The following is a 128922-nucleotide window of genomic DNA, read 5'->3' on the forward strand; positions in this document are numbered from 1 at the left end:
ATGCAAACTGTGGTCTTAAACGATTGTACCACACTGTCAATATAAAAAAAACTTCACCAAATTAAATCCAGCTTAATTTAACGAACTAATTAAGAAACAAAAAACAAACAAACAAACAAAATGACAGTCTGCGCTGGTGAAACAGATGGACCATCTCTTCAGCTTCCTCATTACTTGATTAACAAGAACAAACTAGTTTTCTGTTCACCTTAGTCACCTTAGTTTTTTGGAATTAACTTCCTGCCAGCTCGAACCAGCCTGTCTGATTCAACATGACATGTTTTTATTGTTTGTTTGTTTGTTTTTGACCTACAAATTGCTTTTCATGAAAATTCCAGGAGATCCACAGTTTTAGAAATACACATACCAGCCCATGGTTTGGTTGTTTGCCATCAAAAAACCAGGCTAGGAGTCACTAAAATTACATTTTCCTCTTTTTTTAATGCTAAATATGGACATTAGGAGAAGCTCTTTACCCATATATACATGGTTTTAAGACAAAGCGTGAATTACATGATTGGATAAATGCATGAATGTGCACTTTAGAATTATTTAAATAGGCAAGCGGTGCTAAGTGAAACATGCCAACAACAACAACAACAACAACAACAAAAAATAGACTCTTTGATCTGAAAGTGGGACTGGGTTTAGAAAGATTCTTATGATATTTCCATCTGAGATATTTGTGGATGTGGCAGAAGACCAGTGTTCCTAATAAAGTGGTATATTAATGTTCTGTCAAGATGTTGCTCCTGTTTTGGTTTTGTAACAGGACCCAGATGTTTGACTTTTGCACTTTCTCCTAACACATTCATACATTTCTCAGATGAAGATGTTGGAAATATTAAATCTTTCTTTCTTTCTTTCTTTCTTTCTTTCTTTCTTTCTTTCTTTCTTTCTTTCTTTCTTTCTTTCTTTCTTTCTTTCTTTCTTTCATCAAAAAGACTTCGGGAGGTCATCAGTGTGCCCTTTTTCTGGCAGAAAACATTTAGCATAGTAATTGACTAAAAAGTTTGGGAACTGTAAAAACAAGTCGTGTCAACAAACAGCGCTGAATCTGTTGCCTAGTTGTGCATGGGGCACATTTTGAGCCACGTGACAGTTACCTCGGTGCCCAGGTTCAGCAGTCTCACACCGGCTCTTTACACACTACATGCACGAGCTGCATTCATCCGGGGGAAAAAACCAACCGGCTGATGCTTCCGTCTTTTTAACTGAACATATGGCGGCTTTTCAGAACAGACGACTAACGCTGTTTTGACAGCTTTCTTAATTCTCTACCTATATATCTATATCTATATATATGCATTTATCATTTATTTTCAATTCCGATGTTTTGGCACGAGAACGCGGCGAGAGAAGCCGGTAAGCAGCAGCCACGCTCCTCCGTCTGAACCTCTATTTGTTATCAGTTCCAACTGTTACATTTGTCTAACGCTTTTAATATTTATTACTTTATTCTTTATTACCTTACAGTTCTGTAAAATGCATGTGTGTGTGTGTGTGTGTGTGTGTGTGTGTGTGTGTGTGTGTGTGTGTGTGTGTGTGTGTGTGTGTATATATATATATATGTGTGTATGTATTAATATATACACAAAAAAAGAAAAAAATCTATATATATGTGTGTGAAATGCATGCATATATATATATATATATATATATATATATATATATTATATATATATAAAAGAGATGTTGAGTTCTGTATAGATCTGTTGCTTGCTATAATTATGCACACTAATCTGTACATGGACATCTAATAATCAAAGCTTGTTTAATTAAGCTATAACAGTACACACAGCAGGGCAGCACACTAGCGCGTGCCATCCCACAAATTAATAAGCTTTTCAAAGTCACATCGCATGCGAAGTATCCATGCTTGGATAGGATATTAAAGAAAAGTTAATTCTGATTGACCACCATTATTTTATTAGAAAATAGTTGTTTCTTGGTATAAGTGTTTGCTTTTATAATATTTGCTTTCCATGACCAGTAAACCTTACAGTACCTTCTAGACTCTGTCTGTTGTGCTTTTGTTTTTTTGGCCCTCATTATTTAGTCAGACTGTTATGCTGGGAATCTTATTTACTTAGCATTTATCAGATGCCTGTGTCCAGATCAAATTACATTTATATCATTTATACAACTAAGCATTTAAGGGTTAAATGTTCAGCAAAGTATATTTATAACAGTTTATCAGTATTATAGTATGCATATGATAATTTGCTGAAAAAAAAAAGACTACAAGTAATAATAAACAGTATTGTACTCCAGACTGTCAATCATATTGTAAATGCTATTCAGTTAAGTCTTGAATGCTAGTTATTGTGTGTTTATAAGCTCTGTGAACGGTTTCCCACAAATCCTTGACTTAATGCAGTTACATAAGTAGCTCAGGCATGAGTGGTGTTTGGATTTGTATTTGCTCCCACTTTGGCTCACTACATGCTGTGCCCATCATGCTGAGGGTGAGACCCTCACCAACGGTGAAGCTTCCACTGGTACAGTGAACAACTCATAGATAGATTTTTTTTAGTGGGCACCTTACAAACCAGGCCAACCGCTTTCATTGGTTTGTCAAGAGGTTTTTGACATTTTAAGATGAATGAATGCAAAACACAACCTTGCCAATATTGAGTATAGCTACACTTTTCTTGCTGTCTTATTCTGGCCAGGCAGCACTAAATATCACATACCAGCAACAGGAATTTATCACAATTTAGTTCACCAGCAATCTTTTATTGAAAAGCAATACATCATGGGTTTTTTCCCCCATCAAATTAGTTATATTTGCATTTGCATAGAATAGTTATTTTAATGCAAATGTGATTTTATATTTTTATATATATATATATATATATATATATATATATATATATATATATATATATATATATATATATATATATATATATATGCGCAAATTGTTGGCTATTAGTCATGTTGCTCATAAATATAAGTACTTATTATAATGAAAATGAATTGCCAAGTTAATAATGTTTTATAGACTAGAAGATATATTGTGTGGTAGGGGGAATGCAGTGTTCCTTTTAAATTAATGTTCTTTTCTGGAAAAATACAGCGCTATAAACGATGCATGTGCAGATGGAGTTGTTTTGTAAATACAGCATTGTGATAATATATGAAGAAAGATTAAACATAAATAATAGTATTTGGACAGGCATTAAGAAATGTCTACCTCAAAGTCTGATCGCTCCAAAATAGATATGGAGAGACAAAATCTAATTATGTTTGTGTATATGTGTTTTTCTAACCAGACATCACAAAGATAAGAGAAATGGGTTGCAAGCTAGACATGTCAAATCTGACAGAGGACGAAGCAGAGCATGTGCTAGAGGTGGTGCAGAGAGACATGCAGCTGCGTAAGACAGAAGAGGCACGTCTTAGGTAAGCTTGCTGTTCATCCATATCAGTCCTATAGGTACGTGATTGTCCCTGTAATCTATGTATACCTAGAATTTATTAATCTTTTTTTTTTTCAAGTATATTAGAATCTCAACAAAAAGCATTTGTTTGTGTTTTTCTGTGAATGCATTTTGCTGTAACTCTGCATTGGCATGAAATTCGCTTTTGTTAATCCATGCATTGTTAGATTGCATTACATTCCTTTTGAACAAAACCCAAAATGCAGGAAAGACCCTCCCTTCCGTGTGTTGCAATAGCAATAACTTCCTGAGACACAGGACATGGTCTCAACTTTGTTAGCAGTTATTTTGGATAACAAAATATGTATATATTTGTTTGGGCAGTCTGGAGAGATTAAGTCTTGTATTAGGTATTGTCACATATAGTATGTGTTTTAAAATGCTTGAAAAACTTTAAAAAGTATTTCCCCCACTGCCAAAAGATATTTATTTTGTTTCGTTACTAGCAAATAACCAGTGTTTACCGGATGATGCTTCTTTTTAGGTGCCAAATAAAAAAAGGTAAAATATCAAGTAACTATATTATGTCACCATGGGCTGTATATATGTATATATAATTTGCTCCTCAAAATATTCAGTGAGAGCTATTGTCCTATGGATCAACATCTTTGAAGAGACCACAACTATCACATTATAGAATAAAGCGAATCAGTCAGAATAATTGATTTTATTAGAGTTGTAATTTATACATTGTATCTACTGACTTGCGACTTTATTAGGCATGATATATAGTATAGTACACTATAAGCTATAGTGAGTATTTTATGTGATTTTTTTTTTTTTTTTTTTTTCTCTACTGGTGATTATCTTATAAATGCAAGCCTTTGTTTTTTAAAAGATTATGCCTAACCCAAGAATATCATTGAGGTGTGTCACTAGTGCACCTAACACACTCAAACTAGGGCAACACAGAGTACCATGTCACTACAATGTCAATGTAGTTGCTCTGACAAATGACAAATTTGCTACCCAAAAAATTGGGCACATTGGGCACGATTGGGCACATTGTGTTCCCATTAAAGTATTCTTGCATACTTGTATAAATGCCTATTGGCCAGTTAGGGTTGTTACAAGGTAGGGGTACAAAATAAATTGGCCCCTAAATGTGCACTGAGAAAAGCTTTAACAAAACCTATTTACACTATCTGTAGCATGGAATAGTTTACTTTGAGAAGCAATTGTGTTACTATATGGGATTAGGACAGGTCAGGCGATAGAGCTCAGATTGCAACATAGGCATGCCATAAGCAGGGTCTGAGGTTTAGCCTGGAAATGATCAGCAGCAGAAACCAGATTAGTGGCATAGACTGACACAGTAAAAGATGATAGAGATTGAGATAAAGGTGGCTGGACAGGGAGATTCTGCATCTGAGATTGAAAAATTAAGATAAAAGAATAAAGTGGCGGGTCAGTCAAATAACTATTGAGTGTCAAGTATTAAAAAGTAAGTTGTTAACATGTTGTGGTTATTCATGTTTAGTAACTGTATAATCCCCCTTGTTACAACTTGATTAATGGTTCAGTATATGGCAGTTGGTGTGTAGAATATGATTTATAGACCTGTATTTTTGTGTGCAAAAAAATAGATGTATAGGTAGTAGAGATGGTAAGATTCAGAGGTAGATCAGCATAAAAGTTTATGATGTGATGCATCAATTTAAAGTGTGCATCGGAAACAAGTTGGTATTTGTATTACGATGCATTGTTTTTAACATTTTTGCATAGGTAAAAAACTATTTATTTATATGTTGGGAGTAAAATTGAAGGTTATAAATGATGTCCTTCAACTTCAAAAGATATAATTCGCTGGATATAATACATTTGATTTGGAATCCATGGAAGAGAAGAGTCTGGGATTTGTGAGAGTGTAGAGGGAGAAATAAGGTGCACTGTTTAATCCACTAAGGCTAATGTATGATTTTCACCTCACAATGTTTCAGTAAACAAGTGTCGTGATCTCCCGAGCTCCTTGTCGGTGTCCCAACTGCAGTGGTGATAAACCAATCGGCAGAAAGACAAGATGCCATGAATGCTCACAGGGTGAAAATGTGAAGCTTACGTATAACACCATGTGCATTGCATATGCATCCTTAGTAGTAGATGCGCTATACTTTTTTTAAATCATATCTCAACACCACAGAGACTGAGGCATGTCATGAGAGTCACATAGAATATAGATTTACAAGGCAGAGGCAGAACTGCATCTTTCTGGAATCAGAACAGAAAAAGATCCTCTGGTTTTCTTTTAGTCAGAAGTCAGAAGACACTTAAGTAAATGTATGATTTGCTGTCTGTCTGAACCAAAGAAATAAAAGAGTATAAAACTATCTGTATTATATTGAACTGTGGAGCATCATATTGTTTTGATTGCGATGTATTGCATTGAATTGCATTGTATTTATTCAAATCGAAAACAGATCGCACTGCAGCCAAATAGGGATGAATCGTATCTCATCACATCGGTAGCTGCTTCATATGTATCTTTAATATTGTAGCATTGGTCAGTGCTCGAATTGAGTCTTATGGGGAGTCCCCAGTTGTTGTGTAATTTATATTTCTTTTACTAAAATAATCTTGGGACCCCCCAAGTCTATTTTTTACTTGCCATGGGGAGATTACCTAATGCCTAATGGGGAGTCCCGGATCCACCCAGCCCCCCTCAATTCAAGCACATTGGCTATGCTCCGAGATGCGAATCGCATTGGGCTTAGTTATGGAGATGCAAATCTCTAATAGGTAGTCCTTTCAAAATTCAACTCAACTTTCATGTAGACAGACAATCAAAATAAAGAGTTACCAGATTTTTTAGTTTTGGCTGTTAAATTTTGGTTTAGTCAGGTTGATGGATATCAATTCAATTCAATTCAATTTTATTTGTATAGCGCTTTTAACAATGAACATTGTGGGGAGTGGTGGCTCCAGTGGTTAAGGCGCTGGATTACTGATCGGAAGGTCGGGGGTTTAAGCCCCGGTATTGCCAAGCTGCCACTCTTGGGCCCTTGAGCAAGGCCCTTAACCCTCTGTGTGCTCCAGGGGCGCTGTATCATGGCCGACCCTGCGCTCTGACCCCAGCTTCCAAGCAAGCTGGGATATGCGAAGAACAACATTTCACTGTGCTGTAATGTATATGTGACAAATAAAGGCTATTCTATTCTGGCTATTCCATTATAAAGCAGCTTTACACAGATAATGTGGTGATTAAAAGTAAATATGTTCTTTGTAAGTAAGTTTGTCCCTGATGAGCAACTGTGGCAAGGAAAAACTCCCCGAGATGGCATAAGGAAGAAACCTTGAGAGGAACCAGACTCAAGAGGGAACCCATCCTCATCTGGGTTGCAAAGAATGTCCATTTGAAGCAGATATACAATGTTGCGGGGTACAGTGATGGTGATCGGAAGCGAACTGTATTCCTGAGTCAGTGTAGCAGACTGTTGACATTAACTACAGTCCAATCCATCCTCAAAGCTCACGTTCTTACTCCGGAATTTCATGGAACCACCCAAGGCGTTGATGAGAAACCGTCCCAAGCTGCACAGAGTGACCTCCAGTTGAAGAGAACACTATCAAGAGGCAGGCCAGGACGAAGTGGGAAGATCTACGGAGGGAAGAGGGGCAGAAACAGTGGTCACTGGAACCTCAGGAGCATGTTTAACTCGAGAGAGAGAGAGAGAGAGAGAGAGAGAGAGAGAGAGAGAGAGAGAGAGAGAGAGAGAGAGAGAGAGAGAGAGAGAGAGAGAGAGAGAGAGAGAGAGAGAGAGAGAAGAGGGTGGATATGGAAGGATATGGATTATGAAGTGTTCTTATTGTTGTATGAAAGTTAATGTCACTGTGCAGTTTGGACTCCGGCAAGACTCGCTATGGCAGCATAACTAAAAGGGAGAACCAGAAGGTAACACAGACATGAGGGATCTCTGGGATAAGAGATGACCCACCACACCACCGTCAACAAACCTTCACGTGTTCACGTGTGAATGTGAGGGGACGACAGCATACAAATATCCCAGTTCACCAAACACTCTATATCCATGTTCCCTCCAGATCTGAGCCTTTACCTAAAGAAAAAATCTACCGATCAAAGGCTTGACTAAATAAATGTGTTTTCAACCTTAACTTGAACACTGAGACTGTGTCTGAGTCCCGAACACTGTTTGGAAGGCTGTTCCATAACTGTGGGGCTTTATAAGAGAAAGATCTGCCCCTTGCTGTAGTCTTCATTATTTGAGGAACCAACAGATAGCCTGCACCTTTTGATCTAAGTAGGCGTGGAGGATCATACTGGTACAGAAGTTCACTCAGATACTGCGGTGCGAGACCGTTAAGTGCTTTATACGTCATTAGTAGTATTTTATAATCAATGCGAGATTTGATTGGGAGCCAGTGTAGACTGATTAAAACAGGGGTGATGTGGTCATATTTCCTAGATCTAGTGAGGACTCTTGCTGCTGCATTCTGAACTAACTGAAGCTTATTGATTCACTTATTTGCACACCCAGACAGTAAAGCATTACAGTAGTCTAATCTAGATGTTACAAAAGCATAAATTAGTTTTTCTGCATCCTGTAACGACATCATATTTCTAATTTGAGCAATATTTCTAAGGTGAAAGAAGGCGATCCTGGTGATATTATTCACGTGAGACTCAAAGGAAGACTAGGGTCAATAATTACACCAAGGTCTTTGACAGCCGTACATGCTGAAACAGAAACACCATCCAGAGATGCTACGTAATCGGAAAGTTTACTTCTAGCTGCATGTGGTCCTGGTAAAAGTACTTCCGTCTTATCTGAGTTGAGCAGAAGAAAGTTATTAAGCATCCACTGTCTAATGTCCTTTACACACTTCTCAATATTGTTAAGCTGATCTCTCTCATCTGGCTTTGCTGAAATATACAGCTGTGTATCATCAGCATAGCAATGGAAGCGAATCACATGTTTATGAATAATTTCACCAAGAGGCAGCATATATAAAGAGAAAAGCAGAGGGCCTAAGACAGATCCTTGAGGAACACCAAACTTTACCTCATAGAGTGTGGAGAACTCACCATTTACATCAACAAACTGATAGCGATCAGTCAAATAAGACCTGAGCCAGGAGAGAGCTGTTCCTTTTATTCCAACAACGTTCTCAAGTCTAGCAAGTACTATAGTGTGATCAATGGTGTCAAAAGCTGCACTAAGGTCGAGCAAAACAAGTAAGGAGACAAAACCCTGAACAGGGGCCAATAACAGGTCATTTACCACCTTAACTAGCGCTGTCTCTGTGCTATGATGAGGCCGAAATCCTGACTGATACATTTCAAAAATGTTATTCATAAGCAGGTGTGAGCATAACTGCTGTGCTACAACCTTTTCTAAAATTTTGGATATAAAGGGGAGATTTGATATTGGTCTGTAGTTGGACAGCTGACATGGGTCAAGGTCAGGTTTCTTAATAAGGGGGTGGATAACTGCCAGTTTGAAGGATTTTGGTACCAAACAAGTGCTAATGGAAGAGTTTATTATTTTTAAAACAGGTTCAATTCACTCTGGAGTTATCTGTTTAAAGAAACTTGTAGGCAAGGGATCGAGAATGCAGGTTGATGATTTTGATGAGGAAATTAATGAAATTAAGTCATTCTCATGAATGGGAGTGAAGCTTTGTAGTTGATTGTCTGCTTTAATTACGGTGCTGTCTACAGGGTTACTTGTAAAATAATTTGGATTTATATTAACCGTCTGGATTTCTTGCCTGATGTTTTTCATTTTATTATTAAAAAAGTTCATGAAATTATTACCACCTAATGATGGTGTGCATGTTAGGGAGGGCAGTGCTTTTATTCCCTGTTAATTTTGCTACCGTGCTGAATAAAAATCTAGGATTATGCTTGTTATTTTCTATGAGGGTGGAGAAATATGCTGATCTAGCAGCACTAAGAGATTTTCTATAATTTAGGAGGCTCTCCTTCCATGCTATTTGAAATACTTTTAATTTTGTTTGACGCCATTTACGTTCTAATTTCCGAGTGGTCTGTTTTAAGGTGTGTGTATGATCATTATACCACTGTACAAATTTTTTCTCCCTGATCATTTTGGTCTTAAGGGGAGCTACATCATCTAGAGTGTAACGTAACGTTGATTCTAGGTATTCAGTGGCCCAGTCGAGCTCTGCGGGGTCAGATGGAGATCTATCCAATATCGTAATTTCTGGAAGATTATGGATAAAACTCGCTGCTGTAGCTGACGTGAAAGTACGTTTAACACGGTAACGTGGTGAGGTAGAAATGCAATGACTGAGGCAGATTTTAAAAGAGATGAGATAATGGTCTGAAATAGCTTCAGCTGGAATTATGACTAAGTTTTTTATTTTTAATCCAAATGTTAACAACAAATCGAGAGTGTGTCCACCACTATGAGTGGGTCCTATAACATTCTGATTAATTCCAACTGACTCTAGAATGGACACAACTGCTGCTCTTAAGGAGTCTTCCTGATTATCAAAATGAATATTAAAGTCTCCAATAATTAATGCTTTGTCTAAAGAAGTAGCTAAATTTGTGATGAAATCTGCAAATTCTATGAGAAAATTAGAGTAGGCCCCTGCGGGTCTATAAATAATAATTAGTGGAATTGACTGACTGGACCTGCTTTCGGACACTGAATATTTTATGCTGGTGTAAAGAACTTCAAATGTTTTACATTTGTGTCTAGTCTTTTGTGTGACGTTTAGATTATTATTATAAATAGCTGCGACTCCACCTCCTCTGCCATTTAGATGGGGCTGGTGTATGTAACTTTACCCAGGAGGACTCCCTTCATTTAATGCTACATATTCATTCGGTTTAATCCACTTTTCTGTCAAACACATTATATTAAACTACTGGTCGGTAATATCAATGGGTAAACGAGCAGCAACTTTTGTAGGGTTACATAAAAATAAATAAGGAATAAACATTTGAGCTATGAAACGTTGTTGCCCCACTCCCCCACTCGAGCTGCGCCAACATAGCTTTGGGAATTCTTCTGCATTGTCCCCGCTTTGCATCACGTGTGAAATCCGTTTAATGGAAAAGCGCGGCATCACCGACGGGGTAACATCACTACCAGGAAGCTATAAAAGCACATGGAGTCAAGCCGGCACTAGCTTCTGTTTGTTTATGAAATACTCTGTCTGCTTTGTCCCTTGGTAAGTGGTAAATGTCCAAGAATATATATAAAAAGAAAATGAAGGCAAGCTAGAAAACTAATCACACTTTCCAGCTGTGTGTTCCTTCTTGCCACCGCTGTATTACAGGGGGGATACCTGGGGGACAGATTGTGCTCACATGTCCTTGCGAACGCTCCACTCCCAGTGGTCACTCTTAGAGGAGGGTGCTCGCTGAGGCTCGCAGATGGACCTAGCAGAGGGTTTTGAGACGGGCTTGTCCCTTGTTTTTGCCTCACCCGGCGGTTTCTTCCGCTTGCGGCAAGAGCATTTAGCTCCTCTCCTTTTCCTCTGAGGAGCCAGAGGTTGAGTAGCTTATGGAGTTTGTGACCCGTGCTGTAGACCAGTTATATATAGATCAGCTGGCTAATGAACAGAAAGCTGCTCTGTCCAGTAAGCTTTACAAGGTGTCCAGGTCCTGGCTAAGTTGTATTCGGCCCACCTTTTCAGTTCCTAATCCGCATTGTACTCCAACGTAGTGGGACTAAAAGAGTGTGGTTATAGGTCGGTGCCCCGGGTTGAAGAGACGCTAGACAGCTATCTCTCCCCAGGTGTCGTATCGTCCCTCAAGACCCCGAAACTGCCCACGAAGGCCCTTTGTAACACATCAGCACTGGTGGGCATCCTTACAGCCGTCAGGAGGGTCAGAGAAGGACAGTCACTCACTGTCAAGCAGTTTAAAAGACTGCTGGGGTTAATGGCAGCAGCATCTAATGTGGTTCTATTCGGCCTCCTGCACATAAGACCCCTTCAGTGGTTGCTCAGGACCCGAGGGTTCTCTCGAAGGGGCAATCCGCTCTGTACAATCAAGGTCATGCGGCTAACCCTACGTGCTTTAGATGCCTTAACTCTTCATGACTCTCTGCTCTCCCCTTCAGCCACTGCTCGTAACCATGGGGTAACTATGGATGTGGCTTGTTAGTGTCGATTTCTTCTCTACAACATCCAAAGGATTCGACCATATGCCGCTAGATGGTGCCTGTTATGTTTATAATGCGATCAGCACCATTTGGATCGTGTTAACTGCTTGTTTGGTTTATTGCTTGAATTCCTTCAAGAACAGTTTGATAAAGGGTTGGGTTGAACCACCCGTAAAGTCTACGCATCTGCCTTTTTAGCGTATCATGCCCTCTCTGTGGCCCCCTAATTTCAGGTGTTCAATCCAGGCATGGCCAGTACACCAGAATGTGGTACGTCCCTGAGGTGCCATTGGTCATCCCACGACCTGCCTCCAGGCATTCCATCCTTCTCATTTTCAGGCCCCAGAGCAGGAAAAGCTAAACCGGCTGTGTCCGGTGCAAGCACTGGACATTTACGTCCACATAACGAGTCTGTGGAGGAAGTCGAAACAACTTTTTATCTGCTATGACCCTCCGAGGAGAGGTCTCCCTGTGAACAAGCAGACACATAGCAGATGGATTGTGGATGCAATTGCATCCTCCTACGAGTCCTCTGGTCGCCCTGCTCCTTTCAGGGGCAGAGCGCACTCAACCCTTCATCCGAGTAAAGGCCTCCCTATGAACAAGCAGACGCTTAGCAGATGGATGGTGCATGCAATTGCATCCTTCTACGAGTCCTCTGGTTGCCCTGCTCCTTTCGAGGTCAGAGCACACTCAACCTTTTTTTTCCCCGTGGGTGACATCACGCTTTTTCATTGGACAAATTACACACGTGAATTAGTGTGGACAACGCGTTGTTAACGCAGCACCTCGTTCTGGCGGGGAACCAGGGTTACATACGTAACCTGGAGACATTTTTTCATCTCTTGTGAAGTTAATAGGAACAAACAATGCAGGTTGTTATGTTACCTAAAATCCAGAAACATGGCAGACAACCTAAACCTAGGTGCTTCCTTTGAGCTTATGAGCTTATATGTGGATGTGTATGAGATTTTTCATGTTCTGCTTGTGTCTAAATGACATACTCACTGCCCCAAACCACAAGTGGATTAGCTAAAATCAACTTCCCCTATTAGGAAATTAGTGTATAATGCATGTGTGCATGGTGCTCTACCATCAACTGGCATCCCATTTAGAGTGTATTTAGTCTGCTCTCTGTGTAACCATGATCCACTGCGGCCCTGAGCTGAATAAAACATCAATGCAGTGACAAAATGAATGTTTCATTTCAATACCTTATATCACACCTGACCATCACATTAAAACTGTTCCACAAACAGTTGCTACAAAGTTGTAAGAAAACAGAAAACAATGGCCTCCTTACCCAACACCAGTGCATGACCTCACTACTGTTTTTTTGGGTCAATGAGCACAAAAATGTACATCCACACTTAAAAATATATACTTCCCAGAGGATTTGAGATTATGGTGTCATGGTCAGGTTTCCACAAACTTTTAGTATTTTTTTCCACTCCTGATTACTATGATCAGATTAAAATTTAAAATAAATGTTATTAATCTTAATAACTTTATTAGTGTTTCTAAGTTCATTTGCCCTCATTATTAAATTCCTGCGTTTGGAGGATGTTTAATTCTGCACGTCTTGTCAGCACTAATCTGTTTTTGTTCCCAAAATGAGATTAAATTACAAAGTATTTAGGCAACAGTTTTGTTTGGTTAGGAAGTAGTTACTGACATAATTTCTGAATTGATTGCTGTCACCACATAATAATTAAAAATTGAATTCTGTATTGATTTGTCAATGAAGCATGTGGAAGGCCACATTTTAATCACAGTGGAGCTGGGCCACTTCTTAATGTTTTGATTAATATATTCCATTGGGAACTGCTTCACGTGCACACATTTATTCATGACCTTACTGGCTTCCTAATGAAGTCAGTGTTGTTTGATTAATTGTTTGTAGCTTATTTAATAATAAAGACAAAGCAGAACGCCACAGAACGCCGGGCCAACGATAGTTGGAAATTCTGTCTTTTAGTGTTTTCAGACTGAACATTTTTAAATCATATAAATGTGGTTGTTTATTAAAAAAAAAAAAAAAGTTGGTTATATGTTTTTCCATGCATATTTACATTGTGTATGTGGTTTGTTGACTTCAGAGCTAAGAAATCATGATAAAACTAAGTGTCTGTGATCTTCCTGTTAGGATTGTAAATTAGGTGCCAGCATTTGAATGGACATGTTGATCCATCTGGAAGAGGACTAAGCTTCAAAGCTTGACATTTTAACTTATGACTTGCCAGATATTAACGTCATCTTTGGGACATCATCACATTGTATGAAACCTTGTTTTTTTAATTAACAATAAACCCTTATTACCTAATAGTTTGTTTACACTGGCATTGCTTTTTAAGTTTGTATCTTTTAAATGTAATATTCCAAATAGAGTTATTTAAGGTGAAAGTTTGTTTAGGCATTATTCTATATGTGTGGGATAGTGGTGCAATGGTAAATATTATCACTTCCCAGCTTTGTGTTTAGCCTTATCCTCATAAAGCAGCTAATAGTCAGTTGACTGGCCATGGCTTTTGCAGACTTGCAGACTCTTAAAAAATATCTAACTGGATTGATCTAAAAGAAATGTATCTGGAGGAAATTCAGCACCCTTACAGGTAACTGGGTTGTCTATGAGATTAAATTAGGAGAATTGTATTGAGTCAAATGCTGGATTGGTTTTCCCACCATTTGGCCTATATTGTTTTTCTTACAGCATCCAAAAAAAACAGTATTCTGTCAGTAAAAGGCACAAATGCAGAAAAACTGCAGATTTAGGGCTCCAACATGCGTAGAAATCCAAAATGTTAGACAAGTGCATAGTTAGATAACAGGCTTTAATCAATCAATGACCAAATTTTAAGAACTAGTCAGGCAATATGAAAACCAAAAAGAATTGAAAACCAGGAAGACAATAACAATACTAAGGTTTGATAATGAGTATTTGCTTTGCGGTAAAAACAAAGAAAAACAATGGTTTAAATACACAAAATAATTAGGAACAAGCTGACAACAGTAAAGCTGAAGTACTTATGACACACTAGGGATATAAACCAGTATGGCAAGGCATGAGGAGATGTAGGGTAATAGGTGCCATGGTGCTGTTATGCTGCTATGCGCTCTGAGAGCCACAGCATGCAGCTATTTGCATGAGGGGGAAATATGTGACAGCTTGAAATAGCTGCATCAAGCCATCAACCCTCTGACATCATCAAACCACTGCGTTCTTTTTTTATGATGCTCTTACTTCTTTTAATAGTTGTTTTGGAGAGTTTCTCTCTTCAGTCTCCTCTTCAGGAAGTAAGATGCATGCGTAGTCTGGGGATCAACTGAGCCAGTCTAAATCCTTCCACTTTTTTCCTCTGACTTTTTTCCTTTTGTTTTTTTGGCAGTGTGTTTTTGGCAGAGATGGGAAGTAATGAAGTACAAATACCTTTTTTTTTACTGTACTTAAGTAGATTTTTCTGGTATCAGTTCTTTACTTCACTATTTATTTTTTTAGAAAACGTTTTTCTTTCAATTATTAAATTTTTACACAAATATCTGTATTTTCTACTTCTTGTATTTTCAAACCAGGCTCGTTAATTTAGTTTTTATTTATTTGGTGACCACTGATCGATGTTTTTCTTCTCATTTTGTGACGTTTTCTGCGCATCAATCTACAGTATTTCTTGTCATTGTGTGGCTTTTTCAAACTCCCACTGGTTTATTTGTTTCCTGGCTATTACGCATCACAGCTGTAGGCTAGCCTACAAAGCTAACAATTAGCAAGGCAACAAGAAGTTTGGCTAACGTGAATGATATAGAGGGAGTCAGCGACGTAAACATGACTGAGAACAGAGATATTCATGATCACTTGATCATCCTCACCTTTAGTCTGCTTGTATTCTAAGTGGGGTTGTTTAGCCTGGATACATTCATGAGGTCCAGTTACCAGTGTGACAATAAAACAGGTAGTAGTAAAGTCCAACCCCAAACCTCTTTACTTTAACTTCAGTGTTAGTGTTAACTAAGTGTAGATTTTACCAGAGTCTTTTAAAACATGAGTATCTGTACTTCTACTTGTGTAATCTGTGTGTACTCTTGCCATCTCTGGTTTTGGGTCATTGACTTGCTGCATAATGAAGTGCTTTCCATTTAGATTGAATGTATTTCTCTTAAAACTTAGCAGGCAGAATGTAATTGTAGACTTCTAAAATAATTCTGCTGCTCCAATCATGACTTACTTCATCAATAAAGATTATTGAGTCTGTTGCAGAAGCAGCCATGCCATGATTCTACATCTACATGCTTGATCTTGTATGTTTTATATTATGTGCAGATCCTTTCTTTCTTCATACTTTTTCTTTCATTTCCCTAATTTGGTAACAAAGTTAATTTTGGTTCCAGAACTTATTTGACTCGTCTCTGTCTTTTATTGTGGCTAATAAATTGGCCTTTGTATTCTTACTGCTAATGACTGGTTTATATATTTTGTAATAGAATCTATATTTATTCTCTCTCCTCTGAACAGTGGATTGTAAAAACTTTAGCCTATCCTGTGAAGGTGGTTGGGGATTTTGCTGCTTGTTGTTTTTGTTGGCCAAGATGTTTAATGTCTGGTGGTTTATTGTCGTTTTGGCTATGTCCAATGCCTTTGCAATGCCGCTGATTAATTTGTCCCTTTTTCTAAGTATTAAAATGGTAGGCGTTTCCTTTTTAATAAGAAATTACGTTTTCACTGGTGAACCTTAATGCTCAAAGCTATTAATTGTTCAAACAATGAATCTAACAAGGCATACTGGGAAAATAAACACCTGTCAGTAACATGTATGGTTCAGTATTTTGGATCACTTAAAAAATGGGTGGCATTTTCTTTAACACATCTAGATGTAAACATTAGGAAAACTCAACCTAATTTTTGAACTCTACATGTTTAGGGCTGTGATGATTCCTCCAGTAATTTAATTACAAAAAATATTTTATAATATTTTACAATCTTTTCATTTAGTTCATTTAACTAAACATGGAGCAATGTGTTTCCCATGGACCATTTTTACTGACGCACCACCCACTAAACTCTGGAGCACTTTGAACAGGTAACATAGAAGATGCTAGAAAACACAGTACAGTGCAGTAACTATTTTTAAAGTAGTGTGAATTTTTTTTTAAATATTTTTATTTATATACAGTGCATTCGATAAGTCCCTCTGCAGTGGTCATGTAGAGTAGTTAGTGGAGCACGTTTTATGTCTTATTTTTGCTCTTTTATTTAGTATTGCTCTTTACTAATTAAACGATTTATCGATGGAATAATCGTTAGAATACTCGGTTACTAAAATAATCGATAGCAGCCACGCCACCCTCTAACGCTGAACACTCCCACTCAGCCTTTCACTCCTATTAACCACCTGTACCTTTTTTCCCTTTATTAGTACCCTTTAAAAGATCCCTCTCCCCTTTCACTCGGCATCCGATCTACAGTATACATACCTTAGATCACATGGACTTCCTACGGATCCCGCGTTCTCCCCGCTGTGTCCCTTATTCTTCATTACCCTTCTCGAGAAGCTCGCTACAGCTAAGTTCATTATTTCCAGCACTCCCTTTTTTTCCTGTGTTTAAGTTTTAGATCAGTAAACCTCACCTTGTTTTACTCCTGTTTTCCGACGCCTGGTATTCTGTGAGACATTACACGTCTAGAATGTGGAGCAAAAACAGAGAGATATTGCTCTTATAAACGAAACATTATGTCCATTATATCTAAGTATACTCAAATATATATTAAAAAAAGGAGTGGTTAGGAAAAACATGTTAACACAGTACCAGTATTAATAGAACTAATATATCCAATTAAAACTTAGACAGTAAAGTGGATATATTAATTATGGAAGTATGTAAAAAAAAAACAATAGTGTTTCATTAGTGTTTGTGTTTGTGTTTTTTATTTTTATTTTTTATTTTTTTTTACATTTATATCGATGTTTAATTTATTTTTCTCAATTTTTTGTATGTACAGTAGCATAACCCTAGTACTGAGATGATTAGGATTCAAGTTGCAGTACAAGATTATGAGCAGACTAATTGAGAGTGACTTTTCTGGTCAAAGTGTGTTTCTCTAAAGCAGGTATAAAACAACAATAAAGAATCTTCTACTGGTGTCATGGTCTAGAAAAAATACAACAACAAAAAAATGTCGTTCTGTGGTTGTTTGCTCACTAGCATGTGCGTGTTGTTTAGCTGCACAGATGGAGACGCTTTGTGCATCAGGCATGCTTCCAGTAGTCTATTATTGATGCTTTCAATCTACAGCTTAGTTTTATGTCTGATACTGTAGCATATGTTAATAATCTAAAAGAACTACAGTATTGTAGATTTGCTAAAGCTTTTCTTATTGTGCCAGTTGCTACTTTACATTTTAACATAAAAGCTGAGGTTCTTTTGTAAATTAACTTTAGGCCTTATGACAGCTTTTTGTGCCACCAAACCACACAGAGAAGAAAGGCCTCTATTAGTCATATAACTACTGAGCTCCCACTGTCCAAGCTAGGAGGGCTTCAGAGGAAGCTTACCCTGTCTCTGTGAATCCTCTGTGAATTTTAATTTATACAGACAACCTACTTAATCTTCTCCAGCCCAAGGTCAAATCTCAGTAGTTCTCGTGCTCAGCACAGGGATTCCAAAATCACTCAAGGACATGCTGAAGTGCTTAGTCATCGTATACATTGTTAACATTTGGATGTAGTCCCATTTTGGGCAGAATATTCCAGTCGTTTGAGAGCCTGAAATACATACACTCATCCTGTTCTTTCTACTATATATTTGTGAAGGTGAGAATTCTACAAGGTTTCTCTGTTTTATTCTTGTATAGATCTTACAAAAATATATAACAAATACAAATATAGAGGAGATCAAATTGAAGGCAATAAGAATTAGAATGCAGGTGTGATGTAAACAACTCCAAGCTGTTAACCATAAATGGTGTCCTAATGTAGATGAAACATTGGTCTTATAGGCCATGAGGGAAATTACCTCCCGCTCTGGGCAGAGTATATTATTATAGAAAATGGTGTAAATCTAGCTAGTTGTTTTCCTTATTGACTGGCTTGACCCTATTCTATTGCATATTGGTTTTTCAGACCTTACTCATCCCTTAATCAGGAGAGCCTTCTTCGAATTAGTGAATTTAATGTAGCTTGGTTGTACATTGGGCTGCAGTGTTCTAAATATCAATCAAGTTTCTGGTTAATCTATATAGAAAATATGGTGTATTTCTGTTTTATTTTCAATTTAATTCGGTTGTAAATATAAAGAAAGATTATATCATTCCTGCATACAGACTGGTTGCTCATAGTATTATAAGCTGTAGTGTTCTTTCTTTTTGCCTCACCTGGGGTGAGTTCCTTGGCGAGAGTGTGTGAGCAGTGTTTCCCGTGGCCCTGCACCTGCTGGTACAGGGCAAATTTTCTCGCAGGTGCCAAACACGCAGTGCATAAACAACATTCTATGTATGAGTTTAGAAGATAAATGAATGTACTGTTTAGGAGAACAGCTTTACTGCTCTGTTTGGTGGATGACTGATTCACTAATGCAGTTCGACATTTTGTTTGTGGACCATCACCCAGTACAAATCTCTGCCTGTGAGTATTTTTGTTCACACTGTATTTATTCTCTCTCTCGCTCTCTCTCTCGCTCTCTCTCTCACACACACACACACACACACACATACATACACGCACACTCTCTCTCTTCCCCTTTCTCTCGTACAGTGAGCTGAAACAGGAGCTGGATCAGGAGGAGAGTCGATGTGTTCTGCTGTCACGGCAGCGTGGCTTTAATGAGCGTTGCTGCATCCGCTGTTGCTCATCCTTTGCCTTCTTTCTAAAGCCACGCCGCCGGTGCTTGGACTGTCGCTACAACGTCTGCAAGCGCTGCTGCTCATATTCTGAAACTGACAAGAGCTGGCTGTGCTCCGCCTGTGAGAAAAGCAGGTAAGTGCTTTTACTGTAATTACAGACTGATTAAGGGATCAAAAAAGCTAGTGATGCTTACGGCATGACTCAAACCCAAAGATATTTCTCTTGGTAAAGGTTATGTCATTCTTTTATATTGTATATTTCTGTACATATATGTACATATGCATGTATATTTCAAGAAAATGAAAAAAATGTCATGTGTAGTGAGTCAAATGCATATTTATGCTAATTATGGAATGAAATATATAATAAACAGTCAAATTAAATAATGCTTATTGATAATTTTCAAATATATCGTTTAATTTGTAAAAACAAAGGATAATTGATTGATTGAAAACTACATTCTTGGTACAATTATCAAGCCACTACCATTTCACCTATCTTTAGATGTGTTCATGAAACAAATTAATTACACACAAAAAATTTAACACTACAATCATTGTAAGAAACATTGTATTACCTGTGTGTAATATAATAATGTTTTAGGTATTTTTTTATCTTTATTCTTTCATCAAATAAACCACATGATATGATGAAATGTAGCACTGTAGTTGTGGAACATGTCTTCTGTAGTTCTATTATTAAATGAACAAAATAAAAAAAAATAAAATGCCAGCAGAATACTGTTCCTCTTTTTTGATATAACTAGGATAACAGATCTGGGACTCTGGGATAAGTGGTCTTCTGACTCCTAGAAACATAAATTTGAACAACTGTATTGCATTTGTTGGTGTAGTATATTCAGACATGCACGAGCTTTGTGATTAAGTGTATACAAGTTTGTTTTAGAAAGAATGACTCCCTCTGGACTATAGCACAGATATCAGCAAAAACTATATGCATTGTTTTATACACTTCCAATTTATCATACGTGTGTTTGCAGACTGCTGAAGACACAGTCTCTGGAGTGGTTCTACAGTAATGTGAGAAGACGGTTTAAAAGGTTTGGCAGTGCCAAAGTGCTGAAGATGCTCTACAGGAGGCACGTTGGAGACCAGAGCAGCCAGGATGAATTTACAGGTGCTGAACTTAAGTTATTTACTGTTTATGCCATTCTTTATTTTGTATAGAGGTCTTGTCTGTCAGTTATTGGAATACAGTGTATCATAAAAGTGAGTACACCGCTCACATTTCAGCAACCATTGCAGTATATCTTTTTAAGAGACAATACTATAGAAATAAAAGTTGGATATACTTTAGAGTAGTCAGTGTGCAGCTTATATTGCAGTTCAGATTTATTGTCCTCTGAATATAACTCAATATACAGCCATTAATGTCAGAATAGCTGGCAACAAAAGTTAGTCATTTTACTTTTACATTTGAGCATTTTGACCCCTTAGTGTATATGTAAAATAGAAGTCACTTTTGAGTATAATGCAATTAGCAGATACCTAAAGCACTAGGAAAAATCCTGAAAATGAGACATGGGACACTGAGACATAAATGTGACTTTTTGGGTTGAATGCCATCTGCAACATCTAATAAAAACCCAGGGTATGCTGAGGTACTTTTCTTTAATCTTAAAAGATTGTTTAAATAATACCTAGTCATGTTTGTCTGTCTAAATACTCAATGACGATTGACTGTAATACCATTCAACAATGCAGAGGTTTGTCAACTAACAATGTGATTTTAAGTGGAATTCTGGCAGTGAATTCCTATGCAGTATTTTTGCATTTAAATTTGTTAAATAATTGTATTTAATAAAAATACATTGTACACTTTACAGCGTTTACCTCCACCATTTAATAATTTATATTTAATTATTATATCAGGAGAGGTGAATATTTATGCAAGGTACTGTGTACAATATGGGGGATTGCACCTCTCTATTTGTCTACACCATCTTATTTTTTAATTATTTGAGAGATTTCAGAGAATTATCCTTGTGTCTAGGAAAAAGGTCACACCTAGTGTTTTGGGTAGATTTGCCAGGGCTTTTTCTCACTGTATCCTCACTATAAAGTACTGGGCACAACCAGGTAAATCATGACTATAAATATAATGTAATTACCCAGGTTCCATTTTCATTTTTGTTACATGAATAGTGCACATGTTTTAATTACATCGTGCACATGCTTGTTTACATATGGAAACTAGTACTGACTGTATTTTTTTCAGTGCGATCTGAATATTAAGATAGCAATAGTAAGCGTAGAATGTGTTTAGGTTAGTGTGCTAAAGTATGTAATTGGCAGAAAACGCAATTTCGGTTAATAACCTATCTTTCAGAGTTAGTGGCTGTAATCAAGTTATTTGTACTTATTTGTTACAATTGAATCAACTATGTTTCATTTTGCCTGAGTTAGAAGAATCCCTTGTATTGAAGGCCACTGTTTTAGGACTTCAAAATGTCTAATAGATGTGTGTACAGTATATATAGAACAGGGTGCTTTTAAGACTTTTATTTTTTCATGTTTGAGTATGTGGGTTTATTTCTAGAGAAATATATTGCCTCGAAATGGGAAAAATAAGAAATTTGCAGAGACCATAAATTCTTGTTTAGAAAGTTATGGGCCTGGAAAGGTCTTTTAAAAATATGAATTGATATTCTCCATGAGTACAATAAAGGGCAACAAAATGCCGCTCAGTGTAGTTTTAAAGTAAAGTAGAGAAGGCTGTATTAGTGGAGCTTGTGTGGGCTTATTTCTGGAGGAATGTGTGGGATTGTAAAGGGCAGGCCTTTCAAATCAGTGGGTAGCAGCATTAGAGGCCGTTTGAACATCAATAGCTTAGGAGTTGTTTTCAAACCTTTGGGGACATATATGGTGCTGCCAGTATGAGGTATTGCATCAAAAAGCTGTCTAATTTACTAATACTACTATTAAACCAATTATTAGATACTAGAGTAAACAACAACAAGAGTAAACAACCCTAACAATATTGTTAGTTTAAACAATTATTACTTATTACTTATTACTTACTTAATATTTGTACTTTGTTGGCAAAAATAAAGCATTCCTGTGAGAAAAGTGAATGTATCTTAACAAACTAAACTAAACTAAAGTTAAAATTTAGTTATATCCTGTGCCATCAACATAAAGACTTGGTGGAATAGATTGGCATGCTGTATATAATATATCCAAATTAAATTTCTATAGTATTTTCCCTTGAGAAGATGACTAAAATGGTTGCTGAAATGTGAGGCGTCTACTAACTTTTGTGAGGTCTTGTAGTCGGGATCAAAACAAGCACTCAAGCATTACCGATCAATCACGATAAACATGCAAAATAAATAAATAAACAAATCACTAAAAAATTTTTTAAATAAATAAATACATTTTATGTCAGTCTTTCTATGAAATTAATCCACAGATTACATTTTTGTGCAACATCATATCTTAAACTACATGACTCACCAGCTTCCTGTAGGATTATGGCTGAGGATTAATTTCTGTACTTTTTTTTTTTTTTAAATATACGTTAGTGCTTTATATAATCAAATGTCTTTTATTATCATAATTAAACAAACATACTGTGCTTGTAACTGCTGTGGTATAAAGCTGGTATAAAGCTTTTAAAATGACTTTTTCTTCAGATGGCAGAGCATTTTGGTATGGTTGCTCTGCCTGAGGCCATCTAACACAAAATTTAGTGTTTTCTTCTTCTTCTTTCGGCTTCTTCCATTAGGGGTCACCACAGCGGATCATCCGTCTCCATACCCCCCTGTCCTCTACATCTGCCTCTTTCAAACCAACTACCTGCATGTCTTCCCTCACCACATCCATAAACCTCCTCCTTGGTCTTCCTCTTTTCCTCCTTCCTGGCAGCTCCATCCTCAACATTTTCCTACCGATATACCCTTTCAATCAAGCCTCCCTCAACCCTGTCTCCAAAACAACCCATATGCGCAGTCCCTCTAATATAGTGTAACAGCTGAATTTATTGAAGATGCCATGATGTTATTTGTGAGTGTGGCAGTTACACCACTTGTGGGTTTATTTTTCCCATGTAATATTATTTCCCATGTAATATTTTATTCCAAATATCTAATAGAGCTGTTCTGCTCTAGTTTTAGTTATGATGGTTTGGTAATAGTGTGAGGGTTGCTTTTGAAAAAAGAATGCCGAAGCAATAGTTTATTGACCCAAAGATCATTTTCACAGGTTTTAAGTATTTATACTATACAGACAAACTCATTAGGACACCGATGATTTTTTTTTCATCAATATGTGGTTCTTCCCACTATGTGATTCAAAGACAAATATATTCAAATATGTGGTTTGCATGTGGTTTGAATGCAGTAGCATAAATATTTTCCACTTCACTTGAACTAGGCCAAAACCTGTTTCCAGCATCATAATGCCCCTGTGCATAAATCAAGATTTGGAAAATATGGCTAGCATAGTTTAGAGTGGAAAATTTCAGGTGGCCTGCTATAGAAATCTGAGCGCAACCCTACTGAGCACCTTTCTGATTAATTAAAACGCATGCTGTACCCCAGGCCTCCTCATCCTACTGTGCAACAGTACCTGACCTAACTAAAGCCCTTGTGGCTGAATGAGCATGAATCTCCACAACCATTCTCTAAAGTCTAGTGGAACAACTTCCCAGAATTATGGAGTTTATTATAATAGCAAATGGGTACAAAAAGGATGGGATGTTCGAAAAGCACATATAAATCTTATTATGAGGTGTCCATAGCTTTTTGTCCATACAATGTATGTTGCTTTCTGTCTATGCAGAGAATATAGATATGCCATCTGCAGCTTTTCAACTGTTTTTACATTTTTGGAAACAGATGCACTGTTTGCAACAGATGCAACAGAAGTACTGACACTTATCTTCCCTATGTAATATTATCTTTGCTTTATAGTGAAGTAAAAGCAAAAGGACAAAACAGATGTATGACATTGCTGATTTTAGAGACCTTCTGTTAGAACCTGCTGTAAATTTAATATGATGTTTATCTTGAATATAAAAAATTCTTTTGGAATGCAAGTTTTATTGTATTGCATTTTTCACTATTGATGAGGAAACACTAAATGACAGAAAGATGGTTATGAAAGATTTTAGTAGGTGTAGTCTTAAAGCGAGCAGCAGTAAAAGATTTGTTAGTGGAAAACCTATAAAATCTGTACACAAGAGGGCATGCGGCTTTAAAGAAATTAATCTTTTAATTTGACTAAAACTTCATGTAAAACTGTGTTTTGCTAAATAAATGCAGCATCGTTTAAATGATGTAATGGTGTTTTTTCACAGAAGGAAGTATATATTCTGAAAGCACAGATGACAGTGTTTATGAGAGTGACTCCACATTCTACAAGCATATTGAAGGTAAGTGACAAAAAAAGGGTTGAATTTAAACACACACCCCCATGTGATTTTGAGACTGCAGCATTTTGTGTTTCATTGCAGAGCGGAGCATGGCAGAGAGTATCAGTGTGGCACTGCGTGTGGCAAAAGAGGCTATAGATGAGGCTATTGCCAAGGCAGAGAAACAAACAGGCAATCAGGTACCATTGATGTTGCATACAGTACTGAATAAGTGTCACAAGACTAGATAATAGAGAGAAAGAGAAAGAGAAAGAGAGAGAGAGAGAGAGAGAGAGAGAGAGAGAAAAAGAAAAAGAAAGAAGGCCATGATTTATTGTCTTAGAATGGTCTTTATTCTTTAGTCCCCTGGGGATTTTTAATTAAATAGAGCTGTTCTGCTGAGTTGTGGTTTGGTAATAGTGTGAGAGTTGCTCTTAAACAATGTTAGACAAAGCAATTGCTTTTTGACCAAAATAATTTTTCTTTATTTTATTTCAAAGCACATACACTATTTGGACAAAAGTATTGGGACACCAGACTTTTCCAGCCATATGCGATTCTTCAATTCAATTCATTTTTATTTGTATAGCGCTTTTAACAATGAGCATCGTCTCAAAGCAGCTTTACACAAATAATGCGGTGATAAAGAATGAATAAGATGTTCTTTATGTGTAAGTTTGTCCCTGATGAGCAAGCCGATAGTTCTTCCCCAATCTGTTACCACAAAGTTGGAGGGACACAATTGCATAGGATGTCTTGGGATGTACTGTAGTAGCCTTAACTTTTCACTTTACATAAACTAGAAGAACCAAGCCTGTTCCAGCATAAGAATGCGTGTGTACAAAAGCATGCTCTATGAAGATATGGATTACACGGATTGGAGTGGAAAAGATCTGACCTCAACCTTACTGAACACATTTGGGATAAATTGGAACGATGACTGCACCCCAGGCCTCCCTAACCTACATTAGTACCTGACTTTACTAATGCCCTTATGGTTGAATGTACACAAATCTCCACAAGCACATTCCAAAATCTAGTAGAACTTCCCAGAAGAGTTGTGGATATTATTATTAGCAAATGTAGCTGAAATGTGAAATGGAATGTTTAAAGAGTAAATATGAACCTTATGATCAGGTGTCCACAAACTTTGGTAGTTGTTTGTTGGTTTTAGTGGTTTGTCTATATAGTATATCATGCATTCTGCCTGTTTTGAGATTTGTTGTCTCTAGCTTTTGAGCTAGAGTATGACATTAATAAGAAAGTATGACAGTACTGAAGTTTACTGTACCTTTTATTTTCCAAAGGAGAAGCTGAAAGAGGCTTCTTACTTACGGGACAACAAAGGGGAGCTGATTGAAGAGCTCACTACCATGATTGTTCAAACAGTAAGTAAAAAGAGAAAAAATGCTACAAATAATTTTTTGGGTTCTGTATTTATTCTACAGTTCTCAATGTTTTCAATGCCCCTTTTGTCTGTTCCATGGATTAGAATGTTTTAAGTGTCTTTAGAGATATTCTGACAAACCATTAAAAATGACACTTTATTTTGAAAAGTGAATCTGAAAACCTTGTCATATAACTCAGATTATCTGCAGGAAGAGAGATCTATCCGAAATGCATACAGAGTGTAATTTGGAGACACCTGATCCGAACAGTAATGTGAGTTCTCTTTTTTTGCAACCAGGGTAACCTTGTCTCCCAATGTCTCTGCTTTCTCATAAACACACAGAGATTTGTTAAAGGACTAATGACTAAGTGAGAAGAGAAAATTGTCATTGTGACTTGTTTTGCTGCCTGCGTCCTGTTTTCTTAACTGGCCTCTCTTTTCTTTTCTTCCCAGATGTGCCAATCAGCCTTCTCACTTCTCACTAATGAAATACTGGCCCGGCATGACAATGCTGAGCAGAGTTCCATGCTGTGCACACACGGGCTGAAAAAGGATGAAAGTCCTGCTGTTGCTAACTGGAATCCGAATAAAGACTGGATGGAAAACTCCTGTACGTGTTTCCAAAACTAAGCTGTAGATTTCAGTATACCTGTATTGTATTGTATTGTATGATTGTTACTTTTTTTTTTTTTTTTATACATAATGGCTTTGTCTTTGTGTAAATCTAATGCTTTGCATATATTTGAAATATGTAACCATTTGTTGTTTTGTCCTTGACCATGTGTGTGACTAAAGGTGCATCATCTATGCTACAAAGTCCAGATGGGAACTGGTTTGCCCTGCAGAGTACCCAAACAGCTCGGCTAAGCCTGCCGACCAAGCGAGAGAACCTGATGTTTAGCGGCCTGGAGAAGGAATCTGGTGTGATCTCAGCCTATGACGAAATGGCCTATGATACTGAGTCAGACTCTGACGGTGCCTGGGAAGCTGCTAGGGTGGAGATTCACAACAGACTGTCCTCCAGCAACCTGTTAAATGACCATAATGCCACCAGCTCATGCCTACCTATACAATTACCCACAAACAATTCTGCTAATCAACCCCAAAGTGACAGTGATCAGACCAGCCCTGTGGCCCAAATTTATAAACCATTTTTTCCTCTCCTGAAGAGAAAGGTTTCATTGGAGGACAGGCACCTGTCCTCTTGCCAATGTCACTGTGCTATGGGTATTACCACAAACCCTGAAGCTGGAGAAAGTAGTGAGGATGGTTTAGAAGACTACAGGGTCAAGAGGACACGAAGAAGGAGGAAAAATAAGCGTGATGTTACAGAGGGGAAGGTCTTGAGAGTGTGCAGTGGGGAAATGCAATCCTTATCTGAACCTGTGAGAAAAACATATAAGATACCTACATATGATTTGAGCTGCTTGTAAAGACGTATTTTCTATATATTTTTATTTTGTTTTGATATAAAATATCAATATTATATCAATATCAATATATTGATATATCAATATAATCAATATCAATATGTTTATAGTAATAATTTATATATTTTTTTGCAGCGGGACTATGGCAGGAAGCTACTGAATTATCTGTTGAAATGCCAAAGGCAAAGTATCTCCGAAATGCCGAGTGATGAGACTCTAAATGCAGACACACCAGACTCTGTGACTCCAGACATTTGGAAATCTGGGGACTTGACTCCTGATGCATTTACAACCGATGTAGAAGACCGCAATACTGGCCATCATGTTCTCAATGCTGCTTCAGATCAGCATCTAAAATCCAAATTGAGAGAACTGGCCAGTCAAGTCAGTAATAGAGAAGAAGAGCCTGCAGATGACAGACATGAAGGGAGAGAGAATGGGAAGAATAGTAGAATAAGGGAAGCCATGTGTAATATGGAGATAGATGTAGACCAGGAAGAAATTAAAGGATGTGAAGATGAAATAGCAGACAACAGACTACCAGATGTAGAAGACAATGAGATAAAGAACAAAACATTGGGCGATTTAGAAAACCTGAGCACAAATATGATTGATAATTTGCACAATGAAGTATTGCAAAAGACATTAGAAAAGCACACTTCAGTTGAATTAAATAGCACTAATAACACAGACTCAGAGGAGCAGATTAATAATAGTGAAGACAAAGAAAATGATATGACTGAGAGACTCCAGATTGAGAGGAACGTTGAGCAGGGACTAAAAGACGGTTCGGAGAACCGAGGAAGAGATTATAGTGAGTCTGAAACTATAAAAAAACAACACAATGTAAAGAATGAGGAACATATAGAAACAGAGGCCCAAAGTCTTTTGGGGATAGACAGTCAAAGAGAGACACCTGTGGAGAGCTGTGAAAAAGGTGAAAACACAGAAAGTCAAGAGAGCAGGAAGCTGAAAAAAGATGGTGAACATGCTGCTGAAATTGAAAACGACAGTGTAGAGATTGTAGAAAGTATAAAAAGAATCAACACAGAGAAACAGAGACTAACATACACTCAGGATAATGATTTTGTTGAGGCAGGAGATGACTTGGCATATGAGATAATGATTAAAAATGTAGATAAGGGTTTGAATATTATGGAAGAGGAAACAAAAGAACATATGTGCAGTACAGCATACAACATATGTGACTGTACTGATGAATTGACAAAGGAGAAAATTGTGGAAACACAGTATGAACAAAATCAGATGACATCAGATAATGTAACAGGATTTTGTAATGAGAGAATGAACAGGGATGAAGAAACACAAGCGAGTGATATGGAAAATCAGAGCAGAGAAAGCTTAGTTGAGAAATCAGATGAGCATAGTTGTGTAGCAGAAGCAGATCCGTGTAATGACCACACACTCAAAGATTTTCTGGGCTGCACTCCTTCTAGCCAAGAAGAGTTTCTCTCACCAGAGGAAATCTGCAAGGTAAGATGTAAGATGTTTTACACTGGCTTGCTTATGTATTGTTTGTAAACTAAAAATCTGCTTTTTTACTGCATTGTCTTTTCTTACTTTTCTTTTTACCTGTTCTTCTGGCTGACTGTTAGGATGTGTGCTTAGAAAAAGACCATCAGTGTGTCTTCACTCTGCTACAGCAGGTGATTCCTCCAAGTTGTAATAGAATGCCTTTTATTACAGATTTCCATTTAAACAAAATATGGTAATATACAATGCTAGAAGCAGCAAACAGCTTTATTTATTTTGCTATCCTCCTATCTTTCTTTTTAAACTTTAACTACTTTCATTTTCTTTAATTTCACTAGACATTTCTGTCATTCCCATCAATGTAGTTGTTGTTGTGTGTTGTAGAAGTATTCAGCTGCATCTCTGCGCAGCATCACCACCGAGGTACTGAAGGTCCTCAATGCCACTGAAGATCTTATCCAGGGTGCCATGGGTCTCAGCCATTCAGAGTCCTGCGATCGACCTGTTCTGCCTCCCCTTCAGAGCAAGAGAATAGATGAGCAGCTTTGCAGACTAGAGGAAAATGTAGGAACCAAGCTAGCACACTGTCATCTACAGTATTAGCCTTTAGCTAATGCACAGAAATTGTCTTCATGAATACAGTCTACACTGTTTCCTATATTATTACTTTTAAAAATCTGTGCACAGAATTTTATCTTTTTCTATATCAGGTATATGTGGCTGCTAGTGCTGTTTTTGGACTGGAGGCTGAGCTAGGAGATCTGGAATTGTGTGCACGCAGCATCAGCGGAGAAACTACAGAGGAAGAACTATCTCAGCTGGAGGAACAGGTGGCCTCAGCTGCCGCTCAAGTACAACAGTCTGAGCTCCAGGTATGTTATGCCTCAATACTGTTCCATCACACTGCTTCTGCTGGAACACTGTAGCTGAAACACATAATGCAACTTGTAAACTTGAAGTGTAGTCAGTGAAACAGTCACTATTATTTTTTTTATCATTATTATTTTATTATTGTTTGTCTTAATGTTGTGCTGTTTTTCTTATTGTTGTTATGACAATACATTGTTAAGCTCTAATGAAAAGAACACACACTCGAGTTAAATCACCCTTTTCTGCCAAGTTTTAAACATAATATTCCTATTAGCTTCCCAGCTGCTAGATCTTTTATCTTTTTATAAAAAAAATATCCAACTTACATTCTTTATACATCAAAGACATTTCATCACACAGCACTAATGGGTACGACAAGAATTCAGTCCCCTTCGCTTTTTTGTACTATTTTATTTTATTTTTGATTCAATGTAATATGGATTACACTGACTTTTTGGCCATTGATTTATACAATGTTTTATAATGAAACGTTTAAATCTGTAGTAGACCGTTTACAAATTAAAATATATTCTTCCTTTTGTTATAACACAATGTATAGAAACACTTAGGGCAACACTTCAACAAGTTGTAGCGTCTGTATTTGGGCAATTTATTCCATTCTTCCTTTCAGATCTTCTTAAGATGCATCAATTTGAATGACTACCATCTGTGAACATTTTGTGAAAACACAACTACTTTTAGAACATCTTAAAAACATCTCCCCAACCTTAGAACATCTCAGCTCAGATGTTCTATTGGGTTTGGACTCGTTAGGGCTATTGCTGTGAAAGGTCAAACATCACTCCAGTTTAAGGTTGTTTGCAGATAGCAGAAAGAAATGTCTATATTTAGCTCCATTTATCTTTCCTTCAATTATGCCCAATCTCACTATAAATGCAAATGTGATGTATCTCAATTGTATGATGCTGCCACCACAATGCTTCATTATAGAGACCGTATTAGCTAGTTGATTAGCATTTCCTATTTTTTTTGTCAGATGAGCAGCTGTGAAGATGAGTAAAAATGTATATTTTTGCGTCAGTAGACCAGACAACTGGACCAGTGACTGCTACCTCTGTAAAGGAGGGCTTCATTAACTCTCTTATTGTGGCCACTGGGTTCTTGGTAACTTCCCTGAACAAGGCATGTTACTAATATCGGCTGGAGGATCTCCTCTATATGAAACGTGCTTGTGATTCCAAACATCTTCCAATTTACAATGATGGAGCCCAGTGTACTCCTGGGACCACTCTTTAGAACTGTTTAGAAAGGATTTTTATATACTTGACCAAATCAATGTTACAAAAGATTACATTTTTGGACAGATATGAATAGTGAATTATGGGATTGGATACACACAGATGCAAGCATTTCTAAATACCCTATTGATTTAATTGGCCACAGATGGACTACAGTATTCTGGAACAATCGCAAGATAATCAAAGCAAACATGATGTACTAGGATGCACAAGCATGCACCAATCATGTGTTCCCCATGTCATTATTGATTATTATGTGTAGATTAATGGCCCAAAATGTATATATAAAACACAAGAAATACAAGAATTTAAAGGGTCTGAGTACCTTCTGTGCACAATGTGTGGATGTAGCAGAAACAGGTGGGTTTACACTAATATTTCAAATTATTATTATTTAATAGTATTAACCTTAAAAAAAAAAAAAAAAAACTTTTGTTTGAGCTTATATCCCAGGCAGGGTAGATTTGCAGTATTAACACAATTATACTAAGTGGATTTTTTTCTTCAGGTGTCAGACATTGCAGCACGAATTGCAGCTCTGAAAAATGCTGGCCTTAATGTTGCGCCACAGACACGTTTTGCCAAGGTCAGAAACATAACAAAGTACCATACTTGTGTTCTCAGTCATTTGACACATTTGTGCGGCAGGAACACTGTTCATGTTCGCACACCCACACACATACCCAATTGAAGTATATATCACATTTATTGCAGCCACAAACCATAGATTCATCTCGCCAGCACCGCCGACGCCTGCCAGCACCTCCAGTGCAAGGTAACAGCCGAAGCATCAAACTGTTCCACGGGTACTATATCATGTCTGATTGATTTCAGAATTTTTTTTTAACTGCACAACATGCAGAAACTAAAAAAACAAAAATAAGGAATAATCAGCTTCTGTTAATGACATTTATTTTTTTCTCATCTGTCTATTTTTAGGTAAAAAGACAGAATGAGGGCCAGAGCTCAGAAAAACATCACATGTGCCTTTAATCAGTGAACTACAGTGCCAAACAGCCTTTCCTGTTTACCGTAACTAAAATCACTGCACTGTAAAACTGATTCTGATCACTAGAAGACTGGGAAATACTCCACAATGTGTACACCATTATTTTGAACGAACGTACATGTGATCTAATATAAATCTAAAAGAAAAAACCTGAAACAAAATTAAAAAGTAAAGAAAAGCTCACAATTCCACAATATGTGTATAATTCTATATTACTGTGGGTTATTTATTCACTATGCATGTATAAAAATTACCATCTTTTACAGTGTCTTACAAAAGTGAGTACACCCCCACCCCTCACATTTCAGGAACCATTTTAGTATATCTTCTAAAGGCACAATACTATAGAAATGAAACATGGATATATTTTAGAGTAGTCAATGTGCAGAGGTACACATTTACTGTGTTAAAAAAAAAGAAGAACATACTGCCATTACTGTCAAAACAGCTGGCAATAAAAGGGAGTACACCTTGTAAGTGAACATGTCAAAACTGTGTCCAAAGAATTCACCAGAGCTGCACAGGTTGTTGCTGGGATCCTCTTCCACTCCTCCATAATGACATCACGGTGCTGCTGGATGTTAGACACATCAGCAATGCAGTTGTCATCTTGGCAATGTGTTTGGGGTCAATTTTATGTTGGAACTGGGGCATCATGCATCATGTTCTGCTTTAGAATGTTGGAATCCATTTTTCCCTCGATGAACTGCAGCACTCATGCAGCCCCAGACCATGATGCTACCACCACCATGCTTGACTGTAGGCAAGACCAAATCTTCTTGGTTGTCCTCACCAGGGCGTCACCAAACATACTGGACACATCTGAACCAAACACGTTTATCCTAATCTCTTCAGACCACAGGACATGGTTCCAGTAATTCATGATCTTGTACAGGTTGTCTTCAGCAAACTATTTGTGTTTTTTCCTGTGAGCCAGCTTCAGAAGAGGCTTCCTTCCTTCCTTCACTTACTGCAGTGTGTGGCATATGGTCTGAGCACTGACAAGTGGAACTTACACTTCTGCAACCTCTAAAGCAATACTGGCAAAACCTCTGTAGGCCTCTGTATAAAACCTCTGTATGACACTGGCCACTGTACTGTAACACAGTTTTAGGGTGTTACCGATCTTCTTATAGCTTCGGCCATCTTTGTGGAGCGCAGCAATTCTAATTCTCAAATCCTGTATGTTGAGTTATCTGCAGAGGACAGTAAATCCATACTGCTATACAAGCTGCACATTGAATACTCTAAAATATATCCACGTTTCATGTCTATAGTCTTGTCCCTTGAGAAGATATTAAAATGGTTGCTGAAATGTGAGGGTTTTACCCACTTTTGCGAGATACTGTATTGATCCTGTGCCAAGTACATTTGTAAGATTCTGAACTAAACTTACAGATCAGTTTGCTTTCTAATTGACAGTACAGTAATCCGGCACTTTACCGCGGTTCGAAACTCGCGCCCCCGGTTTATCATGGAATTGCATTTGCCACATAACTAATTTGTTTAACTGATTTAGGGTAGCATGATAGACTAAAAAACTTATAGGGACTAGTTTTTATGGAGTTTTATGTTGAAAACATGAAATTTATTAATACTAATATAATTATTAATTATAAAATGAAGTAAAATTTTAATACAGTACAGTACTGTATACATAAAATAGCATTTTTGGGGTGACGTCCGTTTATGGCAGGCGTTTTTGGAACGTAACTACCACGATAAACAGGGGATCACTGTATAAGCTGTCACAATTTATTCCAACATTTTTAACTAATCATGGGCATTTCTGTCCTTGTTTGTTTCTCAAGTTCAGAGTGATACATTGACCAGAATCACACACATGAATCATATATACTAGTATAGTATTTAATAAAATGTATAATTATTTAGAATGTATTAAATTCCTTTATGCAATAATATATCATTGTTACATGTTTTTATGTTGATTACATACCTAAGAATCTCGGGCATAGTGTGTACATGTACAAACCCATTGAGGGGAATTCAACATTTTTCCCATTCATAAAATAAAAATCTATGTAGTGCAATTACAATTTTTGACACACAACAAAAATTGATTTCATTTTCCAAATATCAAATCAATATTTTCACAATCCTTTCAATGTTGTTTTGTGTCAGCATTTTTTAAAACAATAAAAAAAAAAAAAAAAAAACAGTTGACAGAATGTATTGTAGTAAGTGTTTTGAGGTATGTTTCTTTTACAGTCTCTTTTCCATAGTGAGTTCAGTGTGTCAGCATTGTCCCACAGCGAGAAATCTTTCTTTTTGGTCAGGGACAATAAAGCCGTCTCTTTGGTCTGTTGTAATTGCACTCTCTCTTCGGTCTGCGATGATGAAGCTGTCCTTAGGCTCTATGAAAATGAAGCCTTCTCTGTCTCGTGCCATAGCTTCCACTTCGGCATAGGCTGGGTGGCCGGAACCTCGCCGGAACTTCATCACGGGCCAGTGTGTTGGCCGCCTCTGAACATGCAAGAAAGTAGAGTTAAACATAGTGAGTTTACAATGAAAAAATGAAACGTGTATAGTTAAGGTACTGTAAGAAACTCTTATTAACACCTACACCCCTGCTGCTGAAGCTACTACCCCCTTCACTTAACCCTTAACTTCTCTCCTTAATGCTTGAATTACATTCTGTCCATTATTGTATGTCACGCTGGATAATTAAAACAAAAAAAAGTGCTTATGTGCTCACCTCAATGAAGAAGAGGCTGGCACTGGAGGTGGGATGGTGGTACATGTAGACTGTTGCCAGTAGTGCCCCCACCATCAGTAGCACAATGAGGAGGATGCTAACAAGCAGACCAGTCTGCAGCTTTTCCCTTTGCTCCCCTGCCCTTTCGGCCTCAGAGGCTGTCAGAGCAAACACCACCAAACATTCCTCAAGCACCTGCCATATGCTGCATTGTGTTATTATTATTATTATTATTATTATTATTATTATTATTATTATTACTACTACTACTACTACTACTACTAACACTTTTATAAAAAGAAATACATGTTAACAAATTCATAAAGACCTAAAGATCATAGGCATCCAGATTCTCGTTTGATGATATTATAAACTGCAAATGATAAGATATTCAAAGTCTTTGCTATTTTATATTTAATATATTACAGTTTTTCACATGTTGTGATGGAAAAACATGGATGTGGAAGCTTAATGGTTTGGGGTTGTTTTGGAGAAGGAAAGGTTTGAGACTTATTCTGGGTAAAAGGAATACTGAACCAACATTGGATTATCATTCCAAACTTCAATGCCATGCAGCAATTGTCCAAGCGCCAAATATTTAAAAAGCAAACTGTCAGATGAAATGTAATCTTTCATTGAAAGGCTTGGCCAGTATCTCGATCATATTGTATCCTGCTCTGGAATAAACTGAATCGGAAAGTCAGAAAGAAATATCCAAATGGCGTTTTACAAGTCTTTCAGCTGAATTTTTGGAGAAACTTACTGTCTGGATGCCAGCAGTGTGTAAAGCTGTTATTCATTGCTTGGGGTTTAAACGTTATTTATAATACAAATAAAGTTTAACATTTGCATTTATAATATTTGTTTGGTCAAAATAAATCTTTACAAAGATTAATTACCCAGTTTCTTGCATATAAACAGGAACATGCCTCTAAAAAACAATTAAAGACTAGTTGTGTTTATACAACAATGTTTTAGGAGGATAAAAACAAAAAGACACTTACATCTATCTTCAGTCAAAGGAAGTGCAATCTTTGTGTCTTCTGCATGGAAGAAAAAAGAACAGAACAAAATAAATAACTGATTCATGTCACAATATAATCTCAGACTGAGGGCAAGTATAATATGATATATATAAAATTACATTCCATCTATCTCCACCATCCTCCATTCCATTTAATTTACAGGTTCACGGTGGATTTTTATTACAGGGCTGGCTTGGCACTGGGCCTCATGGACTAAAATGGAATTAATATATGCCACACTGTCACTTCTTGGTAGATTTACAGTGTTGTAATTTTGGATGAGGCAGGCTCAATGTACGAGTAAGCATTTGTGAACATAATATATATCCTGTGCTTTCAGATGTTCACCTGGTAAACAGTAGAGTTGGTTTCACTTGCTCACTCTACTTATTTGATAATATACATTCTGAGCATCAATTAAAAAAAGGCCTCAAATCATGGCAATCATGAAAATGAACAAAAATCAATGAATTTATAATGAGAAATTTTGGACAGAAACATAGAAATACATCCTTGTTCTTCTTCTTTCGGCTTCTCCCATTAGGGGCCGCCACAGCGGATCATTCGTCTCCATACCGCCCTGTCCTTTACATCTGACTCTTTCAAACCAACTACCTGCATGTCTCCCCTACTCCTTGGCCTTCCCTTTTTCCTCCTTCCTGCCGGCTTCATCATCAGCATTCTCCCACTGATATACCCCATGTCCCTCCTCTGCACATGTCCAAACCATCTCAATCTCGCCTTTCTCACCTTGTCTCCAAAACGTCCTACATGCGCTGTCCCTCTAATAAACTCATTTCTAATCCTGTCCATCCTCATCACTCCCAACGAAAACCTCAACATCTCAGCTCTGCTACCTCCAGCTCCACCTCCTGTCTTTTACTCAATGCCACTGTCTCTAATCCATACAACATCGCAGGTCTCACCACAGTCCTATAAACTTTCCCTTTCACTCTTGCAGATACCCTTCTATCACAAATCACTTCTGTCACTCTTCTTCACTCACTCCACCCTGCCTGCACTCTTTTCTTTACTTCTCTAACACACTCTCCATTACTTTGCACTGTTGACCCCAGGTACCTGAACTATTTCACCTTCTTCACCTTCTTCACTTTCTCTGAACAACCGCTCCACTCCACTGCCCTCTCTCTCATTCACACACATGTACTCTGTCTTACTCCTACTGACTTTCATTCCCCTTCTCTCCAGCGTGTACCTCTACCTTTCCAGGCTCCTCTGAACCTGCTCCCTACTGTCACCACAAATCAAAATATCCTCTGCAAACATCATAGTCCAGGGAGACTCCTGTCTGACCTCGTCCGTCAACCTGTCCATCACCACTGCAAACAGGAAAGGGCTCAAAACGGATCCTTCATGCAGTCCAACCTCCACCTTGAACCAGTCTGTCGTTCCTACTGCACACTTCACTGCTGTCACACTGTCCTCATACATGTCCTGCACCACCCTCACATACTTCTCTGACACACCTGACTTCCTCATACAATACCACAACTCCTCTCTCGGCACCCTGTCGTACGCTTTCTCTAAATCCACAAACACACAATGCAACTCCTTCTGACCTTCTCTATACTTCTCTATCAACATTCTCAAAGCAAATAATGTGTCTGTGCTCTTCCTCAGCATGAAACCATACTGTTGCTCACAGATGGTCATGTCTTCTCTCAGCCTGGCTTCTAATGCTCTTTTCCATAACTTCATGGTGTGACTGATCAACTTTATTCCCCTGTAGTTACTGCAGGTCTGCACATCTCCCTTATTCTTAAAAATCGGTAACAGCACACTCCTTCTCCATTCCTCAGGCATCCTCTCAGCTTCCAAAATCTTGTTAAACAACCTGGTTAAAAACTCCACTGCCATCTTTCCTAAACATCTCCAAGCTTCTACCGGTATGTCATCTGGTCCAACCGACTTTCCACTTTTCATTTTTTTAATCGCTGCTCTCACTTCCTCCTTACTAATCCTATCCACTTGCTGCTTCCCTATCTCCACACCATCCAACCTTCTCTCTCTCATTTTCTTCTTTCTTCAGCTGCTCAAAATACTCACTCCATCTTCTCAACACACTCTCCTCACTAGTCAACACATTTCCATCTCCATCCTTTATTGCTCTAACTTGCAGCACACATCCTTCCCAGCTCGGGCCCTCTGCCTGGCCAATTGGTATAAATCCATTTCTCCCTCCTTAGTGTCCAACTTCTCATACAGCTCTTCATATACCTCTTCCTTAGCTTTCACCACATCCCTCTTTACCTGCTGCCACATCTCCTGGTACTCCTGCCTACTTTTCTCATCACTCTGTCAATCCCAATTCTGTTTTGCCAACTTCCAGATGTCACACCAAGTACCTTCCTAGCTGTCTCCCTTATCACTTCTGCAGTAGTTGCCCAATCATGCAGCACCTCTTCCCCACCACCGAGTCCCTGTCTGACCTCTTTCCTGAATCACAGTCTTCCTCCTTTAGCTTAGTTTTTCCTCCTTTATTCTACTTTCAGTCCTCATTCTCTTCCTCTTCTTCTTAACCTCCAAAACCATACTACAGACCACCATCCAATGCTGTCCAGCTAGACTGTCTACTGATAACACCTTACAGTCTCTAATCTCGTTCAGGTTGCCTCTTCTACATAGCACTTAGTCCACCTGTGTGCACCTTCCTCCACTCTAATATGTCACCATATGATCCTCCTTCCTTTTGTAGTCTAATTAGCAATATATAACAATTTATTTAATAATATATTAAGCCCTTTTTCATGTAAAAATTTTTAATGGCTGCCCTGAGGAGGTTCCTTTTCAAAGGGGTACATGAGGAGTTTCATCTTCATCTTAAAGTAAGATGTTTATTACATTTTATGTTTTTTTTTTTTAACTGTGTCTGCACTTGATTTAAGTTGGTAAAAGCTATATCTATTGCCTGGGTCTTAATCTCCTGGTAAAGGCAACCAATATTCTCCATATATATATTCAGACCAAAATATCTGATTGAAATTTAAACCACCATCCCAAAAACAAAGCCAGAAAACTAACAAATATTTCACCACCATTAAATATAAGCTACTAATCTTTGTATTCTTTTGTTCCCCTAAAAAGTTGGAATGTGTGTTCTGATTTCAAATAAAAGATAAATTTGTGGATATAGGTCTTTTTATTAATTAGTATTTTTATATTAATACAATTAAGATAAAAATAACTTTATTTCTGTAATAGAAATGATAGAATATTTACGGTTTTGTAAAGTTCGTAAGTTTAACTCTACTCACCCTCAACAGAGATGGAGGTGGAATCAGTATTTGTGGATGATGCAGTGCTGTTAACACTCTCAGGCTGGGACGTGCCTGTAGATGCTGCTGTGTTATTGATTGTGGGCCCAGTGCTTACAGCATGTGAGTTGACTGTTTCACTGCAGCTCTGCTTCTTTAACTGAAAATTTGCATAAATGCACTTACTAATAATTCTATGAACAGAGGATGATGTTTTGTGAGTGGTAACATGCCATTACCTCCTCCAAACAACCACTGTCCACCCAATCCTGGCGATTTCGGTCAAAGCCACTGGAGCATCTGCACACCAGACAAATACCAAATGTAAAATTAGTCAATTTTGTGTTTTTATTGCAAATGATTAATGATCAGATTTTAAGTCACAGAATCTGCAATTGGATACCCATTTTGGACTACACACACATGCCATTTTACCTGTACCATTTTATGCATTATATTTTTTTGACACAGCTGATTGAATAATTTACTCAATTCTTTCTTATGTAGCTTTTCCTTTAAGTGACCTGTGTTTTTTGTTTTTAATGAAAATAACTCTATACTGGTCATAGTCATGAGTGATATGAGTTTATCCTGGGACCACTGACTGTGAGGTGGAAATACATCCTAAATATGATGCCGTTCCATACTAGGGCACCATAAACGCATTCACACACTTGGTTACATTTGGGGGAATTTATATCAGCCAATCCATTGGCGATCCTAGAGGAAACCAGGGAGAACACATATGTCCACACAGACAGTGACTTGAGCTCAGGGAAGGCACACACACAAAAACACACACACACACACACACACACACAAACAGACATACTGTACACACCCATAGTTAGTGGCTCAGTGTCATTATGAACACACTTTTCTCCAAATATATTTTACATTTTACGATAAGACTGTGGTTTTAAAATATATATAAACCCCAAAGCTAATGTTAAAAGAAATGTGAATAAACGAATGTCACCTTCTTATGCGGCTGCACCAGCTACAGTTGAAGCCGATGTGAGCTGTACCACAGCTATCACAGCTGGAGAACTGCAGGCAGGCTAGTGAACAGGAAACAGTTTCATAATTTAACACAAAGGTGACAAAAAGGGAGGAACATTCTAGTTTATTCACACTAAACAAATAAATACACACCAGTACACTGAGAAAACTTACACTTGGCATGATGGTCTTGCTAACAGAAAGAAAGAATGATCTCATTTGGCCTAACAAAGAGACTCACTTGGGAGAGGCAGAAACTCAATGACAGTGGAGTTGGTAATTTTAGATTTCAACAGCTCAACTCGATGGTACTCATATATTGTTCTTCTTCGGATATCTGTATCTGTAAAAAATAAGGGCGTGCACATACTAATGCTGTTTGAACAGAATAGAGTAAATTATTATATTTTCTTTAGTAATAAAACAGTGTACCTGGAATCTGCTGAATTTTATGAAGAACCACAAATGCATCAGAAAGACCAACTTTCACTGGGTGATTCTCTGACCTCAGCTTATTAACATCAACAGGTATCTGAGCAATAAATGTACGCAGCATATGCAAAAAAATGAATTTTTTATTATTTTTGCTTTAAAAACTATACAAAGTCAAACCTCTTTGTAAGCAAAGGTGATCCTGCCATCACTGTGCAACGAAGCCTGGAACGTGAAACTGCCTAAATGTGGGTCATCATGGAGGTAAACATGGTCCCATTGCACAATAAGAGCTGTTCCTGTAAACCAGATTGTTCAGATTAGTCCCACAATATTGTAATCTTTTAATCTGATGTTTTATATATTATAAAACTAGAGAAAAATATGCAGGATGTGAGGATCACGCCATTGTACCATTATCAAAGTAAATGATGGTGGAATTTGAGGAAATGCTTGGGTCAAAGTTAGCCATAAGTGGAGCAATGTACTGAGTGGCTGTCAACATCTTATGGATCACGCCTCCTGTGTAGAGAAAACCTGTGGACATTGGAAGATTCTTGACAATATTTTACTAAAATCTTTATTGGTTAAGTTCATTTAGGACATTGTTAAGAACTCACCACCAGTAGTCACTGTTATCTCTGTCAGTAAATGTCCATAATAAGGAAAAGCAAAGGACAAGTTCACTGTCTGTAAAACATTAGCCAAATTATTTAATAGGAAATCAGCAAAATCCATTAATATATTGAAAAATACATTTAATATTTTAAATATATATCAAATAGCAATATGTTTATTCTTGTTGTGGCTGTAGGTTAATCTCAAATAAAAGCTCAATCAGAAGCCATTTTGTTTTAAAACCCACAATGACTCATTAATTACATATAATAAAATTAGTTCATTTTTTTATGTGATTAAAACGTAAACATTTATTAGTATATAACAGCAAATACCAATTCCATACCAAAGCTTGTCGGTGGGTATTGGAAAGGACTCCATGAACCTTTCCTTTCTCCATCTGTTTAAAATTTACCCATAAATCCTTGCCTGCTGTATCTGCAGGCTGGTAGATTTTGGAAGTGTAATAGACATGATCCATATCTTGCTGTCAAACAGGAAGAGTTATATACTATATGTTATTGAAATAGGCACAATAAATCTTACGTATTTTTATTAAGCTTTCAGTTACAAATGTAAGTTAATACCTCAATGTGAGAACTGTTTTTATTAGTTAAAACTTCAGAGTGGTGTTTGGGTCCAGATTTGCCATGCTCCTGGTAATGCCCACGTTCCTGAATGTGACTGGCCCAAGCATGACTAGGCTGTGTAGAGGAGGGCAGCCCACTCTTCTCTTTCTCTTTTTGGATTTTCAGACCTGCTGCATCACTCTGCATTTCATTAAAGTTCTTGAGATTCACACAGGTCACTGCTGATAAATAAAGAATTAGATTTACCTGAAGGTACAATATATGCCCCATTGAGTTCTGGGTAACATACATGCACAGGTTCTATTTGAAGAAAATGAAGTACTTCTTGGCATTATATGTTCCCCTTCGGGAACTCGAGCTGCGTCGAAACGCTTTGGGAACACCCCTGCGTTGTCCACGCTCTGAACCACGTGTGAAATCTAGCCAATAGGCAAGGCGATGTCGCGTAAACCAGGAAGCTACAAGATGGCTGTGTGGTGGTAGCGGCATTAGCTTCTGCTCTTTCCGGTAAGTGCTTTGTGTGTGTTATCTGTGCAGTCATGAGCTTAAATGCAGGCAGAATTCCGTCTGCGTGTTTCCTGCTTGCCCCGATTCATTTCAGAGGGTGGTGACACACAGCCCATGTGTTGTTTGCTTAGCTTAGGAGTGTGCTTAGTCGGCTCTCAAGGGTATCGGTTGTTAGCATTTTAGCCGTGTGGCTATGCGCTCCCGGCTGCGAGCCGAGCTCCCGTTCCCCAGGGATTGCGCTTGTTTGGCGGTTCCTTCTCCTGTGCGTGTGATGCGATGCTCCGTATTTCTTCCTCCGAGGTGGGAGAAGTTTTGGAAAATTCGGGGAAGCATGCCTGGCAGCTGCTCCTTCTCCCAGTGTGGGCGGCGCAGCGTTACATGTCTCGCTCTCTCCGAGGGGGATGAGATGATGGATGCTAGCAAGCCTGTGGACTCCTCACAGCCTGTGCTGTACGAGGAGCTCCTTGAGGTCGTGTCACGGGCCGGGTTCGAGCTGGATCTAGCTTGGCCGGTCGTGTAGCAGAAGCGGCGCGCACCCAGTGAGCTGGATGAGCGTTTCCTGTGCCCTCTGTCACAGCCTTAGCACCTTCCCTGATCTGTGCACTGAGGTGTCTGGGTCCTGGAAGGGCCCGTGTGCGCGCGTGCTTTTCCGATGTTTCTCGGTGTGCGCGAATGTAATTGGAGCTTAGTAGCGTGGCTACGGGACGATGCCGGTTGTGGTAGAGACTCTAGCTAGCTATCTCTCTCCGAGTGATGCGTCTATGACGGCTATCGGTTTGCCTACAAGGAGCTGCTTGGCTCTGGTGGGTAGGGCTACGCGGCGGGTCAGGCTGTGGGTTGCTTCCACACGATGAGTGTGCTGCAGGCATACCAGGCTGGCCTGCTATGGAGGCCGATGTGAGCTTCCTTCTGCGCGCCACGGTGACCCCTCCTGGCCTGACCTGTTAACGCTGTAGGTGAGGGCGATTGCTGGCGGGTTCAGGAAACCGCGGTGGCATTTCGGTGGTAGTTCCTCGCCGCTCCGATGGGGCTGCTCGGCGGCAGCCTCGCCCTGGTACGTCCAGGCACAGCGAAATAGCCCGGTAAGAGAGCGTTGCCACCCGATACCCGCAGGGAGGTCCTAGGGGACCCTGGCGACACTCTTAGCACAAGGAGGGGCTGGACGACCTGAGGAACATCCTCGCCTCTAGTGAACAGGCTGTGGTGCGTAAGCCTGATGGCTTGCATCTTGGAGGGCAGTGTGCACCTCATGCTACGGTGCTCGTCCCTCCCCGGCACCAGCTCCAATGGTTAACACCCTTATTCCATCCGAAGTTCGTGGCGGATGGGGGTCATCCGCCGCCTCTCAGGAGGCTTCAACAGCCGCAGTACACTGCTCCTGCCATTCGGGTTCAGGAGGATTGTCTGCCAGCCCTGCCACGGGTCGTGTTTAGGGCGCAGCTTTCTCCAGCGGTTTGCTCCCCGTATTCCGCCCGTAAGATCGCTGCGGATAGGGGGGAGCCGCCGCCTCTCAGGAGGTGTAGTCGGCTGCAGAGCATCGCTCCAGCTGCTCTGAGTGGTCACAGGCCAGCCTCGAGGGGTTGGTTCTCCCTGTGGAAACTTTCTGTCAGTATGGAGGGCTGCCAGGAGTCTCTCGGGGGTCCTGCGTACTGTGGAGAAGGGCTGCGCGATTCAGATCGCGTCTTTTCCTCCCCGGTTAAACGGGATGTGTCCCACCCTGGTGGGACCCATGCAGGCTCTGATCCTGGGACAGGAGGTGCGTGCTCTCCTGAGGAAACGGGCCATCGACGTGGTTCCCTCCTCCTTGTTCAGAGAGTCAGGCTACTACAGGCCGTGCTTCATTGTTCCGAAGAAGGATGGCGGGTTGCATCCCATTCTGGATCTCCACTTCTTGAACCACTCACTTTTGAGTCTCGGGTTCGGGTTTCTCGTTTAGAGAGGTCGTGCCTCAGGTCGAGTCCGAGGACTGATTTGTCATACGTTAGATCTGGAGGTCGCATGCTCCCACGCAGCCATCTTTTACCACACACGGGAGGTTCCTGAGGTTGCTTTGGGGCGAAGCTTACCAATACCGCCCCCCCCCTGTTCGGCCTAGCACTCTCACCCCATACCTTCACAAAGTGCGGCATCCGCATTTTGAATTCTATTGACGATTGGTTGATATTGGCTCGTTTAGGGCACCAGGCAGTTCGGCATTGAGATGTTGTTCTCGCCTGCATGAAGGTACTGTGGTTCAGACTAAAACGCCAGGTAGAGTGTACTTTCTCCAGCGCAGAGAACCACTTTTCTCTGCGTGGTGTGGGTCTCGGCCAGGTTGCGGGCACGGTTGTTTCCCGCCTGGTTTGAAGTCATCCTCACCGCAGTCAGGAGGGTAGGAGCAGGCCAGCCACTCACTGTGAGGTTCCAGAGGCTGCTGGGTCTCATGGCGGCAGCGTCCAGTTTAATTCCACTCGACCTCCTCCACATGATGCCCCTCCAGTGATGGCTCCGGGGCAGACGGGTTCTCCCTCAGAGGGAGTCTGTATCGTACCATCAAGGTCTCGCGGTGTGCCCTTCGAGCCTTGTATGCATGAAAGGACCCTACGTTTTGTCCCGAGGCCCCGTTTTAGGCATGCGTCGCGTAACGCTAACGACGGACGCTTCCCCTTACGGGGTGGGGAGCGGTCATGAGTGGCCGCTCCGCCCAGGGTCTGTGGAGCGGCCCACATCTCTCGTGGCACATAAGTTGCCTGGAGATGCTGGCAGTGTTGTTGTGGTTAAAACACTTGCTCCCAGTCCTGAGAGATTGCCATGTGTTGGTCCGCATGGACAATACTGCGGTTGGATGTCGGTTCAGTTCTGGAGTTTTTACAGGAACAGTTTGCCACAGGGTTAACCTGATGTGTTGTGTTACAGGCATTCTGTCCTCCTCTGTTTATAGCCCCCGACCAGGGGTTACAGGGCAGCTGTGTCCAGTGTGAGCACTGGATGCTTGTCTCCACAGGATGAGTCCTTGGAGGCGGTCGGTGCGGCTGTTCGTCTGCTGTGGCCCTAATAGGAAAGGTTCCTGGGCGATGAGCGGACATTAAGAAGGTGGGTAGTGAATGCCATCCATTTAGCTGCAAGTCCTGGTTTCCCCACTCCGATCGGGGTCTGGCCTCGCTCGGCCTGTGGCGGCCTCTACTGCCTGGTCTGCTGGAGTTTCACTCCTGGGCATTGCAACGCTGCGGGCTGGTTCCCGAAGACACCCCCCCCCCCCCGCTAACCTTGTTGGGTTGTGGCCTCGACCCGAAGCCACTCCCAGCTCCTCTGTCCTGCCGAAGCCCTCACACACTGGGCAGGATCTGGTCAGTGTGGCGTGATTGGACACTCGTTCCCAAAGCGTTTCGACGCAGCTCGAGTTCCCGAAAGGTAACGTCTCTAGGTTATGAACGTAACCCTAGTTCCCCAAGAGAACGACGCAGCGTCTCGTTCCCTCGGGGAACTAGGGTTACGTTCATAACCTAGAGACGTTCTGACAAATTCACCATCTTCAAGCAATTATTTAGTGGCTAAAAGACAAGAATGACTATTTATACATAAATGCAAGGTGCTTCAGATGTTATTTTTTCTGGTAATTAATACAAAAGCAAGCATAAATTGAAAATGAATAGAAATGTTTTATGGATAGGTCAAAATACTGCAATCTCAATGTCATATTATATAAAACCATTTATGTTTGCACCATATATAGACTCTAAGAAACTATTAATTTGCTTTTATAGAACGCATAGATCTTTAAAAAAAATTATATTTCACCTGACTATCATGTGAGGTATAAATGTGACAGGCTTTGAATGTGTTACTTTGTGTACTGGGTGCATTCTGCCATCTCATACACAACAATTTAAGGGATTTACAGAGAATGGTGGGGAAAAAAAGCAACCATAATCAGCACCTGGTGATATTGTAGCCAAAATCATGTTATGATCACAGAGGTCTAAGTAAAATACAGAAAGCAAACAGAGAGACAGTTCCCAGTTACATCATAACCGAATTCAACATTAGTGTGCAGAATGTACTCCCAGAATGCACCACATGTTGCAGGATTGGATAGAACAGTTCATGTCATTTGGCAATGTTGTCAGAGAAAAACAACCAAACATGTCTGCAGTAGCCATTGAAACTTAACAAGATTAAAAATAACCAAATGTATGATTATTTGTAATGCTTTGGTGCATTATAAATGGAACATTACCGTGTGGTACAACATGGTATTGTATTTCACAAGAGCTATGCAACTTGCTGTATGGTAAAACATGGACCAATGCATCCAGTATCAAGCTTACTGTGACACAACAAATTTCTAAATAATTCTTTATCCAATTATATCTAATAAAGTGGCATCTTAGTGTGAAATTATTAAGTAGTAAAATTCTACTTACTAGAAGAAGGTGTATAATGTATAATGTTTGTATATTGTTTTTTGTTTTTTTTTGTCTGAAATCCAGACTATTTGGATGCCTTTTTTTTGCATTCCACCAGGGACAAATCAGTTACACTTATCAGTTCACAAGAAAAAGGGAAACATTCCCTACATTCTTCACGATGGTAGGAAGAATGGAGGGACATTATACATTATTTCTATGTGTATCTCTCATGACTGAAATCTATTTAAGGAGCTGATATAATTTGAGTATCAAAATGTATGATTATCTCTAGGAATATTTGCATAGTTACTATTGGTGTAAATGTGTTCTGAAATACACAACAGCATTTTATACACTTAAAAACAATCAACAAATGATAGGAACTTTAAAAGTCTTAAAAATGGATCTGACATACATGACCTACTTTTTCTTAATAAAGCTTTTAAAGGAAAATGAAAATAAATGAATATACACCACTATGTATAGATAGTAGAAGAATGTTGTAAATGATAACCAGGTAGCTGCACTGCAACATGCCTCTCAGTAACATCTAAGAGGATGAAACATCCCTTGTGGTTTATTCTTCCATTTGTAGGCTATGGTGATTATTGGGGCGCATGAAATTAAATAGGCATGTAAATAACTTTTTATATTATGAAATAGCCACTGTACCTTGTACAAGCCAGTAGAAATGGTAGGAAATGTTCTGCAGATTGGTGCATATAACACTGCAAAACCTACCATCTGGATCGAAAACTAGTGAGATTCATAACCTTAGGCAGGAACCCTGGGTTTGGCCACACGAAACCCTCAAGAATGATCCAATCACACAGCGAAATTTACATTATTTCTTATAGGATAATTACATTCGCTCTTCGACCTTTTCGCATTTCGACCTTTTCACAGCGCCGGCGGCGGGACCGTAAACAAAGGATGGGGAAGCGAGGCGGGATCAGGGCTAAGCTAAGGCTAAACCCGCATCAACCATCGATTCCAAGCGTCCTCCTTGCCAATGTACAGTCTCTTGCTAATAAAATGTATGAGTTGCTGCTCCGGATATCATCACACAAACGGATTAAGGAATGTAATGTCATGATTTTTACGGAAACATGGCTCAACAACAACATTCCCAGCAGCGCCATTGAGCTCGGGGGTCGCAGTGTTTTTCAGGCGGACAGGACGGCAGAGGACTCTGGTAAGCGCAGAGGTGGAGGTCTGTGCATTTATGTTAACAACTCATGGTGCACGGACTCTACTGTCACTGAAAGTCATTGCTCTGTTCATTTAGAGTATTTGATGATTAAGTGCAGACCCTTTTATTTACCGAGAGAATTCTCAGCCATTGTTGTGACTGCAGTGTACATGCTAATGCTAAGCTAGCTATGGAGGAACTGCATGCAGCTATCAGCAAACAGCAGTCTACACATCCGGAAGGAGCCATCATTGTTGCTGGAGATTTCAACCATTCCAACCTGAAATCTGTTTTACCAAAATTTCACCGCAATGTCTCCTGCTCTACCAGAGGGGACAAAACACTGGACCAGGTATACACAAACATACCTGGGGCATACACAGCCATTCCCCTCCGCCGCTTGGGTCAGTCTGATCACCTCTTTTTGTTCATGCTACCCAAATACACACCACTGATCAAATGTGTGAAACCAGCTCTGAGGACAGTAAAGGTATGGCCAGAGGGGGCCATTTCTTCTCTACAACAACAGTTTCAGGATACTGACTGGAACATGTTCGCCTCACAGGCCACACTGGACTCTCACACAGACATGGACATTTACACATCATCTGTTTTGGACCATATTAACACGTGCATTGACAATGTCACTACCGTCAAACACATGAAATGCTTTCTTAACCAGAAGCCGTGGATGAACTCTGAAGTCCGTCTCCTGTTGAAAGCAAGAGATGCTGCCTTTAAATCTGGCAGTGCAGAGGACTACAACAGAGCCAGGGCCAACCTGAATAGGGGCATCAGGAAAGCAAAACTCATATTCAAACTCCACATAGACGAGCACTTCCACAACTCTGACCCCAGACGCATGTGGAAAGGCATCCAGTCAATCACAGACTACAAACCTACAGCTCAACCAACCAGCAGTGCCTTCCAACCAAACGAACTTAATCACTTTTTTGCTCGTTTTGACCAAAGCACAGGACATTTCACAACAACCACGGACTCTTCTACTGCTTACAGCCCACTTTTACTCTCAACAATGGACGTCTATTCAGTGTTTAGCAGAGTGGATGCACGCAAGCCAGCTGGCCCGGATGGCATACCGGGACGTGTTCTCAGAGCATGCGACAACTGGCACAGGTTTTTACTGACATTTTTAACCTGTCATTGGCCCAAGCCACGTTACCTACATGCCTGAAGACCACTACTATCATACCAGTGCCTAAGCACTCAGCTTCTAAATGCCTGAATGACTTTCGCCCGGTTGCACTCACCCCCATTGCTATACAGTGCTTTGAGAAACTGGTAATGAATCACCTCACTGCGGGCCTACCACGTACACTGGACCCATACCAGTTTGCCTATCGCCCGAACAGGTCAACTGAGAATGCAGTTTCCACAGCTCTTCATTCTGCTCTCGCCCACCTGGATAAAAGCAACACATACATCAGAATGCTGTTCATTGACATTAGCTCTGCATTCAATACAGTCCTCCCCACTGTACTGATTACTAAGCTCAGGGAACTGGGTATCTGCACCTCCACTTGTAGATGGATTCTGGACTTTCTCACCAACTACCTCAATCTGTCAAGTTGGGAAACCAGGTATCCTCAACTCTCATTCTGAACACTGGCATACCGCTTGGCTGTGTTCTGAGCCCACTGCTCTACTCCCTGTTCACCCACGATTGTGCTCCTCTGTATAACTCCAACATCTTCATCATGTATGCAGATGACACCACCGTGGTCGGCCAGATCGAAAACAACGACGAATCGGCCTACAGGGAAGAGATCCGTAATCTGGCAGCATGGTGTGCCACCAACAACCTGACTCTCAACGCCACAAAGACCAAAGAGCTCATTGTGGACTTCTGGAAATCCAACAGCGGGAGACATCTACCAGTCAACATCAATGGAACTGAGGTAGAGCGAGTCTCCAGCTTTAAGTTCCTGGGAGTTCACATCTCTGAGGATCTGTCCTGGCAGCAGAACACGTCAGCTCTGGTAAAAAAAAGCACAACAAGGCCTGTACTTCTTGAGAAGTCTCAAGAAATCTCATCTGTCCCTGGGGATTTTAACGAGTTTCTACCGCTGCATCATTGAGAGCATCCTGACCAACTCCATCACTGTATGGTACGGAGGCTCCACTGTGTGTGAACATAAAGCACTGCAAAGGGTGGTCAAAACCGCCCAACACATCACTGGCACCCAACTACCTGCCATTGAACACCTTCACCACAGCAGATGTCTGCGCAGAGCTCACAACATTATCAAGGACTCTTCACATCCCAGTCATAAACTGTTAACCCTCCTTCCATCACAAAGGAGATACAGGAACTTATGCACCAGAACCAGCAGGTTCAGGGGCAGCTTTTTTCCATCCACCATCACATTACTGAACTCTACACTACACCGCTAAATCACTACAAAACAAACACAAACAAAAGACTGTATATAACCTCTGTGCAATACATGTACATACTACATAGTATATCTTTTTCACTCCTCAGTACATCTGCACTTTTTATATCTGTATGTATCTTTATCATTACTGTACATTCTGCCCAACATTTCACATTCATTTGTGTATATAATGTATGTGTATATATATATATATATATATATATATATATATATATATATATATATATATATATATATATATATATATATATATATATATATAGTAGACTGTTTATTCAGCTTGCTACTCTACTCCTTAATGCCATAATCTTGTGATCTTGTAACCTTTAATTTCTGCACATTTTTCTAAATATAAACAGACACAATGTAGTGCAAAAAACAGCAGCAGTCAAGAGGTGCAAAAGACAGCATGTAAACAGTATAGTATAATAACAGTATAGTGTAATAAGATACAGTAAAGGTGCAAAAAACAGCATGTAAACGGTATAATATAATACCACTTGCTGTAAATATACTAGATAGTTATCTGCACTGTAAATATGCTAGATATTTATCTGCACTTTTGCACGACTGCTACATTTTGCAATTCTGGTAGATGCCAAACTGCATTTCGTTGCTGTGTACCTGTACTATGCAATGACAATTAAGTTCTATCTATCTATCTATCTATCTATCTATCTATCTATCTATCTATCTATCTATCTATCTATCTATCTATCTATCTATCTATCTATCTATCTAAAACCCTCTACCATCATGATCTAAGAGAAAACACTGGTCTCCTAACTATAGAAAAGCCAAGAGTCCAATAAGCAAAGGCTTGTTTGCCTCTCCTGTGTTGGTGTAATGGTCAGTTAAGTGGTCGCTGCTATCTGACTCACCCGGTTCGATTCCTACCGCTTAGCTTTCCTTTAAATTGTTTAAAAAGTTTTAAAAAAGAACCAAAAAAAGGTCCTAAAAATCAGGTTCTTGCAGGAGATCCTGTGGCTCAATTGGAAGAGCTTTGCCTCTGGGTTGAGAGGTTGCCGGTTCAAATCCTGGCCAGGGCTCAAAGTTAAGATTGTGGAAGGTGTCAGGAATGGCTGCGTGGAAGGTTGGATGTGGATGTGGGTTCGGGTTCGGAGGGCGTATCCTGAAGCAGGGGGGCAATATCCGGGCATCTGCCCCCCCAGGGTCTGAAAAGCTGAAAACAGGGGGTTATGAAGCAAAAACGTCCAAAAAAGTTTCGACTTAGTTTTGCATATATAGGGAAAAATTTTGCCAAAAACCTATCACCCTCACTTTTTCTAAGGCTGTGAAGCAGCAGGTCTTCTCAACCTTTGTTCACAGTCAACCACTCCATTGCTCACCACACACTGTTTTTTCCACACAGCTTACCCAGTGTGGGGACAAGCCAGATTCGAACCAGCAACCTCTGAGCTTAGAGGCAAGGCTTTTATCACAAAGCCATCAAGTCCCACAACATACCTACTTTTTTTTGGGGGTTTATCCTTCGTTTCATGCTTCAAAGCAAGAAATTCAGACCAGACAGAAACATAGAAAGCAGGATTCGAACCCTGAACCACACCAACAGCGAAATACCAGTCTTAACCCACAGAACCATCGGGAAGGACCGGTTGCGATGATTGTTTAGAGAAGGTCTATCTTTTCTTTCAAACCATCAACACAAGAATATAATGCTAAAGACAGATGTAGGAAACAAAACCATATCGTGACTAGCAGGGACAAAGCAGGATTCTAACCCTGATTTACACCATTAGCGAGGCACCAGCATTAACCCACTGAACCATCAGGAAGGATAAGTTGGAAAGTTTGATTAGAGCAGGTCTATCTTTCTTTTTGACCCATCAAAACAAGAATATGAAGATGTAGGAATCAGGAATTTACCCTACCTCATGACTAGCAGACAGAAAGCCAGGTTTGAACCCTGACCACCAACATTAGCAAAGTACCAGCCTTAACCCACTAAGCCATTAGAAATAAAAAGGATGGGAAGCTTGATTAGAGCAGGTCTATCATTCTTTTTAAACCATCGACACAAGAATTTAACGCTAAAGAAAGATGTAGGAAGCGAAAACAGATGTAAGCAGCACAAGTTGAACCCACATTGTAACTAGCAGGAACAAAGCAGGATTCAAACCATGATCCCCACCACCAGCGAGATACCCACGTTAACCCATTGAACCATCGGTGAGGACAGGCTAGGAAGCTTGTTTAGAGCAGGCCTATCTTTCTTTTCAACCCATTAAAAACAAAAATATATTGCTAAAGAAAGATGTAGGAAGTGAATCCTGATCGTGACTGGCAGGCAGAAAGCAGGATTTGAACCCTGATCCCCAACAAGACAAGACACCTGCTTTAACCCACTGAACCATTAGGGAAGACAGGCCAGGAAGTTTGTTTAGAGCAGGTCTATCTACCTTTAAACCATCAACACAAGACTATAAAGCTAAAGAAAGATTTAGGACGCAGGAACATAACCTACATCGCAACTAGCAGGCAGAAAGCAGGATTCAAAGCCTGATCCTCAATATCAAGTCAAGTCAAGAGGCTTTTATTGTCATTTCTACTATACACAGTGGTACACAGTACACAGTAAAAATGAGACAACGTTCCTCCGGAACCCTGGTGCTACACTAAACAACAACAAGCTACATAAAGTGCATCGAGTGCAACCTAGTGCAAACAGTGCAGACAAAAAACAATACAGACAGACAGTGCAGACAGAAAACACAAGACAACACAAGACAAGACACAAAACCTGAGATAGCGCCAACTAGTAAACCTACTGTATACTCTTAATATACAGTACTGTATAAGGAGAACTGTAAAAACTATACCCGGGACTGAATATAAACAGACACAATGTAGTGCAAAAAACAGCAGCAGTCAAGAGGTGCAAAAGACAGCATGTAAACAGTATAGTATAATAACAGTATAGTGTAATAAGATACAGTAAAGGTGCAAAAAACAGCATGTAAACGGTATAATAGAGCCAAAGGTGCAAAAAACAGCATGCAAACAGTGTAGTACGGTAGAGTATAAATAATAATAAATAAATGATGGTGGAATGGGCTGAGATGAGTGTGTGTCGAGTGTTAAGTCTAGGACTTCAATGAGGCACTAGCCTTAACCCACTGAACCATGGAAGAGATCAGATTGGGAAGCATGTTTAGATGAGGCACAAGCCTTAAACCACTGAGCGACCGCTGCTGAAAAGCATGTGTGCTTTTTTGGAGGGTTCATACTTTGTTTCATGCCAGCGCAGTAAGAAAGAAGGCATGTACTCAGATAAGACGGAAGTACTTTTACTAGGACCACATGCAGCTAGAAGTAAACTTTCCGATTACGTAGCATCTCTGGATGGTGTTTCTGTTTCAGCGTGTACGGCTGTCAAAGACCTTGGTGTGATTATTGACTCGTGTCTTCCTTTGAGTCTTACGTGAATAATATTACCAGGATCGCCTTCTTTCACCTTAGAAATATTGCTAAAATTAGAAATATGATGTCGTTACAGGATGCAGAAAAACTAGTTAATGCTTTTGTTACTTCTAGATTAGACTACTGTAACGCTTTACTGTCTGGGTGTGCGAGTAAGTGCATAAATAAGCTTCAGTTAGTTCAGAATGCAGCAGCAAGAGTCCTCACTAGATCTAGGAAATATGACCACATCACCCCTGTTTTAATCAGTCTACACTGGCTCCCAATCAAATCTCGCATTGATTATAAAATATTACTACTGACGTATAAAGCACTTAACGGTCTCGCACCGCAGTATCTGAGTGAACTTCTGTACCAATATGATCCTCCACACCTACTTAGATCAAAAGGTGCTGGCTATCTGTTGGTTCCTCAAATAATGAAGACTACAGCAGGGGGCAGATCTTTCTCTTATAAAGCCCCACAGTTATGGAACAGCCTTCCAACCAGTGTCCGGGACTCAGACACAGTCTCAGTGTTCAAGTCGAGGTTGAAAACTTATTTATTTAGTCAAGCCTTTTATCAGTAGATTTTTCTTACATTCACACTTTCACTCGGGTTTGTTGACGGTGGTGTGGTGGGTCGTCTCTTATCCCAGAGATCCCTCATGTTTGTGTTACCTTCTGGTTCTCCCTTTTAGTTATGCTGCCATAGCGAGTCTTGCCTGAGTCCAAACTGCACAGTGACATTAACTTTCATACACCAATAGGGACACCTAATAATCCATCTTCCCGTGAACCTCTCTCTCTCTCTCTCTCTCTCTCTCTCTCTCTCTCTCTCTCTCTCTCTCTCTCTCTCGGTCGAGTTAAACATGCTCCTGAGGCTCCAGTGACCACTGTTCTTGCCCCTCTCCCCTCCGTGGATCTTTATACTTCTGTGCAGCTTGGGACGGTCTCTCATCAACACCTTGGGTGGTTCCATGTAATTCCGGATTAGAACAGGTGCTTTGAGGATGGATTGGACTGTAGTTAATGTCAACAGTCTGCTACACTGACTCAGGAATACAGTTTGCTTCTGATCATCATCACTGTACCCCGCAACATTGTATATCTGCTTCAAATGGACATTTGGTGCAACCCAGATGAGGATGGGTTCCCTCTTGAGTCTGGTTTCTCTCAAGGTTTCTTCCTTATGCCATCTCGGGGAGTTTTTCCTTGCCACAGTTGCTCATCAGGGACAAACATACTTTCAAAGAACATATTTATGTTTAATCACCACATTATCTGTGTAAAGCTGCTTTGAGACAATGTTCATTGTTAAAAGCGCTATACAATTAAAAATGAATTGAATTGAATGTAGGACTGGCTTTGAAACCTTATCACCAGCGTGGACTATATTAAGGACCATGTTCAGGCACAAGCCTTAACCCACTGAGCTACCACAGAAGTGCTTTTTTTTGGTGGAGTTATCTTTCATTAAAGACCAGGAAATCAAGAAATTAATCCAACACAGAATTGAAATGTTTTCAGAATGGACAAGGTCCAGAAGTTTTATTTACCAACACAGCAACCAGCTCGACCAGGAATCAAACTCTCAAACTCATCCTCATGGGGACCCTGACATTAACCCACTAGGCTATCACATCTATCCATCGATCTATCTCTCTATCTTATATGAAGTGAGGTCCAGTTAACAGCTAAAACAGGCGGAAGTAATAACTACTTTTTACTTAAGTACATGTCAGAGCCAAGACTTCTTTACTTTCACTTGAGTAAAAAAGTATAATCAATACTTCAACTTTTATCTGAGTATTTTAAAACATTTTTACTTCTACTTAAGTTAAGGATTTGTGTACTTTTGTCACCTCTGCTAAAATATCCTGACATTAACAATAATTTGCGGGTCTAGCAAATTATAATTCTAATAATTCTACGGTTCTAGCATTTAAATTTGAGTATTCAGAATTCAAAGCCAGCAGTTTGCTTACCTCTTCAATATGTTATACTTCAAAAGCATGTGGTGCATGTTTTATAGTGTGGCAAATCAGTGAATAGCATGGGGATGTATATAATAAGACACAATTTCAGTTGTAGCCTACTGTCTCTTGTTCACAAAGTCTGTTGAGATCCACTAGGAAAAAAACTTGACACTTGCAATTAGCAAAATATGTGTACCAGACTGAATTACCCAGATCTGTTGTCGGTCTCTGGGTAAAATGTCCAAGCAAATTGTTCTGCCATGATAGCATGGAAGCTTTAAAACTATGCTCCCCCTGTAGGTAATTTGTCATCAGTAAGTCTACCACTATCTGTAGTGACCACACTTTTGGACACTTCTGTTCTACAGTATAAGTGTGTTGCCACTTGAGACTGTGCAGCAGTTTTTGCCTCAAGCCATCAGGCTTCTCAACACAGAACTGAACTAAGACTCATGCATACACACACTCAACTGTGACTGATCTGTACAACCCAGACTCAACACACAATCATACTAACTTCATACATCCATGCCCATATTAAATCACTTCATTACTCCAAACTGTTAACATGCTGTTTTTGTACTCTTTTACACACCACACTGTGTAATATACAGCAGGTTTACTGTCGGTGCAATTTTGTGTTTTGTGTATTTGTCCTACACTGTCTTGAACTGTCTTGCACTGTCTTGTGTTGTCTTTGCTCTGTCTGTCTTGCACTGTTAGCACCAGGGTCCTGGAGAAACGTTGTTTCATTTCACTGTGTACTGTGTCAGCTATATATGGATGAAATGACAATAAAAGCTTCTTGACTCTTGAGTTGACTCTTGACTAATTTATGTACTTGATTTCCAAAAATGCTGTTAAACACAGATAGGAAGAACCAACCAGCAGCCAACTTAACCTGGCAAGTACAATAATATCTGCCACATGTTAATCATATTGTTTCATTTGGTATTAGAGACATTTCCCAGTTCATTGTGAGACCATTGCATTCTAATGGAGTCTCATTGGTGCCCATTGTAGAAAATATAGCAGTAGTATTATTCCTCTGATTAATAAGAGATGCTGAAGGATATGATATTGAGTTGAAATACCAGTCAAAGGTCACCTCATTGGGAAAAACTAAGATAAATCATACAGGCTAAGTGATTTGACTCAGTCTGTGGCTGCACTAAAAAAGCTAACATCTGATGGGCTTACAAATGCCATGCAAGAGTTTTTAGGCTACGGACTGCTGTCTTTTTCTAGAATAAAAAAATCCCTTATTTTGGTTGGTTGGGCATCCCTTGGGGCTCAACCAACAGCATTTGGAATATAACAAAAAATTGCGGAACGTTAGGAATAACATTTTAAACTACGTTTTCACTAACAAATATATAAATGTTTTTTAAAACACATTGTAATAAAGTGACATAATGTCTAGATGAATTTACTAAGGTACCACAGGGGCTGCAGGGGTGCATCCAAAATTTCATAATGTAACCCCTACGAGTTCCAGGGGACCACTGTAGTGCACTTTATGAAAGCTTTTGCTGTATAACTGGCATGGACTACATCCAAACTGAAAATACTTACTTTGTGATAGTCAGAGCTACTGGACACATCGCTGATGTTCATCCATGGCTTCCAAAGAGGTTAGATGTGTAAAGTGTGAATTCTGTCGCATATCTTATTCTCAATCAAAGCCAATATAGTTGGTGGTTAAACATCGATAGAATGCATCATGCTGGGAAATCCCACCACATCAGTAGAAATGTTCATGTTTATTGATTTCAGTGGTAAGTAAGTAAGATTTGAATCAACATTTGAGGTTAGATTTGCAAAAGATTAGGCAGTGTGGCATGTGGTATTTTAAGGGGAAGCCAATTAATCATATCAGTGTCAATTTCACCAACATCTGGTGCTCTGGATAAGAGTGAATTCCTGGAGAATTACTAATAGCAAACTGAATGAAGAGTTAATAATTTATTACTGACTTTGGAGGATAGGTTGCCTATATCTGTAACTATAATCACAATACTTTATTCAAAAAGATTCACAAAAGTCTGCTGTGAACAAGGTGTGAAGAATAACGGGACAGTTGTCCACTGACCCTGGCATGTTTATTGTAGTAAAGTTCTCAACATTCATGCAGTCTTGAATAATGTGTCCAGGGTTTAATACACTGACCCCCCTAACAGTTAGGAGGGGTGAAATAAAGCATATTATAAAACAAAGAAATAAACAAACATTTGTTATGGGAGGTAAAATTGCTATATAAATGAGTGAGAACCAAACCAGGCATGTTAAAAGCTTGTGAGACAAAACTCAGCAATTTATTTTAAAATCATTAGGGATATAAATAGGGCATATAAAAAGTACTGCTCATATAAAAAAATGTAGCAACAAAACCTGCAATGTCAAAAAGTGGTGGGGACAAAAGCAGTAGTAAAATGAACGAAATGTGGCATAACAAAATTCCACAGGATACATGCCCTCTAAATTATGCCCATGATAATCACACATTATCTGCAAATGTTGCATAACACCCTTAATTACTCCCTTGCAATATTGTATTTTGCCTTATGGTTTGTAAAAGTGGCATTATCGGTTGCTGTGAAAGTAAATATGTCTGTATGGAGAACTTCATGCTTTATTATAAGAAATTAAAAAAAATATTTTAAAGTTATCCTGAACTAATTGTCTTTCTACACAAATGCAGCTTGGTTCATTTAGCGCCAGTCATTTACTTACCACTCTTTGACAGATCCTCAATGGTAAACATCAACTGAATGGCTGTTAACAGTCCAAGAAATACGTTAAATCTTGATGCCATTTCCAAAACGGAGAGATTGGTAATCCTAACACTGTGCTTTGAAGCAGCACCTTTGAGGAACTCTTTCTCAAGTAGGTCTACGGCTCTGAGTGACATCATAGCCACAGGAGTGTTTCCATCGGACACATCCTCACATACTGTACACTGTGCCTACATACTGTACAGCTCAAACGGCCAACTAGTGATTACACCAGCAGGGGTGGTAAAGACTACTGCCAGCTAGTTGTTTGGACAAATATTTTCAAAAAAAATTTAATTCAGATGGACAGTTCAAAGAAACCTTTAAGACAACATTTATTCAATCGCCTTGGAAGTTTCGTTTGGCTCTTTGTAATTGTCTTTTTCACTCGATCCATTTTCAACCTTAACTACTGTCTGTGTATATGCACTCAACTTTGATGCCCAGTATGGAAATCTTAATGCTTTTGGTTAGGTTGAGTTAGGCAACCACAAACATAACAAATGAGAAAGTCGGAAACTTTCCTTCCATGAGTAATGTTTAATTTTTTTATTCTAGACACTTTTAATTATTAGGTACCAGAACCACAATATGGATATCAATCAAGTGTAGTGGTATAAGTTTTTCCTGAACATTAATGTCTAATACTATGTCAGCACTATGAAAAAAAATAAAACACTGCTGTATGAAAGTCAATGTAGCTTTTTCATAAAATCCAGACATCTCAAGTCTTCTGACTTATTCTAATACTAAATATTTTTTACATTTACAATTCCTCATTGCACATTTTCCATGTTTATGCTGCTAAGTGTGTGTGTGTGTGTGTGTGTGTGTGTGTGTGTGTGTGTGTGTGTGTGTGTGTGTGTGTGTGTGTGTGTGTGTGTGTGCTGGCTCACTAGTGAGGAAACTGGTTCCTGTGAAGAATGAGAGGATTAGGAACGTGTGACATGTCTCACATGGCTGATAGACCCAGCAGTCAGGGAAAGATCTGTTCCGGATGATTACTGTCTAGGACAGACCTGGGGTCATTCCTACTGCAGTTTGGTTAGTTCCAAATGTTTCACATATTTCCATGTGGAGTCAAGAAATTTGTATTTTCTTCCAGAATTTCAACTCATGAACCAAACTGAACCTGAATTAACATTTGTTGGTCCTTTATTAAAATGTTATTGATTAAATATCCTTTACAAAAGAATAAAAAAAGGAATAAAGATTGTTCTTTCATTAAGCTATCTGTGAGAATGTTTGTTTGTTATGGCTGTGTCTGCTTCTTCTTTTAAACTAAACAAGCGATCCTCCACTCTTCAAGACTCACAATCCTGCAAAAAAAAGATTATTTATGCACATTAGAAACACAGTATACATATTAATGCCTTTCAATGTATAGAAACAAACAAGTATCATCAATATTGATAAGAAATTCATACCTCTAATTCATAGTCATTGAGATTATAGACTGCATTTTCTGGCAGAACATCATGTTCAGTAGTATCTTCTCTTTTAATAATAAAATAATATTTCAGTCAATGTCCTTTTTATGTAATTTCTTATTATTTTTAAATATTTATCCTTTTTTTGTTTTTTTTTGGCACACACCTGTTTGACCGTCTCCTCTGTAGCACGTACAGGGCACTGCAGATTATGGCGATCACCAGTAATGTTATTGCAACTGCTACTCCTATTTCTATTGCTAATTAATAAAGGAAAATCAAGTGAGTATGTTATATATGTATTCTTATCCAAAATTTGCACACGATCAGAAATATATGTTTCAACCATTTTCCGAACAAGCTCTTTTTAACTAATATGATATTGACATTTACTGCTACCTAAACACACACCTGTATAGACTTCAGTTTTACCTTTAGAAGGAGGTTGTGTAGTAGGTGGTTCTGGGTCACATGATGTGTAGGTAATCTGTATATCATCAATGGCCACATCTCCTCCAGGGGTGTTGCCCTTGCCATACTCAAACACGAACTGCAGCATGAAAAGTAGTATAGGTTATACAATGATTAAAAAATCATATTAAAGTGAAATGGTATTTATTATATTTTATAAAGGTTAATACCCAGAATGGCTCTATTTGATCAATATTCACTCTGGCGTGCCACCACATATCCCCCTGATCTCCTGATTCTGTCCAAATCAGATATCCAAGTTTGTCCCCATTATCATGCAATGTCCTGTTTAAAAGAGTGTTGGAAAATATGCATTAGAATTGTTAAATCTATTTTACTTGACACCTTTTGGCATTAAATCTGTGTGCTCTTTTTTTTTTTTTTTTTACCTGTTATTGAGGTATAAATTTAGAGTACCTACATTCTGGCCATATATGTGGTACCAAAATGTAAAACACTGCCTGCTGTTGTATGGGGGGAATATTTCACTGAGTAGCAATGCTCTATCTCCCCAGCGCCCCACTGTGGTGTCTACGTACATATAATAGCCTACAGAAACATCAGAAGTATGTCATTTTAGTCTCATCTTTATAGAATTGGCAGAATGTTAATGCTTAATGTAAACGCAATGTTAAAGTGTTTAAAAAACTGACCAATGGAGGAGTTGGTGGTGTGGTCGACACTTGGCCCTGTGCTGGGAGCTCTAGAGTTTCCCTGATTTCGGAGCCAGTCCATATTGTCCTCAGCCATTAGATTGTGCCAGCTGCACATGTTCACTTCAAAGTTACAGTAGCCTGAACTGGTGCATGGGTAGTGTGACACCAATACATCATCCACAGCCACAGTGCTTTGCTCACTCTGTCCTTTTATACCCTCCACTATAATCTGAAACAAGAGGCATCCTTCCTAAGGACTCTCAACGTAGCATGTTTTTTAAAAGTTGTTTAGATAGTAAATACCATAACATTTACTTATATATTAATACCTAAAATTATAGTCAGCAATATGCACTTTTCATTCGAAACATCAATAATTTATAGAGTATCTCACAAAAGTGAGTACCCCCCCTCACATTTCAGCAACCATTTAATTATATCTTCTCAAGGGACAATACTATAAAAATGAAACTTGAAAAATGAAAATTATGTACACCTGTATGTGATAACAGCTGTATGTCAGCATGTCATGCAAAGCCACATGTCCTATTATTCATGTTCATGTTTTTGTCTGCTTGACAGCACCAGACAAATAATAATAGAATACAAATAATAGAAATCATTTTCTGAAGATTTTCAATTCAATTCAATTCATTTTTATTTGTATAGCGCTTTTAACATTGAACATTGTTTCAAAGCAGCTTCACACAGATAATGTGGTGATAAAAATGAATAAGATGTCCCTGATGAGCAAGCCAGTGGTGACTGTGGCAAGGAAAAACTCCCCGAGATTGCATAAGGAAGAAACCTTGAGAGGAACCAGACTCAAGAGGGAACCCATCCTCATCGGGGTTGCACAGAATGTCCAATGATTGCAGATAAACTAGAAATTTAGAATTGTTGCTCTCCACAAAGATGGCCTAGGCTATAAGAAGATCGGTAACACCCTGAACCTGAGTTACAATGCAGTAGCCAGGGTCATACAGAGGTTTTCCAAAATAAGAACAGGCCTCCCAAGGGTTGATCAAAGGTTGAGTCCTCGTGCTGTGCATCAGGTGCAGATGTTGGCTTAAAAAAAACAGACGTGTAAGTGCTAAGAGCATTGCTTTAGATGTTGCAGAAGTGGAAGGTCCGTTTGTCAATGCTCAGACAATACACTGCACACTGCATGCTGCAACAAGTCGGATTGCATGGCCGTCGTTCCCAGAGGGAAGGCTCTTCTAAAGCTGGCTCACAAGCCTGCAAACATTTAGCTAAAGACGACCTGTCCAAGAGCATGAATTACTAGACCCATGTCCTGTGTTCTGATGAGATTATTATAAATTAATTAGCTCAGATGGTGTCCAGTATGTGTGGTGACGCTCTGATGATCAGTACCAAGAAAATTTTTTCTTGCCTACAGTCAAGCATGGTGGAGGTAGCATCATGGTCTGGGACTGCATGAGTGCTGCTGGTACTGGGGAGCTGCAGTTCATTGAGGGAAACATGGATTCCAACATGTATTGTGACATTCTAAAGCCGAACATTATGCCCTCTCTTAAGAAATTGGGCCGGATGGCAGTTTTCAAACATGCAAACGGCCCCAAACACACCACCAAGATGGCAACTGTTTGTTGAGGAAGCTGAACATGAAGATGATAGAGTGGTCAAGTATGTCTCGAGACCTGTGAGGCATCCTCAAGCCAATAGTGGAGAAGTCCCATGTCTCTAACATCCAGCAGCTCTGTGATATTATTATTTAGTAGTGGAAGAGGATCCCAGCAACAAACTGTGCAGCTCTGGTAAATTAAATGCCCAGGAGGATTAAAGCAGTGCAAGACAACAATGGTGCTCACACAAAATATTGACACTTTGAACACAGTTTTGACATGTTCACTGAGGATGTACTCACTTTTGTTGCCAGCTGTTTTGACAATAATGGATGTATGTTGTTATTTTCAGTAAATCTGTACTGCTATACAAGCTGCACATTATCTACTTCTAGAATATATCTACATTTATATTTCTATTGTATTGTCCATTGAGGACATATACTAAAATTGTTGCTGAAATGTAAGAGGTGTACTCACTTTTGTGGACTGTAAACTGTTTGGTTTGGCTGTGCTGTTTTAAAGAATATTATAGATAATAAAGAAGGCAATTTATGTTAAAAACAATACACATATACTTGTGTAGCAAAATATTAAATCAAAATATTAATTATAAATAGAAGAGAATATTCATTTAAAATGCATTACTGAAACCACACCCACTCTACTAACTATATATGACATTAGTTCGACAGTTTTTACTTATTATAAGAAAATAAGTCTAAAATCTGGCACACTTATAAAATCCTCCAGTAGAAAACAGATTGTCTCAGTAAAAAATGCACACAATTATAACTTACATCAGTGTTCTTTTTCCATACTTTTCATGGAACTAAATAGCACATTTATTATATAGCTATTATTTTTGACAGTGTAGTAGGAAAACACCTTTTTCAGCATGTGGCTAGCAGACTCATTCTGTTAAATCCATTTCTGTCCAAATTCCTAAATGTGAATCATTGTTTTCCAGAGATTCAAAGATATGAAAAGAAATGCAGAGCACAAGAGCTAAATAATCACGCCAGAACCTTAATATGCTTCTTACAGAGCCACTCCTTGGTTATCCTGGCTGTGTGCTTTGGGTCATTGTCATGTTGGAAGACCCAGTCTCGACCCATCTTCAATGCTCTAACTGAGGGAAGGAGGTTGTTCCCCAAAATCTCGCAATACGTGGCCCTGGTCATCCTCTACTTAATACAGTGCAGTCGCCCTGTCCCATGTGCAAAAAAACACCCCCAAAGCATGATGCTACCACCCCCATGCTTTACAGTATGGATGGTGTTCTTGGGATGATACTCATCATTCTTTTTCCTTCAAACACGTTTAGTGGAATTATGACCCAAAAGTTCTATTTTGGTCTTATCTGACCACATGACTTTCTCCCATGACTCCTCTGGATCACAAAATGGTCATTGGCAAACTTAAGACGTGCCTGGACATGTGCTGGTTTAAGCAGGGGAACCTTCCATGCCATGCATGATTTCAAACCATGATGTCTTAGTGTATTACTAACAGTAACCTTGAAAACAGTGGTCCCAGCTCTTTTCAGGTCATTGACCAGCTCCTCCCGTGTAGTTCTGGGCTGATTTCTCACCTTCCTTAGGATCATTGAGACCCCATGAGGTGAGATCTTGCATGGAGCCCCAGTCCGAGGAAGATTGACAGTCATGTTTAGCTTCTTCCATTTTCTAATGATTGCTCCAACATTGGACCTTTTTTCACCAAGCTGCATGGCAATTTCCCCGTAGCTCTTTCCAACCTTGTGGATGTGTACAATTTTGTCTCTAGTGTCTTTGGACAGCTCTTTGGTCTTGGCCATGTTAGTAGTTGGATTCTTACTGATTGTATGGGGTGGACAGGTGTCTTTATGCAGCTAATGACCTCAAACAGGTGCATCTAATTTAGGATAATAAATGTAGTGGAGGTGGACATTTTAAAGACTAACAGGTCTTTGAGGGTCAGAATTCTAGCTGATAGACAGGTGTTCAAATACTTATTTGCAGCTGTATCATACAAATAAATAGTTTAAAAATCATATATTGTGATTTCTGGATTTTTTTTTTTAGATTATGTCTCTCACAGTGGACATGCACCTAACCCAGCCATTATGGATGCACAAGCCAGTGCACCCTTAGTGCCGGTCCCAAGCCCGGGTAAATGGGGAGGGTTGCGTTAGGAAGGGCATCCAGCGTAAAACATGTGCCAAATCAAATATGCGGATCACAAATGAGAATTTCATACCGGATCGGTCGAGGCCCAGGTTAACAACGACCGTCACAGGTATCGTTAGCCGACAGGGTACCGGTGGAAATTGGGCTACTGTTGGCCGAAGGAGGAGAAGGAGAGGAGGAAGACGTCTACAGAGACAGGCAGGGAAAGGAGCAGTGCAGGAGAGTGGAGGTTCGGGTTGGTACTTTAAATGTTGGTACTATGACGGGTAAAGGGAGAGAGGTAGCTGATATGATGGAGAGGAGAAAGGTAGATATGCTGTGTGTTCAGGAGACCAAGTGGAAAGGGAGTAAGGCCAGGAACATTGGAGGTGGATTTAAACTGTTTTATCATGGTGTGGATGGAAAGAGAAATGGTGTAGGGGTGATTCTGAAGGAAGAGTACAGTAAGAGTGTAGTGGAGGTGAAGAGAGTTTCTGATAGGGTGATGATCGTGAAGGTGGAAGTTGAAGAGATGATGATAAATGTCATCAGTGCCTATGCTCCACAAGTTGGCTGTGAGATGGAGGAGAAGGAAAGATTCTGGAGTGAATTAGATGAAGTGGTAGATGGTGTACCTAGAAATGAAGGATTGGTGATTGGGGCAGACTTTAATGGACATGTAGGAGAAGGGAACAGAGGTGATGGGTAGGTATGGCCTTAAGGAGAGGAATGTGGAAGGGCAGATGATGGTAGATTTTGCTAAAAGAATGAAAATGGCAGTGGTGAATACATATTTTAAGAAGAAGGAGGATCATAGGGTGACCTATAAGAGTGGAGGAAGGTTCACACAGGTGGATTATGTTCTATGTAGGAGATGCAACCTGAAGGAGATTGGAGACTGTAAGGTGTTGGCAGGGGACAGTGTAGCTAGACAGCATCGGATGCTGGTCTGTAGGATGGTTTTGGAGGCGAAGAAGAAGAGGAGGAGAGTGAGGACTGAAAGAAGAATAAGATGGTGGAAACTGAAGGAGGAAGAGTGTAGTGTGAGGTTCAGGGAAGAGGTCAGACAGATGCTCAGTGGTGTTAAGGAGGTGTTGGATGATTGAGCAACTACTGCAGAAGTGATGAGGGAGGCAGCTAGAAAAGTACTTGGTGTGACATCTGGAAATAGAAAGCAAGACAAGGAGACGTGGTGGTGGAATGAGGAAGTGCAGGAGAGCATAAGGAAAAAAGAGGTTGGCAAAACAGAAGTGGGATAGACAGAGTGATGAGAAAAGTAGGCAGGAGTACAAGGAGATGCGGCAGCAGGTTAAGAGGGATGTGGCGAAAGCCAAGGAAAAGGCACAGAGGAGCTGTATGAGAGGTTGGACACTAAGGAAGGAGAAAAGGATTTGTACCGATTGGCCAGGCAGAGGGACCGAGCTGGGAAGGATGTACTGCAAGTTAGAGCAGTAAAGGATGGAGAGGGAAATGTGTTGACTAGTGAGGAGAGTGTGTTGAGAAGGTGGAGGGAGTATTTTGAGCAGCTGATGAATGAGGAAAATGAGAGAGAGAGAAGGTTGGATGATGTGGAGTTGGTGAAGCAGGAAGTGGATAGGATTAGTAAGGAGGAAGTGAGAGCAGCGATTAAGAGGATGAAAAATGGAAAGTCGGTTGGACCAGATGACATACCGGTAGAAGCGTGGAGATGTTTAGGAGAGATGGCAGTGGAGTTTTTGACCAGATTGTTTAACAGGATTTTGGAAGGTGAGAAGATGCCTGAGGAATGGAGAAAAAGTGTGCTGGTACCGATCTTTAAGCATAAAGGAGATGTGCAGTCTTGCAGTAACTACAGGGGAATTAAGTTGATCAGTCACACCATGAAGTTATGGGAAAGAGTAGTGGAAGCCAGGCTGAGAGAAGAGGTGACCATCTGTGAGCAACAGTATGGCTTCATGCCGAGGAAGAGCACCACAGATGCCTTATTTGCTTTGAGAATGTTGATGGAGAAGTATAGAGAAGGACAGAAGGAATTGCATTGTGTATTTGTGGATTTAGAGAAGGCGTACGACAGGGTGCCAAGAGAGGAGTTGTGGTATTGTATGAGGAAGTCAGGTGTGTCAGAGAAGTATGTGAGGGTGGTGCAGGACATGTATGAGGACAGTGTGACGGCAGTGAAGTATGCAGTAGGAACGACAGACTGGTTCAGGGTGAAGGTTGGACTGCATCAAGGATCGGCCCTGAGCCCTTTCCTGTTTGCAGTGGTGATGGACAGGTTGACGGACGAGGTCAGACAGGAGTCTCCCTGGACTATGATGTTTGCGGATGATATTGTGATTTGTTGTGAGAGTAGAGAGCAGGTTGAGAAGAGCCTGGAGAGGTGGAGATATGCGCTGGAGAGAAGGGGAATGAAACTCAGTAGGAGTAAGACAGAATACATGTGTGTTAATGAGAGGGAGGGCAGTGGAGTTGTGCGATTGCAGGGAGACGAGCTGGAGAAGGTGGAGGAATTCAAGTACCTGGGGTCAACAGTGCAAAGTAATGGAGAGTGTGTTAGAGAAGTGAAGAAAAGAGTGCAGGCAGGGTGGAGTGGGTGGAGAAGAGTGACAGGAGTGATTTGTGATAGTAGGGTATCTGCAAAAATGAAAGGGAAAGTTTATAGGTCTGTGGTGAGACCTGCGATGTTGTATGGATTAGAGACAGTGGCATTGAGTAAAAGACAGGAGGTGGAGCTGGAGGTAGCAGAGCTGAAGATGTTGAGGTTTTCATTGGGAGTGACGAGGATGGATAAGATTAGAAATGAGTTTATTAGAGGGACAGCACATGTAGGATGTTTTGGTGACAAGGTGAGGGAGGCGAGATTGAGATGGTTTGGACATGTGCAAAGTAGGGACATGAATTATATTGGTAGAAGAATGCTGAGGATGGAGCCACCAGGTAGGAGGAAAAGAGGAAGGCCAAGGCGGAGGTTCATGGATGTGGTGAGGGAAAACATGCAGGTAGTTGGTGTGAAAGGGGCAGATGTAGAGGACAGGGGGGTATGGAGACAGATGATCCGCTGTGGCAACCCCTAATGGAAGCAGCCGAAAGATGAAGAAGACGACAGTGGACATGCACCTACGATGACAATTTCAGACCCCTCCATGATTTCTAAGTGGGAGAACTTGCAAAATAGCAGGGTGTTCAAATACTTATTTTCCTCACTGTATACAATAGTACCCCATATATAACATATTTAGCATTTCAGTTTCCGTTAGGTTTACACTGCAAAAATCATAGAAAGCGAACATATATTAAATATAGTCAAATGTATAAAGTATTTTCTATTATAATTATAATAACCCAAATATAAGACTCCTAATTTTAAGTACATTTTTGTACACTGAACAGGCATAACATTATGACATTAGAATATTATGAGCCATGAAGTAAATAACACTCATTATCTCTTCATCATGGCATGGTAGGTGGATATATAAGGCAGCAAGTGAACATTTTGTCCTCAAAGTTAAAGTGTTAGAAGTAAAAAAATAATAATTGGCAAACGTAAGGATGTTAAGGGAGTTTGACAAGTTCCAAATTGTGCAGCTGCAAAACTGCAGCTCCTGTGGGGTTCAAAGAAAGGTACAGTGGTGAACCGGCGACAGGTTCATGGGCTGCCAAGGTGTATTGATGCACGTGGGGAGTGAAGGGGGACCAACACAATATTATGCAGGTGGTAATGATTTTATGCCTGGTCAGTGTAATTTTAAGTTTTATACTTGATTATTCTATAGACCAATAATAATCTTTCTGGAAATAAATGCTGATAGATAATAAAAAAAAAGGTTAAAAACAATTCTAAATATGTGGTCTTAAATTTGGAAAATGTATAATATCAAATACTAGATATATTTGACAGTTATTAAGATATTTTACTTGTTTTGTCATGTATGCGGTCTAAATTGTACACTGAACTGCCAAATGTGTTCCATGTGTTGCTATACAGCTGACATGCATACATTGCCCAGAAAGTCTTTGTAAGATTTTCCTTTACTGGAGCTAAGGTGTCTGTTCCAGCATGTCAATGCCCATGTGCACACAGGTACTGTAGGTCCTTAAATACATGGTTTACAAAGATAGCCTACACTGAACAATGACATTAAATTCATTGAAGAACTTTGGGATGACCTTAAACTTGAACTGAATGTGAAATTTTTTTTACAGTTATCTTCCAAAAGCCTTTGCAAAAGTAAAGCCTTTCCAGAAAAGCTCTTACAGTATCCAAGAGAAAGATACCTAATATCAATACCCATGGAATTTGTATGGGAACACTCAGGTGTCCACATACTTTTGGTGATATAGTGTAGTAACTAAATGTATACTGAGTCACCAGCACCCTAGGGTTAGAACAGCTTGTTTAATCACATGAACTGCCTCATCTTTATTAATGCCATATGATTGTAATTCCTGTAATACTGGGATAGGCTCAGTGACCTGCAGTTAAAGTAATTATGGTACTCACTCTGTATTCCAGGCCAGTGTTTGTCAGTGGCGCCTGTGCAAATCTCCACAGCTTGCCTTGCTCCCCTGACTGACTTAGTAGCCATGAATGGGCTCCGTTTGAGTATTCCTGGTACACATTCAGTGTCCCTGTGTCTTTCCCACTCATATAATACCACAACTGAAAACACTGGCTGCTTCCTGAAATTCAAGAACAAAGTCTGAAAAATAATCCTAACATTTAAGCGTTATACTGCCTTGAATGTATTGCAGAAGTTGGAACATATTAAGGAATACTTTTGATCTCAAGAATAATTACCTCAAGGGCTAAGACCTGATATAGGATAGAATGTGATTTATAGGCACATTATGCAAATGTGTATAAAATTTATAAACTCACAGATTGATCCTGCACACCAATTCTCAAAGGTTTTATAATTTACTGGCTGAATTTACAGGTAAAGGACATGAAAAAGCGTGTTATTTCCTAGTGTACCTGCAGTAAAAAGAGGAGAAAACATCCTAGCAGTATGTCCTGGAACATGGGAAGAATAGTCCATATAGAAGTAATATCCACTGCCTGTGTTGGTTGTGTGGTCAAAGCTTGGCTGGAATTTTATAGCTGGTGTATTTCCTGAGCCTTGAACCCAGTCTAGATTATCATTATTCACTTCCTGTGCCCAATAGCAGCTTCCCTCTTCAAAGTCACAAAGGCCATCTAAAATAGAAACACTATCACTTAAGCACCGAAACACCAATTACATTGCTAATATACATAAATTCAATGCTGGTTAACAACAGGTCCATTTGTGTATATGTTCAAAACACATCAGCCATACATACAGTTCAGTCTATTACTTAGAACATATTTAATCAGCCATTCGTGATAATAGTATATTATTGATAATAGTATTAGTAATAATAGTATTAGTATTATTATTATTTATAATAAAAAAATTATAATGAAATACAGCAATAATTTGACAATTTCCCAAGACTGTATTAGATTATAACCGGTTTATTACTGTCTGGCAAAATCTACTGGATGCCGCAGTGGGTAAATTCAGGCAAAAAGCCCAAGAAATTCCCCAGAGTGGACCATACAATTTCCTTCCTTTTTCCTTAATGGAAAATCAAATGTTACATGCTTTTATTTAATTTATGGTTGTGTTTTCAGAAATAATAACTTTAAATAAAAAAAAAAGCAAAATCTTCACCTATATCAACAATGTTCATCAACAATAATAGTTGAAGTCAGCATTTCTGCTGTTTGGTGTATGGATGTGTGTGATGGTCTTACCTGTAAGAGCACAAGTTCCTTCAGTAAATGATAAGTCATCTATGGCAATATCTCCAGCTTCTCCACCTACTGAGGCTTCGATCCAAATCTGATGAACTTCATGTAGTGTCACATGCTTCTGGGCCAGATTCCACTCATTCCCCTGAGAGCCCACCCTCTGCCATACCTGGTGTTAAAAATATGCATGATTAATCCAGTTCTAAAGGTAAAAAAAATAATATGAATGGGGCAGGTAAAAAATGGTTGCCATCTCACCACTGTGGATTCTCTGGATTCAACAGAGTGTAGAATTATGTTTAGTGAGCCCACTGTTGCTCCAAACATATGGTAATGGATTTTTAGACAGTATCCATTCTCTCCAGCAGGTGGGAGCACGGGAGACTTCAACTGAGCCACACTGCCTTGTTTATTAGGAGTTGAGCTTTTAATATATAGATAATATCCTGTAAAATAACACAGTTATAAAACCTTTCATAAATAGCACATAATGAAGTGTAATGTTTCTGATTGAGAGTATATATGGCTGACAGACCTTTGCCACTGGTGTGATCTCCTGCAGGGCCGGTATTGACAGTTTCACTTGGTCCACTCTTTTTCTGCCAGTCTAAATCCCCAGTACCTCCCTGTACCCACCTACACAGGTCATTCTCAAATGTGCAGCCAGCAGTGGACACAGCTGGAAAACAAAGAAGCTATGATCTCATGAAATTCTTTTTCAGATTGCTTGTCAATGAAGAATTTGAGCCATGCATCTTGTTGTACTACGCAACAATATTAGTAAGCCAATCACTATTTTGCCACTCACCTTTATTGCTGTAATGCTGAATAGAATAGTGTTTTGAGGATGAAATGATTTCACTTAAGTTAATGAAAATACTAGGAAAATACCAGAAAAAAAACAATACCAACACTCTAACACTCATGTTGTAGTAATCTTATGCTCATGTAGTCCCTGTATATGCATTGCTGCATAATCTCTAAAGACATAAGGTGTCCTATTTTTAATTGTGGATGTCAAAATGGAGTCCACAAATGCCCTCTGCGCCCTTTGTAGGATGCCGACATAGACATTCTGTCTACAAGTATTGACCAAAAACTGAGCATATATCCTAGAGAAAATAAGATCTTCATATCTTGAGGTTCCCTATTAATTTAACTTGACTTTAAGCAGTACGTCTTTAATGCTGTACGTTTTTATAATCTCTGTTGAATAATTTATGTGATGTATGAGTTGTTAGAGGGACCGTGCATGTAGGAGGCTAGGGACTAGATTGAGATGGTTTGGATATGTGCAGAGAAGGGACATGGGGTATATCGGTAGAAGAATGCTGAGTATGGAGCCACCAGGAAGGAGGAAAAGAGGAAGGCCAAGTAAGAGGTTTATGGATGTGGTGAAGGAAGACATGCAGGTAGGTGTTTTGAAAGAGGCAGATGTAAAGGACAGAGTAGTATGGCGAAAGATGATCCGCTCTGACGACCCCTAACAGAAGCAGCCGAAAGACGAAGAAGAAGATTAAATAATTCGTATGTATCACATAATGACCCTGTCCGCAGCGATTACATTTATTTTAATTTCTACATTGGACAATTAAGTTTAAGATTTCACAACAGGAACATTATATATAAACATTTCTCAGTTGCAGCTTTCTCAAGCATACTAAAATGGACACTAAAAGTCTTAGGGTGACATTTGGGATAAGGACTACACATTTTCCTGAGGAGACACAGAGACAGTATTTAGAATTTGACTCCCACCTGGTGGCTGAAATGATGTTTCACAGTTCAGAAAGGAGACGTCATCTAGAGAGGCTCCAGGATGGACAGCTTTATTTTTGTATTTCAGTGATGTGGTAGGACTACTGAAGATGATCTGAGAAAAAAGGTTAACATTATATATATATATATATATATATATATATATATATATATATATATATATATATATATATATATATATATATATATATATATATATATATATATATACATAAACACAAACCTTGTAGTGATTTTGTTGTTTTCCTATTGCCAAGTGTTCCAGAGTCCAGTGCTTTGCAGTGCTGTTGGTGCGAGCCCACAAATGTGTCCTGTTTTTCTGTTCATTCTGCATCAACACACTTAAACCTTTTACACCATCTTCTCCACCCAGGTGAAAATTAAACCTGAACACAGTAACAGAAACTTGTAAAGCCATGTTATAAAAAAAAAAAAAAAACTGTACCTGTATATTACCCACTCAGTCCAACTTCCATAAGAATAAAGTACATATAATATTAGACATCAATTTAAGCCAAGTAAAAATGATTATCATGAATTTAATATATATACTAAATTGAAACAAAATGTGCAAAATATAAGGCTATACATAGAATATTATTTATTACACGAACAATATGCAATGTAAAAAAAAAACATGCAGTGTGTAATTTCAATTTATTCAGATGTGGAATGTATAACTGCATCTGTGGACAACAAAAGTCAGTTATGGTTGGCAATTTACTCCAAACAGAAATTAAATCACAAAATAATATGGTATGGTATGGTATTTCAAAATAGTATGAAGTAACTCACAGTAACTGGCAGTAAGGGGAGGTAGGTGGCAGTAATGGGCTTTCAAGCTGCATCTCATTTTTAGATGACACTAAACTTAAATTTACATACATGTAGTGACCTGAGGAGAAGAGATAATTATTTGATCATATACATTTTAAGTTCCAAAATGTAGTGGATGCAATATATTTGTCTGATGTGAGTAAATACTTTGCAAGATCTGCTCAAAATACTCAGTGAGATTAGTTTTTTAATGCTGCAATGTGGTATCACCTAATCCTGTGGTGTGGTCAGTTGGGGGTTCTGTATTCTCACTAGCTTTCACCCTCTGCCACTTGTTTTTATCCTGACTTATGTCATGCCAGTCACAAAGTCCATACTCAAATGTACAGGGTCCTAGAGTCACACAACCATTAAAAATATACACAAATATACAGTTATATTTGAAAAACAATAATACAAACTTTTAGAAGAGGACTGTCTCACCGCATGTCTCCTCATCTTCACCTAGGGGGCAATCTATGTTGTAATCACAGCAAGATGTAATAGCAACGCATCTATCCGACCTCCAGCAGTAAAACTCATCCTCCTAAGCAAGAACAAAGTGCTATTAACAATTATATACATATTACCATTCAAACAAAAACAGCAATGTAGACTATGTCTTTTCAATCTATTTAACTATATAACCAATTTATTCTCACCCTGCACGGATTCTCAGTGGGTGTAGGAATGGTTCCGGTGACTGTAGGAGTAGCTGTAGGGGGTGTGATTGGCAGCTGACTATTATCAGGATCAAGAACGCAGTTTGGTGAAAAAGACACATCATCCACAGCTATGTATTCTTCCTGGCTCCTGCCACTCCCATCAAATTGAAACACAATCTATAAATAAAAACGTGTCACTCTTTAAAGGTCAAATTTAGTGTTTTCTAGTTTCATTCCTGATTTAATCATTTGAGATGTAATTATTAAAACCTGAATCTTTCTAACCTTGGCCTTTACTAAGGAGGAGAAGATGACCCCTGTCCTTTCCCAGTGAAATCCATAAGACAAATTCTGCTGCCAGAGAATGAGGTCCTGTTCTCCACTGCGTAGTGTTCGCAGGCGCATACTTAGTCTGACTGCGGTGTTGTTACCATGGGAAAAGTAGTAGAAGTTCACCTGTGGGAACACATACCATTTAGTCAGGATTATTGTGAAAGCTAGGAGAGAGAAAAATGGATGGTAGGGAAACTCAAGAAATGTTTTTGGGGAAGATAAATGCAGTTGGAAACTTATTATGGCTCATTTAAACATGTTATATTGTTTATATATCATTTCTTATATAGACATTTGACTCACAGTACAGTTGTTGCTAGGGAGCAATGTGCTGGAGATGGTCTCAGCAGTCTGGCTTTGACTGGCAGGGATAATGTAATGGCCTTAAAAAGTCATATATAGTTTATTAGAAAGAGGAATTACATATTTGCCTCAGCTATGATATCATAGCAGGTACGTCTTTATCTGCCTATACTTTTGAACACTTAGACAAGATTTATCAATTCAGCAAAGCACTAAATTTGCAGTGGTTCATATGCTATCACAAGTTGTTATTATCATTTTTTCGTTCTGTCTTATACAAAACCGTTAAATTCTCAAATCTAATTATTTGGATGGTAATCAGTATGTATGTTGCTCCATACCTGCTGCTAAGTTGCGTGTGTGATCTCTGGGAGGTCCATGTAGTGGCCACGCCCCCTCACCTTTATCCAACTTCCACATGGCCAATTCCTCAGTAATCTCCCATAAGCACATGCCCTGCTCAAAACTGCAGCTCTGCCTATAATCCATTTCATCTGTCCATATACAGATAAATACATTTGTCTATAAAATGCAGATCATTTTTGTGTTTAGTGTTAAAGTGTTAAAACTCACAGCATTTCCACAAGATGGGGTGACTGGGATAATACTACTATCGTGAAGATGTTTTTATTACTAATCTAATGGCCTGCATTATTATATAAATAAACTGCCGAAGCATTTAGTAAAGGAACTGAATTATATAAGGGCTGAATAGTGTAAGTAAATCCAATCAACTTGCCTGTTACTAGATTACATTTTAAATATTCTTTCTTTAGTGACTCTTTACGGAACATTGCATTCACAAAGACAAAAAAAAAATCACAGAAAGGATCTCATAATTATGACTTTCGATCTCATAATTATGACTTATTATCTCATAATTATGACTTACTAAATCATAATTATGACTTACTATCTCATAATTATGAGTCTTTATCTGCCTATGCTTCTGAACACTTAGACATGTTAGAATTCCAAAGTTTTATCAATTCAGCAAAGCACTAAATTTGCAGCTGTTCATATCAGTTGTTATTATTATTTTTAATATTCTGTCTTATACAAAACTGGGGGGACGGCAGGGGACGGCAAAAAGCATCGAGATAACCGATGATCGAGATAAACGAAAATCAATATGGCGGCAATATATTAACGTGCTTGAAATTTCTTAATGTACATGATGTGCCGCGATTTGTTTGATGCAGTCATGCTATAAAAATTTACACACAGTACATGTTTGTTAACTGTCAGGAATCCCCCTGCCACGCCCCCTTCAGCATAGCAGGTGCTTTCTCGGCTGCTTTCTCTGAAGCTCCCGGCTTCAATCGCGCACATATGGTGCTTGTTTAGCATCATCACCAGCGCCTATTTAAACTTCCACACTCCCACCGTCCGTTATTGTTGGTATATGTTGGTTCACGGCCTCCCGTTCATCGCATAACATTTAACAACAAAAGGCATATGTGCTCTAACTAACAGCAGAGATTCACCAGCATACAATACAACACCTGTAGCAGCTGTAAGGCTTGATTTTTCCGCCACTTTCGCAAGTTCTTCTGCGGCTGCACAGCGCCGATCGAGATAACTGACGTTAAAAGGGTAGATTTTCCCCCCATTTGCTCGAGATATTAGGGTTCGGCGACATAAAAAAGTTGACATAACCGATAAAAAATGCTTAGACAAAGCGAGAGGTTCCACTTCAAAAACGTCGACTTAATAGGGTTGTCGAGGTAACCGAGGTCAAGATAAGTGGGTTCCACTGTATTTGGATGATAATCAGTGTGTTTGTTCTCAAAATTATGACTCACTATCTCATAATTATGAGATCCTGATCTAATAATTATGACTTAGTTTTTTATAATTATGAGATAAATGGGGGCAGTCTGGCATTCTTTGCTCGAAAGCGCCTCATTGCACAACCATGGATATATATTTTAGTGTTAAGATGGTTCTCACAGTGATTCTCTAAACACATTCCTGTTATCTATTCAGTGTCTATAGGGTATTTACAAGGATCTCATAATTATGAGTTAGAAAGTCATAATTAGGATATCGATTCTGTGATTTTCTTTTTCTCTTTGTGAATGCAATGCGCTTTCGTAATTCTTTAGTAATTTACTGAATTCCTCAAAATCCGTAAAATAACAAGGTTGGTCTCATACCACATTGTGCTTCGTCACTTCCATCTCCGCAGTCATCACTGAAGTCACAGATTCTGCTTACATCCACACAAACATGGTTGGAGCATGTGAAGGTATTTGGTGGACATGACTCCTGAGGCTCTGAAGGACAGAAAGTTAATGGATGGGTACGTAGATTTCTGTTATCACCTAAACCTGGTAGCTGTTAGCTGAAAACTATTTCAAAATATTCAGTTATTTTGTACCTGGAAGTGAACAGTTCAGGAAAGCAATGTCATCAATAGCAATGTCGCCAAGCTCGCTAAAAGTTCTGGTAGCCTCAAAAATGACATTAAAGACCTGGTGAGTTCGACCAATTACTACTGTTGCTTGATGCCACATGTTTCCATGATCACCAGATTTCCACCATATAGGCGTTTTCTTCAGACCCTCCTGGAGGAACACGTTTAACTCCCCAATCCCTGCAGAGACAAATCCACTATAATGCTATTTTCTTTTAAACCGGTCAGTAATGTTTTCATCTATGTCACAATGACATCCTTAAACAGAAGATATAGATCCTGAGTTACTTGGGTTACTGTGTATGAAAACTGCTCTTTGTTCTTCCCATATTTTGTGCATTATTTCTACTCCTACTTACAAAACACTGCCAGCAGGGAAAATGCCTGTACTTGTTGATCAGTGTATGAATAAATGTATGGTTGTTTGGTTTCTTGAAAAACCAAACACCTGTATGGTTGTTTGGTTTTGTCCCAGATTATTTATATTTCTCTCAGACCACTTTCCTAAAGAATGACTATTGGCATGTGTTTCCCTTTGCATTGTCTTCTAGAATTGATCTTACCTGTCCCATACATGTGATAATAGAACTCAAGCACACACTCAGTGCTGGCTTGTCTCATAGCAGGACTTTGTAGAGCAGCATAGCTGTTCTGGTCTCCATTACTGGCATCTACTGCCATATACCAGCCTAACAAACAGAAAATCAAATTAAGTACACTATGATCACTAGGAATCACTTAGAATTATGCACCAGGTTTTATCTAAACTTAACTTAAGGAACAGAAAATTATAAATAGTCAGTGTAAGAGGTCATAATATATGCATATATTTTATATTTTATAGAATAGATGTGAACTATCCGCTGTGGGAACAGCCACAAGAAGAAGAAGTAGATGTGTACTGGAGTGACTTACCCTCTTCTGTGCCAGTAGTGTGGTCAACTGAGGGTCCAGTGTTATCCAAAGCTGTTCCATTGCGGCCCCGCTGCCAGGAAAACTGTCCCACACTCATATCTTCCCACTCGCAGTTATTTATTTCAAACTGGCACCCAACAAATACCCCGCTCACCACAGTCCCCTCTGCATTGGAAATTTTTTTTTTCCAAGAAACATATAATTTTTTATTAAGGTATGAGCAATATGCTCTCACTACAGACTCTTTAAAACTATACAATACCTTTACACTGCCCTTTTGTAACAGTTATGTCATCCACAGCAATAAATCCTCCATTTTCATACTCTGCATCTATAACAATCTGAAGAAAATGCAATTTGTATTATTCAAAATTATCGTTCAAAACGACTTCATACTCATTGGTCACATTTATATGAACATCTTTGATGTTGCTTATACTGTATATGCAACTATTAAGTAAATCATTGTCCATTATGATACATAAATATATGCAGATACAATTCAAGAGCTTTACTAAATGTCTGCATCAGACTCAAAATTTGTCTGTAGTATGGATTTCAGTGCCAGAAGGGTTGGTTTGGATATGCTGAGGCTACAGTGGGCACAGTTCACCAAAACTGAAAAAGCACTGCCTGCATTAAAATCCCAGGTGCCATTATAAAAAATCATGGCGATCTAATTTCTTCTCATTCTGATCTACATTACATGAAGTTCTTGATCTGTATCCATATTGTTTTAAGCACCGTGATGCTACTACCTACAGTAATAGGCTGATTGCTTAATTTAATGAATAAGGTGTACAATTTTTCCATTTGAAGTGCCTTTAAAAGTTATGTAAATATCTGTTAACTAGTATGGTATGGAATCCTAGACCTGAAGATTACCAAATCCCACCTCACCTTATAAGGCTTGGACTCTGTGGTAGAGAAAGACACTGTGGTTGAGAAATTTCTCCAGCTGTATTCAGCAGCGCTTGTGTTAAAAATCACACTTCGGTTTGTGTTCTCTATATCCAAAAACACTCGCAAAGTCCCTGGGTTACTGCACAGACAAGTACCAGGTCTGTAATTCTACAATTTAGGATTAATACAATTCTATATAATCTAAAACATTATGAAATAAGTAAAATTGTGGTTTTGATTTGTTCTGACCTGTAATTCATGTTATACCAAAATGATAGGCAGGAGTTAGAACTTGGTTGGATCAGCTCAGAGACAAGTGTAGCCATGTTGATGGTGTCTGGATTGGTCATCTGTGATAGACTCAACATAAATCTGCCTGTGGGACGAGTAATACATATACCAGATTATTCTATGTTATGTTATTTATATGTCCTTATGTGCAGTGTTGGGGGTAACGCGTTACAAGTAACGTGCGTTACGTAATAATATTACTTTTCTGGAGTAACGAGTAAAGTAGCGCGTTACTTTATAAATTTACACATTGATATCTGAGTTACTTTTTTTTAAAAAGTAATGCGAGTTACTTTTCAGTTAAATTATTTTACATAAAAAAATCAAGACTGAATTAAAATTAACGTAGTCACGAAGAATCGCTGAATGAACAGAAGCTGGTCAGATGCGGAGATGGCAAACCAGAGCATTACATTACTGTGATGGAAGTTTTTTTATTATTTTGAAATAGTCGAGGAAAAAGAGAAAGGAATAATGGTTAAGTGTAGATTATGTGTTGGTGAAAAGCTCTTGTTAACTGCAAAAAATACCACTTAAAAAAAAAAAAAACCATCATCTGCATGCAAAGCACAGCACTACAGATGTGTGTGTGTGTGTGTGTGTGTGTGTGTGTGTGTGTGTGTGTGTGTGTGTGTGTGTGTGTGTGTGTATAATGTTGAATATATGCAACATTATGCAATGTTGCATATATGGAAATAGAGACAGAAATATAGAAAACTTTTGCAGACTTTCTACCTCTGCAGCTCTATGGACTGCTCAGAATAAAAGTTTTCCGTGGGAGACACATGTACGATGCCATCGCAGCGGAGAGAGAGAACAAATTCACAGCTCATTTGCTCTTTGTGGGAAGATAAACTGCCACGGTCACTGATAATAGCGCAAACTTTGTAAAAAGCGTTCAGAATGTTTCAAGATGATGATGAAGCAGAAAATGATGTAGACGAGGACGAGGTCATATTTACGGAATTGCACAATGTTTTACGAGATGACAGCGGAAGGTATGTTCTCCCTCCACATCACCGGTGTGCAGCTCACACCCTCAACCTTATAAACACGAACAATAGTTACATTCCTGACGGCGAAGGCAGATTGATAAGCAGTGTACAGAAGAGTGCGACTGGGAAGTGTTCAGCCTTGTGATAAAATTTTTTTCGATCATCTTATTGTTCTCTAAGAAATTATTAAGCATTTAAAATTTTTAAGAAATGTCTTTTGCCCTAATATAACTTATTTCGTAATGGCAATTATCTATATTACACCTGTTACACCTGTAAGGCGTAAAAGAGATACAAGTAATATAACGCATTACTTTCCATAAAAAAAGTAACTACCGTAATTTTCGGACTATAAAGCGCACCCTTATATAAGCCACTGAATTTGACAAATATTTTTATTTTTAACATAAATAAGCCGCACCTTGTGTATAAGCCGCACTAACGAACTAATGAACTTTACACAGGCTTTACTGAAAGAGAGTGTCTGTTACACGGTGTAACGGGTGAAATATGTTGTGGCTCCTTTAAGAGCAGAGCGCCATTTTGGGAATAGCACGTCACTGCATTCTTCCGGTATTACTGCGTTTGTGTGCGTGTGGAGACTGAGGATTATGTGCTCATTATTTTCTGATGCTCATTTCTAAGTTTCTTTGACTAACCCATAACGCTGTTGCCAAGAAAAATAAAAAAGCACGAGTTTTGGAAACCTGTCTGTGCTTATATTATTTCTGTTGCAAATGGAGTTAGCGAACTCTCCATTCACTTAGACTCAACGTGTTACAATGGCTTGTATCTAAACAGTAGCCGACCAAGAAAGTCATTGTTCACTGTCTTCCTCCTTCCTTTCACAACTATTTCTCTCGGGAGTTTATCTTTTGGCATCGTCGTGCGTTTAAAAATCATCATCGGTGAAAGTTTTTTCTCCCGATGCCGTGAAGCTCAGAACACCGGTGAGGTGCGTGTTTTCGTTTCTGTTCGGAAATTTCATTGGTCTAATGTTTTGGGGTTCAGTTTTTTTGGCTTGAAGTTTGTGAGACCTGGAAAAACCCAGGAAAAATTCATAAATTAGCCACGTTGTTTAAACCGCGGGGTTCAAAGCGTGGGGAAAAAAGTAGCGGTTTATAGTCCGAAAAATACGGCAAGTAACGTAATTAGTTACTTTTTGGGGAGTAACTCAATATTGTAATGCGTTGCTTTTAAAAGTAACGTTGCCCAACACTGCTTATGTGCATATACACAAGGCAGTTCAGGACATTTTAAATCAGCAACAGTCTTTTATTAATATTTTGTTTAGCTCCTTACCATCTGCAGTGTGTGTTGTATGATCAATCAAAGGACCACCCATATGTCCATCTGCATGCACCCAGTCATGACTATTCAAATCTGAATTCACCCATGTACATAGCCCTGACTCAAAATCACAACTTCCTGTGGGAAGGCAAGCTCCATTTCTCACTGACACATCATCCAGAAGTATGAAAGAGTCCCCAGCTGGACTTAACTTTGCCTTGAATGCCACCTGTGTAAAATCAAATATAATTAAATACTTTGTCAGAGGCTTAACAGTAATGGCTATATTGTGTAAAAATAAATGCATATTTAATGTGATACATATCAAGAAATTGTTTAGAATGAGAATTCACCCTGAATTTGGCTGGAGAAGATATAGTGACCTCTGCCACCTCCCAGCCTGTAGAAGGCACTCCAGAACGAGACCACAGGACTGGACCCAGCTCTCCATTTAGGTAAACATGCACCGAGAGAAAATCAGCAGGTTCAGCAGACAGCCAGTACCTTCAGGGTGTGTATATGTCAGTTAGTTAGAAAAAGTTAAGACATTAAAGGGAAATAAAAGCAAAATAAACTTGACTGACAAAAACCCAAAGTGAGAATGCACAGACTGCACATGATACCTGAAACAGTTTACCCAGTATCCATGAATGTTGTGAATGAATAGAAAAAATGTCTATTATGCAGCACTAAATGAAGCATATATTGTTTAGCATACTGAAATGCAGTGTTTTTAATGTACACAGCTTTGTTGAATTCATGCTTCACCCTCATCAGGCTTAAAATGGGTCCAGATCCTACTCTGTTATTTTTTCAAATAGTCAGCAGTTTTTGGGATCAAAAGGCTGAGTCTTACAAGAGCAAACTTTGGGTGGCACTCTATATGGGTGGCGGTTATGACAATTCTCTCCCCTCTTAATCACAGTGGCACTTGCCAAACGTGGGCCTGTTTTATCTCTTGTATGGAGAAGAGAGTAGTACTTTCTTGTGAGTGCTACACTGCTCATTGGAAAAGATGCAGTTTCCTGGTTTTTTTCCTGGTCTTAGAGGAAACATGGTAGCTGTTCTTGTGGGTGAAAATGAACAGATATCCCATTTAGGGGGGAAATGGGAAACATCTATTGTAGGTAGAAAGCCAACACATAAAATAAGCAATTTATATAGATGTATACATATTAGTCATGGCCTTATCTTACCAGAACTGTAAACACGATTCAGTTGATTTACTATAAGCTGGTGTCAGGAGGTGTGTTGTTTCTGGCTTCAAAAGCTCCTTTCCCAAAACAGCCACTGAATGACCTTTTGGGCCATATAAAAATAGTCACTTATTTTGAAAGAAAAAATAACCTATTGCACATATTGCAAGGGACTTACCCACTTCAGTTTGGTATGTGTGATCAACATGGCCAGTGCTACCATTGACACGGAGCCAGTGAATGCTATCACTTATGTCCGATTCAAATCCACACAGGGAAGAGCTTTCAAAGCCACATGGGCCTATATACAAAGGTGTGCATCAGATTATAACACAAATACATTATTAATATTAATGCTGGTAAATTATGATTGTGGAACTAGTTCACGAATCCGAAATGCTGAATGCTAAATATTAACAGAAAAAAGACCATGTTAAACAGAGAGAGAGAGAAATATTACTTACTCTGATTTTCACATGCACCTGGGGTCACTCTTACATCGTCAATTGCTATGAAGCCACTGCTTTTTACATTTCTACTACCAGTGAATTTCACCTGCAAAAGATAAGGAGAGTGGTGTGATATGTTGTCGATATGTTGGTATATAAATATGTTTAATATGTTAAACAAAACACACAGAGTGGAATGGATAAGCAAAATGTAGCTGATTTCTTTCTAGCACAGATTCATTGGCTAGACTTACATACACAAATCGGGGGTTTAATAGTTTCAGTGTCAAGCTATTGATATGCAATTACATTTTACCCTTCTCTCTAATATCACCACCAGCTTCACTAATCTGTAGATATAAATCATATGGTACTGAGTCATAGCCATTATAAAGACATACTTACTCTTTGCATGTCCATCAAGTTGACCGTGACTTGTGCTTTCAGCCATTCTGCAGCTCCTGTACCTCTTCTAGTCCACACAACCAATTCTTTTGTTTTCTTAGAAGTAAAAAATATGTTTTAGGCGGAACTCAAAATAACAAAGCGACTGTGAAATGAGCTGTTGTTTATGGTGAATGAGATTTTTTTAACTGCATATTCTCTATTCGTATGTACCATCTTAACTACAAGGTCCAGCTTTGCCACTGATGGTCCTAGCATGAAATACCAGAATCCAACACACATAGTTGGGGCTTGGAGATTTACAGGGGCAGAAAGCACTGCTGTCTCACCATCTTTGCCTCCAGACATATTAAGAGCCAAATAGAAACCTAAAAGTGACACACACACACACACACACACACACACACACGTATCAAGAATAGCGATAGCGTATTTTTTTTTAACAACAAAAATATTAATGTGGAAAAAATACTTTGTATAACATGGGTCACTTGTTTTCCAGTTACCATGCTTATTTCCAATGGTGTGGTCATACAGGAGTCTTATGTTGATGGCGCCTACATGCAGACCCTGTTGACGAGTCCAGTCAAATCCATTCGCGCTTTCCTGAACCCAGCCACATAAGCCTAAAGGTGAAAATTTTATTATAGCTCTTTAAAAAATAAATGTTTCAGTCCACATCATTGCTAGCAGAAATGGCAATTAAATATAAAACTCCCCCATACATATGTTTAAAAATAAATAACTGTCTTTTTTTAGATTATTTTGTGGCAGTTTTTGCATTTTCTTTCGGATTCCATTTTGATCCTGTGAATTACTGTTTTTTTTTTTTTTTTTTTTTTTTTTTTTTATAGAAGTTTTGAGAGAGTCTCACTCTCATGACATCAACCCTTTTTTAAGTCCTGGCCCTGACAAAAAACTAGCCATGGACCCAGCAGAGCCCCCAAATGCAGTTGGGGAGCTGTTGGCCGCAGAAACACACCTGTAGTTTTAGGAGGAACTATTACCCAGCAGGAGCTATTAATTCTCTCCAGGTAACATCTGAACTGTTCACCAAGACATGCTCAGACAGATATCCCCTGCTCTTAGGTCAGCAACTCAATCTCTTTACCCACCCCATTCCTCCACCACAGTGCATGTCCTTGTACCATGTCAGACCCCAGCACCTGCTATGGGTTAGTAACCCAGTGCTTCCTCACATTTAAGCTGCAAGTATTCTTTTCCACTTTAGACAGTGCCAAATTGCATACAGTATCTCACAAAAGTCACATTTCACCAAACATTTTAGTATATCTTCTCAAGGGACAATACTATATGAAACTTAGATATATTTAAGAGTAGTCAATGTGCAGTTTGTAAAGCAGTAAAGATTTACTGTCCTGAAAATAACTTAACATACAGCCATAATTGTCAAAATAGCTGGAAACAAAAGTGAGTACACCTAAAATGCTAACAGCTGTATGTCGTTTAACCATGCAAACAAGAGACCTGCACTTCCGTACCTTGGGACTCCACGCAGAGTGCGGCACAAGACAAGATTTTTTTTTTTTTCATTTTACTCCCGCAAAAAGGTCGTTAAAATATAAAAAAACTGAATAAATTACTAAAAAGAAATAAACTGTTATGCATCAACAGCACAAAAGCAACAATGCCTACTAAAATAAAATTAAACGATTTACAGGCACAAGGTTGGAAGGTAACTCTCACCTGGTTCATACGCAGCAGACTACTAAGGCACACTGAGGCCAAATGTCTGAATCGCAAGACAGATTTGAATCGCTGAGTGCTACAGATATTACTTCATTATTAAAGAAAGGAACATACAACACAAAAAAAACCTTGGCCTTTTTTTTTATTATTATTATTATTTTTTTTATAAGATATTGTTTCAGTTGATGCTCTATGTTCTGAGAAGTTCACTGTTTATGTCCATGTTCAACATTTACACAAAAAAGTCAAACTCAAATGAAACGAAACTTATGTTCATATTCTGCTTTTTCATTTATATTCTAAAGGGAAGCAAGTGAAACAAAAAAAAAGAAGCAGCAGACAGTGCATTGAAAATAAAACTACTTATACATTTTACCAGCAGGCTTTTGTGGGTGGTAGCGGGACAAAACTTAAATATTGCAAGCGGGAGCTGGAGAAAATAATATATTTTGTGAGAGTGGGACAGAACTTTGCAGAAGTGGGATCTGAAAAATGTCCTGTTCATCATGTTCATGTTTTTGCCTGCTTGACAGGACCATAAAAATGTGTGTATTTTGTATTAGAGCAGTTAAAATTTGGTGCTTTGAGTACCATTCTTCAATACTGACCACTGGATTTTCAAGATGGCACCTATTGACAAAGAACTCTCTGAGGATATGAGGAAGCCTCTTCTGAAGCTGGCTCACAAGAAAACCCAAAAACAGTTTGCTGAAGACATCCTTTACAAGAGCATGAATTACTGAAACCATGTCCTGTGGTCTGATGAGACTAAGATACACTTGTTTGGCTCAGAACATGTCCAGCATGTGTGGTGACGCCCTGGTAAAGAGGATCAATATAATTGACTACAGTCAAGCATGGTGGTGGTAGCATCATGGTCTATGAGTGCGGCTGCTACTGGGAAGCTGCGGTTCATTAAGGGAAACATGGATTCCAACATGTACTGTGATATTCTGAAATGGAACATGATCATACTCCTTCATGACAACTGCCTTGCTGAAGAAGTTTAAAGGTGAAGGTAATGGAGTGGCTAAGTATGTCTCCAGACTTAAACCCTATTGAGCACCTCTGGGGTATCCTCAAGCAGAAAATGGAGAAGCACCAAGTGTCTAATATTCAGCAGCTCTGTGATGATAATAATAGTACTTAAACAAAATATTGACACCTTAAAATAAGTTAAATTTGTTCACTTAGGGTGACACGTTTTTTACCAGCTATTTTGACAATAATGGCAGTATGTTGAAACATTTTCAGAGGCTAGTAAATCTGTAATGCTATATAAGCTGCACATTGACTACTCTAAAATATACAGTTTCAGTTATAAGTATAAGTTTCATTTCTGTAGTATTGTCCCTTGTGAAGATATACTAAAATGGTTGCTGAAATGTGAGGGGTGTACTCACTTTTGTGAGATACTGTACATCATCCTTCCTCTCAGGGAAGGCCCACTCATGTGCCACAGGTGTCTGGGAGGCCCAGAGTCCCTACTACTCCTGCTCTTGTTGAAGATTGTTGACCATCCAGTCTTGACAGGAAAACCTAACCCCCCCCTGCCCACTTTTGAAATTGGGTTGCCCCTTTATCTAGCAGCCTTTATAATCATTATAATCAATGCTAGGAGCTCAGTGTGATGCTTGCCTGTTTTAGTCCTGGTATCCAATAACAAGTATCTAATTATTAGCTATAAGTACTTAGCCATTAGGGAGGCACAATCCAGTGCACTCTTAGTGCCGGTCCCAAGCCCAGATAAATGGGGAGGGTTGCGTTAGGAAGGGCATCCAGCGTAAAACATGTGCCAAATCGAATATGTGGGTCACGATTAGGAATTTCATACCGGATCGGTCGAGGCCCGGGTTAACAACGACCGCCACAAGTATCGTTAGCCAACAGGGTACCGGTGGAAATTGGGCTACTGTTGGCCGAAGGAAGAGAAGGAGAGGAGAAAGACGTCTACAGAGATGTCAAGGAAAGGAGAAGTGCAGAAAAGTAGAGATTAGGGTTGGTACTTTAAATGTTGGTACTATGACTGGTAAAGGGAGAGAGGTAGCTGATATGATAGAGAGGAGAAAGTTAGATATGTGGTGTGTTCAGGCGACCAAGTGGAAAGGGAGTAAGGCCAGGAACATTGGAGGTGGGTTTAAACTGTTCTATTATGGTGTGGATGGAAAGATAAATGGTGTAGGGGTGATTCTGAAGGAAGAGTACAGTAAGAGTGTAGTGAAGGTAAAGAGAGTTTCTGATAGGGTGATGAAAGTAAAGCTGGAAGTTGAAGGGATGATGATAAATGTCATCAGTGCCTATGCTCCACAAGTCGGCTGTGAAATAGAGGAGAAGGAAAGATTCTGGTGTGAATTAGATGAAGTGGTAGATGGTGTACCTAGAAATGAAGGATTGGTGATTGGGGCAGGCTTTAATGGACATGTAGGAGAAGGGAACAGAGGTGATGAGGAGGTGATGGGTAGGTATGGCCTTAAGGAGAGGAATGTGGAAGGGCAGATGGTGGTAGATTTTGCTAAAAGGATGAAAATGGCAGTGGTGAATACATATTTTAAGAAGAAGGAGGATGATAGGGTGACCTATAAGAGTGGAGGAAGGTTCACACAGGTGGATTATGTTCTATGTAGGAGATGCAACCTGAAGGAGGTTGGAGACTGTAAGGTGTTGGCAGGGGACAGTGTAGCTAGACAGCATCGGATGCTGGTCTGTAGGATGGTTTTGGAGGTGAAGAAGAAGAGGAGCAGAGTAAGGACTGAAAGAAGAATAAGATGGTGGAAACTGAAGGAGGAAGAGTGTAGTGTGAGGTTCAGGGAAGAGGTCAGACAGGAGCTCGGTGGTTGTGAAGAGGTGCTGGATGATTGGGAAACTACTGCAGGAGTGATAAGGGAGGCAGCTAGAAAAGTACTTGGTGTGACATCTGAGAATAGAAAGGAAGACAAAGAGACGTGGTGGTGGAATGAGGAAGTGCAGGAGAGCATACGGGGAAAGAGGTTGGCAAAACAGAAGTGGGATCGACAGAGTGATGAGAAAAGTAGGCAGAAGTACAAGGAGATGCAGCAGCAGGTGAAAAGGGATGTGGCAAAAGCCAAGGAAAAGGCATACGAGGAGCTGTATGAGAGGTTGGACACTAAGGAAGGAGAAAAGGATTTGTACCAATTGGCCAGGCAGAGGGACCGAGCTGGGAAGGATGTGTTGCAAGTTAGAGTAATAAAGGATGGAGATGGAAATGTGTTGACTAGTGAGGAAAGTGTGTTGAGAAAATGGGGGGAGTATTTTGAGCAACTGATGAACGAGGAAAATGAGGGAGAGAGAAGGTTGGATGATGTGGAGATTGTGAAGCAGGAAGTGGATAGGATTAGTAAGGAGGAAGTGAGAGCAGCGATTAAGAGGATGAAGAGTGGAAAGTCGGTTGGACCAGATGACATAACGTTAGAAGCATGGATGCAATGTTGTATGGATTAGAGACAGTGGCATTGAGTAAAAGAAAGGAGGTAAAGCTGGAGGTAGCAGAGCTGAAGATGTTAAGGTTTTCGTTGGGAGTGACCAGGATGGACAGGATTCGAAATGAGTTTATTAGAGGGACAGCCCATGTTTTGGTGACAAGGTGAGGGAGGCGAGATTGAGATGGTTTGGACATGTGCAGAAGAGGGACAGGAGTTATATTGGTAGGAGAATGCTGAGAATGGAGCCACCAGGAAGGAGGAAAAGAGGAAGGCCAAGGAGGAGGTTCATGGATGTGGTGAGGGAAAACATGCAGGTAGTTGGTGTGAAAGGGGCAGATGTAGAGGACAGGGTGGTATGGAGACGGATGATCCGCTGTGGCGACCCCTAATGGGAGCAGCCGAAAGAAGGAGAAGAAGTACACATTTTGTTTCTCACCCTCCTCAAAGCTGCAGTCCATAGAAGATGCAGGTGGTGTTGTGGGATGTGTAGTGGGGGCTAATGTAGTGGTGCTTATGTCTGCACAGCTCCCACTCTCTCTGATGTAGATATCATCCAAGGCAATAACCCCTACATCATTTCGTTGCCGCTTGGCTTCAAACACAAGCTGTGGGTAATTAGATTAAAGCATATGATGATAAGTAGATCTAAAGCAAGTTATCTTTGTGGATTGCAAACTGTGTCATACCTGGTATTGTTCTGTTGCTCTATAATCCAGTGCGATTCTGTGCCACATGCTGCCCTGATTGCCAGTCTGGTTCCACAAAAAGTGTAAAATGCCTGACTCGTTTACATACACAGTTATTGTGAGTTTGTCTGCAAAAAAACAAAAACAAGTACATTGCTATGGATTAATCAAGGTTTATACTAGTGAAGATGCAGCACTTTCAAGAGGACACATAAATTATGATTTTAGTGAAGTATTAATGAAGATATAGTGTCTCCAGGTTACATATGTTACCCTGGATCCCTGAGGGAAGGAGACACTGTGTCAGCAATGCTTTGGAAAGGCTTCTGCATTGTGCACGCTCTTAATGATGTATGAAATCCGTCCAATGGAAAGCTCAGTGTCCCCGGCGGGGTGACGTCACGACCAGAAGGCTATAAAAGGAGTGAAGCCAGCTAGCTTCTGAAAAGAAAAGGAATCACTGCGGGAATGCTGGCAGTGTGGCCTTGAGACGCAGCATCTCGTTCCCTTAGGGAACCAAGGTTACATACATAACCTGGAGATGTTCCCTTTCAGGAACTCGAGCTGCCTCAACAATGCTTTGGGAACGAGAATCTAATATTGCCAGTCTGACCAGTCCCTGCCTAGTGTGTAAGAGCACAGCTAGGTTAAAGGACAGAGGGGCGAGGAGTGTCACTGAGGTCAAGGTTATAAAACCTGACAAGGTCAGCGGGGTAGACCAGCCCACAGCGTTGGAAATGTCATGGAGGAAAACTCCAGAGGACCAAGCCTTAGAGGCCGCCACACTCTGGGTTGAGTGTGCTTTGACCCCAAAAGGAGCAGGGTGACCAGAGGACTCGTATAAGCATCTTATAAGCATCTGCTTGTTTGCAGAGAGGCCTCTCCTGAAGGGCAATAGCAGATGAAAAGTTGATCTGACTTGCTTCACAGACTCATTCTGTGGATGTATATGTCCAGTGCTCGCACCACTTTAGCCTTTCCTGATTTGGCCTGAAAAGGAGGAGGATAGAATGCCTGGAGCCTAAACAGGTTTTGGGATGACCGAGGACTCCTTAAGGACATACCCTGTTTAAGGTTACAAAAAGGACCTGGCCATCCCTGGAGTAAACTCAAGAAATGAGGTGGCCACAGAGAGGGCCTGAAGATGCCCGACTCGCTTAAGAGAGGAAATGGTCGTGAGGAATACAGTCTTGATTGTGAGGAACCTCCAGGATGCCTTAGCCAACACATCTTACACGGGCACTCTATGTCGCACCAGAGGCCTCAGCGGGTGGCATGAAGAAGAGAGAGAAAAAGAGATCCCTCCTGAAAGGAATCTCCCAGGGAGGGTCTTCGAAAAGGGCTACCAGGTCCACGAACTATGGTCTGCTCGGCCACCGTTTGGCCACCAGGAGGAGATGGACTCTGTTTGGGCAAACTCTCTCCAGAACTCCCGGATGCAGCGCAGCAGGGGGGAAGGCGTACAGGTGTAGCATCAGCCATGCCCATAGCCCACAGAAGAATCTGACATGTCAGCTTATACAAGAGGCATGAGGGTAGACCCTCCTGGTGGTTGATATAAGAGACCACCGATGTGTTGTCCGAAAGGACCAACACATGCTGATCTCTGAGGTCCGGTAGGAAATGCTACAAAACTAGAAGCACTGTAGCATCTCTAGGCAGACGATGTGCCACAGCAGATAGGGCCCTACCCAAAGACCTTGGGCAAAGCAGCCATTCATGACCGCTCCCCAATCCCTGAGGGTGGCATGCGTCTTTAACATTCGCAAATAACTCCCAACATGGGGCCCTGAGACAGGCACTTGGGATCTCTAAAGACATCTAAAGCACGTAGAGCTCGCTGTGTGACTTTGATTGTATGGACCACTGAAGGGGTCTCATGTGCAGGAGTCCAAGTGGAGCCACATTGGGCACTGATGCCATTAACCTCAGCAGTCTCTGGAACTGGCCTTGTACAATCTGGGTAAAATCATTTGTTAATTAGCTGGATCACATGTCCCGGACACCCCTTTTAACCTTTAAAATTTGCATATCAATCACAGACTGGGCCTCATAGCCTACACTTATATTGGGGGTTTCATGCCAAAGTGTCATACCCCCACACCAAAAGACTCAAAACAGGACAGTTTCTGGTCTGTCCACCTAGCTTCAAAGACCTTCCAATGGGGAGGCATTTCACCCCTTCTGGCTCCACTCTGTCTGAGTGTTAGTGTGATATGAGAACCCCACACACAAAGCACACACACACATTTTCTTTATTTAGACAATAATAAAGTGTTCCAAATCTAGACCATTAAATGTCCTGAACCTCCACCAATTGTCACTCAAACCCTCCTTTAAAACAGATCTTAAGTTTACCTTCAAAAACTTCGTCTTCTACTCTGATCTTCAGGAGAACCTGGCGAAACATCTAACTCCCTCCTAACAGACTCATCAAAAATCTCTTTTGACTACCACATCCGGACTTTTGTTCAGCAACAAAGCCAATGCAAGTAACCGTTTATCAACTAACTAGATGCGTGTTTAAGCTTGAGCCCCTTAATTAAGGTGAATTTTGATTCCTTGATGTTTCTCATTAGGTTGCGGTAAATTTGAGGTTAAACTTGCCATTCCTTTCTCTTTTTTTCTTCTCTTTCTTCTCTTTTTTTCTCTCCATTTTCCAAATTAATTTTTTTTCTATATGTATGTTTGTGTTTTGTTCTGTGTTATGTAGTCCCATTCATTAAATGCCTTATGTTCACAAGTGATTGTCTCTAAATGCCGCTCACATTTTCTATGCCACTGAATACTTTTGATCTTGCTACATGCTAAATTACTTGTGCGTTATAAAGTAGGGAGTTGTCTCTCTTGGCCGGGGAAATAACTTTCCGTAGAATTGATAAAAGATTATACTGTCTGTTCGGTGGACAAACAGACCAAATAATTGTAACATAAATTCTATTACCATTCATTTTAAGATATAATCTAAATATTTATGATGAATTATAACCTGTTATAGACATTTCCCTTTTTGCGAGCTGAATTTGCTACAGCCTCGTGTTTACCTCTTGTTCCATGACCAGAGCCTGCTCGGGTCCCACCAAAGTAAGACGTACCCTCTGTGTACAGTACACAGGACCCATTGAGACACGTTTGGCAGAGCCTCCCAGGCTGCCAGGTAGTCTCTAAAGGGTATTAGTCTCTATAAACTGACCTCTGATACACCTAGAGCCAAAGCAACGCCCTGGTGAAGCTCTAGGAGCCTCGAAGGAGGCAGCAAGTCCTCCGGGTCTGCTATGATACAGGGCAGAAACCGAGGAGGGTGCTTGCTGAAACTGGCCATGCCCTGAAGCAATGATCATGGCAGGATTAACGGCACAGCATGTGCAGATTATGCATGGAATGTACGAAGAATATGCGCAGAATGTGCACAGCAGGCTACCTGGGAAACCGATCTAACGTGCTCCACTCCTTTTGCGTCTTTTGTGCACAGTCACAATGATCGCTTGCTTATTCTTTATTTTCTTAAATTTTTCTACTTACCAAAAACTTTTAAGGGGATAAACACACACAGAGCGCTTCATGAACAAACAGAAGCTAGCGCTGGGTTCACTCCAGGTGCTTATATAGCTTCCTGGTCATGACGTTACCCTGCCAGTGATGCCACGCGTTCTATTGGATGGATAACACGTGATTCAGAGCGTGGACAAAGTGGAAGCGTTCCCAAAGCGTTGTTGGGGCAGCGTCAGGTTACTGAAAGGGAACCAAAGTGATGATAGTGTGAACAAAAATAGCTGAGGTTGTGTAGCTATGTAGGATTACCATCGGGAGCAGTCAGGAGATCCCTGTTCTGTGAGGTACAACCATATTGTTGTAATGATTGCTGCATATTGTAGCACTACTCAAGCATTTGAATGTTCAAACCATTTCCGAAAGTTATGTTATGTTTTTATGCAATGTTTTTCAGCATGTATTTGCTGTGATTGTACATACTGACATTTAATTAGAAGGGATGCCAGACACCTGCATAGTTCTTTTTTCTTTTTCATTGGTATTTAATTACATTTTATTTGTTGTTATCCATTTGATGCATACCATTTTGGCCCTAAATGTGCATAAAAAAAATGCATAAATCTTTGTTATTTATCATTTTCCATGCTAAAGAATTTTGTTGTCCTTAACAGTAGCTGATGGCATGAATTAAACATTTCGCAGTATCTAATTCTCTTCTAAAATTCAAAGTAATCATTTTTTTATTTTTATCTGAATTTACCCATCACGTAACTCTTCCTAATTAGATGGCAGCTACCAAACAGGGAGGGTTACAACGTGCTTCCTTCATAAAGGCATCTTTTTGAACTACTATTCATGCAACCCAGGTACCAGGATAACACAATGATTATTCCATTTCATGTTTACAATGTATGAGGAGGATTTAAAACTGTAATTAAGTTTTTACACATACTTTACACATATTTTGATTTAACTCACCCTTGCCAATCAATCAGTGGTTAGCAGTCATGTTATAAACTATACTGTGCCATACTGTATATAACAACACAGTTTTTTTTTTAAATATACACAAAGCTTACCTATAGAAGTCCACATATACATCCAGTACCAAACCTCTAGGCATGCATGGTCCACTGGCTGCATCAGCTCACTCTGAAGATAAGCTATTTGCTCATTGTTATTAGGCTTGGTATCAAAGGCCATGTAATGTCCTAAAAAAAAAACAGGTTAAACTATCAAAGATCCGGTTTTGTTAGACAGACTGATAACACTGCATGAGCTGGCAATAAACCTTTAAAACCTTCTTTAATGTGTTATCTCTGGTGTATGTCTTGGATATAGTTGCTGTTTATAAGAATCTATTCAGAGCCTTTTACCCAGATTTGAGTTAGTGGTGTGGTCCACTTCAGGTGCAAACATAGAGGCACTGACTCCAGATGTCCAGATCCAGGCTACACTGTGGCTGCTTAGAGCACTATTTTCCCAATAACACAGGTCCATCTCGAAATCACACAGTCCTGAGGGAAAACACACATATATACCAATATAAATATTCTAGTAATTTTCCTATTATCCTAGTATGATTTACTATGAAAAATATATGTAATGCATTAGTATTGAAACATCATTTAAAATGAAAAATAATAAATTAGTACAATTTGATAAAGTATTGGTGGATGTTTTTTAAAATACTATAGGGCTTTAGTATGAGTTCATACCATGAGGTGAACAGGGCCCATTTAATACACTCAGATCATCTATGGCAATGTCCATTAACTGACCTTCCCCAGCCACTGCTTCAAATCCGATCTGATAAACACAACATATGCTTGTTATTCTACTCACAATGTGTGTATATAATTTTGTCTTTAGATAGACAATGCAAATGTTTTTTTTGTGTTGCTTTTCAGTAAATACATTTTTAACAGGACAGTATTTCTTTTCAGCTTAATGCATCCGTTGAACTACTTGATCTACTATATAAATTAATCACATTTTTTCAAATAACAATTATGTTTTTATATTGATTCTGATGCATACTCAGCATAAATAAGTAGCTGATAAGTAGGTTATATTCAGTTATACAGTACATATTCCCATTGTTTATGACTGATCATTAAAATATATGACAGCCAGCTGGTCCTTACCACTCAGTAATTACTGATTACAACTCAAGTTCATTGAGTTGATTGATAATCCACACCAATATACAGTCCTTCATGCCAACATGTGAGAACAGCAGTCTGTTAGTAATGCCCCATTTGAACAAATCATAATGTAATCATAATGAAAACAAAATGAATGTTTAACCAAATAATATTGTGTGTACAGGTACCTGGTAAGGGCTGAGAGGGCTGATTACAGTGGCTCGTCCAGGTCTCCACCTTTCCCCCTGATCTCCACTGCGGCTCCAAATGACTTGGGAGTTATTTGACTCATGCAGGTACACATTGAGCGTGCCCACATCTCTTCCATGCATATAATACCAGAACATCCAGCATTCCTCACTCTCAAGACTTGGATCGTAAAATTGTGTCACCATGCGGCTTCGGCTACCTGTGGGCCTATCCCACAGCTGCGCACTCAAGTAGTAACCTTGAATATAAATAAAAAAAATTTGTTAAGTTATGCAGTTCCAAGTTCCAAAAACATTACATTTAGGGACATACAAACTGAATACCTTAATAAATGCATTAGGCTTTAACTAAACTGGTAATATGTCCAAAGTATGTTGATACCAAACCACAACACCCAATATGTGGTCCACACTGTTGCAAGAAATTTAGAAGCATCCAAGTATGCTCTAATTGCTTTTATGTTAAGGTTTCTGCTTAATGCAACTTACTGCCCAAAACAGAAAGCATTGCAAGCTCCAGAAATACAAGGCTTTATAAGGTTGGCCTAAAATTCCACAAATGTCCTGACCTCAACCCTACATGAATTAGAATGCTGACTGGTGCCAGACCTCCCCACATCAATACCAGACTTGATTAATGCTCTAATGCCTCATTGGGCACAAATCCCTGCAGCCCTTTGAATAAATCTAGGTGAAAGCCTTCCCAGAAGAGAAGAGACTGTTACTCTTCTCTTGATTACTTGAGATAAAATGTGCTAATGCATCTTATATGCACACTATTTGAAATACCAGAACTAAACTAAACTAAAATGATAATGAAAGCCTTATATTAAGCGAAATGTATTTGCTTGCTTTAAAATAATTTGCTCGATCTGTATTTGTTTACTTTAGAATAATTCTATTAAAAGCATCTTTTGGAAGACTATTTCAAAATGTGGATTGTACTATGCATTTATTTTTAATTATGACCTTTCTCACCCTGTCTCCAAAACATCCCTCCTGTGCGGGTCCTCTAATAAGATCATTTCTAATCCTGTCCATCGTCGTCATTTGCAATGAAAATATCAGCATTTTTAATTTTCAATTTCAAAGCATCTCTGCCTTGTCCAGCTCTGCCTCCTGTCCTATTGTAAATGAAACGGTCTTTAAACCATGCAACATAGCAGGCTACGTCCTATAAACTTTCCTTTTCACTCTTGCAGATACACATTTTTCTCTTTTTTGTCTATTTATACTCGCTTTGTCCATTAATTACAATCGGCTTCTGCCTGTTACAATGCAGTCAGACTTCTTTACTGCCTAAAGTTACTGTATAATATAATATAGTTAATATAGTTGACAAAATAAAGCAACAGTAAAATGCATTCTTGCTGTTAAAATATGGATTAGGCACATTTTTTCTTACCTTGGTCAGTGCCAAGAGTGTGGTCCGTGCTTGGACTTGTAGAACTAACAGCCTGCATTCCTGTGGTTCTGACCCAGGGGTAGTCAGCTGTAAGGTCATGTTCTAAGCCACAAAGAGAGCTCTGGAACGTACATTCTCTCTCAGGTGGACATGTTCCATTTACACTGCTAGAGACCTGCACTTCATCCAAAGCTATACTACCATCAGTGCCTCCCAAGATAGCCTCAAAGATGAACTACACACATAAACAGACAGACAGACAGACAGACAGACAGACAGACAGACAGACAGACACACACACACACACACACACACACAAACACACACACACACACACACACACACACACAGAAAATGTCAAACTTCAATTCACTGTCTTGTCCAACTGTGATTATATATAGTGAAACTCAAATACTTTACCTGTACTGGACTGTCATTGGCCGCAAAGCTGAAGTCTGCAAAGCGCCATTTGTTACCCTGTGTACCAGTCCTTGTCCACATAACTGTCTCTGTACCGTTAGCATTCTTAGTAATAAATCTGAGGGACCCTGTGAACCCCAGAGGAAACCTTTTAATCTCAATGATTTTATAGAAATTTTATCCATGTACAGTACACAGATAGGAAAAGTAGTGAAATGAATTTCATTACAGGGCCAACCAGTATACAGCGCTAATGTGGAAATTAATCCCAATGGGCTAATTAAAATACGAAAATATTATGACTGTATATTAGTAAAACAACAGCTCATTTTCAATAGCACCATTAAACTAATACATATGTTTCCATTCTATATGGTAAAAAAGCTAAATGTACCAGTCATTCTCGCTAGCATAACCATCTCTAATTTATCACTCAGGTCATATAATCATTACTCACCAATGCTGGGACCATAAATATGGTACCAAAAGCTGACACATTTAGCTTGCTGGGGATAACTGATTAGTCTTGCTGCTTGTGATGGGTTTGAGCTCGTTTTTGTTCCAACAAAGATATAATAACCTAAAAGAATGTTAAGCATTTTATAACCTGTACATTAAACTCATAAAAAGCTGAATTGGATATGGAAAATGATGGGCAAAAATGTTTTACCCGAACCAGTTGTTTGGTCATGTCCTGGTCCCTGGTTGTCATATGATGGTTTTTGACCCTTGGTCCGCTCCCAGATGAGATTTTTAGACTGGTCTAGGTACCAACCACATGTGTTTCTTTCAAAGTCACAGCTGAGCTGGTCTGAGCCTGCAGGAATATCCCCTTCTGCACAGGCTATCAATGCAATGTCATCAATCATTATATTTTGTTTTCCAAAATAATTTGGATCAAGAGAAAACACCATCTGTACACAAATGCAAATAAAGAGAATAAAAGATAATGACAATGTCTTGATGTATGTAGCAAAGATAACAAATTATCTTCAGGGAAAAAATCTGCTATAAACCATGAATCAACAATACACTGAAATACATAGATCAAAAATCGATTAATGTTTGACACCTTGGATCCTTTAGGACGATTTCCAACTCTTACAGTCGTATTCACCCAACCATTAGTCTGCCCCTGCTTAATCTCCCACAAAACCTCATTAGTGTTCAGGCTTAGTTGAAAATGAGAGTATGTACCAGATGGATCATGAAGATGATACCAAAAGCTACAACATAAGAAAAATAAGAGAAAACATAAGAGAAATACTGTAGTATTACCAGTCAATAAATAGTTTTACTTAGTGTTGAGGTTATTATATTTACCTTATCTGGCACCAAAGTGCAGTGTGCTGAGGGAAGGAAAACTCCAAAATTGCCTTTGAGAAAATCCCAATTTTCTCACCCTTTGCATGCATGACCTGACCTATACAAGAAACATATGCACAAATGAAGCTTCATATTTATGCATATTCAGCTTCAGTACTATTTAGTTTCCATATAAGAATGAAGTAATGGTTCATAATTACTCTGTACCCCATGGTGTTCCAGTGGTATGGTCCACACCAGGGATGCTGCTGACGTTTGCTTTTTCAAGCCTCCATCGAAATTCATCCTTACTGATATCTTTCCATCCACAAGCATCTGTCTCAAAATCACAAGAACCTGCAGATACAGGGGTACACTTGGTATAAAGCATTTAAACAATATATTTCATTATTATTAGCAAGAAATAAATGCAAAAGATGAATAATATGAATCAAATATCATAAGAAGGGGTAATGTAGTTAATAGAAAGGAATATATGTCATACCATTGAACTCTTGGTCTGAGCCACCAGTAAAGCTGACACTGAAATCATGCACTTTCTGAAAAGACTTATGGTTCTGCAAAACAGCCTGTGATTGTCCAGCAAAGCAGATAGCTAGAGCTATGACAACAAATGGAAAATACACACATTTATATGACCAAGCTCACTTAATATTTCAGATTTGCAACTTAAGTTGGCACTGTAAATTAAACCCATCCTTGATCCCTGTGTCCTGATTTTTATACCTTATTATATAGCACTTGAATCCACATATGCTATCATTTTTCACAGTAAATCAGATGTTAATTTGTTATAAAAAATATATATATAACACACACACACACACACACACACACACACACACACACACACACACACACACACACACATATATATATATATATATATATATATATATATATATATATATATATATATATATATATATATATATATATATATATATACAGTAAGGAAATTAAGTATTTGAACACCCCACTTAGAAATCATGGGGGGGTCTGAAATTGTCATCGTAGGTGCATGTCCACTGTGAGAGACATAATCTAAAAAAAAAAATCCAGAAATCACAATATATGATTTTTAAACTATTTATTTGTATGATACAGCTCCAAATAAGTATTTGAACACCTGTCTATCAGCTAGAATTCTGACCCTCAAAGACCTGTTAGTCTGCCTTTAAAATGTCCACCTACACTACATTTATTATCCTAAATTAGATGCACCTGTTTGAGGTCGTCAGCTGCATAAAGACACCTGTCCACCCCATACAATCAGTAAGAATCCAACTACTAACATGGCCAAGACCAAAGAGCTGTCCAAAAACACTAGAGACAAAATTGTACACCTCCACAAGGCTGGAAAGGGCTACGGTGTGGAGGAGTGGGCCAAAATCCCTCCTGCAGTGTGTGAAAAACCTGGTGAAAAACTACAGGAAACGTTTGACCTCTGTAATTGCAAACAAAGTCTACTGTACCAAATATCAACATTGACTTTCTCAGGTGTTCAAATACTTATTTGCAGCTGTATCATACAAATAAATAGTAAAAAAAATCATACATGGTGATTTCTGGATTTTTTTTTTTTTTTTAGAGTGGACATGCACCGACGATGACAATATATATATATATATATATATATATATATATATATATATATATATATATATATATATATATATATATATATATATAAAACATTATATATAACATTATATATATATAAAATTAACATTATATATATATAAAATGTTAATTATATATAACATTATATATATATATAATTAACATTATATATATATATAAAATGTTTCCTTGGTGGTCTAGTGGTTAGGATGCGTCTCTCTCTCTCTCGCTCTCTCTCTCTCTCTCTCTCTCTCTCTCTCTCTCTCTCTCTATATATATATATATATATATATATATATATATATATATATATATATATATATATATATATATATATATATATATTTTTTTTTTTTTTTTTTTTTATTCATTCCATCTGCTCCATATGGTATAAAGTTGAAGCTGACCATTGCTAATTCATATAACATTTGATTTGTTCAGAAACAATATTTTAAAATCTTGCATACTTTTCTACAACATTGTATTGCAATGAAGAGATCCTTATCAGTAATGTTTTTCTCCTAGTGCTTAATTTAACTGTGATGTCTAGGAAAACCTTTAAACTTGATGTAGCTGATTTAGTGGACTATGGACTTTTCCACTCCCTGCCAGCAGAAGTCACACTTGCATTTTGGCATGACCTCAGACACTTGCACACACTTGTGGCTCATCTCCCAGTTTATTATCATTATATTAGTTTATAATGTTTATGAAGTTTATGGACATCCATTCATTGAAAAACATTGCTGATATCTATATTGTCGAAGTTCTCATCTTTTTAACTGTTTTGTCTTTTTTTTTGTGTGAACCTTGTCTAGTTTCCTGTTTTTATGTTCTGAATTACCAATTGTGTACAAACCCTGTGCATACAGATAGTACGAAGCAATTTAAAGGGTTTTTTTTAGGTGTGGGCTACATGTTGAATGCAGCTCTCCTGTCAAAGTGTACAGAAGCAAACAGAGTCACTGTACGCAATGTTTCAGTTTAAACAAAGTAGATTGGAGAATTATTGCATGGTTACTAATATTTAAAATCCTATCTTTCAAATTGACTTGGCTTAAACCATGTTTTCACAATAATAATATTACTAATTAGCACTCATTTTGAAAAGGTGCCTGAAATCAAATATCTATTTAAAACTCCTGTAACAAACACTGGTAGCAGAAAATCTTGTATTAAAGAGTCTAATGACTTTCAATTCTGCGCGGTCATATGATGGCACGTTTTGAGAATGGCAGTTCTGCCTGTGCTAGAGCTTCCTTGTCATTTGGGCCCCTCGGCGAAATTCCTATTGTCACTAACACCCCCCACCCCACAACCATGCTCCATAAAAGGTTAAATACATTTAATAATCATTGCGAAACTGCATGAATTCAGGCATGCAAACATAAACTGTATATAAAATTTCAGGATCAAACAGGTTTTTCAGTTGTTCTTTATAATTGTCCCTTATGAGCAAACCAGTGGCAATGTAAAACCTCAGTGGATGAATGGCATGAGGAGAAAACCTTGAGAGAAACCAAAAAAATTCGGGTGGCACCAAATGTCCATTCATTACAGTTCAATCATTGTTAAGTAATAGGCTATTGATTGGACCTGTAGTCCAGATCCATTATAGTAGACTGCTGATATTAATTGCTTTCACCTACAGATACAAATGACTTTCAGTTGCCAGAGATCTAGAAGATTTATAAATATGAATAAAACACTTTCACTTGACATATATAACAATGAGCCTGCTAGTTATACCAAGATTATGGAGTTGGGATTAAAAACATTGATAATGTGTTTGAACTTAATTTACATATTACTAACCCATTTAATTTTTTTGCTGTTTAACGTGTATGAATATTTATATCACATCTTTATCTCCTTTATCAAATCAGGTCAAGTCAAGTTTATTTGTATAGCGCTTTTCACAACAGACATTGTCTCAAAGCAGCTTTACACAAATCAACAGTTAAGGTGAATGGTGTGAGTTTGTCCCTGATGAGCAAGCCGTGGCGACTGTAACCCAACTGTTATTTACAAAATAAGCAAGAAATCTACATCATATATATGTTATTTGATAATTTATTTCAAGCATTGTGAATTTTGGCTAAGAATACCTTCTGCAAAACTGCATCTACAATCTAGACACCAAAAATATACATCAAAGCACACAAAGCCATTTTGCCTTACCAAGCAGTGGAAAGAACAAGGCTGACATTCTGAGCACAGAGTAGTGAGAAGGACACTGAGCATACGCATATGCTTCTATGACCAAACTCTTTATCTAAACAATCTCTAATCTTAATAATGCTTTGCTGCAAGAGTTCACTGCACACTCATTCACCTGAAATATTACTGTCCTTGTCTTTGTAGTTGTAAACACACACACACACACACACACACACACACACACACACACACACACACACACACACACACACACACACACACACACACACAGTTGAGGTTGAGGGTAATATATTCATTCAACTTTGTTCTGTGGAACATGATTACACAAGTGTTACAACCGGGATTATCATCACCATCATTTCCCCTCACAAAAAAGGTAAAAAAAAAAAATAAAATGCTGGCACCAAGCAAGCTGTTTGCTCTTACAATAAATGAAGGAAGGGAAACTTTGAATGGGGAAGTGACTCTGCAAATTCCACTATTCTCTTCAGTGCCACAGATATCCTTATTTTATTTATTTATTTATTTTTATCACTTTTGTTGTTTAAACATAGAGTTTACAGTTCACTTTATATCTTTCTGATTTGGGTGACATTTTAAACAGGTACCTGAATCTCTAGCGCGTAATAGGCTAAGGTACACATAGACACGCACACACGGCTATGACCTTTGCTCTGACTGATTACTGGTGTGCATTTTTTTTGGTTTATTATACAGAATTATGTAGTATAATAGACCTAAAACAAATTATTTAGCATTGGCAGTATCAGGCAAGGCAGTAAAATACATTGTATTCAACTGAATTCAATTAAATTGTTTCAGAATCTTTAGCAATTTTGATGTTGTAAGGTGTGTTTTTTTAATGTGTAGATGTATATGTTCATGCACATATGTGACGATAGCACATAAATAATTAGTTACTGTGAAAGTTTAAAATTCTAAAAAAGGGTAAAAGTGATAATAATAATTAATTATCCTACTAAACGCTATATGCGACCGGAATTGCTAAAAAGGGAATCCAGGCTTTTAAGAAAAATTATTAATTGCATTACTGCAAACTTGCCCAACTGCAGGACCAGTTCTGTCAGGCTGGTGAGAAAGAGGAAGACATTACTGTGAGAATGAAAAGCGTTTCATTATTATGGAAAAAAAAGGCACTTTTTTGCTAGATGTGCCAATTCTTATATACTCATCCACCCACCTAACCAACTACCACCCTTAGACCCTTTTTGGAGGCTTATATTAACACTTTTGTTACCCAAAAAAGGGAAATATTAAAGTAATGCAGGTGGCAGGTGTGACAATAATCCACCATAGATTAGAGCAATGTACGTCTTTAGGTTACGTATGTAACCCTAGTTCCCTGAAGGAATGAGACGCTGCATCAAAACGCTTTGGGAACGCCTCGCGTTGTCCAGGGTCTGAATCACGTGTGAAATCCGGCCAATAGAAAAGCCGTGACGTCATCCGCCAGCAATGTCGGGAAAACCAGAAAGCTACAAAATGGGTGAGTGATGGAGCGACATTAGCTTCTGGAAAAAGAGAAGGTAAGCGCCGCAGGGATGCAGGGAGTATGGCCTGTTGACGCAGCATCTCGTTGATGTTGATGCAGCATCTCTTCCCCCCAGGGAACTAGGGTTACATATGTAACGTAGAGACGTTCCATTTCAGAAACTTGGTCTAACTGGTGGTGCTCACACCACGTTGTGCTACGTGATGTGAGCACCACCATCTAGCGGCATACAACCTCCTCATGGAGGGAGCTCTGGAATGGAGGATGGTCTCCACTACCTTAGTAGAGAGTCCAGCTGCTAAAAACTGTGCCTCCTCAGGGGCCACAGCCATAGCTTCTGGAAAAAGAGAAGGTAAGCGCCGCAGGGATGCAGGGAGTATGGCCTGTTGACGCAGCATCTCGTTGATGTTGATGCAGCATCTCAGTAAATACAAGGTGGGATGGGTGAAGAAGAGTGTCAGGAGTGATTTGTGATATGAATTTACAATCCATTGAATATGTTTGCATGTTTGCATGCAGGTAAGGGTTGGTACATTAAATATTGGTACTATGACTGGTTAAGGGAGAGAGATAGCTGATATGATGGAGAGGAGAAAGGTAGATACAGTGAGGAAAATAAGTATTTGAACACCCTGCTATTTTGCAAGTTCTCCCACTTAGAAATCATGGAGGGGTCTGAAATTGTAATCGTAGGTGCATGTCCACTGTGAGAGACATAATCTAAAAAAGAAAATCCAGAAATCACAATATATGATTTTTTAACTATTTATTTGTATGATTACAGCTGCAAATAAGTATTTGAACACCTGTCTATCAGCTAGAATTCTGACCCTCAAAGACCTGTTAGTCTGCCTTTAAAATGTCCACCTCCACTACATTTATTATCCTAAATTAGATGCACCTGTTTCAGGTCGTTAGCTGCATAAAGACACCTGTCCACCCTATACAATCAGTAAGAATCCAACTACTAACATGGCCAAGACCAAAGAGCTGTCCAAAGACACTAGAGACAAAATTGTACACCTCCACAAGGCTAGAAAGGGCTACAGGGAAATTGCCAAGCAGCTTGGTGAAAAAAGGTCCACTGTTGGAGTAATCATTAGAAAATGGAAGAAGCTAAACATGACTGTCAATCTCCCTCGGACTGGGGCTCCATGCAAGATCTCACCTCGTGGGGTCTCAATGATCCTAAGGAAGGTGAGAAATCAGCCCAGAACTATACAGGAGGAGCTGGTCAATGACCTGAAAAGAGCTGGGACCACCGTTTCCAAGGTTACTGTTGGAAATACACTAAGACGTCATGGTTTGAAATCATGCATGGCACGAAAGGTTCCCCTGCTTAAACCAGCACATGTCCAGGCACGTCTTAAGTTTGCCAATGACCATTTGGATGATCCAGAGGAGTCATGGGAGAAAGTCATGTGGTCAGATGAGACCAAAATATAACTTTTGGGTCATATTTCCACTAAACGTGTTTGGAGGAAGAAGAATGATGAGTACCATCCCAAGAACACCATCCCTACTGTAAAGCATGGTGGTGGTAGCATCATGCTTTGGGGGTGTTTTTCTGCACATGGGACAGGGCAACTGCACTGTATTAAGGAGAGGACAACCTCCTTCCCTCAGATAGAGCATTGAAGATGGGTCGAGCCTGGGTCTTCCAACATGACAATGACCCAAAGCACACAGCCAGGATAACCAAGGAGTGGCTCTGTAAGAAGCATATCAAGGTTCTGGCGTGGCCTAGCCAGTCTCCAGACCTAAACCAAATAGAGAATCTTTGAAGGGAGCTCAAACTCCGTGTTTCTCAGCAAAAGGCCAGAAACCTGACTGATCTAGAGAAGATCTGTGTGGAGGAGTGGGCCAAAATCCCTCCTGCAGTGTGTGCAAACCTGGTGGAAAAACTACAGGAAACGTTTGACCTCTGTAATTGCAAACAAAGGCTACTGTACCAAATATTAACATTGACTTTCTCAAATGTTCAAATACTTATTTGCAGCTGTATCATACAAATAAATAGTAAAAAAAATCATACATTGTGATTTCTGGATTTTTTTTTTTAGATTATGTCTCTCACGGTGGACATGCACCTAAGATGACAATTTCAGACCCCTTCATGATTTCTAAGTGGGAGAACTTGCAAGGTAGATGTGCAGACTTGCAGTAACTACAGGGGAATAAAGTTAATCAGTCACACTATGAAGTTATGGGAAAGAGTAGTGGAAGCCAGGTTGAGAGAAGAGGTGACCATCTGTGAGCAGCAGTATGGTTTCATGCTGAGGAAGAGCACAACAGAGGCATTATTTGCTTTGAGAATGTTGATGAAGTATAGAGAAGGTCAGAAGGAGTTGCATTGTGTGTTTGTGGATTTAAAGAAAGCGTACGACAGGGTGCCAGAAGAGAGGAGTTGTGGTATTGTATGAGGAAGTCAGGTGTGTCAAAGTATGTGAGGGTGGAGCAGGACATGTACAGTAGGAACGACAGACTGGTTCAAGGTGGAGGTTGGATTGCATCAAGGATCGGCTCTGAGCCCCTTCCTGTTTGCACTGGTGATGGACAGGTTGAGAGTAGGGAGAAGGTTGGGAAGAGCCTGGAGAGGTCAAGATATATGCTGGAGAGAAGATGTTTTGGAGACAAGGTAAGGGAGGCTCGATTGAGATGGTTGGACATGTGCGGAGGAGGGACATGAGGTATATCGGTAGAAGAATGCTGAGGATGGGGCCACCAGGAGGGAGGAAAAGAGGAAGGCCAAAGACGAGGTTAATGGATGTGGTGAGGGAAGACATGCAGGTGGTTAGAGTGAAAGAGGCAGATGTACAGGACGTGGGGGGTGTATGAAAATGGATGATCCGCTGTGGCAACCCCAAATGGAAGAGCCGAAAGAAGATATGAATATATATATATATATATATATTATAATATATATATATATACACACACACACACAGTGGAACCCGGTTATTTGAAGGCATGCTATAAAAATACATACAGTACATGTTTATCTGTCATGAATCCACCTGCCACGCCCCCTTCAGCGTGTCAGGTGCTTTCTCGGCCGCTTTCTTTGAAGCTCCCGGCTTCAATCGCGCACATATGGTGCTCGTTTAGCATCTTTACCAGCTTCTATTTAAACTTCCACACTCTCACCGTCCGTTATTGTTGGTATATGTTGGTTCACTGCGGTCGTTGTTATCGCTCATGTGTATCCCGGTACGTGCCTTCCCACCGGCACTCTCTGAACGGCTGCGCTTTTTTTCCCAAAGCGCATCGCGGATTCCCCCTAAACCTGCTGTTGTTAATTCTATGCTTTTGCTGCTCATCCCACGTTCTCCCGTGTGTTGTTCAGCGCCGCTCTTCTACTTTCGCCTCCTGTTCATCGCATAACATTTAACAACAAAAGGCTATATGTGCACTAACTAACAGCAGAGATTCACCAGTATACAATACAACACCTGTAGCAGCTGTAAGGTTTGATTTTTCCGCCACTTTGGCGAGTTCTTCTGCGGCTGCACCGAGATAACCAACGTTTAATGGCAAATTTTTCCCCCCTTGTGCTCGAGATATATATATATATATATATATATATATATATATATATATATATATATATATATATATATGTATATACAATCCATTTAATATGTTTGCATGTTACGTCTGTGAGAGTACTTTATGGTTTGGATATTGTTGCCTTGTCACCTTTGAACCAAAAACCTTTACAAAAAAAAGTGCAAGAGGATAGAGAGTGCTGGAAGTTATTCAGGAAGGAAATAAAAAAGAGCAAGACCTCCTGCCTTGCAAGATTGCAAAACTATGTCCACATGGACATTGCTATCATGATTTACGTGCACAATATTTGGGACCAAATACCGAACAAAAAAAAAAAATCATGTCAACAGATTTGGTTCAAAGGTATACTTCCTTGCACCCTTCAGTATGCAAAAACATTGTACAGCTGGGCTTTGTGAAATCAGTAAAATCTTAACCAAGAGTAAAAAAAAAAAAAGAGGGCCTTCTTATCAGCTTTTGTACTAAAGTGATTCATTGATGTGATTAAGTTTGTATGGATGCATTGTAATTAATGACTTATACCAGAAACAGGTCTTTGGTTTTCAGATAGTTCTCAAATCAAAATCAGACAAAAAGTATAGCATTATATAATTTTTTTTCATTTGACATTATTCTTTCAAGTACATTAAGAGTAGGATCTATTTGATCTTCGGTGTTCAAACTGTTTTAAATCAGATATATTATGTACAAGGATTGATATGCATAAGTTTGAAATAACAATAGCAAGAACTGCAATTTTGGAAACAGTGTGGTTTTCAGAGTACAATTTTGATTGACATCATGGTGACATGGGCAGAGCCTTCTATCTAAAAAAAAAAATAAAAATAAAAAAAAAATAATGAAACCTTCTTTTGTAATTTCTTTAATGTGGAACTGAAAGCAGACTATGTTTCAAAAAACATATTTCACACACAAATCTACAGTTCCTCAGAATAAATGAATCATAAATTGACTCTGGTCATCTGCATTCTGTTTTTGCTGATAGAAACGTTGTATATAAAGGTCCTTAATAAATGTGTGCTTTTCACAACAAATGATTAGACTTCTCTGTAAACATAAATTTGCAAACCAAATGTTATTGTTAAAATTATAACAACATCTTAATAGTTTTGGGTAAACAAAACTTTTTTTTTTTAACTTCCTTTTACTGAATTTTGATATGACGGAAATACTTTTACTAGGACCACATGTAGCTTCCTTATTGCATAGCATCTCTGAATAGTATTTTTCTTTCATCAAGATCAACAGTAAATGACCTCGGTGTGACCACTGACTCCAGCAGCAATAGCAAAAGTCCATTCTAAATTGGCTCCTAGTCAAATCCCTCTTTGATTAAAAAAAAAAAAAACACTACTGATATATAAAGCAATGAATGGTCTGTGAATGTTTTTGTGCTTTATTATATTCCATGTCTTATTTCAGTCAAAAGATGCGGGTTAGTAGTGGAAACCTTAAATAGTAAAGACTATTTGTGGAAAACTTCTGCGAATACGTTTTTTTAGGCAAATTGTCATATCTGGAGGATCACATTTATAGAGTGTTTAGGTGAACTGCAATGTCCACATCCTTAAACAACTATAACTAAATATGCCCCTGTTCTTATTGATGTTAAATGCTCCAGTGTTTAGACAAAATCAATCTCTTTAATTGTAATCGTAAATTCACTGCACTGTTGGGATATAAAAGTGTGGCATTTATCAGTCCTTTAAATGTATTAGATTTTTCTGTCATGCTGCTAATTCAGCACTTTTTACATTTTGCAAGTCTTGGAAAAGGGGAAGTACATGCCCATGTTTTTTTTCCACATTTCCTGTGAAAGAACTTTTGACACATTTTATCACTGTTTTCCTGTGAAAGAGCTTTGGTTTGCATTACTGACTGTATGTATATATATATATATATATATATATATATATATATATACACAGTGAGGAAAATAATTATTTGAACACCCTGCTATTTTGCAAGTTCTCCCACTTAGAAATCATGGAGGGGTCTGAAATTGTAATCGTAGGTGCATGTCCACTGTGAGAGACATAATCTAAAAAAAAAAATCCAGAAATCACAATATATGATTTTTAAACTATTTATTTGTATGATACAGCTGCAAATAAGTATTTGAACACCTGTCTATCAGCTAGAATTCTGACCCTCAAAGACCTGTTAGTCTGCCTTTAAAATGTCCACCTCCACTACATTTATTATCCTAAATTAGATGCACCTGTTTGAGGTCGTTAGCTGCATAAAGACACCTGTCCACCCCATACAATCAGTAAGAATCCAACTACTAACATGGCCAAGACCAAAGAGCTTTCCAAAGAGACTAGAGACAAAATTGTACACCTCCACAAGGCTGGAAAGGGCTACAGGGAAATTGCCAACAGCTTGGTGAAAAAAGGTCCACTGTTGGAGCAATCATTAGAAAATGGAAGAAGCTAAACATGACTTTCATTCTCCCTCGGACTAGGGCTCCATGCAAGATCTCACCTCGTGGGGTCTCAATGATCCTAAGGAAGGTGAGAAATCAGCCCAGAACTACACGGGAGGAGCTGGTCAATGACCTGAAAAGAGCCGGGACCACCGTTTGCAAGGTTACTGTTGGTAATACACTAAGACGTCATGGTTTGAAATCATGCATGGCACGGAAGGTTCCCCTGCTTAAACCAGCACATGTCCAGGCACGTCTTAAGTTTGCCAATGACCATTTGGATGATCCAGAGGAGTCATGGGAGAAAGTCATGTGCTCAGTAGGACCAAAATAGAACTTTTGGGTCATAATTCCACTAAACGTGTTTGGAGGAAGAAGAATGATGAGTACCATCCCAAGAACACCATCCCTACTGTGAAGCATGGGGGTGGTAGCATCATGCTTTGGGGGTGTTTTTCTGCACATGGGACAGGGCGACTGCACTGTATTAAGGAGAGGATCACCGGAGCCATGTATTGCGAGATTTTGGGGAACAACCTCCTTCCCTCAGTTAGAGCATTGAAGATGGGTCGAGGCTGGGTCTTCCAACATGACAATGACCCGAAGCACACAGCCAGGATAACCAAGGAGTGGCTCTGTAAGAAGCATATCAAGGTTCTGGCATGGCCTAGCCAGTCTCCAGACCTAAACCCAATAGAGAATCTTTGGAGGGAGCTCAAACTCCGTGTTTCTCAGCAACAGGCCAGAAACCTGACTGATCTAGAGAAGATCTGTGTGGAGGAGTGGGCCAAAATCCCTCCTGCAGTGTGTGCAAACCTGGTGAAAAACTACAGGAAACGTTTGACCTCTGTAATTACTGTACCAAATATTAACATTGACTTACTCTGGTGTTCAAATACTTATTTGCAGCTGTATCATACAAATAAATAGTTACAAAATCATACATTGTGATTTCTGGATTTTTTTTTTTTTTAGATTATGTCTCTCACAGTGGACATGCACCTACGATGACAATTTCAGACCCCTCCATGATTTCTAAGTGAGAGAACTTGCAAAATAGCAGGGTGTTCAAATACTTATTTTCCTCACTGTGTATGTATATATATATATATATATATATATATATATATATATATATATATATATATATATATATATATATATATATATATATATATATATTTTTGGTGTGGCCAGCCTTGGTTTTTAATTCTTTCATTTGCACACTTTATACACTTGCATAAATTCAGAAATATTGTAGGATCACGGTCAGATGTATGATTAACCAAATATAGCAAGCAGGTTCTAAAGATTATCAATTTTGTATTTTGGTTGAAATACAGTCAATAACTTAAACAGACCAGATGTGTAGGGGGGCTTAACCTTGGTGAGGAGCAGCCAAAATCTACTACTAAGTTTTTTTATTTGGCTGGAGCAAAAGACAAGTATTTTGTGTCGGAGAGCAATACAATAATGAGTGTCTGCAGGCAACAGTAAGACATAGTGGAGGTTTCCTGCAAGTTTGGGGCTTTATTTCTACAAATTAAATTGAAGAATTGGTCTTATTTGAGTATTAGTTTTGCCTCCACAGAGTCCTGATCTCAGCATCATCAAGTCTGTCAGGGATTACATGAAGAGACAGAAGGATTTGAGGCAGCCTGCATCCACAAATATCTGGTTAATTCTCCAAGGTGTTTGGAACAACCTACCCACCGAGTTCTATTAAAAACTGTACCTAGAAGTGCAAGTATACCTAGAAGAATTGATGATGTTTTGCAGGCAATGGTGTTAGGCAACGCAACAGGTTGAACGCATTCTTACTTAAAATGTTTTCACAAATGCCTAAAACTTTTGCACAATACTGTGTGTTTGTGTGTTTATATATATATATATATATATATATATATATATATATATATATATATATATATATATATATATATATATATATAATACATATAAATATATATGTATGTGTGTGTGTGTGTGTGTGTGTGTGTGTGTGTGTGTGTGTGTGTGTGTGTGTGTGTGTGTGTTGTGTGCGTTTGCTCTCATTCTATTTACCGATAGTCATGTATTCCAATGCTTGTAACTGATAAAAGGTAGAATTTGCAATTAAAACAACTATTTGTGCAATAATCAGGAATTCATTAAGTTTTGTCGTCTTCCCTGAAGCCAAATGGTTTTATGATGAAATCAGTCACGAGAAATACATGTGTCATAAGATGTGTGCTCTGCTAGAAAAACAGTCACTGGTGCCAAACTGACATTCTGCAACTTGGACAAAGGCAGGTTTGACAGAGGAATTAGCTTGTGTATGGTTGGAAAAGATGATGAAAGCCAAGAGGATGAAAATAACTACTGTTATTGTACTCCTGCTTCAGATATCTCATTTTTTTGCTCATGCAGGTAAATTGCTTCTTTCTTTAAATTATAATCACTATGTTAATTAAATTAAAATAAATAAAGCATGTATTTAAAGTCCTAAAAGCACATATCTATTATAAATTCATAGAAACAATGGTTAATAAATTGAATGAACAGTCTAACGTACTTTACTTTTAACTTTAAATTACATGATGAACAATTTATCAACTGTAGCAACACTGCAAAAAAAAAAGAATGTAAACAAAGGACCAAACATACAAAGATATATTGTGCTACTGTTTTTATTTCACAGGTGGATTTTTTTTGATCTACAATGCACATAAGAATAGATGCCTAACAGACAACCTGCAATGGTTAGACACGTGTAACCCTTTTAGCGAAAAACAGCAGTTTCTCTGGACGTCTGAGGACCGAATTTTTAATGTTGCACAGAAAAAATGCCTTGGCATTGGGAGCAGGAAGGAGGGTAATAAACTGCAGTGGTACATCTGTAATGCTAAACATGACCTCCAAAAATGGCAATGCAGGAACAATTCTCAGTTCAGTGTGAAGAACGAGTCGTTGTACTTGTCCCTTCAAGGAAAAACTTATTCTCTGACACTTTCCAAAAATCAGGATGAAAAGAGCCAGTGGACAATCCATGGAACAACAGACAACATTTGCTCTCAACCATATCAAGGTATTACACTAAAACAAATAGATCAGTGGCTCTGTAAATATGCCTTACATTATGTATTAAATTCATTCCTTTTTTCTTTTCTGGATTAAATTTGCTATCAATTTGCAAACACCTACAAACTATGAAATTATTTTCACTTCATACGACTGCATAAAAAATAGGGCATAGTTTTAGAGCTCAATTCTCATGTGTTCACAGACGCTGAAACTGATTCGATAGTTGACTAATACTGATTATTTATTTGAAGTATTTCTTGTTTTGTGTTAGCATTAAAGCTTTAAAGCTTTTTTTCAGTCAAGTAAAAATCCTGCACAAATAACATTGTTATTTAATCATGTTGAGTTAAGTCTTTGTGAAGGCTGATTTGCTCATTGGAATGTTGATTCTGGTAGAAACTACAGTATTAATGCTTTAAACTTAAATGATAATATTTTGTACTTTTCTGTAGCTGTTTTCTAAACTGTCTTAGTTATTTTCAACTAAAATGTAAATAAAATGTACTTGTAAACAAGACAATATATTTCACTAAAATAAAATGTTATATGTATTTCTACCATACAAAAGATTGTACACTACATTAAGTCTGTATACGCAGTAGTCCATACCTACAGACTTAGAGACTATATATACCTACTAAATTGTAAAATATTCTATTGTAAATCTCAGATTTAAAAGGTACTATTGAGAGAAATTGAGCAACAGCTACTCTTTTCTGTGTATCCACAGAAATATATTCACTCAGAGGAAATGGTTTTGGTCGTCCATGCAATTTTCCATTCAGTTACAAAAATAAATGGTATGCAGCCTGCACAACAGAGGAATCTCCACATGTACGCCCGTGGTGTGCAATCGAAAGAATTTATGAAAATAATCAGCTCTGGGGTTATTGCCCAACACGTCAAATAGGTACAGTTATATTACTTTACAAAGATACACAATTACTATATATATATATATATATATATATATATATATATATATATATATATATATATATATATATATATATATATATATATATAATTTATTTATTTACAGATTGATTTGTTTTCAGATGACTTCTGGACCAAGAACCCTCTGACAGGCAGCTATTACCAGATAAACAAAGATTCTGCTCTTACCTGGTATCAGGCAAGGCAAAGTTGTCAGCAGCAGGGGGGAGACCTGTCGAGCTTTACTGAGGCCCATGAGCAAGCCCTCATTTCAGGTATTTTCTGATCATGCACTCATTTCAGAGCAGCTAAATAGGATTAAGGTGTGGTTACTGAACAGACAATTTCAGGATAGATGATACCCCAGCTTACTGTTTGCTGTCTAAACAACGCTTACAGAGCTTGAATGTACAAGTCAAGTCAAGAAGCTTTTATTGTCATTTTAACCTGATATAGTCGATGCAGTACACAGTGAAATGAGACAACGCTCCTCCACAACCCTGATTTTACATAAAACAGCATAAAACAACATAAAGCTACATAACAAAAAAGCATAGCGCTAAGAACTAAAGTAAGTTGTCCACGCCACATAAAGAGCATCATGTGCAACCTGGTGCAAAAAACAACACAAGACAGTGTAGGATAAATACACAAAACACAAAATAGCGCCGCCAGTAAACCTGCGTATTTCAGTATATTCTGTGTATTGTACAGTGCAGTGTGCAAGAGAGAACTGGATACAGGAGTGTCCTTGTAAATAAACACAAAATGTAAACATAAAAGTTTGTGCAAAACAGCAATAGCAGCAGTCAAATGGATGTGCAAAAACAGCATGTAAACAGTGGTAAAATAATAAAATAATATAATATGGATGGTACTAAAGACATGGATGTGTGAAATGAGTATGAGTGTGTGTTTGGGTTCAGATCTGTGGCAGTTAAGTGTGTGTGTGTGTGTGTGTGTGTGTGTGTGTGTGTGTGTGTGTGTGTGTGTGTGTGTGTGTGTGTGTGTGTGTGTGTGAGTTTCAGTTCAGTTCAATGCTTTAGTTCAATTCAATGCTTAAAGTCATTGTCTTTTAAATAGTGAAGTTGGTTGCAACTAACATTGAACTATGAAATTGTAGCCATGTTGTTTCAGTATTCTTTTTACCTGGAATAAGTTTCCAACATTCCTTGCTTAGTAACAACCCCACATTATTAAGTTACCACTTCCATGTTTAACTGTGGGTGTGATGCAGTGTGGTAACATCTTTTCTCCATCTTACATACATTCTTCTGTCACATTTAAACTCATCTGTCCACTCACGTTTACTTCAGACTAGGTGTTTTTTCCAGTACAGTAACGGACACATCAAAATAATTGAAAAGTCAAAGTAATATATTTTAGCCATGGTTTTGCCATTAAAAATTGTTTTCATTCAAATAGGTTTGATTCAGGGGAATGGCCCAGCATTGTGGACAGGTTTAAACAGTTTAGACACATCAAGTGGATGGCACTGGGTCAACGGAAAACCATTACGTTATTTGAACTGGCTCAGTGGTGAGTATTTCGCTGCAAAATACAGTCCCTGCATGAACAAACCATGAATATTTAGTATCATGTTTGCCATAATACATTGATTCTGTGAATTTATTCATTCATTTCTTCTTTTTTGCTCTGAAAAAAAGGGCAGCCATCATCTCTACTAGGTCATAGCTGTGGGGCGATAAATCAGCAATCTGATTCCAAATGGTCCACTGATGTTTGTTCAGTGAAACATGGGTATATCTGCCAAAAAGACCTCTCCACTCCAACTATTCCACCAGGTAATATTTGTATTTAATATAAATGTATTCATTTCCTAAAACATATTTTGTCTTTGCTTGGCCTGCTGTTTTACATGTCATTTTGTGCAGTGGTGCACACAGGATCTTGCCCCAGACCATGGATCCCTTACTTAGGTCACTGCTACTATCTTAATCGCAACAAAAAAACATGGTTGGAGGCAAGAGATGCCTGTCGGCGCGATGGTGGAGATCTTCTGAGCATTCTCAATGTAGAGGAGCAAAGCTTTGCCATTTCACAACTTGGATACTGTAAGTTCTTATGCAGATGCATCCCAGTATTACATAATTTGATGTAATGTATTCAGTGTGATCCACTATTAATTATGAAAAAAAAACAAAAAACATTACAGACTTACAGAATTACAGACGCATTTAGTCATTAGGAAATTGTACATTATCCACTTGCATTTATCAATTCAATTTATATACTCTCCTGGGGGTAGAAATCAGCAAGCGCCAAATAGGAAAATATTCAGAAAACTGGAACACATTGAACAAATTGAACAAATTGTTCCTAAATCTGACATTTAAGCCTATAGGAGGCCGGGACCTATAGTTTCATACGAGTTCTACACGCAGTGTCAGGCTTTCACAGGATATTTTGACACAGGTTACACTGTCCAAAGAGAACCATTTGTGTCAAATGAATAGCGTGTGATACTGCTATGATCGTTTTGGTCATTTCATTCACTAAAAAATTTTATTTCACCAAATGAAACAGTAAAAACGGATGAGTTGTGGATTGGCTTAAATGACCTCAAGACTGCGATGTTCTTTGAGTGGAGCGACCACTCCAATGTCCCATTCGTCTCATGGGAGAAGAATGAACCAAGCCACAATGCTGACAACAAACAGGACTGTGTTTTAATAAGAGGAGAGGTACAGCCACTTCAACAATATTATTTACAACATGCTATTCAACATATACTTTGTGCAGGGCTTACTCAAAACCACTGTGTTGATAGAACACAAATTAGTTTGTGTACCATAGGGAGATGTTTATTAAATGTATATTTTTTCTAGGAGGGCAAGTGGGCTGATGAAATCTGTAAAAACAAGTATGGGTTCATCTGTAAGAAAGATGCTAATTCAAGCCCATCCACAAATGATACAGTTGTCACAAGTCCTGGCTGCAAGCCTGTAAGTGTTTGGTTTGCTTTCTAAGCTGCCATTTTTTTGTATTTTTTTTTTGGCAATTAATCTACACACACATTCTTGCAGAAAGGCTTTATGTTCTTACGATTATATTATAATTAAAGTTATATTAAATATCTATTTATGCTAATAATCAATTTAATTTAAGGGTTGGACCAGGTATGGGTACTACTGCTACTTCATAGGAACAGAGACTAAAACCTTTGAGGAGGCCAAACAGACATGTGGGAAAACTGATTCTAATTTGGTTGACATCACAAACAAGTCAGAGCTTTTTTTTGTCATAGAAAATACCAGTTTGTTTGTTTGTTTTTTCCGAGCATCCCTTTATTTATTTCTGTATGTATTTCGTATCTTTTCAGAGTTGAAAATGCTTTTCTGGTCAGCCTGGTAGGGATGCGACCAGAGAAGCACTTCTGGATTGGGCTATCTAACATCAAGAATCAGCACACTTTTTCGTGGACTAACAATCAAAAGGTTTTATACACACATTTTAATGCTGGAATGCCAGGTAAATGCATAAATATAAAATGTAATTGAAGATACTGTTAGATATTGCTCCAGTATACAGTTAATGCTGGTGAAATCAGTTGCTACAAAGCTAATCATGCATGCTATTACAATCTTCAAACTACAGGGCGGAAACAAGGCTGTGTCGGCTTTACCACAGGAACATTTGCTGGATTATGGGATGTGCTGAGTTGTGCTAATAAAGAAAAATATATCTGTAAACAAATGGCTGAAGATTTTGTCACTACCTTGGCCCCCACAACTATCGCTCCTCCCAATTGCAGCGATGAATGGGTTCCAGTTAGGGACAGAGACATCTGTATAACGGTATATAAAGGTTAAGCATTAGCCCATGTGTCAGTTGTGTGGGTATTTAGACAATTCTAAATCAGAAAAATAATAAGTTTAATCATACTTAGATGTAACCAATTCCTGGCTAGTGAAACCTGTTGTTTTTTACTTAAAGCTATTTAAAATGGAAGACAACCAAAAAAAGACCTGGTCTGAAGCACTCAGCTTCTGCCGGGAACTTGGGGGTGATCTGCTGAGTATCCACAGTGATTCTGATTTGTACCAGCTTCAAAATATCTTGTAAGAATGCAATTTTTTACTTACATTCCAACTCACTTTTCTACTTAGTCAAGATCATCTTATTATGATTAACACATTAGAGCAGTAAAAATGTTGAAAGCGGAGGGCCATATGCCCAGATTTGTTAAGTGTATTCCAAACTTGAAAAACATAAACATTTTCATGTCTTAGCAAGAGATCTTTTGCTGGTGAGCCAAAGCCTTTCTAAAGATTGGCTCAGGTGTAGTGTAGAGAGATTTACGTATCAAAGATGCTTCCTTTACACTCTGTTGAACAGTGTGCTTTTATATGGGCACAGTGTGTCGTTCATTTTGGAAATTCTAAATGAGCTTTAAACTACCTAAAATTAAACCAAAATACAAACCAAAATGAAACAAAGTCATTTATTGTTCAACAATATGATAACCCTTTTGAGTTAGCTGTATTAAGAAGGTGCAATCATTAAGTACATTTTGATATCTTTAGTACCCGTGGAGCATGGATTGGATACAGCATTCAAGATCCCTCTGTTGGCTATGTATGGAGCGATGGATCCTTTGTATGTATTGTTTGCTTTATAATCTGCAACTCATTTTTGAATATTAAAATCTTAGGGCATAGGCATGTATGAGCTTCACATTTACCTTTAATTCTGTCTTTTTTTATTTCAGACAACTTTTGAGAACTGGCAAGATGATGAACCCAACAATTACAACAATATGGAAAACTGTGCTGAAATTACTTTTTGGTGGTGGTCAAAAAGATCAGAATGGAATGATGTACATTGTGAAGACAGAAAAGACTGGTTTTGTCAGATTCAAAGAGGTAACAAAATCTTTTAACAAAAATATTTTAAAATCTATTTCTGTCAATAATTTCAAGTCACAAACTATTATAAGAAACCTTGAAAGGAACCAGACTCAAAAGGGGAACCCTTTTTTATTTGGGTGACATCAAGAGTGTGATTATAAATACAAACAATACAGAGCACTGGAGAGTGAGAACTAACATGAGCACTGGAGTGTAAGATTATGAGTAATGTCCTTTCTACAGTCTTATACAGTCATTTGTGATTATAGAACTAGGAGCTACTGAGCAACTCATAAAATAGCTTCAACATTTGAGATCATCATAGATCCAAAACCAGCCTCTTCATCTTTACAGCTTCTCTTTCCTCTTTTTCATGGTTTCTTCCTTATACCATCTCAGGGAATTTTTCCTTGCCACCATCTCTGGTTTACTCATTAGGGATACATTTTGAGACTATAAATTAAAAAGGTATATTTGTAATCTATTAATTTCTGTAAAGCTGATTTAGGACAATATTTATTGTAAATGTGCAATGTATTTTAAATATTATTAAATAAAATAAGTAGTATTAAATAGTATTAAATAAAAAAGTAAATTCAATATTTAGTTATTCAGTCCAGCAAGTAGAATTAATTCCAAAAATAGTTAAATGCTTTGTTCTGAATAGAAGAGAAGATATAAAGTTTCTATAAATGTTGGTAAAAAATTTTTATTAATTTGGAATAGTTTAGTTTTAGTTTTTTCAAGCACCTATATAAGAATATGCTGTATGGCTTCAGCTAAGGGAGTTGCTCGGTATATACGCTTGATCGCAGCATTTATTAATGTTAAGATACAAGGAAAGTTGAAAGAACCGGTTTGTTTTTTGTGACTTCTAAATCTTTCATGGCTATTGGTTTGCACCTCTGTTTAATTCTTGTCTCTTTTTCCAAGTAAAAGCAGTGTTTACCAAAAAAAAAGTGTGTGCCAAAAAGTAGCTGAGCTACAATGCAGTAACAACCAGTTAGCTAAAACTACAAATATTTTTGTCAGAAATACAAATAATCAAACAGCCACTGCAATTATTGGTGCTCTTCTATTTTGTGGTTGACTGACTGGTGATATATTTGAAATGCTATAAATGTCCATTACCACTGCAAAAATGTGGCAAAAGCACTCCGCTTTGTTTTTTCCTTTTCTTGTGCTAACGCTGTTGAAACAGCAACATTATAATTGTTGATATCTGTTAATCATTTTAACTTTCATAAAATCTTTGGGTGTCTGCTAAATGGCGCAAAACAAAGACACACTGCACAGTATATTTGATGTTACGTAAAGTTTTTGGTAGTGTTTTAGATTTTGTTAACCATAATAAAATATGATTGTGAATTCAGTAGAGAAATATGTGCTCTGTTTTTATTCCTTAGGCGTTACACCGAAAGAAGTGGAAATCACAACTAAAAGTAAATCTACATAAATCTTTTTTCAAAAACATACTTTTGTATGTTTGTACATGTTTTTTGTTTTAACCAGTGATAGTGAGGTTTCCTGTCTTTTTCTCCCTGTGTTTATAGCCTATAATAAAACAGATGACGGCTGGATAATATTCAATGGTAATCAGTATTATATCAGTGAACACAGATATTTCTCCATGCAAGAAGCACGCTGGTTCTGTAAGCAAAGACATGGCGATCTTGTGGTCATCAATGATGAGCAAGAAAGAATATTTCTGTGGCATCAGGTAATTTTGCAAATAGAGAGCTGTGTGATATTATGGCCCTACACTGTACATATCTATAAACTGCTTTTGTTGCGCAACTTCTCTTTTGCATTGTTTTGGGGTTTTTCATATCTTCCTTAAATATTTTTTATGATTTATTCCTTTTAGGGAAAATATAACAGTTATTATATTGGCTTGAAAGTTGATCTGGATAAATCGTTCACGTAAGTTGAAAATCTACTGACATTACAGCACATGAAATATATAACCAAGACTAAAAATCAATTATTAACAATGTAATGCACTACAAGGTGGATGGACGGGTCTCCAGTTGTTTTTGAGGCATGGGAAAAAAACCAGCCAGCTCTTTTGAACAATGAGGAGCGCTGTGTACATACAACTTCTTCTCAAGGTCAGTCAGTCTTTTAAATAAAAGATAAACGTGTGTGTGTGTGTGTGTGTGTGTGTGTGTGTGTGTGTGTGTCTGTGTGTGTGTGTGTCAACTAAGTATGAGGACAACTAATCACCTCAGAATATAGCATTAAGCTCCAGTAAAATTCCAAGAAGAGGGTTTTCTAAAAGAAAAGTTGAATAAATCTCTAATGGGATGTTCAACAGGAACAAAATGGTGTGAATGTTCAGGTGTCTACAAAAATTAGTTCATACATGTTATATCTGGTGTTATACTAGTGTAAATGATGTTGCTTGTAAAAAAAAAAAAGTCTGGGAAATTCTACAACTAAAGTAACAGGTTAGTATCTTTTTTAGGGCTCTGGGAGACTGTAAATTGTGGTGAACAGCACAATTTTATCTGTAAACGAAGTGACTCTGTCGAAGTCAATTCCACTGCTGCTCCAACCGAAAGGCCCAGAGGGGGCTGTGCTCCTGACTGGGTGAAATTTCAGACAAAGGTATATGATACTTTACATTAAACAGATTTTTATATAAATTATTGTTTTTATTGCATTGCACAGAAATAGATGATATCTGGACTACATATATTGAGAATTTGATCTCTTGTTTTCCCAAATAAGGGCTGTATTTAAAGCTCAGTTATGTACCCTTATTGAGATTTAAGGTGTTACTATAGAATGAAGAACCATTTAAGTTTTCTGGAAAAGTTCCACATGTTGACTAAAACAGATTTCATTTTCATCTTCATTTAAACTTGAAAACAAATAAAGAAAATAACAAAGTTGTAAACACATGATAAAAGATTGAGTTGTTCTAAGTAGCTACTACTGAAACATGGTAGAAAAGATGGAGAACAATACTATGCTCTGAATCATGTGCTATTTTATGAGCTGTTAAATAATGGAGTGAAAGTCATATTGTTTTATATATTGAATTTATTTATATTGAACTAAGAAGTGAATAATATGATCATTTGATTTGACCGCCAGAAAAATAAATTAGGGTTTTTTTTATTTTTTTATTTTTTAGGTTTTATCTTAAATTTTTCTGGGGTTTAAAGAAAGTTCTGGAATCTGACTTTAACTACAGTTTTAAGAGATTATAATGGCTTATAATGCTTCTGTAATGTACAATATTTGCAAAAAAATATTTCTTAGTTTTTTTTTTTATTTTGTACTGTTGTATTATATTACTGGCTTAATTTTTGTTTATTATTGTGATTTTTAATAGGCCATACAAAAGACAAATAAAGAATGAAAGTATCTAAATATACTTATATCTAATATTTCAAATGTCTTTTTTTACTGACGCATGAATAAGTACTATATGAAAAAAAAATTTATTAACATTAAAATTTGAATTTTTGAACATGAACTTCTTTAGCTACATGCATAACAATTTTGCTTCTTCACTTACAGTGTTACAAAATAGGCCCTGAGCTAAAAACATGGACTGAAGCCAGGTCATTCTGTAGAAATCTTGGAGGGGATCTCACGTCGATAACAAGCGGCCTTCAGCAAGGTCAGGACAAATTTTTTCATCATTAATCATCCAAGCTGAATGACCATGTTTTGTTCTATGCTTAAATGTTTATAGTTACATTGTGGAAAAAACATTATATAAAGTAGAACCTACTTGAGTAATTATGGCAACAATGTCTTACTCTTCATTCCAGAATGTTTGGAAAATATTAGCTACTTACTACTGCTTGGGATACAAATTTTATGTCACACCAATAGACTTATATGTGCTTATAGATTAGATACATTTTCTAATAAATACAGTGTATTTAATAATTGACTGTAACAGTCCTGGTGGGTGGAAGGGACAATGAGCACAACATGTAGATTTTCATTTATTATTCACTCAATTCCTTCACATCCTTTCTCATACAATTATATATTTCTTTGGATTTAAAAAATATATAGGAATAGACTCTGTGGCCTAACATTTTTTATTATTTGCTGTTGACTATCCCATAGCATTAATAGACAAACAGAATAGTTATTTAAAGTATTATACAGTGCATTGTACGTAACTGATTAATGTCACAATGAGAATGCATGCAACCTATTTTCATGCCTTTTTTTATTTTATTTTATTTTTTTTTATAGCCTTTTTAATTTTAACGACTGGTGAGAAAACTGAAGATTTATGGATTGGCTTTAGTAACTTGGCAAACAAAGGATTTAGATGGACAGATGGGAGCACTGTTGGATATACAGCCTGGGCTAAAGGTCAACCATCAAGAGAAGAATATTTAGTAAGAGGACAAATTCTTAATTATTTTTTTTTTTTTACAGGAATTAAAATATTCCTGGAAAAAAAAAAAAAAAAAAAAAAAATATATATATATATATATATATATATATATATATATATATATATATATATATATATATATATATATATATATATATGTACTAGTAGTTTAAAAAACAGTGAAAGAAAAAGAACACTTCATGCTAATGACTTTTGCAAAACAAAAGTTCATATGGCTTCCTGTGGGCTCACCACCTGCAGGAGGGACCGTAAGGGACGGTGCTGTGAGGATTGGGCAGCAGTCGAAGGCGGGGGCCTGCTTAGGCTGCTGCCCCCGCGACCCGAATTACGGATAAGCGGGAGAAAATGAATGAATGAATGAAAGTTCATATGGTGCACATATGACAAATATGAATGTGGCGTGTTCTGAATCCCACTGCCCACAGTTAGGATCTGAAAGTAGAATGAGACTAGATGTAATATTAAGCGTTCATTTGTGCAATTTGTGGCGATAAACCAGTGGGATCCAAAAGAAGGAGTTCATGCAAATAATATTAAAAGCATAATAAAGGATATTTGGCTGGAGCATTGTTACACTTAACCATGGTCTTGAAAAGAGCTATTCGTAATAATTGATTTCAGTTAACCATTTGCATATTTAATGATTTAGTGTTTATCATTTACTCTATACAAATTAGTATTCACATCCTAAAAAACACTATTAATGCTGAAATGTGTATATAGATATTAGAGCAACATATGGTTCTATCCAGACAACATTTTTTTCAGCAAACTGCATACTGCATCTATTACAACAGCAATGCATCAGGGAAGAAGAGTCTGGGTGTTAAACTGGCCTACCTTTAGTCCAGACTGAAGACATTTGACACATTGTAAAATGAAAAATATGACATAAAGGCCCAGGACTTTAGAGCAGCTAGAATATTGTATTATTTAAAAATTTGATAACATTATTTTAGCAAAACTACAGACAACTGGTCTCTCCACAGACATTATATATACTGACTGTTGTTAACCTGTTAGCCTTCACAACAGCCTTTGGGACTCACAGATAAAACTACTGAATGCCCTAACTAACTTCAAATGTTAACAGTTCCTGATAAAAGTGGGCTACATACGCAATTCATAGGATGTTATAAATGATGAAGTACTGTGAAAATACATTTCCTGAATTAAAATCTTTTTTTCTCTATATATAAATACATTAAATCAGTAATGTAGTAATTCAGGAAGCTATGAGGTAAAAACCACATGTCTCATGAGTTTATATTTAAAATTAAATGAAGATATCATGAAAAATTAGATTCCTACAAACATTTATCTGAGACTATGTCTGGTTCGCCCCTCCCTGCCCCACCCAGCCCCACCCAGCCCAAACCTTGGGACTCACAGCTGAAAATGCCCTACCTAACTTTAAATAGAGAGGTAGAAGAGGGGATGCTACACAGTGGTAAATGTGGCCCTGTCCAAACTTTTTTAAAACATGACATTTTTAAGACAAGACATTTAAACTAATATTTTTTTGTCCTTAAAAGGAAAAAATAAATACATTTCAGTTTGAATATTAGATATAGTTTTCTATATTGTATTCAAAATAAAATATAGGTTTATGAGATTTGCAAAACATTGCATTCTGTTTTTCTTTACATTATAATTAGTGTCCTAACGTTAATGGAATTGGGGTTAAAATTTCCTTATTGGGCATATATGTTTTGCAACGTTTATTAAAATATAGCTAACAACAATCCATTTTTTATTACAGTGGCGAATGGGAGAAGAGGTATTTGTGAATTTTTTACATTTATTCATTTGTTTACCTACTTACTTATTTACCTACCAACTTATATAAAGCATGATATTTATTTTCCTCGCTACTTTTTATTTCTTTTTTTTAGGAAAGCACTTGTATTGCAATGGCAAATACGCAAAAAATGGAAATGGGCAAGTGGATAACAAAAGACTGTAATAAAACCAGTGCATTTATTTGCAGTCGAGCTCTTGGTAAATCTATAAAACCATTCTGAGATTATTTCAAACATACATTGTATATATTTTTTTCTATGTACGTTTTGTTAATTAAGCGCAAATAATATATTTTTGTTCCTATTCAGATCACTTTATTGAACCAAGCCCGACAAAGATACCCACAACTTTCATGAAGCTTGGAAATGATTCTTACATGATCTTGCAAAAGAACTTGACCTGGAATGAAGCCAAGCACCAGTGTGAGTTAGAGGGTGCACATCTGGCAAGCATTCGGGACTATCTTGCTCAGGCATACATTGAGCTGCAGACCTCAAAACTTGGACAGCCCTTATGGATTGGCCTTAACAGCCAGGAGGTATAGCACAAAAAAAATCAAATAAGAAAGAGAAGGATGAAGTACTTGGAAATAAAAGGAAATAAAAATGTCTATATATTGTTGTGTGCAGACAGATGGATACTTTTTGTGGATGGATAACTGGCAGCTAAATATGGAGAGGTGGGCCCACAATGAACCAAAAAGCAACCAACCATGTGTTTATGTGGATGTGGATGGGCAATGGAAAACTGCTTACTGCAATCAAACATCCTACAGCATTTGTAAGAAATCACCAGGTAAGCAATACTGAACAAGAAAAAAAAAATAGTATAAATGATATTTATATTAATGTCAATAAAACTAATATTTTTTTAACTCAAAAAAGTAGGTGATGCAACCTTGATGAATGCACAGGAATAATTGCATTCTCAATTTTTTTCCACAGACATTGCTCCAGCTCCACCAGTGCAGTACCCTGGTGTGTGCCCCGAAATAAATGAAATTGCACCAAAGATGGCATGGGTGCCTTTTAGAGGCCACTGCTATGCATTTGTGATTATGAGCACATCATGGAGTAAAGCCTCTCAAATTTGTTTAACAAGAGGTAAAGAAAGTTGCATAATCATTTTTTCAGTTTATTTATGTTACCTTTTCACGTCTTGAAAGTTTTTTATATATGATTAGAAATACATTTTGTCAACACAATTTTTTTTTTTTATTAGGTGCCACTCTTGTCAGCATTGAAGATACAAAAGAGGCCAATTTTATAGAGAATTACGTCACTTTTCTTGGAAATGGTTATGAAAGGTTCTCAATAGGCCTTTTTAAGACATATACAGGTAATGGAAGAAACGTACATTCTTGCATTATTTTATATCTTATTTATAAATTTAATGTAGGAAAGATTTTTTTGGTGTGAAAATATATAGCTTTCGAAACCTGAGGATTTTGATTTACAATTATGTTTATTTCTGATTCTTCACGATGTTTTAATTTGCATTCTGCTGACTGGATTCACAATTTGATTCACATCCTCTGTTGGGTTTGCATTTTAACCTTACAGACCACTGGCTGTGGTTGGACAGAAGTGTTGTGGATTACACTAATTGGGGAGAACCATCAGAGTATGAGTCATACGACCATGACTGTGCATTTATCTCCACCCAAACTAAACAATGGGAAAAACAACACTGCTTATATACTAGTTCACCATTCATCTGCAAGACACCAAAGGGTAATTTACATCAGAGCAGTGTGCTGCATGTAAAAATGTTGTCATAAACATCGCTTTTACTTTAAATTATTTTCCTTTTTTTTTATTTTGTTAAGCAACGCTTTCAGCATATTTGTGTTCTAAGGACATGGTACATAAGTAATTGTGATACTATGACTATAACTATGAGTGGAACAGGTAGGCTCATTATGTTTTGCTCATTTTACTGCTGACTACAAATAGCAATGTCATATGTTGTGGTCATGAACTTCCGCTCCAAGTCTATCATTCTGACAAAGAACCATGTTTATAAAAATAAGCCTTGTCAGTTAACAATTTAACAATAATATTATTAGCAAGAAATATGAGACAACTACAATATATAGAAGATATTTATATAAATATATATTGCTGATAACATACATACATTATATATATATATATATATATATATATATATATATATATATATATATATATATATATATATATATATATATATATATATATATGTTGTCAGCAATATATATTTATATAAATATCTTCTATATATTATAGTTGTCTCATATTTCTTGCTGATAATATTATTTTGATTAACAAACCTAAGCTATTACAACAAAGCAATCATCCCCATTTCTGGAAAAGAAGCTGGGAAGTAAAAACAAAACTTAGGCAAAGTTTGTTCATTAATGCTAGTTATAATGCTATTGTTCAGTAATGTTGGATCTGTATTCATAATTGCTTCTGTTATATAGATGATCTTCATAGCATTGAAAATGTATTTTACTTCATGTTTAAACCAATTTTTCCTTTTTTTTTTTATTTCTTAATGCAGTTGCAAAGCCAACCACTCCTTCAGAGATTCACCCAACAGGTGCTAAACCAATCTAATTTAATTCCTGTCATAAATAAAAAAAAATTTTTTGTCATGGAAACAAATAATTCACTGCACAGGAGTATTGATTTATGAAATGTATGACATTCATTCCTATTATTTCACAAAGATGCTTTCTGCATTTATTTTAGTTATAATGCTGCATCGTGCAACTCAATGTTCCATTTTCTCATTTTCTTATAGATAAGCCTGTAACACATAGGAATCTTGCTGGTGTGTTGGTGATTGTGGTGATTGCAGTGCTGTTCATACTGGCTGGATTGGCTTACATGTACCACAGAAGAACCAACATTTGCCTTGCTGCACCTTCATACGAGAACCCAATGTATTACAACACAGAAGCCCCATTGCATGATAACAAAACATTAGTTGATAACATGGAAAATAATGAATAACGTCCATGAATGTACATTTATTTCTTATGTTAATCGTTTTATTCTTTACATTAAACATGTAAACTACTTTGAATGTTGACTAAATGTTTACCCATTGGGGTGTTAAGTAAATGGTTTTGAATCATATCAGAACTTTGGTGCGCAAATGTTTATAATAAACAGGAAACTGGCCTTTTTTTTTATTACTAACTAGAATTGCTTGGATGATCAAATACTTGTTTGCCTTAAGTTAAATAAAATAATAATATTATTATTACTATTATCATTATTTATGAATTCACTATTTAATTAATTTAAAGCAGATAAAGTCGAGAACCAGTCTATAGTCTTTAACTTTATCTGTAATAAATGCAATCAGGCTATTAGATTATTTACAAAGGAAATAAAAATACATAGCTAAAATTATGCTCATTGTTAATTAATAACTTTAAAAATGACCATATAAATTCTATAAAAAACATGCATATTATTTATATTAATAATATTTATTAATAATATAAACAATATGTATAAATAATATGCATCTAACTATAAATGTTATATAAAAATGAAAATTCATAATGATCATTTCAGTACTTTTCATTTATAGTTGAGGCAATACACAGAAATGTAGTTCTATAAGTTCTGAAGCAGTTTGCGTTTACATTTAACACCTAGGTACGGTGGCCTAGAAGTGCAAAACACATTAACAAATACGAAAACAAAATAACAAATCCGAAAACAAATTAACAAACCCAAAACCAAAATAACAAATGAAAAAAACAAATTAACAAATTCAAAAACAAATGAATAAATCCAAAAACACATTAACAAATCCGAAAACACAACGACAAGTTAGACAAACCGAAAAAGGTAGGTATAGTTTGTGAATGGAAACTTACCGATCATTGGACGGGACACCTGTCATTCACCGGTATATCTTGAATGACAGGTGTCTCGTCCAATGATCGGTAAGTTTCTATTCACAAACTATACCTACCTTTTCCGGTTTTTCTGAATTGTCCTTGTGCTGTTGGATTTGTTAATTTGTTTTTGCATTTGTTATTTTGTTTTTAATTTTGTTCATTTGTTTTCGGAATTGTTATTTTGGTTTTGAATTTGTTATTTTGTTCTCGGATTTGTTGTTTTGTTTTTGCATTTGTTGTTTTGTTTTCGGATTTGTTGATGTGTTTTGCACTTCTCGGTCTTCAGTGGTGTCCTACCTAAAACAATTCAAGTCTTTATACCATCCTTATAACACCATGGCTATAGAAACCATCAATATTATACAGAAACGCAGTATAACAGAGTGCTGTATCGCAGGTGTAACAGCTTAAACTGCAGTTCTCACTTCATTCCACCAGAGGGAA

The 128922-nt window shown here is 38.3% G+C and overlaps 4 protein-coding genes across 9 annotated transcripts; 2 read left to right on the forward strand and 2 right to left on the reverse strand.

Annotated features, from left to right (window-relative positions):
- The first annotated feature begins 1113 nt into the window (after positions 1 to 1113).
- myripa (myosin VIIA and Rab interacting protein a) lies at positions 1114 to 34357 on the forward strand. Of its 6 annotated transcripts, none has more exons than XM_083541663.1 (17): positions 1114 to 1365; positions 3279 to 3408; positions 19288 to 19509; positions 20378 to 20514; positions 24697 to 24771; positions 24853 to 24950; positions 26061 to 26138; positions 26338 to 26412; positions 26594 to 26750; positions 26936 to 27525; positions 27706 to 29064; positions 29187 to 29237; positions 29449 to 29628; positions 29775 to 29936; positions 31702 to 31779; positions 31908 to 31999; positions 32133 to 32388. In XM_083541663.1, exons 1-17 carry the CDS (start codon positions 1332 to 1334, stop codon positions 32134 to 32136), a joined length of 3522 nt encoding a protein of 1173 aa, XP_083397789.1. In that variant the 5' UTR covers positions 1114 to 1331; the 3' UTR covers positions 32137 to 32388. The 6 variants fall into 6 exon arrangements, with proteins under 6 accessions (XP_083397789.1, XP_083397788.1, XP_083397790.1 ...); XM_083541662.1 differs by having other exon boundaries at positions 1115 to 1365; positions 26058 to 26138; XM_083541664.1 differs by having other exon boundaries at positions 1116 to 1365; positions 26058 to 26138; positions 31908 to 31968; positions 32133 to 34357.
- Positions 34358 to 34423: 66 nt separating this feature from the next.
- On the reverse strand, positions 34424 to 41789 carry plxdc2a (plexin domain containing 2a). Its single transcript, XM_083541797.1, has 12 exons — positions 41617 to 41789; positions 41273 to 41342; positions 41067 to 41189; positions 40833 to 40951; positions 40653 to 40752; positions 40462 to 40557; positions 40198 to 40279; positions 39458 to 39518; positions 39219 to 39378; positions 35923 to 35961; positions 34919 to 35076; positions 34424 to 34686 (listed from the first exon to the last, which is right to left on the reverse strand). The coding sequence occupies exons 1-12, from the start codon at positions 41749 to 41751 to the stop codon at positions 34459 to 34461; spliced, it is 1371 nt and encodes a 456-aa protein (XP_083397923.1). The 5' UTR covers positions 41752 to 41789; the 3' UTR covers positions 34424 to 34458.
- Positions 41790 to 59672: 17883 nt separating this feature from the next.
- On the reverse strand, positions 59673 to 102185 carry LOC310726257 (MAM and LDL-receptor class A domain-containing protein 1). Its single transcript, XM_083541607.1, has 51 exons — positions 102146 to 102185; positions 98672 to 98788; positions 98395 to 98523; positions 98185 to 98284; positions 97934 to 98087; positions 97532 to 97775; positions 97319 to 97441; positions 96862 to 96989; positions 96442 to 96676; positions 95016 to 95275; positions 94399 to 94489; positions 94057 to 94197; positions 93760 to 93891; positions 89189 to 89316; positions 88939 to 89107; positions 83859 to 83978; positions 83566 to 83720; positions 83353 to 83448; positions 82963 to 83053; positions 82677 to 82799; positions 82499 to 82601; positions 81656 to 81806; positions 81315 to 81531; positions 78976 to 79102; positions 78724 to 78865; positions 78086 to 78164; positions 77824 to 77988; positions 77472 to 77597; positions 76873 to 77088; positions 76649 to 76768; positions 74831 to 74983; positions 74490 to 74569; positions 74139 to 74309; positions 73851 to 74030; positions 73633 to 73735; positions 73420 to 73542; positions 73168 to 73267; positions 72596 to 72758; positions 72352 to 72466; positions 71129 to 71272; positions 70852 to 71039; positions 70597 to 70762; positions 69793 to 70014; positions 69319 to 69497; positions 61094 to 61325; positions 60830 to 60989; positions 60611 to 60725; positions 60402 to 60519; positions 60136 to 60229; positions 59967 to 60036; positions 59673 to 59858 (listed from the first exon to the last, which is right to left on the reverse strand). Exons 4-51 carry the CDS (start codon positions 98274 to 98276, stop codon positions 59844 to 59846), a joined length of 6819 nt encoding a protein of 2272 aa, XP_083397733.1. The 5' UTR covers positions 98277 to 98284; positions 98395 to 98523; positions 98672 to 98788; positions 102146 to 102185; the 3' UTR covers positions 59673 to 59843.
- Positions 102186 to 111705: 9520 nt separating this feature from the next.
- Positions 111706 to 127758, forward strand: mrc1b (mannose receptor, C type 1b). Its single transcript, XM_083541624.1, has 31 exons — positions 111706 to 111911; positions 112183 to 112569; positions 113296 to 113475; positions 113624 to 113776; positions 114927 to 115040; positions 115169 to 115306; positions 115397 to 115576; positions 116049 to 116206; positions 116351 to 116467; positions 116631 to 116746; positions 116845 to 116993; positions 117120 to 117319; positions 117459 to 117583; positions 118049 to 118121; positions 118234 to 118387; positions 119779 to 119814; positions 119926 to 120092; positions 120240 to 120295; positions 120383 to 120483; positions 120840 to 120982; positions 121904 to 122006; positions 122600 to 122748; positions 124531 to 124548; positions 124664 to 124769; positions 124880 to 125109; positions 125201 to 125366; positions 125516 to 125674; positions 125793 to 125909; positions 126134 to 126304; positions 127119 to 127157; positions 127362 to 127758. Exons 1-31 carry the CDS (start codon positions 111833 to 111835, stop codon positions 127571 to 127573), a joined length of 4296 nt encoding a protein of 1431 aa, XP_083397750.1. The 5' UTR covers positions 111706 to 111832; the 3' UTR covers positions 127574 to 127758.
- The last annotated feature ends 1164 nt before the right edge of the window (positions 127759 to 128922 follow it).

Source organism: Silurus aristotelis (assembly GCF_946808225.1).
Source record: "Silurus aristotelis genome assembly, chromosome: 5".
NCBI classification, from domain to species: Eukaryota; Metazoa; Chordata; class Actinopteri; order Siluriformes; family Siluridae; genus Silurus; species Silurus aristotelis.

Coding starts and splice junctions, on each gene's coding strand:
- myripa (XM_083541662.1), top strand. CDS start 1,332: ATGTTTTGGCACGAGAACGCGGCGAGAGAAGCCG. Junction 1,366..3,278: donor GAACGCGGCGAGAGAAGCCG/GTAAGCAGCAGC, acceptor TTTTCTAACCAG/ACATCACAAAGATAAGAGAA. Junction 31,780..31,907: donor CACAGACACGTTTTGCCAAG/GTCAGAAACATA, acceptor CATTTATTGCAG/CCACAAACCATAGATTCATC.
- plxdc2a (XM_083541797.1), bottom strand. CDS start 41,751: ATGGATCATGTCTATTACACTTCCAAAATCTACCAGCCTGCAGATACA. Junction 41,343..41,616: donor ATACCCACCGACAAGCTTTG/GTATGGAATTGG, acceptor AATGTTTTACAG/ACAGTGAACTTGTCCTTTGC. Junction 35,962..39,218: donor CACCTCCATCTCTGTTGAGG/GTGAGTAGAGTT, acceptor TCTTCCATGCAG/AAGACACAAAGATTGCACTT.
- LOC310726257 (XM_083541607.1), bottom strand. CDS start 98,276: ATGCATGCAAAGGGTGAGAAAATTGGGATTTTCTCAAAGGCAATTTTG. Junction 89,317..93,759: donor GTATATGTGGACTTCTATAG/GTAAGCTTTGTG, acceptor GTTTTTTTGCAG/ACAAACTCACAATAACTGTG. Junction 78,866..78,975: donor TGGTATAACATGAATTACAG/GTCAGAACAAAT, acceptor TTGTCTGTGCAG/TAACCCAGGGACTTTGCGAG.
- mrc1b (XM_083541624.1), top strand. CDS start 111,833: ATGATGAAAGCCAAGAGGATGAAAATAACTACTGTTATTGTACTCCTG. Junction 111,912..112,182: donor TCATTTTTTTGCTCATGCAG/GTAAATTGCTTC, acceptor TTTATTTCACAG/GTGGATTTTTTTTGATCTAC. Junction 116,747..116,844: donor TTGGTTGACATCACAAACAA/GTCAGAGCTTTT, acceptor GTATCTTTTCAG/AGTTGAAAATGCTTTTCTGG.